Source organism: Polistes fuscatus, unplaced genomic scaffold (assembly GCF_010416935.1).
Source record: "Polistes fuscatus isolate 324 unplaced genomic scaffold, CU_Pfus_HIC Scaffold12, whole genome shotgun sequence".
NCBI classification, from domain to species: Eukaryota; Metazoa; Arthropoda; class Insecta; order Hymenoptera; family Vespidae; genus Polistes; species Polistes fuscatus.
Genome location: NW_025113020.1, coordinates 5,524,457 through 5,667,648, shown reverse-complemented (window position 1 = coordinate 5,667,648; position 143,192 = coordinate 5,524,457). Strand labels below are relative to the sequence as shown.

Genomic DNA, 143,192 nt, shown 5'->3' with positions numbered 1-143,192 from the left:
CGAAACGATGTACAATGCACACACCTAACGCACACACAGGTGCAACGTACACCGTGCAATCACTAGCACAATGACAGCCGCCAATAGGGGAAAAAACTTAAAACTAAACCTATACCAACTGTTTTTCTCACCCATACGAGTAGCACCTGGGCACACGTATAGATGAGAACGCAGAAAGTATAGGGGGGAGAAACGGGAGATTACATTAGAAGCTGAAAATCCTGATCTAAAAATTGATTAAAAACACATATATACATAACATATAATATACATTTTTATAAAAATTCATCTAAGCGACTAAGGACTCTACAATTTTTTTAATAAATAATGACTTTGAAAATATCTTTTAATATATTTTAATATATTTAAAAACCTCGGACGACTCCTTTCATTAAGTTGGCTGTTCTAATAAAAGAACTGGGCTTTGAGCCACCACTTAACTGCTAGAATCTATCCGTCGCGAATGAGTTTGTTTTCTTGCTCATTATTTGTAATATCGAAGTATCGATATATCAAAATTAATCGCGATTAGATAAACTATACGAAGCAATGCATGTAAGACTGCTGGACGAAAACGAGTAAATTAATGCTCGGTTTCACCACTACTAACCACGAACAAAACACGTAATTAAAAAGTAAGTGCATTAATCAATTGCATTATTAATTAAATGAATTTAACCGGTGAGACAAGAAAACCTATCCTGAACTAATATAAAATATACAATTCAATATACAATACAATATACAATTTTCATGAGTAACTCCTAGAAAGAAATTACTCATGTGCTCGTCAATAATTTCTTTAAATAATTACAACCAGTAACTCGTGCCGATTAGGACCTTTCATCCTCGGCATGATTGAGCACCGGAGGGACTTTAAATTTTAACTCACGGTATAAGAAGTTCTACGATGGCTCCAAAACACTCCTACTTCGCAGCAAGTATTATAGAATGCGAGTATCGAAGATCCATCGAAGATCCATCGAAGATCCATCGAAGATCCATCGAAGATCCATCGAAGATCCACCGAAGATCCATCGAAGATCCATCGAAGATCCATCGAAGATTCATCGAAGATCCATCGAAGAATTCATTCCACATCTTTGATAAGATAGAAAGTCCATCGTCATATCTGTAAAATAAAATAGAACAAAACTATAAGTTATTTGCAATATAATCCAAAATCATATAAAATAAAATCGAATAAAATGTAAATAAAAATAGATACTTACAATGCATTCCAATGGGATGAAATTCAATTGCACCATGGCGATGCACCTCGCGTGAATCTAAAAACGCGGTATAAACGAAAATAAGAAACTATAGATGAGTTTCTTATCGCGAAACCGAAATTTTATTATACGTCGAACAACACTGATTCTAATTCGCGTATGATTTTAATTTACTATACGCCCGATCACTGATTCTACACAACTAATTCAAAGACTGCTTTGCACACAGTCAATGCAAATAGAAAAATCTTCATTGATGCACTGATTCTAATACGCGAACAGTCTGTGCGACTGTTTAAAGATAAAAATACAACTTACTCGAACAAACTCTAATGCAATTACTGCCTTGGTCGCAGTTAATTTAATATATATTTCAAAAATTGTTCGCGAACGCGACGGAATTGAAATAACGAACGAACGTGCTTCTAATCCGTGATTTTAATTATATTTAACGATACAACACTCCCGTAGATTGCTTCGCGCACGATGCAATGCACGAACACTTGCAACACTTCACAAACACAATTCACAAACACTTCCAACACTGATATATCCCATGATGTTCTGAAACAGAAATAAAAAACAAAAATTATAAATATCATTGTTGTAAGTAAAAAAATTATTATAATTATTGAGAAAGTGTTTTAAAAATAAAATTGACTTACGTTTTTCTTCATTGATGAATGCACGATGGGTATCCTACCCTTAGGATGACGATGAGCACACGTTTTAAACCGAATAAAAGAAACTTACGGAGTTTCTTAACCGAGCAAACGAAACTTTAACATGCGAACGATCAACACTGACTTTACTTTCCGATTCTTTTGTATTTTATTTTTACGATGCAACACACGAGTACCTCATTGCCTACGCGCTCGAGTTGCAATGATGTTCTGAAACAGAAAAAGAAAAAGAGCAATTATATCATCTTCTCAAAAAAAACCATTGAAATTATCATAGCAACGTTTGTCTAGGAAAATATACTTACTTTTCGTCTTCAGTGATGACTGCACAGGATGGGTATCCTACCCTTAGGATGACGATGAATAAAATAAAATTAAAAAATCTCTGAAAAGCTGAAACATACTAAAAGATTATAGAACAATCTATCCTGTGAATCATTCCTGAAGGCATGCCACACTTTTGAAGATATTTTTATCATAAGAATTCAATATAAATTCAAGCAATATTAATTGCCTTTATCTCACTACTTGTATAAAATTACATATAAAGTATTTAATATCAGTAAAAATTGTTAATTAAATATTTTGATAACGAATATTATATAATAGTTTAATACAGTCACGTTTAGTTAGATCTTAGCTCTTGAAGGACTAATCAGGAATGAACACGAACCGCGTCCTTCTTGTCGATCGTTCGGCTGTCTTCTTGTTTGTTCGGCTGTCTTCGTTTCTTCTGTTCTCACTTCTTACGAAATTCCTGGATATACGTACACATTCGTTATTGCCCGTAGATAGAAATTTTGTTTTCTTATTTCTTCTCGCTCTCTCTCTCTCTCTCTCTCCTCGCTCTCTCTCTCTCTCACTGTTCGTTCTCACTCTTGTATACATTTCTGTATGGTTTAAAAAAAAGAATAACGCTTACCTCGATGAATATGAAGATAAAAAAGAGTAAACACATTGTTAGACTGAGTATATGTATTCCTGCTGGACTCTCTCCTAATGCTCTATCCTAAAAAGGAAAAAAAGATTACATTAGTATAACAAGAAAGAAATCAAATATGAGTGTAGGTACGAGCGCCTATACTTATGAATATATGCTTGTATGTGTGTGTATGTTACAGGAATCGAATTTAATACGAATACGATTTTTGAATCATAATTATGAAAAAAATTAATAGAACAATCATTAGAGATGGTATAAGTATCGATACCATGAAAAAAAGCTGGACAATTAGAAGAAATATTGTTAAGTAACTTGGTGAGATTGGGCGGGACGCGAGTTTCGATGTTACTTCTCACAGATATCGTTCGAACTTTTCAATTTCGTTTTGAAAATACTCACGTAGGAAATCTTGCTTATAGCTATCGGAAAAAAGCTGGAAATTAGAAGAAATATTGTTAAGTAACATTGTGAGATTGGCGGGACGTCGAGATATATCGATGTTACATTCTCACAGATATCGTTCGAACTTTTCAATATTTCGTTTGAAAATACTCACGTATGGAAATCTTGCTTATAGCTATCGTTTGATATATAATAGAAAGGTGTAGAATACTTTACAATTACCTGAATTAAACGAGATGACGCAGTACGCTGGAACATATACAGCTGACAGAAAATGGCGTTTCCTCTACCTTTCCCCTGCGCCCCTTCCGTTTCCACTGCGTTGCCTCTGCTGCGCATCTGCTGCGCGCGGTAGTATGCGCGGTAGTCAACTTTCAAAAAAAGGAGCGAAATCCGTTGACCAATGGCTACTTGAGATTTTACATTTTTTCCATCTATTATAGAAAAATATCGAATAGTTAAAAATAGTATATAGGAACATAAAAATTGTCGAAATATATACTTTATTAACCCAGACAATAAAAATTGATCATTATAAGTCGATATCCTGCTGTATGTCGATATGCTGTAAAACAAGATATATATATGATTGCATAGAAAAATGCATACCAATGTACATGGAATTTTTTCTACGCAAATATTCTTTATTCTCGACATATGTCTTTCGATTATATCATTTGGAAGTCATTTGCTAGAAGAATCTATTATATAGGAAGATTATTTACGTTAGAAAATACTTTTTAATTACCTGAGATTAACGGGACGACGTAGCATCCGTCCGATCTCCAGCACCGACGCCGCGAAAAGAAAGAGGAATGATCAGCAAAGAGCCCTGATTGGCTGATAATTATTGCAAAAGAAAAAGATGACCAATCAGAAATTCCCAATTACCATATAGAAATTTCACGCACACAAGCTTGCCCGTCACACGTACGTAACTTGGCTTTCTTCATGACCACGCTAGTCAAGCTAGATATGATAATTTATTTATTAAATAAATAAAAAATTTATTCTATTTTTCTATTTAAGGTACAAGTATCTTGTTAATATTTAAAAAATACGAAAAGAATAAAGACAATATGCACTATAAACCTTATCAAACCGCATAGAAGAACATACATAATTTATTTATTACATAAATTAAATATCAATTTTATTATTAATTATTATATCTAATTATTAATCTAATTAATAATTATTCTTATCTAATTTATTTTTTTATTAGGTGTATACGTTCCTTGTTAATATTTAAAAACGAGTAAAAAAAGACAATATACACTAAAACTTATCACATTGCAACGTTCTGATTTAAACATTCCTTCAATTTTTGTAATTGTTTAAACTAATATACATTTGTTTTAACATCCCTGTGCAATGATAACTTTGGATAATAAAATTTTCATCCAGAAAAATATCACATTCAAATTATTTATATTCAAAGTATGTTAATAAGTATGTAATGTTTAAACCAGTACATATGTGTTTAAACAATCTGAAATATAAATAGATTGCATTAGAATATTAAAATAATTGTTAAATAATCGATAGGAATGTCTATTGTTGTCTAAAAGATCTGAATATAGATCTATGTACCGTCCCTTCGAAATCCACCGTTGAAAGGAAACGTTGTCGCTATGAAATACTTTTTTTAATGTTGTTATATGACTTTGAAACGTTGCGCATGTGTATAAAGTGAATAATCCATCTAATCGATAAATTTAAGATTAGAACGTTATGATTTTGTATTTTTATCTATTTCACGTAATTATTTTAATGCTCCTGCGCAGTGATGACTTCGAGGATAATATTTAGCTGCAATATAAGAAAAGTGCATTAGTGCATTAAATAATTTTTACAATTGTGTTAAATTGAATGAATACTAACTAACAAAGTAACGTGTATAATGAAATTACTTTTTCTGGCATTTATAACGTAGTATGTAATGAAAAAAAAATACAGTCTCTACAACATATTATCACATTACAATATATACAATAATAAAACATTAATAAAAATTACTAATGGTAAATGTGAATTATTGAAGTTTACCATTATGATGGAAGAAAGCTGGGGTGTTTGCTCGTTTCAGTATCATAAAAAAATTGCCTGGATTAATTTAAAATCTTGTAAACTTTTCTTTTATGTATGTTATTGATACACAAAATAATAAGAAAGCCTAATAGATGCTGTGCTTCTCAAAATCTCCAAATACATGCAAATCTGAAAATCATGATTGTATTAGTAAGTATCAAGCAAATTGAAAGAGTCTATATGTATATGTATGATATTTGTATAAGATATCACTCTCTTCTCTTTCCCCGTTCTCATACTTTTAATATTACTATTCTTTAGTTATAAAAGAAAGAGATAAACTTACCACGACTGAATCAATATAAAAAAGTAAACACAATTATTTTTTGGATAGAAAAGTAAACACAAATAGATTGACAATGAATATATGTGTCAGCGTGCTACCAAATGTTTGGAAACCTAAAAAAAGTATAAAATAACATAACAATGGTATAATATTAAAAGTATTAAATATATAAGTGTTTATATACGTGTAACACTTCCTTGTTAAAATATTTTAAAACAACGTGTAGAATAAGGACAATAACTAAAAACTTTAAGAAACTGTACAGAAAAACAATTTAAGAAAAGAAACCACGTTGGAGATATTTATTAAAACAATTGGAATAAAGCACTATAACCATCCTTAAAGAATTAAAATAACAAGAATGTTTCCATATAATACAGAATATGGGAATTTATACTTTCATAGTTGGCATGAGAGATGTCAATTGTTTTGTTTCAATATATTTTAATTCTTTAAGGATGGCTATATTGCGTTATGTCATTTGTTTTAAAGATTTCTATAACGTGGTTTCTTATCTATACGATTATGTTTCTCTGTGCAATGGATATCAATGTTTTAAGAAATATCTACAAACGTGGTTTCTTTTCTATACAATGGTGTGTGTTTTTGTCTAGAGTGACAAAGTTTTTAGTGTATATTGTCTTTATTCTATACATTATTCTTTAAATATTGACAAGGAAGTGTTACAACGTAATAACAACACTTATATATTTAATTTTCTTTATATTACCAATGATAGTTAATTAATACTTTTTTTTAGGTTTCCAAACATCTGGTAGAATAAGCAGCAGAAATCATACACTCGCGTCAGTCTAATTGTGATTACTTTTCTATCTAACATAATAATTGTGTTTACTTTCTTATATGATATCAGTTGTGGTAATTATATCTCTTTCTTTTTATAACAGAAGAGATTAATATAAAAAGTATAAGAAAGAAAAAAAGAGAGAGAGAGTGACATCTTATCAAAATGATACATATTATACATATATAGACTCGTTCAGGTTTGCTTAACTGTACTAGCAATATTCTGATTTTTCAGGTTTGCAAGTATTTGAAGATTTGGAAAAGCACAGCATCTATTAGGCCGTTTCTTATGTTTTATGTATCAAGTACATACATAAAAAGAACTTACAAGATTGGTAAAATGAAAATGGGCAATTTTTTTATAGTTTTTAAACGAACAAACACCCACTAATGCACTCTCTTTATGTTACAGCTGAATTTTACCCTCGAAGTCCTCACTGCGCAGGAGCATTAAAATAATTACATGAAATAGATAAAAATACGAAAATCATAACGTTTTAAACTTAAATTTTTATTGATTAATGCGAGTATTCACAATTATAAAAACATGCGCATCGTTTGGAAGGGGTCTTATAAACAACATTTATAAAGTACTTTTATAGAGGACAACGTCTCCTTTCAACGGTGGATTTTCGAAGGGGACGGTACATAGATCATATATTCAGATCTTTTAGACACAATAGACATTCCTATCGATTATTTAACAATTAGTTTAATATTCTAATGCAATCTCTTTATATTCAGATGTAGTTTAAACACATATGTACTGGTTTAAACAGTACATACTTATAACATACTTTGATATAAAATAATTTTATTGTGATATATTTTTAGGATAAAAATTTTATTATCCAAAGTCATCATTGCACAGGGACGTTAAAACAAATGTATATTAGTTTAAACAATTACATAAAAATTGGAAGGAATGTTTAAATCAGAACGTTGCAATGAGATAAGTTTTTAGTGTATTTTCTTTATCTTACTCGTTATTTTGAATATTAACAAGGAACGTAGACACCTAATAGAAAAATAAATTAGATAAGAATAATTATTAATTGGATTATAAATTAGATAATATAATTGATATAAATGGCTATTAATTTATATAATGAAATAATATGTATGGTTCTTCTGTGCGGTGGATAAGGTTTATAGTGCAATTGTCTTTATTCTTTCGTTATTTTTTAAATATAACAAGATATTTGGACTTAAATAGAAAAATAGAATAATTTTTTATTTATTTAATAAATAATTATCATCAGGTTGACTAGAGTGGTCATGAAGAAAGGCGAGTTTCGTACGTGGGCGTAAAATACATTTCTATATGGTATTGGAATTCTGAATTGGTCATCTTTTTCTTTTGGCAATAATTATCAGCCACAGGGCTCTTTGCTGATCATTCCTCTTTCTTTTCGCGGCGTCGGTGCTGGAGATCGGACGGATGCTACGTCGGCCCGTTAATCTCAGGTAATTAAAAAGTATTTTCTAACGTAAATAATCTTCCTATATACTAATAGATTCTTCTAGGCAAATGACTTCCAAATGATATAATCGAAAGATTACGATAATGTCGAGAATAAAGAATATTTGCGTAGAAAAAATTCCATGTACATTGGTATGCATTTTCTATGCAATCATTATATATCTTGTATTTACAGCATATCGACATACAGCAGATATCGACTTATAATGATCAATTGGTTTATTGGTCTGGGTTAATAAAGTAATATATTTCGACAATTTTTATGGTTCCTATATTATTTTTAACTATTCGATATTTTTCTATATAGATGGAAAAAATAAAATCTCAAGTACCATTGGTCAACGGATTTCGCTCCTTTTTTTTGAAAGTTGACTACCGCGCATACTACCGCGCGCAGCAAGATGCGCAGCAGAGGCACGCAGTGGAAACGGAAGGGGGCGCAGGGGAAAGGTAGAGGAAACGCCATTTTCTGTCAGCTGTATATGTTCAGCGTACTGCGTCATCTCGTTTAATTCAGGTAATTGTAAAGTATTCTACACATTTCTATTATATATCAAACGATAGCTATAAGCAAGATTTCCATACGTGAGTATTTTCAAACGAAATAATTGAAAAGTTCGAACGATATCTGTGAGAATGTAACATCGATAGATCTCGACGTCCCGCGCAAATCTCACCAATGTTACTTAACAATATTTCTTCTAATTTCCAGCTTGTTTTCATGGTATCGATAATTACTACCATCTCTAATGATGTTCTAATTAATTATTTTTCATAATTATGTATTCAAAAATCGTATTTCGTATTAAATTCGATTCCTGTAACATACACACACATACAAGCATATATTCATAAGTATAGGTAGCTCGTACACATACACTCATATTTTTGATTTTCTTTTGTTAGACTAATGTAATCTTTTTTTTTTCCTTTTTGAGGTATATAGCGTTAGGAGAGAGTCCAGCAGGAATACATATACTCAGTCTAACAATTGTGTTTACTCTTTTTATCTTCATTCATCGAGGTAAGCGTTATTCTTTTTTTTAAACCATACAGAAATGTATACAAGAGTGAGAACGAAAGTGAGAGAGAGAGAGAGAGAGAGAGAGAGAGAAGAGAGAGAGAGAAAAATAAGAAAACAAAATATTCTATCTACGGGCAATAACGAATGTGTACGTATATTCCAGGAATTTGCTCGAAGTGAGAACAGAAGAAACGAAGACAGCCGAAAACAAAAAGACCACCGAACGATCGACAAGAAGGACGGCGGTTACGTGTTCAGTCCTGATTAGTCCTTCAACGAGCTAAGATCTAACGAACGTGACGTATAAACTATTATATATATATAACGTTATCAAAATATTTATTAACAATTTTTACTGATATTAAATACTGTTATATGTAATTTATACAAGTAGTGAGATAAAAGGCAATTAATATTGCTTGAAATTTATATTGATTCTTATGATAAAATATCTTCAAAAGTGTGGCAATGCCTTCAGGAATGATTGCACAGGATATATTGTTCTATAATCTTTTAGTATGTTTCAGCATTTTCAGAGATTTATTAATTTTATTTTATTCATCGTCATCCTAAGGGTAGGATACCCATCCTGCAGTCATCACTGAAGACTAAAAGTAAGTATATTTTCCTATCAAACATTTTATGATAATTTCAATGGTTTTTATTGAGAAGATGAGATAAGTTGCTCTTTTTCTTTTCTGTTTCAGAACATCATTGCAATCGAGCGCGTAGAGGCAATGAGGTAACTCGTGTGTTGCATCGTAAAATAAAATACAAAAGAATCGGAAAGTAAAGTCAGTGTTGATCGTCGCATGTTAAAAGTTTCGTTTGCTCGGTTAAGAAACTCCGTAAGTTTCTTTTATTCGGTTTAAACGTGTGCTCATCGTCATCCTAAGGGTAGGATACCCATCGTGCATTCAGCAATGAAGAATAAACGTAAGTCAATTTTTATTTAAACACTTTTCATAATTATATAATTTTTTACTTACAACAAGGATATTTATAATTTGTTGTATTTCTGTTTCAGAACATCATGGGAATATATCAGTGTTGGAAGTGTTTGTGAATTGTGTTTGTGAAGTGTGTGCAAGTGTTCGTGCATTGCATCGTGCGCGAAGCAATATACGGGAGTGTTGTATCGTTGAAAATAGAATTAAAATCACGGATTAGAAGCACGTTCGTTCGTTAATTCAATTCCGGTCGCGGCGCGAACATTTTTGAAATATATATATGAAAATTAACTGCGACCAAGGCAGTAATTGCATTAGAGTTTGTTCGAGTAAAGTTGTATTTTATCTTTAAACAGTCGCACAGACTGTATCGCGTATTAGAATCAGTGCATCAATGAAGATTTTTCTATTTGCATTGACTGTGTGCAAAGCAGTCTTTGAAGTAGTTGTGTAGAAATCAGTGAATCGGGCGTATAGTAAATTAAAATCATAACGCGAATTAGAGATCAGTGTTGTTCGACGTATATAAAATTTCGGTTTCGCGATAAGAAAACATCATCTATAGTTTCTTATTTGCGTTTATACCAGCGTTTAGATTCACGCGAGGTGCAGCCATGGTGCAATTGAAATTCATCCCATTGGAATGGCATTTAAGTATCTATTTTTATTACATTTATATATCGATTTTATTTTATATGATTGGATTATATGCAAATAACTTATAGGTTTGTTCTATTTATTTTACAGATATGACGACGGACTTTCTATCTTATCAAAGATGTGGAATGAATTCTTCGATGGATCTTCGATGATCTTCGATGGATCTTCGATGGATCTTGCGATGGAGCTTCGATGGATCTTCGATGGATCTTCGATGGATCTTCGTGGATCTTCGATGGACTTCGATGGATCTTCGATACTCGCATTCTAAAATACTTGCTGCGAAGTAGGAGTGTTTTGGGCCATCGTAGAACTTCTTATGCGTGAGTTAAAATTAAAGTCCCTCCGGGGCTCAATCATGCCGAGGATGAAAGGTCCTAATCGGCACGAGTTAACTGGTTGTAATTTATAAGAAATTAATTGACGAGCACATGAGTAATTTCTTTCTAGGAGTTACTCATGAGAAATTGTATATTGTATTGTATATTGAATTGTAGTTTTATTAGTTCAGGATAGGGTTTTATGTCTTGTCTCACCGATTCATTCTTTAATAATAATGCAATGATTAAGTGCACTTACTTTTTAATTACGTGTTTTGTTCAGGGTAGTAGTGGTGAAAACCGAGCATTAATTTACTCGTTTTCGCGCGAAAAGCACTTAATGAAAGGAGTTTTTAAATATTTGTTAATATATTAAAGATATTTTCATTATATTAAAATAAATTGTTGTAGAGTCCTTAGTCGCTTAGATGAATTTTTATAAAAATGTATATTTATTGTTATGTATATATGTGTTTTTAATCATATTTTTTAGATCAGGATTTTCAGCTTCTAATGTACTAATCTCCCGTTTCTCCCCCCTATACTTTCTGCGTTCTCATCTATACGTGTGCCCAGGTGCTACTCGTATGGGTGAGAAACAGTTGGTATAGGTTTAGTTTTAAGTTTTTTCCCCTATTGGCGGCTGTCATTGTGCTAGTGATTGCACGGGTGTACGTTGCACCTGTGTGTGCGTTAGGTGTGTGCATTGTACATGTTTCGCGACACGTAATACCGCGCTTATTATTTTTTTAAGTTATTGAATAAAATAACTTGTAGAGTCACGTGTACGATACAAACTTTTTTTTTTTTTTTTTTAACAATCGTTTTGCATAGTAGAGTTACCGCATTTATTTGTGGAAACTTTGATATACTCGTATATTACTAGTATGCATATATACTAGTGTATACTTGTATTTTTGCTGTAGTTTTTATGCAATAATCACTAGCCTTGGCAGACGATTACAGCAATCAGTACGTATACCCTTTAGCATATAAGTTTAGAAACGTGGTTGAACTAGGGTGTCGGAGGTGCCCCGGGGCATGCTCTCTAGTTTAGGCTTTTGCACCCTGGTGGTATGTGAGAGAATCGTGAGTGGGTGGGTGGGTACGTATGTGTATTTGCTCTTTTTAAATACGGGTAATTGGCAGACAGGTAGCATACTTCTTTGAATGAATGTGAAAACTTTAATTTTAAGTAGGTAGGACCCAGGAAAGGCATTAGGCTTACTTTCACTCCGGAGTGGAAATTTCGCCGCCTGGTTTATACAGAACTGTTACAAAAATGTTTTCTTTTATTTATTCTAATATGCTTGCTTTGTAATTTATTTTGTGACTCTTCTGTAATTTTCATTATGTATCATGATTCAAAGGGATTTGCAACAATTTGAAAGATCCATTTCTATTTCGATTCTATCTCGAACGAGATAGACTCGAACAAATTCGCAAATACTTTGATTAATTGATACTTAGTTTTAAGTATTATGTGATTAGCACTTCGCACAATAGCAATTTTCTCTTATAATGAAAAATATTTGATATAGTTCAATATAACAAGTGAATGAAATGAAAATATTGCAAGAAAATGCATTACATTTGTTGCATTATTTAATTTCAATTGAATTTTGTTATTTGATATTAAAGTGCGACGTGTTATTAGGTCATCGAGAGAAATTATCTGCTTGGACTTTTGATTAAATGTGCTCGTGTAATATTATGCAATGAACTCTAAGTTCATCCATGGTTATACGAGCTTGAATATTAAATTGCTTGAGCATTAAATATAAATTAATTTTTCATAATTCCATATTAGAATCATAAGAAATAAAAATTAATTTGCAAAAAAAGATATGAGATATCTTATCTTTCTTGCACGTTGAAAATGTCCAATGCAGTTTTCAGGATGAAGAAAGAAGAGGCTAATGCCGAAGAGGCCCCCACTTAATTGTGGCTGAAGAGGGCAACTACATAGACTATTGAGTTATTTTCAAAGGTTCAACAGCAAGTTAGAACTTTTCGAGAATAGCTTTCTAGTCATATTTTATATTTTATTATATTACATTTTTGCTCGTCATTAATTTGTAGTTGTAATTGGAGATGATGGACCATTCCATCTCCTTGGGACACCAAATTTGTGTCTCTATCGTCTAAAAGATGCATATGTGTTTAGTTAGAGTCAGAAATATTCAAATTTTTGTATTATTAAATTTTAAAGCTTTAATAACGTTCGGTAAATATTACAGTAATTTCTCTTTTCTTGTTTCGTCTTTAAGATTTTTGACTGAGATCGTATTTTATTAAATTTGCAATTTTCCTTTTCTATAAATATTTCATAGTAATTATTAGATATTATTTTTTTTTGGTAATCTAATATTTTTATTTTTCCTTTTTTTATATATATATATTTTATGTAAATGTAAAATTACGCGTTTAAATTCTATTTTATTGCAACGGTAAATAAAGATTTGATAAAAATAAATAGATAATTAAATTGAAAAGTGCATCTCCGAATTGGACGATTTATATGTCAGGCTATTTTATCACTTGATAGTATGATTAATATAATTTTCTTTTTGTTACAGGTGATCATCGTTGGATTCAACATCAAACCTTTTTGATTTTCTTTTATTTGAGCACCTTGAATGATTGTCTTTTAAAATATACATATGTTTCAATGCATTTCTGAAGGCATATAAACACTATAAACTCATTAAATATAATTATTTATAATTCTATTACAAATATATCTTCATATATTTGTAGAGATGTACCAAAGATTTAATAACAATAATAAAGATTTTTTTTTAATAATATGTTTTATCGATGAATACATCTATTCGATATCTAAGACCATAGATCTATTTGTAAGTTGATTTCCATAATGATGATTGTGACAAGCGTACGGTTTGTACCATAACTTCAAATGCATTTTTATACTTTTTCCAATAATCTTTATTCAATCAAAAGTAGAATTAACTCGTAGCTAGATATTTTTGCTCAATTTCTCCTGTACTTTGTCAAATAAATCTGACTATAAAATGACTGTATCCAAAAGAGGCTTTGTGCTCAAACGGTTAAAATATTTTTTACTATAAAAGTATTTTTTACCTACAAATATTCTATCGTTCTATGATGTATCATTGGTCGGCAACTATTACCGACCGTTTTCCCCAATCGATAAGTAAGCATTCTTTTTTATCAAATTATTATCTTCTTGTATCAACTATCTCGTCCGTCAAAGTACGCATTTTTATCTTTATACTGACATATTTTCTTTTCCGCAAAGATTTTTCTACTATTCTTTATATCCTTATTGCAGTGAGGAATTATTGCACGATGCGTGCTGTTTCACAAATCCTTACATTCAAGAATTACCTTATCAGTACAAATTGGCCGATTGTAAATTCTTTCATGCTAACAATTGTACAGAGAACTGATTTTTTGTTATTGAAAAGTATTGTAGATATTTCCTTGTCATTGTCTGATTTAGCTAACAAAAGATTAAAAAAATTGAACTAAAATATGTAAATAGGGCTCTCTTCTTATTTTGCTTTTTCTCCTTGCAAAAGTTTATCGGGCGAATGAACGCTCAGTCGTGCGTTGTAAAAAAAACTAGGTCAATGGAATCGTGACAAGGGCTGCTTGATTATTAATTATCCGAGTCAATTAATCTTGACTTGCATTCAATAAAGTTAGATTGGGATAATGCTCTTGCTTGTTCTCTTTATTTTATTATCGGCCGATAAGAAATGAACTGTAGTTATCATTTCTTTTTCCCTAGTCTTCCTTCGTATATAAATATACACATATTTGTCTTTTTCTATCTTATTATTATTTATTTGTCTCTTATACTTCCAATTAACATACATTCTCATTAAATTGTCGCGATTATTGTCCTTCTTTCTCTCACCGTTTCTTTTTTCTCTTATGTTTGATTTTTATCGTGATCCTTTTCTCTTTTTTTTTTCTAAACGTATATGTCATTTATCAAGCGTGGAAAGATTAATTACCCACAATCAGTCGACCTATTCTTTTAGGGGTTTGTGAAAAACGATAACCGAACTGTTTCTTTTTTTTTTTAAATAAAAAACCGGGATAGTTTCAGATTCAAATAGAGCAGACTCGCCGAGTCCTTAGACATTCTCCCGGGGGTTAGGCGGTCACTGTCAAGGTCGTACACGTGTCGTTCATCGTTGGGCCAAAATGGGTGGTCCTTTTATCAGGGCCCACACGTGTACCCTCACCACCACTTTCAACCGAACATCTATACGCCCGTTCAATCGTAGAAGCATTTGAATGAGATAGTTTTGCGATAATGCATTTGAGTTTAGTTGTGTACATACCTCACACTTATATTTACATGAATATATATATATATATATATATGCATGCGTGTTACTACAATCGAAATGACGTATCGGTAATTATGAAATAAAAAATTGAACAATAAATAATTCATTAAATGTTAGACAAAATGATGTAAGTTACATTAAATGAAATACCAAACACAAGGTAGAACAAAAAAAGACGTTGCATTTAGATTTTTATTGGAAATTTTATTAAACTCAACTTTCTTCTAAAATGTATTCTTCCAAACGCCAATTCGCTTGTAATATAAAATCAATGTCTTCTTTTTTCCTAACAAAACATATTCAAATTTATTTACCAAATTATGTTTCCAAAAATAATAAAATTTGTTCAAACTATCTTTCCTAATAATTCATATTAAGTTCACAATATAATATGAATCATGAAAGCATTGTTCAAAATAATGATTAATTAATGATTAATTAATGATTAATTAATGATTAATACGAATGATAAATTAATGAATTATTTAATGAAAAAAAACACACATAATTTGAATTTAAATAGTATAATAATATAATTATAATTATATTTATCACATGATGTTAAAATTCATAATTTGTGTAAAAAAGAAGACAATGTTTAATTGGTTTATACATTGATAATTTTTGTCTATAAATATACTTATTGAACGAAAAAGATTGGAAAGATTGAAAGGACAAGAAGGAAACCCCCCCCCCCAGAGATAGTGAGAGAGAGAGAGAGAAAGTGAACTGTGGGGGAAGGTAGCAGGAGTAGGAAAAAGGAAATAAAAAGGACAGAAATGTTTTTTTTACCAGATCCTACTGTTTGTGCTCCGCCCTAACGACACGTGTGTAACCTTGACTTTAAGCTTCAAAGGCAAACCCTCTGTACTCTTACACATACATGTATATATATATATATATTCATACGTAAATCACACGCATATGTATATACAAATACGTAAGTTTAGAAACGATGATAGGATACTTCGAAGTCATACAAACTTACATACGAAATAAATCACGAAAATATTTATTATTACCATTCTTCTTCAATTATATAAATAATTCCATGATAATTAAAAAAAAATGAAAAAGACGAAGTAGAAAAAAAGAACCGACAAGCTACTAAAGTAGAAAAAAATAAGTAGGTTCCGATAAAGTTAATAATGACGACCACTTGTAGCAGAGATAATAGAAGATGATGAAAAAGAAGAAAAATAAATTCCATCTACTTTGTATCATGCGAATCGTATGATAATTGAAGAGAAAAGAGGGAGAGAGATAACTTATTTTTTGTGTTGGTCAATAATTACGAAAGAGGACTAACATAAGTTAAGAAATTGTTGAAATTCACAAAATTCTTTTTAAGATTTTGTTTATTTTATTGAAAAAATGAAACCAAATAATTTTATGATTTACTCTTATAGTACAATACGTTTTTTAAAAATCACGCGCATCAGCTTATGACGTTTTATTTTTTACTTTGAATACATTGTTGCACGTACTGCAACTGCACACTGCACTTACTAAACACTAGATTGCATCTTATTGTTAGAAAAAAAAAGCAAAGAAAAACTTTAACCACACCTTTGACTTTTCATATATCATTTCTATTTTATTTTCTATTTTTCCTTCTTATCACACATATGTAAATTCGGTGCAGTGATCAACGTGTTAACTTAATCTTAGAATACGTCATGAGTTTATTGTCCAAAGTTCAGATAGTTTAATCTTTAAACAATACTTTACATTTAAAGAATCACATTGTTTTTTTCGAACTATCTGTGATCAATCATAAGTGAAAGTAAGAGTGAAAGTTGGAGTGAGAGTATAAAAGATAATTTACTCTCAATTGAATTGAAAGGAGTTCTCGTTTACAATTTTGGCATATATATAGTGAGCCACAGAAGTATTCGTACCTACTTCTAATGTAAATGTAAAATAATCGATATCTGTTTGTAATGTAAAGTTTCAAAGTTCTTCTACACAAAAACCTATCTTATTTTCTTCTTAGAAAAATATAATTTAACTTAAATGATCAAACATTGGTATTTATATAAGATACAATAAAAATAAAAAGATTATATTTTTGTAAGTAATACTTGGTTTGGATCGTTTAATTCTTTTGAAACGATTAGGCATATCTTGTAAGACCAATTTTCTTATCAATTATGTCAAATTTTACTTCTCTTATAATAAAAAACTCTTATGCAATCAAATTGATATCAATTGAAAAGTTGAATAATTCTAGAATATGTTTCTGTGTATAAGAATTTGGAAATATTGTATTAGAAGAAAATGATGATAGTTTTCAATAGACAATGGTCGGGAATACAATTACTCCTGGGACTTACTGTATATGCAGAACTTAATATCTGTATGTATATGCATGTATGGATACATAAATAGTTAATTATTTGAGAAACACTGTGATGTGTGAGAAAGTCGAGAGGCATCGTTTTAAGTCAGAGCAGTAGGATCTCAAGGACGATGAAAAGTTACACGTGCCAACCATCTCAGGGCGACAACCCTCGATATGCCCGTCTTTGGGACTGGGTAGAACATTCCAATCTGTTATTTTTTATCTTTCTATGTATATATACTTGTATAATTATTTGTACGCCGGGTGTACATATATGTCAGTATTTATGCATATTATACATTATACTTATGATCAAATGCAATTTATTTAAATATTTTCAATTTTTTTTAACGTTTATTATCGTTTTTTTCTTACTACATTAAAATAAAAAATATGTGTGCGTTGAAATAACGATTACTTATAAAAAAAAAATAATCGGTAGAGAGACAAGAAAAAAGCATCGATAGGTCAAGATAGGTATCTCATTTCAAATGAAGAATTTTTCCAGTGTTTTTCTTTCTTTGTACGTCATCATTATGAGGTTCATGAAAATTCAATGCTATCGATAATTATTGTTCACGTATATAATTAATTCTCGAGAATTACGTCGTAGTTCTGTTAGTTTCTCTTCGTGGCTTTTTTTTTGTTCGAGCAAACTAATCGATTGAGTTTTCAAACTGTGACAATGTAAAACGTAATGTAATCTTTCGATGAATTTTTAAACGTAATTAATTGGACTGTAATAATTCAAAATTAAAATTTCGTTTGAATATATTTTGCGAATGTACAAGCAAGTTCATTTACTAGACCAACGGGCTGTAGATAAATAAATATCTGTCTATCGTTTGAATATAATTGAACAAAAAAAGAAAAGAAAAAAACTCTGGGCATTCCGATTATCCTTTTTAATAATTTATATATTAATTTCATTAATTTTTTGTATGATCATGTATCTCAGAGTTGTTCTCTTATTACCATACGTCGTTTCCTTTAAACGGAACACCTAAAAATATCGCGTGCATCAGACATTGCGAAGAGGCCGATGACATAACTCGATTGTGCATCATCTCTCTCGCTCTCTTCCCCCTACCTCCCGCCTTTCTTTCTCTCTCACACTTTTTCTTTTTATGCGAGTCGTCTATAAACAGCACGCGTAGCAGACTCGTTTTTAAAGGAGGAAGACGAAGAAGAAAAATAAAAGCAAAAAAGAGAAACAAAGAGAGAGAGAGAGAGAGAGATGAACGAAATGAAACGGTAAAGGGAAAGAAAAAAGAAAAAGGGAAGGGCAAGAGGGGACCTTCGTCCTTGTAAATTCAGACACGTGAACGAGTATTCGATGCAGGACCCACTTTCGGCAAGCTAACACGACGCTAATCGATGCACTCGTCCTCGTCTACGTCCTCGTCTACGTCCTCGACATTCGTGAGACATTTTTATAACGACGCGATATATTTTCTATTAACAAACTATTTCTTTACGATTATATATTTAAATCATTAATTATCATTAATTATCATTAATTGAGTTTAATTAAACAAAACGAACAATGGAGAAAAATGGTAAAATAGTGTAAATTGATTTTTTAAGTTCCATTTCAGATGTAAATTTAGATAAACATTGTAAAAGGTTTTATTGCAAGCCTCGATTTCATTTAACGACATATTTATAAAATGCATGAGACAGTAGTATATCCTTGGAATAATAATTATTTTAATTGTCTAAAGAAGTTATTTATATACATAATGGTTTTGACAAGTGAAAATAAAAAGAAAATATTATCATCAGGATTTAAAAAAAAAATTAATGATACTAATTCCCATCGCTATTACAATTATCATTGCTTTTCCATTGTTGTTTCGTTTATTTGATCTTACTTTTAAGGATTTCGTTTCTTTGGTTTTTTATTGACTAGCTTGCCCTCTTCGATTCTTACATCTAGTTAAGATATTGACATAATAAAGATATAGTTTAGGACCATATGTGTCTAGCATTGTAAAATAAATATTAAAATGTATCTTACGGTTTCCACGTGGATCAATAATCAACAATAAACCAGTCTGCCCTTATGTATACTTAGTAAAATGGAGGAAGGAGGGTCATTATCGCTCTGCTATCCTCCTGCTATATCCTCTTACATTAGTTTATCAATTTTCCCACGAAAATATAGATGATGGAGACAGGGACGATGTTTCTCAAATATCTGTAACTGCTTAAATCGGTTTTGATATGCGGAATAGAAATTTGGAGACGAAACAAAAACCAAATGTTGAGAAATTGATAACTAATGCGTTGATCGCTATAGTGGTTATATGTGACCGTAGATTATTTTCTTTGTAACGTCACGGTGATCATTAATGACAGGAATACATTACGTGTTTATAATAATAAAAATTGAATGAACCTCGTCAGTTAACGAATTTGAAAAATCAGTTAGTTAGAGGAAATCATAGTCCCTTTGAAATCAAAAGTGCATTATTCAGCAATTAGAGATTTTAATTATTGAGAGTAATTTGGATAGAAAATATGAACGAAAACTTGGTTCATTCTTGAATTAAAATACAAAAAGTCTTTTTCTCTAATTTTTCGTATTATTAATTTTTCATAAAACGATCAAAGATTAATTAAAATTGTATTTAAATGATTAATGACCGTGTAGTTTTTGATTATGCAAATATACCATACCTATTACGTATTATTACACGTAGCATTTTTTTGTTGATGGTATTACATAATAATAAATTAAAACTCGGTTGGTTGCTTATTTGCTTGTTTGCCAACGTGTTCCTCCTTTCTATCTCTCTCATTCTCTTTATTTTTTCTTTTTGTCTTTCTCTTTCTCGAAGATCGGAGTGCTGAGGTCGAACACGTGGAGTTTTGTTTGCAGGATAGGAATGTACAGAATGACTAATTTATGTCACATTAATCATCACATCGACACTTGATTATATTGTAGTATATTGCCATAATTTAAATATTCATCATTTATTCATTCATTTCGGTATCATTTGTTTTTTAAATATTAAATTATAATAGAAAATTAGATTACAAGAATAGGAAAACAGAAAATAGGATTAATTAATTCGATGAAAAATATCATAGCGTGTTGGTAGTTATGACACTGGACTAAAATAAGTCGAAAAATTGTAAAAATTTATTTTGTTATACAAGTAATGCTAATGTAAAATAAATCATAAAATCAATTTCTTCAATTTTTTGACTTATTGTTGTCATAATTAATGGCGTATTTAAAATAAGGATTGATAGATAAGAGTTATCTTTGATAAATGTACCAATAATTATGACAGCGGACTAACATAAGTGAAAAAATTGAAAACATGAATTTTATGATTTATTCGATATTAAAATTATTTGTGTTATCAAATAAGTTATACAATTAATTTGTTATAATTGAGTTATATATATACGGGGTGTCTTATATTTTTTCTCCAAGTTGAAATAAGGAAAAAATGTCAATCGTGTATATGGCATATAACAAATTATATATAAAAATATCGCGACAATAATTAAGAAGTAATTAAGATCAGTTTTATCGTACATTTGTAAAGTTGATTAAAAGAAAGAAGAAGAAGAAGAAGAAAGAGGAAAGAAAAAAGAAAAGGAAAAAATCTTAATTGCAAGATTGGACAGTTTGCTTTCCAAATTGTTTGACCGAGTGAAGAATTCGTATTTATATAAGTCGAGGCCACTTTTGTAATAGAACGCGTCTTATCGATTCGTCGTTTAGCGCGTGTCCTTTGTATATGCGCGAGTTAAGTTCGATGAACCAATGAGATCTCTCTCTTTATTTCTCTTTCTCCTTCTCTTTCTAAATGTTTTTTATTTTTTATTTCTTTTTTTATTTTTGCGACAATGCAACAACCTCATTTAGAAGCGCACGTGGTGCATAGAAACTAGCGTTTCTACAAAGCACGTTTGTTCAATTTTATTATACTGAATTGTGCACTCCCATGTTAAAAGATTACAATAAGAGCTGTGTGATCTTTTGTGTATATGGTAGAAGAATATTTGCAAAATATAGAGGAAAGAGAAATAACAGCGAGAGAAAGATTACATTAAATTCGTGTACTTGTACGTTGGAAAAGTCGAATATGTTTTATTATATTCGTATTTGCAGTATATAGAGAAAGAGAAACAAGATCCATTATTCGATTTGATTTGATTCTATTACCGAATATTAAATATTAATATGAAATATAATAATTCTTCATTGTCGACTAAATTTTTCATTTAGAATCATTTCTTGCTCGCTTGTACTACCAGTTATATAGGACACCCTGTATATAATAACAAAATAATTAACACGTTGAATGCCACTTCAATTTTACCTGGTTAATGAATTGGTTATTATACGTTACATATTTTATTAAAATATATTTTACACCAGATAAGTTATAGTGTTTAATCATTTATATAGCAATTATCTTATTGAGGTGTCACCGGTGACTCCCACGGCGCTGAAATGTATTTTTTTCATTTGATTCAATGAACAAAATACCGAGATAATGCAATCCTCGATAGCATTTTTTCGCGTGCGAGCCTATTGAGAAAAACACGTCATGAAATAAAAATAAATGCCAGCAAAATCCAGGACGAATTTGCAAAATATGCGAGGAACAAAACTCAAAAAACCTATCTAGGACAAAGGCAAATTTATTGCGAATTATGTGCTTCCAATAATCCTATTTTCGTTGGTTACCGGTGCATTCCCATGGCATTCAATGTGTTAAACATAGCATATATTTTTATAATACAGTATATTATTTTGTATATTTATATATATTTATCATTGTTCATTAGAAAGAAATAAAAAAATTATTTCTGTTAGCAAAAATTTACAAATATTTACAGACACATAAGCATACTGGTTTATCTCATCGGCAAAAGTAAACTGAATTATCAAATATTTCTCGTCACGTTCAAAATAATTTCGAAAGATGTTGGTATTTCGGATTGACATTAACTACGTGGAAGGGGATCACGAACAATAAGAAATTAATTTAATTCTAGTTTATTCTTATTTAGGTAAAAACGTACGTCACACCCGTCCACGCACACACGCGAATATAGATTTTTAAAAAAATTTTTGACATTTTTTCTCCAAGTATACCGTACATTATTTACAATAGTGAAGAAGGAAGAGAAGATAAAATCAAAAGATAGAGAAAAGATAATAATAGCAATAAAAATGGCACGTGTCGTCGATGATTGTTATTATTACGTCATGGCGCGTTCCCCGCGATACCAGTTGCCGAGATGATAAAATAAAATGGAAAAGAAAAGAAAAGAAAAGAAAAGAACAGAACAAAAAAAAGTTAGACAATTGATTTGTATCAGTCCGGTGATAACGCAGTGTAAAGAACCTCCAGCACTGAAGAAGCGTGTAAGGAGATAATGATCGAGTACCGGTCAATCATCATCCTTGGGTACCAAATACAAATCATTCTTTTTCTCTTTAACCACATGAGTGCATTTGTTGTCTTTGTCTGTTTTTCATGCTATTCGCTCGACCAGTTTCATATCGCATGAGTCGTTCAAGATTTATGGACAGCTCTCTCTCACCAATCCTCCTGTCCCGCCCTCCCGCAACCCTATCGTGATCATTCTTTCTCTCTCTCTCCCCCTCTCTCTGTCCTTCAGTTTCTTTCTTGGTTATTTAATTATTCCATCTCTGTTCTTTTTTGATTCTTTCTACGAGCGTCCTCCATATCTTTTCTTTTCTTTGTTCTTCATTGGTTCCATTTGTGACACGTGGCAATATAAACGAACAACAACTCGTCCACACGAGCTGGATTATCGAAATGAACATCATCATCATCATCGTCATCATCAAAATTATTCTTCAGTATCAAGGGATATGGGATTAAGGTGTGCGTGCGTGTGTGTGTGTGTGTATGTGTGTATAAAGCAAATTTGATACGAGGGATGCACCCATTGCGATGTCATTCTTAGTTTACACTTAATTGCAGTTTTCTTTTTTCTCTTACGTATTCTTTTAATAACCTAATTCTTTCTCTTTCTTTCTTTATGAATACGTTATTGTTTTCTTCCTATAACAATTTTCGTAGTTATCAGTTCATGTCTTTTCTTGTAATTTAAAAACCAATGTTCTGTTAATCATGCTGTTCTATCGGATCTAATCTACGGATCAAATCAATTCATATATTCATAAGATATGAACATGTAAGGGTTTTCATTAACTTAAATGAAAGTCAACGTAAAATTGACTTCATTAAGAAATATTTTCATTATAGTTTTAATCGTATCTCAATCTTATTTCTCTTGTATTCTAAACATAGTGAAATATTTATGATGGATTGTAGGTATGTAAAACAGTAAAGCTATCATATCGTTATATTTATCTCCTGTTATAGTTTTCAAAGCTCTGTATAATGGTAACAAAATTATAATATTTCGCTGAAATGTGATAGACTTCAACGTTTTTTAAAGAAATAAAGAACTTCAAATTGTGCATTCTCTTTCATAGATGTTTCGTAGAAAATTTTGTAAGGTTCTTCATCATCTTCTTCTTCTTCATCTCTTTTAAACCCTCTCCAGCATATCTTTAGCCAATGTACAATAACCCAATTCATATTTTTGGTTTGTTTGATATTGCCACTTCTGTGGTTTCATTTCATATAGAAAAAAATTAGTTTTTCTTTTACAATTCTTTATTATATTATAATAATTCGGAGTAGTATATAAAATGTCTTCCTTCCTTAATGCTGTTTCCTCAACTCCAAAATGTCTATTCCTTGGAAGAAACGAATAACCTGGTAGGAAAAATTTATGATCAGTAACATTTTTTAACCACATCAATGCAAGTTGTACTTTCTGATTTTGTCCAATACACGTGAGGCATTGTTTGTGAAAATTGTATAAATCTATTTATTTATATTTTAAGATATTTTTGTTCAGATTCAGATTTGTTCAGACGAAACAAAAATGCACTTTGAGAATAAAATTATATACCGGATTTCAACTTTAAAAAATTATCGGTGAAACAAATATTTTATTTTAAACTTAACTTTGAATGTTTGTATGATAGATTGCTCAAATATTTAATGTTTATTTTGGATCTGTCGATTATTTTTTTCCTATTTTTTCTTTTTAGTAAATTCTTTCTCTCACTCTTCAAACACACAGATATATTGCGTACGCTTGTGCATACGTACTTACACGTGCATAGTCTCTACGTTGCTAAGAAAAAGAGAAAGAGAGAGAGAGAGAGAGATACGCATTCGAACGTTGCCGCCTTGCGCGTGTTTGTTTCTATTGGTGGATGAGCTAGCTGCTGACCATTCGGTGTAATACTCGGAGCATTCGCTAGTATATAAGGGCGGTTCTTTCGTACGAGAGAGTCATTTCTTGACAAGCGTCTTATACACTGGGGTCTTCAAACAGTTTTACTTCTATTTGTTTATTTATTTTTTTTTATCAGCATATTTCTGTTTTTTATTTTAATTCAAATCTGTTTTTTATTTTAATTCAAATCTACTGTCTTTCCTTTTCTCTTTCTCTCTCACTCTCTCTCTTTTTTTACTAGTATCGCGAGTGAATTTCGACTTAATTCGATCAATAGATCAAATTAAATTTATCATAATTTGCTATTTTTACATGTAAATCTATGGCTCGGTAGATATTGAATTGTTCAAAAGTTTGATCTATTTTCCTTGATCCGATCGATCCGATAGATCGGTATGGTTTTTTTTTTCTTAAAGGAAACGTGAGATCGATGGAAAGTGAATAAGAAGTGAATTTTGATAGAAGTAGAGAAAATCAATCGCAAGTATTTGAAAGTGTTCAATTATAATCAGTTTCGATTAGATATTAAAAAATATAGTATTTGCAAATTAATCAGAAGAGTTAAAAGAAGGCACCATGCTTACCGCGATACAAACGTTTTTTGGTTATTCCTGGATAACTTTGATCTTGGCATTGTCTTTGCTACTTATTGTAGCGGTATTTGCGATACAATATGGACGAACTATCTACGCTCTTAGAAACATACCGCATCCGTTCTCCCTGCCATTAATTGGAAATGCCTATCAATTGAGTAGACCTTTGGAAGGTAAGTTTCATTGATTTTGTTTTTTTCTTTCCTTTTTTTATTGGTTTGTATGGATTGTTCTTACCGATTTGGTTATAATTATGTTTGATTTTTATATTTTTACTATAAATCAAGTCTATGATTGCCCAAAAAGTGTTTGCCTATTTTGAAAAAAATTCATTTGCTCGAATTTTTGGAAAAAATCCAATACGTTCATATGTAATTCCTTTACGAACAAACGAATCTTTGCTTATTATACATAACCTGTATAAAATTATCCTAAATGTTATTTGAACCTATGGGATACGGATATGGGGTTCTGGCAGCAATTCTAATATCAAGATTCTTCAACAATTTCAATCTAAAACGTTAAATGAAAAATATTAGCCGTGATCTAAAAATCCCAACAGTGAAAAAAAAACTTCGAAATTTCAGTAATTCTTTAGCTAACCATCCGAATCTCTTATCTTGTTGGTAATTAAATTATTTGATAACGCAGAATTTATTCCTAGATAAATCATTCTTAAACTCTAATCTCTCGTGACCTATACAATACTATGAAATTATATTCTAATTTACAATAAAATCATTAAATCGTATAGTTATCAAAGAACTATTCATATCAGTAATTATTATTTAATTTAGATTCAAAATAGATATCTATTATATATTTATAATTGTTTATAAGAATTCATTATAATATAATAAACCATAAATTAATAATGAAAATAATCTAGGAATTTTCAATCGATTATCTCAATTATATTCCAATTAATTATCATTTAAACTTAGTCTACAGTTCCCTGATATAATCTATAATAATAAACGAATGCATATGTGTTTGCATATTAGCTCAATGAATTGTATCAAATCATGTTTGTTATCAAAGTTCGATTAAATAGCTATCACTTTCACGAACTTTGAATTACAATGATCGAAGTTTGATCAAATTTTGATCAAATTTCAACCCTCCTATCCCGATAAGCTCGAGTTTTATGTAAACGCATGTGTTACTCCGTTGTAAAATAAAATTAAAAAAGAGAAAGGAAAAAAGAATCTTACCACGTTGTTCATTGAAAAATAATCGACAATATATTCTCGTAAGGAAGAAAAAGAAAAAGAAAAAGAAGTTAAAAAAGAAAGCAAAAAAAGAACAAGAAAAACAAGAAAGAAAAAAAACGGGTCGAGGTCGTTCGTGGTCTGAATGACTGTGCCACTCGTATTGCCCACGTAATTGCATACAATTATATATCCACCGACTCGAACAGAGTAAAAGAAAGAAAGAAAGAGGGGAAAAAAAGGGTCGCATAAGAATAAGAAGAAAAAAAGAATAAGAATAAGAAAGGGAAAGGCGTGTCACGCGAATCTTTTCAGACAATGAAGAAATGTCGGATCAATTTTAGTAGCAGACAAGAGCTAGACGTTTAACCGATCCCCCATTCAACCCCACCTCCTAGAACAAATCAAACACATACACACACAGTATACTTTTGCATAGACGAAGTTTTATCCAATCTATTAGACAACTATAAGTGTATTGTATGATTCATGTATTATTGATATAACAGTCAAACAAATTAAGTTAATTGTGTGTGTGTGTGTGTATGCATGGCTTGTAGATATTATACAGATTATTATTTCTATTATCTCAATCCAAACTTTCTAAAGTAATATCAAATCAATAAATTGAAATTAAAATATTATTAGTATTATCTTAAAACAGAATTTCTCAATATTGGACAACGTGGTGATATATTATTATCAATGACCCGTAAAATGATAGCTATTAATATTTAAAATAAGAAAAGTATAATTAATTGGAACATAATTTCTATAATATTTGTCAAATATTTATTAAGAAACTTTATGTATTAAAAATATTGAAGACGTCATAGAATTAAAAAAAGAAAATTTATGTATGGTACGTCAATTAGATTGATAAACTTTAAGTTAAAATAAAAGAAAATTAGTTTAAACATTTCGGGGATTTTACCGAAACGAAATTATCGATTGAACTTACATTTCCTGATGTTCAAAACGAAAATAAATTCAAATCAGTAGACGCAATTTATGCTGAGAGTGCGTTGTCCTAGTGACACGTGCCAAGGGTATTATAAAACATAGCTGCTGCTGTTCTTTCTTCTTATTTTTCTTCTTCTTCTTCTTCTTCTTCTTCTTCTTCTTCGGCAATACAAATTGTATTATTCCGAGTATCGATTGTCTGATCGAAGATAGAGAATAAGAAGAAAACAAAAGGATAGAAGAACTTCATTAGGTTTCAAGTTGCATCGAATCTAATCCAATAAGAGATACGCGTTGATCCATTTCACTGATTACATTCTATCGAAAAAGTAATACGAGTTTTCAATTGTTATTCGAGTACCGATAAAGATCGATAAATCGAATGATATAACTGTGTTCTCGATTGAAAATTACAAAAATAATACAAATATACAAGGTTGCAGAAAAGAAAAGAAAATAAAAGAAAAGAAAAGAAATTTTGTAGCTGTTGCTACAAAATTCTTCGATTAAATTGTTCGTTTGTTTAGCTCACAGTTAGGCTAGTAGTTGGATAATTTAAGGGGAAAAAAAAGATGAAATTTTAAAAATTAATCTAAAAATTGTTATCCCAACTTTGAGAAGACATTTGACCCACTCAGGGACTTTTGGCCGACCTTGTAAGTACGTATATTCGTGGTGTATGAAAAAGGTCAATGGAGTATACGCGTGGAGAGAGAAGAATGACCAATGAAAGTGGAACGAGTACAAGACGAGTCAGACTGAGGATTTGGGCAAGCCCAAAGTGAGGCATGCAACGAGGAAACGTAGTAGGGACACGTGCTGCGCGCAGAAAAAGGTCGATCTGATACGTATACATATACACGTAGATTTATATATATATATGCACAGAGTTACGTTTAAAAACCGTCTATCAACGCGTTTCAACTTTGACATTAGATTTTGAGGAAATAAAAAAAAAGAAGAAGAGAAAAAGAAAGAAAGAAAGAAAGTCACAAATAAAAATCATAACACGAGTGCAAATGATAACGAAGTTTAACTTTAAATTTGTTTTCGATCGTATTAACGCGTTGACATTGACGTCACTCTACGTCGTGACACCTAATTAATGAAATCAGAAGATTTAATTAGAGTATTGAACTGTACCAGATCAATAGATATCAAAGTTTCATTTAGAATTTGTCCTGTCGTGTTTAAAATAGAGTAAAATAGATCACGGTTAACTAGATCACGATTAACTAGATCACGATTGACCTTTTAAATTTGAACTACTACATCCAAAGATTTGACTAATTGCTAGACATTGAACTTTAGAAAGTTGAAACTTCAACTTTCAATGATCAAATATCATTCATTTCTTTAGGGCTTATATATTCATTGACATACGAAGCGACGCGAATAATCAACGTTTCCGTTGAATCTTTTGAAGGATCTTTGAGTGGAAGGCCACTCGTCATCTTTGTTTTTGATATGGTAGTTGCACTAGCAAGGTCTCGAAGTTAGAAAGGTCCCTTGCAACTCATCGTCCTCGGTGTAAATACGTGGCTTGCCCATTTTTACGGTCAATGTCCGGTCAGTGCGCCATAAGACTTTAGCACTCCTTTTACCAAGCAAGCAACACGCTGCACGTGCATCGGCTTCCATCGTTTTCTTCCTCCTTCTTCCCCTCCTTTCTCTCTTTCTCTCTCTCCTTTTCTCTCTCCTTTTCTCTCTCCTTTTTCCGTTCTTTCTCCCACTCTCCCCCATTTCTCAGTCCTTTTCTTTCTCTTATATTTGCATCATGGAGAGAGAAAGATACCTAGAAGCAAGCTAACGATAATAGCGTTGATTGCTTGTCACCATACACGTACGTACCATACATAGCTGCAAAAAGGCCTACTTATGTGACACGAGTTGAAGTCAATGACCGTCAAAGACTTGCAATTAACAATCTAAGAATTCTACCCACATTATTCTTCCTTCGTTACACGATTAACAATCTAGATTTGCTAACCTATTTAACTTATATAATTTAACAAATGTTTCACAGAATTCTTCAGCAATTTAATCGAATGGAGTGAAAAATACGGGGATATATATATGCTTTTGGTTGGCACACGACCTTTCATCTTTCTTTACAAAGCAGAATCGGTTCAGCCATTACTTAGCAGTAGCGTTCACACTAATAAAAGCTTCGAATACGAATACCTAATTCCATGGCTTGGTAATGGATTGATCACTAGTAACGGTGAGTGTAAAAATTGATTTTTAGTTGGCATGTTTTTGTTCTTACCAAAATAAAAAGTATTAAATAGAGAGAGATTACCGTTTGCATAATCAATCAACTTATGTGAAATTCATCGTGCAAAATTTCATATTATTTTCGTGCTAATATTAACGTCAGAATAATTCGATAGTTCTCCACGAATATGTTGTTGATAATTCAGACGCCTTGATTTTTCTTACATCGTTCAAGGGGAGAAAAAAAACCTTAACGGCACAGTAATTGGTAATAGAAAAAGCAATCAATAAATTAATATCGATTAGAAGGAAGTTACAACTTCTTTGTTTCTTTATTTAACAACGTTGATTGATTGACAACGTTTTCAAGAAAGATTTTTCAAGAAGAAAGTCGGGAAATTGATAGAAAATGAATATGCATTCGATAGGAATATTTCGTAGGATAAAATTAGTCGTCGATTAAATCCAAATATGGCATGATTTTTGATTTGTATTAATAGACAAATAAATGTTGGTTAATAAATTTTAGGAGAACGTTGGTATCATCGTAGGAAGTTACTAACACCGACTTTTCACAATGGCCTCCTGGAAGATTATTTTTCGAGTGCTATTAATGAAGTCAATATTATGATCGATTGTCTTAAAAAAGAAATCGGCAAGAGTGTAGATATCGTTCCTTATGCCAAACGTGCTACACTCGACGTCATTTGTGGTGAGTTATTTCAAATGTTATTTCAAATGTTATTTCAACGTTTACACTTTCATCATTTGTTTTTTCTCTTTTTTTGGATTTTTACGCTGACGCTAATATTTGAAATCCGTTAAATTTATTCGTTATTATTCCGAATTGTAATTCTAGTCAATCATAATGATTGTTTTATCGGACCTGGAGCATTTCGGTTCCTGTTTCGTCCTACGTTTCCTTCTTCTCGTTCTCCTGTCTCTCCTTGGATTTTTCTTCCAACGATTTTGATCGTAACTCGATTCCTTACCATCTCTTCTTGATTCCAATTTATTCGGCTTTTGAAATTCCATCCTAATTTTGTATCTTTTTATTTTTTTATTATCCCAATATTTTGTTTGTCTAAATACTAAATCAACGGAATGTTACCTGAATGACTTTCTTCGGGGTTGTCTCGAGGACGATTTTGATAAACGGTCATCGATATTTTGTTTGGAACTTTTTACACGTGCCAAATGCAAAATCCTCGAATTGCATCGTGCATAAACTAATTTTCTTTTTCTTCCGGGTACCTTTTTTGTATTCTTTCTCGGTCGCGATAATTCTAGTATACGTTCGGTCGCTGAATATTATAAAAACAATTTATTCAATCGCGTCTTAAGACATTTGGAACATTTCTCTACCGTATTCCCGTAAAAAACAATCTTTCGTGGAGAATAAAAGAATAATTTGTGTACTAACGAATCGCAGTTAAAGCAGCTGGTGAAACGTAATAAAGCAATTTAGACGGTGGCTCGTAAATACTTTTCGGTCTTGAAAGTTCGAGAATTCGTGGCGTGGCTTCTGATATTTTCTTGACGTTTAATCGAGATTCGGATGAATCCGAAACGTTAGATCGTAGTATCCGTGGTTGAGCTAACCGATTAACGCGATCTGTTATTTCGTACAATAGGGCCGATGTCTTCACCTGTTTATTGCAATAAATAATGCAACAAACGACAAATGGATAATAAGAAACTTGACCATATTCATACCTTGCAAGGATCAACTTTATTTGAAACGTTCTTAATATTTCTACTCGACATTTTATTCGACGTTTTATTCGAATGAAAATTCCCTCCTTTTCTCTTTACCGATTGAATTTTCTTATTAATTTGAAAACGTTCATAATTATTCCTCGATCCTTCGTATTCTCTTCTTCCTTTCGATTGAACGAATTCACTTTCCCCAATTGTTGTCCCAACTTGTCCCAATTGTTGAGAATCCGTCGATTCGAAACTCCAGCAACGCGAATGATTAGTCGAAAAGGTAGCCATATACCTGTTTTTTATTCTAAAATGAACAACAAAAAATTTGCAATTTGTGATTTAACCTTTCTCTTCGAGACGAATTTTGACGCGTCAGTAATCAAATTCCAAATTGACACAATAAAAAAAAAAAAGAATCTCTAAAAATTGTTTAACGTCATCTACTATTTAATACTGTTGCCTATAGGGAATTTTATTATGAAACTTTGTATATTTTTAGACAGTTCCATGGGTTACCGCATTAACGCGCAAACTAATTTATTCAATGAATATGTTTTAGCAGTAGACAAGTACGTATAATTGTTTTCTTTTTATGACAATGAATAAATGTTAATCGAAAATGTTGTGTGTCTAGACTATACAAAATTGCAAATTTTTCTTCCTAATCTATTCTAGACTGTCTGAAATCGCGCAGCATAGATTTACGTGTGTTTGGACATCGTACGACTGCATATTCAGATTGACCAAATTAGCAAAAGAACAAGATCGTGCTCTTAAAATAGTTCATAATTTCATTGATAAGGTAAATCGATGTTATTGCAAAGAAAATGCATAAAATACGTTCCTCATATCTAGATAAAAAAAAAAGAAAATCAATTATATCAACGACTGTTTAGGTGATCGCCGAACGCAAACAAGAATGGAAAAATAATCGAGACAAAAATTGTAACAAACCGACGAAGAAACATCAAGCTTTGTTGGATTTATTATTGGAAATATCGAGTAATGGTACGATTTTAACGGACACTGACATACGCGATGAAGTTAACACGTTTATGTTTGCGGGACATGATACTACAGCCACCAGTATATCTTGGACATTATATGCTTTAGGAAGACGACCTGAGTATCAAGTAATTTCCATTTCCACTTTCATTTTGTATTCGCATTTTTTCAAAAAGCAAAACAAAAGATATTCAAATGACTTTCCGAACAATCTAATAAATTACATTCATTTTGATGAATTTTTAGCAACGAATTCTTGACGAGTACGACGAAATAGTTGGTAGCAATGAAATAACGTTAGAAAAATTAAACAAATTAATTTTCTTAGACGCTTGCATCAAAGAATCATGGCGATTATATCCAGTGGCGCCGTTAATAGCCAGACTAATTAAAAGTCCCGTTGAAATACGTGAGTATTCAATGTCCAATGCAATAGCATTCGATTCTACATATATTTTTGTTCGTCCGTTTTATTTAGAAACTTGTTTTCAATTTTAAAACATTTTTTTTATAAATTAAAAACAGAAAACAAAAGAAACGAAATTTTTTTTCAGTGGGAAACAAAATTCCACAAGGTGCAACGCTCTTAATAAACTCGTACTTGTTGCATCGAGACAAACGACATTTTCCAGAACCTCACGTATACAAACCCGAAAGATTTTTACCATGGAATCCTAGACCACCGAGCTATGCATTCATACCATTTAGCGCGGGTTCACGAAATTGTATAGGATGGAAATTCGCCACGGTAGTCGTTAAAGTGTTCATTTTGTCAATATTAAAGGCATATCATATCGAATCATTGATCACCGAAGACAAACTTCGTTTAAAACCCGAATTAGTTCTCGTTAACAAGGATGGAATTCCTTTAAAAATAACTCCACGAACGCGATGAAAAGCTACTATTTTTATTACTTATTTTATTTTTTTACCATTTCAAATTAAAAGTCTTCCTATTGAGACGATTTATATATTGAATTTACACGTATAATTAAGTTTTAGTATTACATGTTATTTTACAAAACGTAATTATGGAATTAAAAAATGTACAACTACGAATAACGTATAGACCTGTAGAAGACACTATATAATTAACATAGAAAAAAAAAATAATTATGACTCGATGATATCATTACAATCTTGTTAAACGCATGTAATCTTAATGTATTTTTAAGTGATTTATATATATTTACACGATAAGAGCGATTTATTATTTTTAATAAAAAAAAAAAAAAAAAGTAATTTTACTTACATCCTTGATTTTTCTAATAATTTTCATTTTAAATTTTGTCCAGGGACATAAAAGGTGCAAAGGTTTTCTTAGTTATCGACTTATCGACTTATCGATATTTTAACCAATCGGTAATGTTCTGTTTTATCGACCGATTTAAATTCGGTTTTGGGTACAACAGTAATAGTTCATTTCAATCGCTACAGATGGCGCCATGCAGTTTTCTTTGTTACCGACTGATTTATCGACCGATTTAAATTCAGTTTTGGGTACAACAGTAATAGTTCGTTTCAAGCACTACAGATGGCGTCATACAGTTACGTCTTTGTTACCGACTGATCCGACTGTCTTATCGGTCGGTCTTAATACAATTCTTGCACAACAAAGTGCATTAGTTTTCACGATGTACTTGTTTACAAACATTGGTAAAAAAACAGAAACGTAAAAATTTTAATAAATAAAATATGGACGTGGTTGAAATCAAAGAACAAAATAGTTCCTCCAATATCGATCAAATGAATAGTAAAATGGATAGTAAAATAGATACAAAGCAAGAAAAAATAATTCCTAATGAGAATACCAAGTCAGACTCAAATCATCAGGAATTAGTTAAGTTAACTAAAGAAACTCTTGATAAATTAATTGACAGCGATCCGTTTCTAGCTGGACTACCATTAAATGTTACTGTAGAAGAAATTAAAGCACAGATTGCTGTGGCACAGGGTCAAGCGATAACATTATTTTTAAATCGTAGAAATCTTCCAAGGCTGTCTATTGTGGTAATGAATCTTTTAAATATAATATATATTTGTTTCTTATCATATGATTAAAAATTATTGAATACGGGAATGGATATTAATAAATAAATAATAATATATTTGTAAAAACAAACTTGAATTTATTTAAATCCTAGGTACCTACGCATACAACTACAGTGCTTGATTTAAAAAAAGCCATTAAGAGGCATACTAACTTGTATTTTAAAAGAGAGAATATTAAGAAGAAGATCAGTTGGAAACACGTTTGGAAAAAATATAATTTATGCTTTAATGATATACAACTCGCCAATGACAATAAAAATTTAAAAGTTTACGGCATTGGTAATAAAGCTGAATTATATTATGTTAAGAAGTACAGAGAAAAAAATAAATTAAGAAATGTCGTTAAAAACGCATGATTGAAGCATTGAATTTGTATATATTTACACATGTTTACACTTAATTAAATTGTTACCATTTTATTCAAATTTTTTCTTTTCGTCTTTGGGTTCCTTAGATTTATCTACATACCACGAATTCAATATCTTACATTCCAAATTGGGAATACATTCTTCCAACATAAAACAAGTCAATTCGAATGCTGCTGATTTGTGATGGTTCGTTACTATCAACGTTTTGAGATTATCTAATTTATACAATGCTTCTAATCCTCTTTCTGTAATATTTTTACAATCAGAAATATCTAAATACTCCAATGACGGATAACGTGAAGATATTCTGTCGAGGCACCAATCATCAATATATTCGCAACCCTTAAAGCTTAACCATTTTAATTTAGTAAGAGGCGACATGTTTTCTAGCCCTTCGTAACATATCATCGTATTGCTTGCATCTATTGCAATAACTATATAATTAGATTTATAATATTTTGGTAAACGAACAGGTTTATCATTTGTAGCTTCTAACCAATTGGAGTTCTTAAACTTAATTTTTCCTCTCCATTTAATAACAAAGTATGCAGCAGCTATGTTTATACCCAATACGTTAATCATCTTGAGATCAACATGTTGTTCCTTAACATAGAGTAATTTTTTATTAAACTGGAACCATTCTTTAATATTTCCTACAGAAAATGTTTGCACTGGTGAAGCTTCTGTTTGGAACCAAGCAAAACTGGTATCCGTTTCAACTCCAGGCTCTACATCTTCTGAACTTATCGGTCTCTTTGTGGGTATAAATCTTGAACAATCTTTTAAATTTCTTGGTACACGTTCCATTAATTTACTTCCAGTACTAAAATGTTGTAAACTTTTAACGCTGATCACATGACTGGTTTTAATTAATTTGTTAAATATTATCAATCTTTTAATAAGATATTGCGACAACATGTTGCTAGAATTGTTCTTTAGGTCTCTTTTACTCGATCAATCGATATTCTTTATTATTCTTTAGTATTTCATATTACTTAAATAACTTTTGTTACTTGAATATATTTTTAACCAGTATTAGATTGTATATATTTGGTATTATTTGAAGTTTGTAAGATTTATTTGTTACTTCGCATTGATTGGTTAAATTTTATCATGAGAACCAATCAAATCTGTAAATTATACTACATTTACTATTTTTATTCTTATGAATTTTATATTAAACAATTATTTAACTTTAATTATTAAAACATACTTTTCAAATTGAATAGGTTATGAATGTTAGGAACGATTTAAAGTCCATCGATTCTTTTCATTACTTAACATTGATTGGTTTAGTCTTACTGTGAGAACCAATCAAATCAGTGGATTATACTGTGCGAGAATATTTACTATTTTAATTCTCATTAATATAATATATAAATATTTGTAACAATCAAATTTATGAATATTATATATAAATAATCAGTTTATAATATTTTTTATATCCAAATTTTAGTTGCAGTTAAAATGTTTCTTTTTATTGACGTGACATAAGGAACCAATATGGCTCCACCATCAGCTGCCTCTTTTTATATGTATTAAATATGAACGTACCATAAATGTAAAGGAAATAGAGTTATCGAATTTACTAGAGATTGAAGTTATATACTTTCTTCTTTCTTTTTGTTTTTATAAATTAGAAAAAAACGAATGAATTATATAAAATGTACTTGTATTTATTTTATTAATTTTTGGTTAAATATTCGGATGCAGTAATTTAAGAAAAACAATTTGACGTATGAAAGTGTCACGCCTGTGAGTTGTCAAGAAATCATTTTCATTTATTATATCTACATTTGCTAGGTGACATAATTGTGAGGAAATCAAAATCATTATTTTCGTTAATTAATTATTTTCCAAATTTGTCATAATGGAGGATATGCAAGAAGAGGTTAGTAATTGTTTTTTTGTTTGATAATTAAAAAATTATACAATATTACTAATAAAAAGTTAGTGTAATATACTAATATATATATGATACTCTTAAAATTATGAAATTATAGTATGAACTTATGAAAGTATGAACATAATAAATAATTTATTTTCATTTAATTTATAGACTCAATTTGTTGTTGATACCGTAAGCAAAATAATAAAAGAGGCTATCGAAGTATCTATTGGTGGAAATGCTTATCAGCATAATAAAGTTAATCAATGGACATCGAACGTTGTCGAAGCATGTTTAGGAAATTTAACGAGGCTGCAAAAACCATATAAATATATTGGTTTGTATATTAATGATAATATTTGATTAACCTTTTAGACACTGCATGCCACTATAATGGCTTTCATGGATATTTACGTACAGAAAATTGTTGTACAGAGATAAAACATCTTAGAAAGTTCTGCAGTAGCTAAAAGATTAATCGTTAACATCCACTTGTGGACGCTTTCAAACTAATAGAGAAAAACAATTTGTATTTAGTGTATTTATTATATTTATTCTTGTTTATTAAGTCACGTGTACGATTATGCAAAAAAATGGAGCAGGATTACACACAGCGAGCTCATGTTTTTGGGATAATGCCACAGACGGAAGTTGTACTGTACGTTGGGAAAACAAGACCATGTATTGCATTGTTTCTGTATTTGGTTTAGGAATCTAAAATCCGAAGGATAACAACTTTCCAAATAATCTATATATTTCATGATTAAGTAATATATATTTAGTAATATTAAATGAATAATTAATTGAAATTAAATTAAACCCCTTGCGCTATAACAGTGCATATGATTTGTAATAAGCTTTACGGTCTAAACGTGAGAAACATGAGTCTTATTCATGGCGAATCTTACGGTCTAAAGATAAGAAGTATGAAACGTAGCACCGAATATGGCACACAGTTCTAAGCATTAAATCATAGCGTAAGGGGTTACAAAAATGATTAACATATGCGTACGTATATGCAGCTATTTCTGCACAAATTTATCTCTCTTTTTTCTTTTTTTACTTTTATCTTTTTTTTTTTGTAATCTTTAAATCGAATGTAAAGATATATTTAAATATTAATAAGAGGAGGATCTTGAAAGTAATATTTCTGTACACAAAAACGCTTTATTATAAATATACATTTAATTGCGATAACTTATAGATAAATTGCAACATATAGGAAAACGATATTTAACATTTTATAATTTACTGTCGTTAATAATTTGTTTCTCTTTTCTCATTTGAGTATTTAAACTAAATTTTCGCTATTTATAATTACTTTATGATACACATATTTCTATTATGTCAATTTAAATAAATCTAATTATTTTCTATAGTTTGAGAAAAAAGTAATATAATGTTTTGTTTTTTATATTAATAATATAATTTAAACTAATATCTTACAACGGAAGTATAATATATTATATATATATATTATATATATATACAATATATATATATACAATATATATATATATATATATAACGCGTAAAAAAATAAAATATATATATTGTACGAACAAAAGAACTTATTGTTAGCAAATTTCTATTTCTAAGTAAAAATGAGGCTTTGTTTTTTCTTTCTTTTCTTATGTCTCTCTCTCTCTCTCTCTTTCTAATACTTTGTATGCCAACCATAGTTGGAGTTTACTTATATTAATATTAAGTATATTAGTCAAATTTTTGAAGAACAAAACTTGTGGAAAAGATTCACTTGAATAAAATAAAAAGAAATAGTCGCATTATAAAATGAAATTTTAAATTGTTTTTTTGTCAAAGAAATAATTATCGTAGAAAACTTCATCGTCGTTCAATAATACCATATTAATATTTAAATTCTTTAATTCTAAATTATCGTCGTCGATGTAGAAATCCTCTATCGAAGTATTAGGAGAATTGTCCTGAAATAATGTGAAAAAAACGAATGATATTAAAATATAGATTAAAATTATTTTTAATATGTTATAATACATTAATACTTACAGCCTTACGTATCGGTAGTTTGCCTAAATGCGAATGATTCCCTACTTTATGATGAGGAATAATATTTGGTAAAGAAAATCTTCTTTTTAATGATAATTTATTATTGCATTTACTGCAATTTTTGCACGACGATTCCATATTCTGCTTTTCATCGGTAGACATTGAAGAAAATAAATTCTCAGTATATTTCCTGTTAGATAATTTCTTATTATTAGATTTAATCGTATCAACATCGTGTAATGAATGTTTTAAATGACAGATATTTGCTCTGTAGATTCCATCTTGGTTTTCTTTCGTAGTACAGTTAGTCTTTTTAGAATTATTGATATTTTCTTTCAATGTATTACTATTTAATTCGTTATCAAAGGATTGATTTTTATTTGACATTAACGTTTTATTTGTATCGTTTATTTCTTTTCTTTTTTCTTCTTTAATATCGTCGGTATAAGTTAATTCATATGCCTTATCCAGAAACGATTTATTAATGTACTTGTTATTTGTTATAGTATTGATATTATCACAGGATTGATGAGAAGGTAAATATGTTGCGCCTGGTTCATTCTGGATAGATTTACTTGCACAAATTATTTCCGTTGCTCTATCCAACGCTTCTTTCAAAACTTGTAACGAATCGATTTCTGGTATCGACTCAGACTCGGTTACACTTTCAGTAAGTACCCTGTCGTTTTGTTCACTTTGCTTTTTTACGTCTTCTGAAAGAACAATTAAACGTAATGTTAGAAAATTCTTAATGTTGGAATATTTTTGTAATAAAATGTATCATTAGATACAAACCTGATTTGTTGTTAACATTACACGTTTCCAGAGGTTTTATAAGTTCGTTTAATTTCGTAACAGGATTTTCTTTTGTACTTTCCACAGATATTTGCTAATAATTAAATAATAAAATTAATATTATTGCATTAATTTTAATATCGAGATAAATAAAAAACTTACTGTAACGTTTGGATCCTTCTTCCACATTTTGGATATGCAAATTTCTTTTTCTTTTTTCCACAAGGATGTTTCGAAAAAGCCTCGAGGATGCGGTATTATTACACGAGGTTTCATTATAGCGGTTGTTATATTTGTAGGCATCTGCGAGTAAGGTTGCTAAATAAGAATAAAAAGTAATACCGATGTAATGTAAAGAACAATATCATTTACACAGATATAAATAAATTACAAAAATAAAGAAAGAAAGAACGGAAGACAAATAAATTATTTATGTGAAAGTACTTTGCAAGTTGGTTGATTAGGCGAAATATATGGTGATACGTATGGCGAATCGTATGAACCGGGAGATTTATTACATTTTTTTTCTAAACTTGTCTTATGACTAGCAGGTTTATGTGGCTCGTAATCTCTACTCTTTACTTTGGCCAATATTTCTGACTCGACGATTGAATCATCTATTCAAATAAAATAATAAAGTTATTATTTGTTAACAATAATTATCCTTAATGTCCGTATCACCCTGATACTTACTTTGATTTTTTTCAGGGGTCCGGGGGGGTCTTTCGATATTCTTAAAGAAACATTCTCTTTTATTAGCAAGAATTTCTTTCAAACGTTGTAAATTAGCACGTGGGTTAGTCTGTGCTGCAATATCTTCTGTAATGTTAAGATATGGAGAAGATACCACAGATATAATACTAGAAGTAGAGTCAGACAGAATTTTAGGTACTTCTACTTTTTCATTTTTACTATCCGATGATATTGAACTTTTCATAAATTGCGACTTTTTAAATGCGGTGTAAGATTGTAATTCTGGTAAGTCAGAATTGACGTCGTTACTTCTTTTTTTCGAATTATTTTTATTTTCTTTATTTTCCTTTTTATCCAATGAATTCAATTTCATTTCTTTATGATTATCTCTTTCGATTGATCTTTTTGGACTCGAAAAAAAATTCGATCGATCATTTTGAGTCAGTGAATTTAATTTTGAATTTGGTGCCTCTGTGAACACTTCGTTCGAAGTCTTTTTTTGTGCTAGACTTTTGATTTTCTTAGAATCCAAACATGTTCTACTTTTTACAGTGTCCACATTTTGATTTAATGATATCGCTGATGGTGCGCTATTACAACAATCAGTTGCAGTCGAGGGTTCAATGGTTGGTGTTGTAACTGTCTTGTCAATTTCTTTTTTTTCTCTTCCTTTGCATTCGTCCTTATGCTCCTGTTGTATCTAAAATTATGACAATATTAATATAATAGTAATAATAATAATGTTATCAACAAAATAATCAAAGTAATCAAAGTAATTTTAAGTCGATAGCACTTACTTCGAGACCCTGCAACAATCTGCGCGTTTTAATAAGATCGATACTTCTTTTGGTATGATCAATTTGTAAAGCTACTTCTAATAAACTATGAATTATTGGTGGAGAATCGCATAAATCTAGAGGAATACTTTGTCCCAATTGTACGTACTGCTTCTTGATTTCTAAAACGTCGTAGCCATTCCATGGTATACGCACTGTTAACAATTATATAAAAATTATAAAGAGATATATATATAAATATGTATTATAATTCATAAAGTTACTTTTAATTGTATCTTGCATTTCAATCTTAGAAATACAAATTATATAGGGGATTGCATCAGGAGTTGCATCGGAGTTGGTACAAGCGAACAAGGTTTTTAGTTTTCAGGATTGCAAGCTCGCGCTTGAGTGCACGCGTAATCGACAAACTTTCAAACCTTTAAACTTATTTTTTTCCAAAACAAAGCCTTATATGAACAAATTGGATTCTACATTTTCAACTCAGTTTTTCATATAAAATCATCCCCTGCTTGCTTGTACCACCAGAGTTATAGGACACCCTGTATAATGGAAGAATAGAAAAATAATAGATAAGATAACGTAGATCTCTTTTTTACCGTTTAAGCAAAACTATAGATAAGTCATTGAATTAAAGCTTACTGGTGCACATTTCCCATATGAGTAAGGCAAGCCCATAAATGTCGTTCTCTTTGCAAACAATATTAGAAAATAATTCTGGTGCTTGCCATCTGAGAATTTCGCTACGTAAAATGTCCTCGTATTTTTGTTTGGATTTTGACTGGAATAGAAAAAATAAAAATAAAAGTAAATCAACGAATTTGATTGATTATATAATTTAACATTAGATTTGTCAAGAGTAATTTTAGTGACTGATTGTAAATGTTGTTAGAAAAACATAGCATATTTGTGAGAATAAAAAAAGCAAATTTCATTAAATTCATGGCCATGAGATTTAATTAAATTCGTTTTAAATGACTTTCGCGGATCCACATGATTCTCTACTGGCCTACGGAGATCCCGCGTTTTAGGTTTTCATCCGGCACTCAACCAGTGTAAATCAACCTCAGTCATGGTAGAACGATTTTATACAGAAATCTACATTTCGTAGGAAACAATGTACATACATAAAACTCTGTCCGAGTTTCCTGTTTTTCAACGACGCTGGGTGCGTCATGGAATTACGGAAATGACGTATACCTCTTTCCCCTTTCTACTCCTCCTCTGTTATCCCCCATTAAATCTTTCCTATTTACCGCAGGTATTCTCGCCTGCGTAACACACAGCGAAACCAATCAAAAATTCTATTCTTTACATTTACAATTCTGTTCCTTACTTGAGATTCATTATATTAGATAGTAGAGGATAAAAGATGAAAATTTGTATCTTATTTTTCTTAAAACTTTTAGAAAAGAATAGGTTTATAAAATTTTAAGAAAAGATTTACAACCCATGCCTCCTATATTTCTAATTAATTACATAAATTAATATTCAATTAGTAAAGAATACAATAGAATTCATAAATAAAGAATGTCTTACGTTAGTTACGCTGACAGCCAATTCCCATCCAGCAAGTTTAACAGTTTCACCAAAGGTGAGATAAACGCAATGGGGACTAATCGCACTGTGAATGTAACCACGCATGTGTGCATGCCTAAGTGCATCGGTTAATTTTCCGGCGAACCTTGCCATCTGTCGAACGGAAATTCGTTCGCCTTGCTCGTGTATGTAATTGTAAAGGGTACAGTCTACGGGTTCGAGAATTGAAACGAGCCCGTGTTCTTCCGTCTGTGTTAAAGCCATTAGCATCAATACATTTGGATGGCGAATTTTCCTAAAAAGAAAATAAACAAAAACAGATTGAAAGATGGTTGTTCAATTTAAATGAAGTGATCGCATGATCATATAACGATGATGCTGAAAGTAAAATATCGCAACGCATACTTTCTCACATGATCAAAGGAAAAGAAAAGAAAAGAAACTCATAAATTACGTGAGAATTTCCATGTCGGCTTTGACAGCGTTTCGACACTCCGGATGCGTTTGCCTCTTCAATGAGATTCGCGTGTTTTCCCACTCAGCATAGATCAATTCTAAATATCGATCCTCCGTTCCAGCGACCGATCCGATTTCAAAGATCTCCGATGCCGGTACATGTGGTACATCCAGCATAAATAATGAATCTTCTTCTTGAGATATTTTAGAATCGTTTCCAATATCATTGTCTTTTTCGATATTGTTAACAGTATTATTCTCCGTTAACAAAGAAACGCTATTTACATCTAAAATATTGTTGTTAGGAGTTCCTGTTTCTATGACCGATGCTGAAAATCTTCGACGATCCATAAATGCTTGTAAAGCGTTTCGATAAGATTCACTGAAAGAATGAGAAAATCACTGCATTATTCAGTCTAGTCAAATTGTAAATAAATTCATTCATTCATTCATTCATCATTCATTCATCATTCATTCATTCATCCATTCATTCATCCATCCATTCATTCATTCATCCATTCATTCATTCATTCATCCATCTATCCATCCATCCATTCATTCATTCATTCATTTGTTGATTGTATGTTTGCGATTGTTAACGGGGATTGGCGATTTCAAATTTGCCGCCTATCGATCGCCTATTTTTTTATTTGTTATTTCTTTACTTATTCATTTATCATTCATTTGTTTTTTAATGTAAATATATATGAAAAGTTATGAGAAATTGTTGGCACGATAATATATAAAGCAGTAGTGTTCTCTCTTTCCTAAAATTGACAAATTTAATTGCAATCATAGATTTCGAACATTTTTTTAATCCATCTTTGTTTACTCAAGATAATTATCTCGTAAAAAAGCGGTAGATTCAAAAAAAAAATTAAAGAATATACGCAATAAAATTACATTAAATAAAAAAATTATATTTATCGTTAATATGAAAAAGATCGTCAATTTGTTAAACAAATTGTACTCTAGTATTAATAATTCGTGCGATCGTTTAACAATGGTATTCAATCTTGATAATTAAGATAAATCATACATCGAAGGAGGTTATGCCGGCTTCTTTTTGAATAAAAGAAGATAAAGATCGAACTTACGCGGTTTCATTGGAACAGCTTGTCCTTTGTCGTCGTTTTTTTGCATTGTAAATCGTTTTATAAGAAGCCGACATTTTCCTTTCTTCTCCTCTTTCAGTCTTTTTCTCTAAAGAATTTTGTCACTGCTTTTTTAAATATTTGTTCATTGAAATTCGATCGAGTCGATTATTCTATTATGATTAATTCGATAATTGATGAACGATGGCACCACTGGTATTAATAAGATTTTAACCAAATTTATGTGAAAACCAATCAGATTAATTAGAAGATTACATCTTATTGGTTAATAAGTAAAAATTAATAAATCATTTGGAGATACGAGTGATTTTATTGGTAGAGGTTTATTTTGATTTTAATGTTTCATTGGTTAAATTAAACGATTATTGTTACTTTTTAATTTGCATACTTTATGGTGTAACAATTTATATTCATACTTACTTTGGAAAGATCGGTTGTCTCTCGGATAAGCTTTGTCTTCTTCTGTCTCTGTAACCAATATCCCTGTAAGTAAGTGTATTATAATAACTATAAGTGTAAATAATAATAAACTTTAATAAATGACCAATTATATCGAACTGTAAAAATCATAAAGTCATTTTAAATTTAGGAAAAAAGTTAGCGGACTACGAGTGAATGGCGGACTTTTAAATTTTTCCTCATCAAATTAAATGATCATTGCGATCGTCAACTTTCTCTCATCCTACTAATCTTTTTGTTTCGGTATTGTATAGTATATAAATACGTTCGACTATGTAACATATTCTAATCTCTATTTCAATCTCTTTTATTCATTAGTTTAAAGTTGGTTATGTACAGAGTGCCTCAAAAGTAGCTTCATCGAAAAAAGAAAAACGAAAGAACAAAAATCAATATTGGTTTAATAATAGAATTACTATCATTTATTTTTCAGTTTGAGAAAGATTGAATTAGCATTTACGAGTAGCACGTGGGTGTTATTTTCAATGGAGTGACACTTTTAGAAAGATGTGAATCTAGGATAACAGTGTTGTTAATAAAATATAAGTCCAGAAAGCAGCCACTCTAAATTCTTGGCAAAAATTCTTTTTTCTCAATTCGGTAAAGCGACTTTTAATACACACTCTCTCTCTCTCTATATATATATATGTATAAATGTATATATTTATATATTGTTGTAGGTGTTAGATACGGAAGACAAGTTGAACTAGTTATTAAATACGATATGCATATGCAGGTTGTATAAATTGAAATACATTCGTTCATTCATTACTTGAATCTTAATAGAGAAAGTATCAAGCACATTGGAATACTCGATACATGTTAATTATGTCACTGAATTTATTTTCAAGTTCCATATTATTTCCTAGTGTCTATAATTGGTACTGATATTAACGGGGATATTTTAATATGGTTATCCGAGACATACGTGTTAATACTGTGTATTAGAACAATATATATTTTTATGAGATATAAATATATACAGGGTGTCTCGAAAGGTTAGAACCAAACTTATACTATGCGTTAATGAGGTCTAGTGGGTCAACAAAGTTCATACAAACTTATGTCAGAAAATACTTTGCAGAATAGTTAGAAGAGTGGATGCAAAGTTAGGATGTAACATGCGATACACGCATACAACTTCTGTTATAAACAACTGTTTTCGTGAGAATTAAAAAGAGAAAGATCTTACGATCTTTATTTTTACGTGGCTAAAGATCACAGGGGGTCATTCGAGCGAGTCTAAGATCTTGAGAAAAGTAGGTAACTGTTAAATTCTTATTCTATTCTATTCGAAACAAACGATTATGTTTCGTTTCCGTTCACGAAATTTATGACGTTTTAAGAACATTCACTTTCTCCTATTATTCTCTTTTTTTTTTTCTTTTTATTGATCGGAGACCGAAAAATAATTAATTTCGTTTAAAAGTATTTTAACTTCAACGTTCTAATTTCTTTCTAATTTCATTTATAAGATAAATCAAATGAGCGAATAACAACGGAATCTGTTCTAACGATCGGACTGCTACTTCATTATGTTTGAAAACATAAAAGGAAGAAGATAAGGGAAGTACGTGTTCTCGTATAAAATAATGAGATAATTATACATATACGGATCGTATGCACATACGTATACACGATCCTGAAATTTCATATAAAAATGAACTTGAGAAAAAATTCTTTTAGCGCAACTTTTTTTCATTTAAAGTTTCTTCATAGAATTGTTAATAAAGGAGATATTTAGGTGATCCCATTTAGCTGAGACACTCTGTATATAAAACTACGTTGAATATAAGCATGTAAAGAAGAGAATTGATTCTGGTAACGGTTCAAGAGTAGTAACACGTAAGATCCAAATCACAGCAGGTGTTCTTGTTCTTTTGGGCCACAACAATAATTAGCCCGTGTCTTTGATACGCTTGAAAATTTTTCGGACACTTTTACCGGAACGTTAAAACATTATTAAAGTCAACTGTAACACTTCAAAATTAGAAGTAAATCAAATGAAACAATTATTTATAACAATTGTTTTATAAAAAATCGAAATACGAAGCCGTAAGATTGATCTGTTCATACCGTAGTGTCCGAATATTTTTGGGAGTTTCAAATAGAAAGAATTAGAAACAATAACCACGATGATTGCTTTATAAATAAAAAATGATTTTTTGAAAGTTATCGTCGTTATACTTCGTTATATTTAATTTAAGAAAATGATATCACATCATGCATACACGCACACGCACACACAATACCAAGTTGAACGAGTTTCGTTTTTGTTATCGTAACTTGACGCAAACGTAAACGTCCTTCACCTTTTAGTCGTGATGTTATAATGCAAAAATACACATTGCTTACTTAGTATGAACCGTGATACTCGTAAAGGATAGGACTAACGTTAGATTCTAATGAAAGTTACGGCGAACCTGTTCTTTTCCTAGGAATTAATATATATATATGTATACATAAGTGCATAAAAGAGAAAAGTATATTGAAATGAATTTGTTAAACGAAATGAGAGATGTTTGTAATTTGATAAGCTTCATATATTTTCGAGTCAAAGGTCATATCTCTATGTATTTGATTTGAATTGTATACACGTTAATCTTGTTCGAATTCTATATTTAAAATTTATACATATATATATGTATATGAAATACCAGATCTCGAGGTGAAAGTAATCGAAGTAATTGGACGTTTCATATTATTACACGAATTTATAAAAAAAAATTTCAAATGATATAAAAGAACAATTAATGAAACTTCCATTAAAAATGAATACTTTGATCAGACTTATTTTTTGAAGCATTGCAAATTGTAGATATTTAAGTGAATTTATATAAAATTTACGAGTTTCAATTGGGAATAATTAACTTACTTTCTGAGCCACTTCAAGACACTCATCACTCCCATCTTGCACGTGACACCGCAGAGTATTCTCTAATTGAATATTCACTGATTTTGTTTTATAATTGTTTATTTAAAAGAAAAATTTTTGAATAAACAAATGAACGAAAGATCGACTATTTGTCTCGCAACACTTCGCGATCGTCTGACGGTAAACATTTGAACGTTTCCTCGCACTGCTAACGTTTGCTCTTCTCTTTCTACTCCCCACTTCAACAAAAGTTCCCCCCTCAGCCCATCTTGCTTATTTGCTCATGAAGATGAGGTGTAGGATTTGCGTATGTGTGTATGTATGTACGTATGTATGGGTAGGGGGTTGTTCATACTTTTACACGTTACTTCTGTTCTTCTTATTATACGTTCTTTGAATTTTAATGCAATTTTTTGTTTGTTTGCGTGATCCCTTATTCGTCTAACAGTCTTCTCTTCAATCGTATTAGAAACTTATTTATATTTTATTGATTCGTATAAGAATAACTGTACGAGTCTTTTAACAACATTATCAAAATTAATCTTATTATATTATATATTATACTTACACGAATAATGAATCAGAATAATTTAGATATTTATAGATCAACATTAATAGAATTAATTGGACGCTTAAATCAACGTAGAAATATTATTTGAACGAATCAGTTAACGTGGATTAAAATTACTCTCAATTATTCGTCAAGTAAAATAAACTGGACTTCTTCACAGAAAACTCTGTGCAATGTACATTGAAGGCGTACGTTGGAATTTATTCATTTTGGTCGGCTTCTTTCAACTAAAACGTCTGACTAGATTTCGTGTACGATATATAAACCAAGAAGAATCACAATTCATATGTACAGGGTGTTCCAAAAGGTCAAGACCAAATTTATTAATTAGGTCAAGTAAGTCAAGAGAGTTCATATTGTTTTTGGTAGTCGGAATTTTTGTTCTCATCCGTTGAAGTACGATGAAGGATACTGCACGAGTAGGGATAATGGTAAATGTTTTTTCGATGCAATCCCGAAAGCTGGTCTTCTTTTTCAATCGCACTTCGTTTCACATTTTCGTATAAAACAAAATGCCATCCAAAAAGAATTCATTAATTTGTCACTTATGTATATATTTATTGAAAATTGAAATCGTGGATAAGTCTTCATCGTTTCGTAAAATTCTGGGACACCCTGTACGTATACTTAAATACGCAGAACGAGGGAATCAGGATAGTCAAGCATGATTAAGCATGGATGCAAGAAGTAGTTTCGTGAACTAACAATAAGAGAAAACGATGGCTCGTGAATACTTGACAAAAGCATTTATTTATTTGCGAATATAGGCACAATATTTTAATATTTTTTCTTTTAGAGAAATATGCGCGTTGTATCTTTTTGAGAATCGATGCTTTTAACTTCAAGGTGCTTTCATTTCTTGTTTCACGCAATATTTAAATGCCTCGCGACCTTCGGTTCGTGGCTGAGACTACGAAGAAGGAATAAAAATCATAGTTATATCGTGTTATCTCGTGTTAGCCTTTTTACAAAACTGGATTTTATTATATTGGACGAAAGTAAAGATATATTTTTATCAAATTTCTTTAAATTCATTCAAATATGCTTCCATTATATATTTATTTTATATTGTTATAATTATAATCTATACGTCCAATAGGAATCCAGCTGTGTAAGAGCATGAAAAAGTATTAGAAAAGTTTAGGAAGAGGAAGAAAAAGGGTGCCCCTAGTGGACGTTGTCCCGTCATGCTTAGCGTATTTCAGCGAATTTTTAACCACATTACAGGCGTCTCGTACAAATAAGAGAACACTTTTATAGGAACAATCGAGGAATTACAAATGATAGGATTATAAAAAAGAAGACGAGCGTGTTTTATATTTTTTCGTTTATACCTTAAATCCTCTTTTAAGCCGATCTTTCATAATCGCTATGAACTCTTTATAGGACAATTGTCCATCGCCATCGTCGTCAAATAACGCAAATACGGTATCCAAAATATGGGAAGAAAGTACAGCACCGGTACATATTTTAACAGCTCGTTGAAATTCATCGCTATGAACTCTTTATAGGACAATTGTCCATCGCCATCGTCGTCAAATAACGCAAATACGGTATCCAAATATGGGAGAAAGTACAGCACCGGTACATCTTTTAAAATACGTTGAAATTCCAAAATACAAATAAAATGATGAAGAATCGAAGATCGAAATTCATCGATTTCGATGTATACCTTTAGAAATCGGATGATCTGCGAGAGTATACATTTGCATGGCTATTGAAAAATCATCCAAATTATTTAAAAATTGATAGAAACGTCTAAATTCGTCGAAAGTTATACCGATGTTCAAATTGGATCGATCCATCATTCTATCCAAATATTTGTCAAATCTGTAACAACATATTTATTCGCATATTTCGATTACATAGATAGGGAATGAAAATGAAAATCAAATAAATGTAATTAAAAGCCGTCATCTTACTCTTCGACATCCAATTGAGTGTATCTTAGAAGAATTTTAGCAAAGTCCAATTCGTTTATCGTATCGTGACCTTTACTAAATTCATGAAATTCCAATTCTAATACCTCGTGTTGCAGATTTTCCATAAAACGACGGAAATCGTCGTATTTTAATTCGTAGTTACCATCTTTTCCAAAGAAATGTATCATCAAGGTTGTGTCTACTGCATGACGTCGTTGTAGGCCCTATATCGCGTATAATTTATTTTTTTTTTTCATTTACTTTCAACACAATAGTTTATTTCCTTCAATACCTGATCATCATTAATGAATTGTCCTTGGATTTCTTCGGGACTCGTTTGACGTTGATTTAAATGTTCCAATTCGTCTTTCGTTTCGATGCCATGACGTCCTCTCCATGCATGACTAAAGACTTTTTCCATCTGCGTCATATATGCATTTCAACATTCAAATATATATAAGATCAAATTTGTAATTTAATGATTGTTAGAGATAAGCGTATATGTTACCGTTAAAGTCTACAACTATGTTAACTCTAAGCATCTTAGGGAAAGCATGTCAAAACAATTTCATTATACACTTTATTAAATTAGTCGTTTTACGAAACGCGTCGATTGAAATGTGATTCGTCTTCGAAATAATCCACTTTTCTTTTTCTATCAGCCCTTATCTTTTTTTTTTATAAATTCAAGACAAATTGTTAGAATAAAAATACAAAACACGGTTAGAAATTTAGTTTCATTTTCAAAAACACACACCACCAGTACGGACTTACATAAGAGCCAGGGACGAAAGTATCGTTCTCGTTTGTTCGTTCATTTGCATTACGAAGTTTAATAGTTGCCGCATTTTCTTCATTCGGTGTCAGTATTTGTTGCAACTGACATTTTGAAATGAAAACAATAATAACGTAAGTAATAATAATCGCTAGAAATAATACTCTTATTAAAAATGAATATAATTCAACCCCAATGAGTCAAATAAACATGCCCTACGTATTTAGTTAATATGCGTTAGTAGCTTTGCTTCGATTTTGGTTTCTTTTCTTTTTTTTTTTTTTTGTTAAAATTATTATTGCATTCGTTAACATTTGAGATTTTTTATCGTCAAAACTCACTGCACGTTTCGTCGTTTCGTCTAGATCACGTTTCTTCAAGCTTCCACCCAACAATCGTCGAATCTGCGAAAATTTTAGATGACAATTTTTCTTTTAATCGTAAGTCACGTCCGACTGTATATTTACGAATTAAAGAAAAAAAAAAAAACAGTATTTTTAATTTCCTTCGTTTTTCCTCTGTTCAACTAAAATTTTCGTTTGACGACGACGATTCTATCTACGAGCCTATCTACATTTTTTACAGTAACATTCATAAATAACGATTAATCAAAGGCAAAGAATAGTCAGGATTAAATCTTACCCTAAGTTGCTGTAAAACGATATAATAATATTTCTACACGAACGCAAACGCAAACGCACAGCACACATTTAACATGCAGAGAAAAATCAACACATTCAACGGATATTTAATTGGAATATATAATTGAATATGTGGTAAAGAGAGAGAGAGACATACTAAAAATGATCGTATCATTTTTGAATCATGCGTTGTCTAACGCGCAATTATATATAACATTTATATAAAACTGTTATATTTATCCATTAATTCATATTTTTATTAACAAGGTTTGTTTTTATCCAAATAATTAAGATTACAAATGTTTTATGAAAATTTATAAATTACATGCAGGAGTATTTGAAAATTTATTAATAGAGATAAGCTTTCGCTTCGAAATTTATTAGATACGATCATTTATAGTGTCACATTTTCTTCTTATTTATAAGATAATAATTTCGTAATCATTCGAAATATGTATAATTAACGATAAGAAATTCTTTAGATAATTCTTACCACGAGGAACTCTGTCTTATCCACACGTTCGTTGCCATCGGTATCGAACATGTTGAAAGCAATGTGAAAACCAGTTTTTGGCTCTGCAAGAAATTGATCATAAGAAAAGCAATAATAATCATAATAATAATAATAATAACAATAATAATAATAATAATAAGAAGAAGAAGAAAGAAGAAAGAAGAAGAAAAAGAATTCGGGTTCGTATTCGTATCGAACGAAATTATTTGAATGACTTCGTTAGCTGCATTTTATTTTATTTTAATTATTTTGAATAAATCATCAAATGAATATTTGGCATTTTGCAGGTATAGTCCATTGGGATCGTCGTATCGACCAGCATAATTCACGTTAGGCTGAAAACTTTTCAACTCTCTGTCGCGTGTTAGGTTCAACGCGCGACGTAAGTTACGATTTAGTTGAAACACCCAGTATATAGATGAAATTATAATAAAAATAAAAATTGAATACAACATAGTTAGCTGTCTTTTGGACCACCAAGGATAGAGATAGAACGTATATAATACTTCCGCAAATGTTGCGAGATAATTCGCGTTGATCTTTTTGTTTGTTTTAATATATATGTGAAAAAAGTAATTGATCTATGTATCATCTTCTTCGTTCCCATCTCCGACAGTGAAAAGTTTATAATATAGACGTCGTTAACCGACATAATAACTACAGGGAAGTTTGCAAGTTGAGATATCTTCTTAAATAAGAAAGATGACTAACGCGCGTGTTGCGCGAATGCGCACACGCGCTCGCGTTTCTCCCTGGATGTCATCATTTTCGAAATGAGACGAGCACAAGTGTTATCGGTGAAAGAGACCGGAGAGAGAGCAATAGTTTCTTTGTGAGATCTTCCAAGATAGATGAATACATCATTTTCTTCTACTTAATTTCTACCTTTCTCTCTTTCTCACTTTCTCACTTAATAATACAAAGTATATTCGTGTATGCACGCGCGTATACAAGGTGGCTCGATCGCATCCGTTACATTTCATTTCGTTTAATCTTCAATGGAATACATTTGGTTCGTATTTCAAAAATAAACGCGTTCGACAAATTTATTCTCGTAAAAGAGATCGGTGGTATCGTCGTCTTATTACCGTCGAAACAAAAGTTCATATTTTTCTCGGATTCCGAGAAGACAGGTCGTAAGATTATATTCGAACCACCCTGTATATCCGTGCGCGTATACACGCGGACGTACGCGCACCTCTTTTATTATTAACATAAGTGGAAAAATGAGAAAATAACTTTGTAACACTTTATTCGACCTATCGCGTATATCCAAATATATACAGGGTGTTCCAAACTCGGACGAGCAAATCAATTACATCGTATTTTCTTTTTAGACGATGTTTCGAGACTTTGTCGTTTGGTCGTCTAAGTTCGGGGCACTCTGTATATGGTTTTTCTATGGCAAGCGTGTACGCAATATCGGAGACGTGTAATTTTCTCGACTAAATTGGTATCGAACGAGCAATGTATTAACGTTGAACTTACTTGTCAGAATGGATAGAAGAAACAGGTACTCCGTGTAAGAAATTATACCTGAAAACGAGAAAAGGGTTGTAATTAATGTTATTACATTCTAAATGATTCTTATAATAAAACGACGCACACTCGCAATTCTTACGTACAAGCGTGAGTAATTATTATTGGACAAAATATCGAGACAATTAATTCGATCGTATAACTAATAATAGACAAAATCGCGAGATCGATATTTTCTATTTCGGATACGATTCGAAGATATTCGAATGACGAATTTCAATGATTTCGATGGCATTAGTTGCACGGTAATCGTAGTAATTCATTATCTCGGTTTAATCCCATATATATATATAGATTTATTATAAAAGATAAGTAATTATACTTAAATTAAAATTCTTAATTGTATCTATCGGGAATAAATTTCAATCAAATTCCTAAGAAAAAAAGTATATAAAGCAGATTAGACACACCTCATAAGTCGAAAGGTATTTTTTTCGGAAATTTCATTTCCATTTGATATAACGTAATAGCTTTCACAATAATTTAGAACATAATACTACAATCCACGAGCATCTTCCAAGTCTTTTCGATATCCCAAGCATGTGTGCGCGCGTGTGTCGGTAAACCTTTTATTCGTCCCACGTTACTATACTAACGATCCAAACTTATAGGTAAAGCAAACCGTACCGTTTCACACGTCTATAACCACCCCATAAAATCTTTTTTAGGATTAGAAAAGGAAGGAGGGAAGGCGGGTCCCATCGGAAGATACGAGCGAAAGTCGACCTTCTTTGACTATAGCCCCCCCCACCCCCACCCCCCACCCACCATTCCTCCTATCTATCCATATATCTCTCTCTATCTCTTTGTATAAATAAGTACTCGCGTAAATATATATAAAGAAATTATTGGAATAAAGTAAAAATGGCCCGTGTTTTCGATAGGTTTTCGTTAAAAGTAACCACGCTCGCTTAGTCGTCGATTCGATATTAAGTCATTCATTACTTTGGTGCTTAATTTAATATTTCAACGTAGTATCATTATTTGACGATTTAGCTAGGTTATTTATCGTTTGATCGTATTGATAAAATGAGTGCTAATGGCACGGTCATTAAGGGGAATAATTTAATGGGAACGCTATGCATCGGTTTCTGTTAGGTTACGATAAGGAAGCGGGTACCCTTTATCTAGAAGACATTTAGCCATACTTGCCGATACTTTTCCAATTTTTTCCAATCTTTTACGCGGGGTTCAATCTTTCGAGTCGTTTATAATCGTTTACGATTATATACCAAGGTGGATATCTTCAAAGCAGTATCTATCCCGCGACTCGAACTCGTTTATCTGCCAAAGGAATTTCTGGCTCGTGACACGCATGCGTGCACGCACACGAAAGATACAGAAAGAAAAAGAGAAATAAACAAAGATGCGAGAAACTCGTTATATCGAAGGGAGGTGTGAGACTGGTTCCCCTTCCCAACCCCCTTCCCAACCCCTTTTTATCCCATCCCTGCTCGCGACTATTTGCATTTCCATTAGCGCGACAAACGTGAGCCGAACGCGAAAATCCTGCCAAGATAGTTCTTTCGGTTTAGTTTCAGTATTACTTACACTTTCTTTCTTCTTTTTTCTCTCTTTCTATTTATTTCATTTATTTGATTTATTCGTAGCCAAGTTTTAGGGACGTTCGTTTCTATGATTTCATTATCCGACAAATTTATTTAGAGGAATATAAAAAGTTTGAAAAGTCAATCAAATGTTTTGACATTACAATTTGGCCTTGTACGTATATCCATATAGAAATCTAATTCTGATATTCATCTTACCCTTGTCTCTCAAACCTCGAAACATGTGCGGACTTCCATGGCGTAGCGAAGGTATGGCGTTTCCCATCACTTCTAATTCCTTATCCGACAGCACTCGTCTCTTCAATCTCGCTGAAAAAACAACGCTCTATATTTATTCTTCTTCTTCCGTGATTTTATTTTCGCCGAAGATCAAAAGATTCGAGGATTGACGATTTAATGACAAACTTTGTTGATAAAAAATCTATCAACCCTATCTCAAATTCTCATTCGATATTTATTTTAACGAATTCCACTCTAAATCTGCTCTTTCTTTCTTTCTTTTCGTATTCTTAACATTCCCATGACCTTAACTTTTTAAAACTTTCATTTCGGTTTGTTCCCCCTCTAGAAAAAAAATAAATATAAAAGAAAGCCCGACGGAGTGTCGTATCGAGAAGAAGAATGATCCGAGATACGATAGTTCGTTTATTTTTTATTTTTTATTAAATGCATTAGACGATAATTTATGTTTGATAAAATGAGGAAGAAACGATCCGCGTAATATTTTCTCTTAATCGTCCGATCAATTTTGATGAAAATATTAGAGTCGATTTATCGAATGCATCGCTATTAAGATCGGACGATTATTAAGATAAATTATAGTTAAATATGTTTGTATGTTTTTGTAGACGCGTATACTTACGTCTGGGTTCGGATTCAACGACGCTGTCGAGGAAATCTTGCGGAGTCATATAGAGTTGTCCATCATACTCGACCGATGCAAACTTTATAAATCTTCTTTCCCTCATCGTTAGTTTCACGGCCTTCTGTAGCTCGTCTTCGCGCTAAAACGTGTAATTAAATTATACGCCGTTAAATCGGAACTGTTAACCAGACCTACCAACAGTTTATACACATTTCTATATCTATTAATAAGGTAGAGGGTTTTTATTACAAAACTGCGCCCATCTCCTCGGCTACCCTCGCCTATGTCGTATGATTATATTTTATCGGATCTTTCCAATTGTATTTCATGACGTTGTTTATGGATCGCGACAAAGTAAATGTCACGATTTTTAAATAAGTTGTAAGAGAGAGAGAGAGAGAAAGACGCATCTTTTATTCAGAGAGTCTCCTCTTGAAAAAATTCACGCGAATAAAGATGTCACTTGTGGTACAAGAAAGGGAGAGTAACCAGGGCGCCTACACTTTGACATCCTTTTTACCATTCTTTTCTTCGAGGTCATTTTTTTTCCTTACGGCATCCTTACGCGGGACACGCACGAACGTACACGATTATGAACGTTTGTTCGAATTCGCGCACACGCGCGTTTCTTCTCTTTCGAATAAAATACTTCAATCTATATTTTTCTCGATTTCGTTCTAATTCTCGACAAGAATTCATTAGAAAAAAGATTACATCTTCAAAGATGACGTATTAATAATGATTTTTGACGGCTACCATCGAACTTTTTTTAAGTAGGTAGATTAGAGAAACGTTAGAATCGTCATTTTTCACAAAGACCATACTAGCATACTTCGTTGTTCTTCTACGGTGTTAACTATAATACGTCCGAACCTTTTTATCGCCTCGAGCTGACATTTTTAATGGGAACTCATAATACCGAGTGAGAAAAAAAGATAGATAGACGAATAGATAGATAGATAGATAGATAGATAGAAAGAAAGAACGAAGATTTGCGATCCGTTGAAATTAGAAAATTCAAAGTAACCTTTTTGAAATGCCGCTTACGAGGAATTCTTCGTTAATCCCTCTTCGAGGTCAATTTCGCTTGACCAAACATAGGTCCGACTTATTACGAAAGATATTTCCTTTATATGTAGTGGTACAGGGGGTCTCAATTTTTTTTCACAAATACGCGAAACGCCATGGTGGCTTTTAATACGATTCAAATACGAAGCCAATCTCGATTTCGTGGGAGTCACCGTTTATGCATACTGTGTGTTTATTTGAAAATAGTTAATTAATAGAGAATAAATATTTTATATATATATTTTGACTTGTATACAATATACAAGTCAAAAATGATTATTTACACGGTACTATACTATTAGTACTAGATAGTATAACTTTTATCTAAAACTAATAGTTTAACTAGTTTTACTAGTAGTACTAGATAGTAGTAACGCTTTTATCCGATACGCAACTTGATTCAACAATGAGTAAAGTAAAAAATAAATATTATACTTGTCATTTCCTAGTAGATTAAACATCGTCGACAAATAAAATCTTATTTTCAAGCAAACACACGGTATATGCGTAACCATTGTATATATCTAAGGTTTGAATTTTTAAAGGGTTATTTTTTTGTTTCCATGGGATTCGGCAATACGTCAATAAAGAAGAAACGATTCGGGTGATCTTGCGAACGAGGATATTTCCGCGAGAATGAATTTATGTTTGTGGTATACTCGTAAATCCTGTTCTGGGTTGCCTCTATCTGTATCTTTCTGTCTCTCTCTTTCTTTCTTTCTTTCTTTCTTTCTTTGTCCTTGTTTCGTTTCTTCACCTCGGTTAACGCGAGAGACATCCGGGAGATTTATAGACTATGCTCGTAGTATTCTCGAACTACATATCTTTTTGAAAATAAAAATAAAAATAAAAATAAAAATCAACAAAATCGAGATACATTCGCGTTTTACGTACCAACATGGAGTATCCGCGAATAATCGTGTTGAACCTCTTCAAATTTCCCGCCGTTTTTAATACAAATTTTCTTCCCGCTATCTTATTTTCATTAGCGATCTTTTTAATTGGTATCATATATACGGGGTATCTCAAAACTATACGATCAAAATTATTTTCAGACGCAAGTTTGCGGGAACTCGTTCCCCGATCCGCTCGACTTCATTAACTTATGCCTATATAGAATTTGTTTATGATCTTTTGGGACACCCTGTATGTATATATATATATATATTCACGCTATGTATCTCATTATGCAGGCAAAACGCTTACAGCATCACGTAGGGAGACATTAATCTTCTCGGAGTGCTCGACGATGTCAAAAAATTTTACTCCGGTATATAATATCTGTCTGCGTGTGCGTGTGCGTGTGCGTGTGCGCGTGGGGAGAGGGGGGTACGGGTTGAACGCGTCGCGATCTCTTTTACGAATCACGCTTGAATTTATCCTAAGAAAGAAAGTGTATAAAGGCACGAGGAAGAAACCGATATATAAAAAAAAGAAAAAAAAAAGGATATTTATATATAAAACAAAAGTAAAAATATAAAATAAAATAAAGAAGAGAAAGATGGAGGATAAGAAAGTTCCAAGTTGGCCGTTTTCGTTTTAAGTAGAATCTCGTTCGATCAATATTCCGGACAGGTTCCTTCCTTCTTCTTTCCTTCTTCTTTCCTTCTCGTTTCCTTCCTTTCTTCCTCTTCGATATCCTTCGGTGAAACGAACCCGAGAGAGCTCGCACTGTTGGCACATCCTTTGCGTGCCTACTGGATCTGGAAGGGTGTTAGGCCGGCATGTTAGCGGCCGACGTAATGACAGGCGCGGTGAACATTATGCTAAGTGTGACCGTTTCTTTTTTCTTTTTTCTTTTTTCTTTTATTTTCTTCCCCTACTACTCTTCTACTACTACTCTTCTAGCCGCAGTACCTTCCCTCCCAAATCTTCTCTTTACATCTAACTCTATTACTATTACCAATATTTTTCCATTTTTCTCTGCCTTCTCTTATCTTCTTTTAATAATAAATTAGATAAGAAATAAATTCTAGATACACTTGACTGCAATTACTATCGATTGGAATCGCGCTTCCTTTAAAATAGAAATCATTACACCTTCAACCCTCCCTTCTTTCCCCCCTTCTTCCCTCTTACGAACGCATACGCGCGTACAATTAATAACATAAGTATGTATATAAATCTTGAAATAATATTCTTAGAAATGTAATCCAAAGTCTAAGAGTGGTACATCGATGCAATCATTCTCGAAGATTGCAATTCTAATCATACGTAATGATTTATGTTCTCATAAGTTGAAGAACTCGTTACGATTGGATGGACGCGATAACTAATTAAATCGATCTTTCTAAGCTCTTACCAGGTTCCAATCTATGCGAGAAACTACCCTTCTTCCTTCTAATCGACGAAAAGGAAAAAACAAATGAAATAATACAAATAAAATTGGAGAAACTGATTGTGAGAAGCGGTAGAAGAGAGAGAGAGAGAGAGAGAGAGAGACGAATGAACTACAAAAAAGAAAAAAGGAAAAAAGAAAAAAGTAAGCGAGCGTGATAGCACTTAAACATCGTTCCACGATATTATAGCTCGTATCGAGGTGCGAGAACGAGACGAGAGAGAATCGGCTTCTCGTTGAACCGTATAATCATTTAACGTTCTTCATTTTCTGGATGCTGCGAGAGAGAAAGAAAGAGGGAAAGATTAAAGAAACGTTGCCGGAGAGAATCATATCATTCGCACCTGTCCAATTGCTGTTCGCACCGGCACGATCGTCGCAGACACCCGCCAGGAGCGCAACAGATTTATAAAATCCAATTTGAATAACGAGATGCGTGAAGTGTTAATATTCGGCCGCCACAGCGATGATCTCTTTTTCTTATACGTGTACGTACTTATACGTGAAAGACGTAATGCGATGCGAAATCATACGGGGCGTTTACCCATACAATTACAGCTACAGTTTGGTGGTGGTGGTGGTGGTGGTGGTGGTATACGTAAGATATAATACGACGCCAAATTGTAACGAGTACCTATATACGCGTATGGATACTTTTCGATATATTTTCATCCTAATAGTTATGGGCTCTTACACGTACAACAGATTAACGAGCTAAATTATTATGCGCATCATTTACAAATATTATCATTCTTCTTAACGTACGTGCATTTAGGTATACTTTCGTAGGGGATAGATGAAAGGATATAACGTTAAAACGCAATCGTATAATACGTGTAATACATTTTAATATAAATCGACAAAAATAAAAGTCGAATCATTACGGATACCATAAGTATTCGTACGAGTATACTTTTAATATTAGTATTTGCGTATCCGTAGGAAAAATAGAAATTTCCCCGACAAAAAGAAAAAGAAAAAAAAAAAAGAAATGTGAACTATTTACCCATGCAAGATATGCAGTAAAATGCAAAATCGTTTAAAGCACGTAAATACGATCACTCGCAGTATAGAGCAACTTACATATATGGATACTTTCCCTCCCCTCGCTCATTTTCTTCCACTCTCTCTCTCTCTCTCTCTCTCTACTTATCTATCTTGGAAGACTCCTTTGCGTTCCTCAAAGATATACCAACCCTACCTGCATAATGTTTGGTATGCATGGCCCCATGATTACGGATCACCATAGTACTTAACTGCTGAGGTAGAAGATCGTATACGTACACGTACACACCGGCGCCCAGATTACTCGAGATAATTGAAATCGGATAACGAGTACGACGAGTATAAATGCGAATCTAGTTGGTAGAATTTAATCCATGGGGAATATCTTCGTATTTGAATGACATGTTTCATGTCGCAATCATTCGATCGACTCGTAATGTTCAACGAGAATTTTACTCGATGGAACGTTGCGCGTGTATAAATCAAAGGGTGGCTTATTACGGGGGAGGGGGGAGGGGGGAGGGCTCGGCGATCGAGAGGAGAGGAAAGGTAGGAAAAGGGGGAACGTTTATTTCTCGTAGTTGCATACCGATCTGTAATTTTATTTGAACGGATAAAGTAGGGTGACTTTAAACGCGTTGCATACGAGGTGCTAATAAGAAGGGTACAATATTTTATGGGATTATAGTAGGGTAAGGTTGCTCAAATCGTACCTTCCTTCCAAGTTATCGATTTAATATCGCATCAACGCATGGTTCCTAGTAACGGATAATTGTTCGCGCAATCGGTTTTTCTCGTTGCAACGCGCGATGCGCGAGAGTATGCATCATACTATAATAATAATAATAATAATAATAATAATAATAATAATAATAGAACATTTGACGAGAGACTTAAGGGTTGAATTAGAGCAATAGTAGATAAAATGTTATCACGAGAGCCCCTGTGGCCTAATGGATAAGGCATCGGTCTCCTAAACCGGGGATTGTGGGTTCGAGTCCCACCAGGGGTAAATTTACTTTTTTTTTATTTCCAATGCAGATAATGCAACAACAACGCAATATATTGCATATCAGATATAGTAGATATTTCGATAAGCTCCTAGATACTCATACATATATATATATATAAATTTGTAAATATAATATAATAATGGAAGACCGCACACACCCTCTACTGCGATTAGATCAAATTACGTAGAAATTTATGAAACTTCGAATGATACAAAAAATTTGTTTCGATACTAAAAACATTGTAAATGAATAACATGATCCAATTATCTTATGTGCATCGTCTAACGCTTAATTAACGCAATAATTTTAATCGTAAAATTTAAAAATCTAAACGTTATATATATAATGAAGATTTATTTTCAAAGACGAAGAATAAAATTGATGCCAGTCTAAAAGTAATAAATAGCGTTTTAAGGGGCTTGACATCGTTCGCGTCGCGTTCTTATAATATGCACAACGGAGAAAGAAAGAAAGATAGAGAAAGCCCTTAAGGGACGAATAAAGTATCCTTACTTTATTACTTATTATATTGCTTGACAAACTAAACCAAACGAAAGGGAAAAAAAAGAAGAGAAAAGAGAAGAAAAGGAAAGAAAAGAAAAGAAAAGAAAAGAAAAGAAGAGAAAAGAAAAGAAGAGAAAAGAAGAGAAAAGAAAAGAAGAGAAAATAAGAGAAAATAAACGAAAAGAAAAAAAAGCAAAAGTCCGATTGATAGCTGGGTGGTCCTAACAGCCATAATTTAAGGGTGGTCTCGATGAACTCGCATGATCACGAATCTCTATTCGTCCTTCTCGCATACATTCTCGCATACTACACACACTTCTAGCTCGGGTTAGAACACGGGAGCGATAAAATCGATATCTTCAACAGTTCTATCGCGTTGTCGTAGCGTAGTTGTAGTAGTAGTAGTAGTAGTAGTAGTAGTTTAAAGTTATGGTACATTTTCTTTCGAATCTTTAGTTCAAAGGACACGACAGTGGTCTTTTAACGATTTAAGGCTAAATTCCAAAATGTCCTTTTTTTCAATCTGACAAGGACACGCACACAGGATGATTCATCCAACTGCGTTAAATAAATTACACCTAAACTGTTTGTTATACGAACAAAATTTCTATGACCATATAAAAAGTTAAATGACATAATCATCCATTTACGTCTAATTTATTTTTGTTTCGTTTTATGATAATCCGCACGATAGTTGCGATCGACAACGAACCTTTGTCGTAGAAAATTTCGATAAATATTTGTTTTTCGACGCGTATACTTTAATAGATTTTGTCCATTGATACCACGCGACTTTTGTATGAAATATTTGTCGATGTAACGAACAATTTACGGGAAATTTAAACGATGCGGTAAAATAAATCAGTCTGCACCCGCGCGCATACCTGCATTGTTAATGGTTCATAGATGCGTTGTACCGTGCATTTGTATCGGTGAAAGTGTTAGGGTTCTTTTCTCGGAGACAGTTATTCAATTACACACACATACACAGAGAGAGACAAATATACACGCGTAGGTATTCTTAGCTTGACGGAATCTTGTAGCAACTTTTGCTATCGGATCGTTCGATCGTGGAAGATCGGGAATAAATGATTGCATCTTTTTTCTCTCCCTCTATCTCATCCTTTTTTTCTTTATCTATCCTTCCGAAGAACGATAACAGTTACCGGAGTTTGTAGAAAAAAAGGCATAGAAAAAAGTAGGTCCCCCGGTGATTTGTGGCCACGCGAAAGATTCGATCTCTATCTCGATACACGTAGATATTATAAGAAACACGAGTGTAGGAGATACACCGTATATACGTATTAATGTATTGGATTTTTAGAAAAAGTAATTTCGTTGGTTTTACTTTAAATCTCGAAATGATTTGACAATTTAGATGTTCCCACGTAAGAACAAGTAAGAACAAATACGCGTTATATGCGAATGAATTTCTATGCACTTTTGTATAGGAGAGTAGCAAACGGAGTACGTATAGCAATGTAAGAAAGAAAATATATTGCAGCGTTAAATAAGATGTTTGTTTGTTTGTTTGTAAGATACGATGGATGTTAGACTCGATTTGGAAAAGTAACGACCAATTCGATTTTCAAGCTTGTCCTCTCCGACGTATCGACACCGTATACGTATACGTTTATACGTTCCTTCGGACATTTAAACCATGTACCTTCGAGTTTATAGCGTCCTTCGACGTAAAACACGACAACGCGGTAGCCTATTCGCTCGAGAACTTCAATGATATCTATTTAAGTATAGTTTAATCTAGGTAAAATGAGGAAAAAACAAAGGCGAAGATCGACGCGCGTTTTATTAAGGAGAAAAGTTGTCGGAGTGTGAAATAAGTGTTTGGTCTTGGTATAGGTTGTCTCTCGATGAGTTAATGCAAATGAGACGGAGGCAAATGGTAACGGAGGCAGGCGATTCGTCTAAATTAATTAACGCTGTGGTCCGTAGCAGCGTGAAATTAGCGCGAGTGCGTGGGACGCTTTGGAACGGGTAGCTATTAGCCCGCTAATGGCCCAATACCACCCTACGCGCATAAACACATATACGGGGGGTGGGAAGGGGAGTTTAGTTGTGTGCCGGATCACGTGTTACCAGGCTATGCATCAGCGACGAAACAATGCCGGACTATAATTGAATATTTCCAGGGACTATGATTTAAGAATAGCCCTTTGGCCATTTTCATTTTGTTCTTCGTATTTGCCTTGGCCCTCCTTACGCGCGCGCGCGCGCGCGCAACTTACGTACGCGCGATAAATAATCACCTTTTGGTGGTCTTCTTTCCACGTTATACGATCGGGCAAAAGTTACTACGCGATCTTCTAAATCGATTACTCTTTCTTTTTTGCAACTTTTTTACGCGTAACGACTGTTCCTCGTCTTGGATGCAAGGGTTAAAGGGCGTTATTATTTAAATAACAGTTTGTCGGGATTAAAAGTTTGGAATACGCATATATTTAATCATACGTCCCTTTTCCGAGCCATTATCGATCATCAACCGTCTTTCTTCCAAATCTACGTAACACCTTAGAGGGGGAGCGCGTACAAAGCGTTCTCGAAATCTCCACAGTCTAGATCACCAGATGTTATTTGTTCAGAAATAAATATTATATCCTTTTCTTAAGAGGACCCTATCTTACGGATTCTATAGTGCCATAAATTCTCTATTCTATTTTATTTACTTATTTTATTTATTATACAAACTAATATTACTCCTTTACATACGGAAAATTTGTTTTCTCTCAAAGTTGGGCCATAGGGTGGACCGAAAGTACGAGATCGTCGAAGGAAACGTTTGGTCTACCCTGTATAACGGAAACTCGTTTCGTTTGGTTTCGTTATCTTTTTATTAAGTTACTTGGTAGCAACTGTGAATATTTTTGACTTTAAGTGGCGCTGGTCCGCGCGGCATTTCTTTGCTTTTTGAAAAAAGTTCAAAAGGTCGAACGAAAAACGAGGTATGCGTTGGGAGAAAAGAAGAAGCCGAATACGAACGAAAACTGAGAATGGAATTTCTTTTTCTCGGCACACGCGGAAACTTTCGAAATCGACTAATCACAGAGTTCCTCGAGAGCGATAATTTCACGATGCCGAATTTGTTGTTTCCTTCCCTTTCTTGCACGCACGCAAACAAGCGCGGGAGGTCGAGAGACGTTTTCTTCCGAACCTATTATTATTAATATTTTACGAGTAACCTTCTGCACGCGTGTTAGAAAAATCTTACGATAGAAAGAAAAATAATACTCGGATTTATCTTTCGATCATTTCGATAGACAAAATGAAAAAGATTACAAAACATTTGGATACATTTGGATCTTATTATTCCCTTTATTTTCTAACGGCCGTCGTTCCAAAAGCAACGGAAATTTGTCGAAGAAAAATCAACAAAACTTTTTGCTTGGAAACTTTGAAAAGGCTAGAGAAACTATTCTGTCTTTTTCTTTTTTATTATTAATGACAAAACCATTGAATTACAAAGAATTAAATAGAATTCCTGAATTAGAAAGTTCATACCTGAGGATTGAAATATCATTTGATATTTGTTCTATCGTAAGTGTCAATAGCGACGAAAGGAAGACCAATAATTTACTTTTCCAAAGGACAATGTCCCTTTTCGATATTTTTTTTACGGCAAAGGACAGAAGAGACAATAAACCTTTTGCTTCCTTATTCATCAACGATTCGAGTGTACAACTTTTCCTTTTTCACAATGAACGCGTGCTGTCTTCAAGGTTTCCATTAAATGAATTATCTCCGATTTCTAAATTCATTCAATTTTCCATCCCCTCCCGAACCTGGATCCCTATAAAAAGAGCTCTTCCCAAAAAGTTTTTCCTTATTTATGTTTTTTCCATCGAAGTTAACAGTCGTTTATTAGTCGTTCGAGTATAAGTTGCTCGTGCTCCTGCTTCTGCTCCTGCTTCTGCTCCTGCTTCTGCTCCTGCTTCTGCTCCTCGATCAACGAGCTAAGGTATTTTAATAATTACGCGAAAAATCTCTATCTTACATACGAGATAAGGACACAGTGTTCGTCGCTGAAAGTCAAACGAAAGATCTAACGAATAATTTTACATTTGTTTTAGAAATATATTTGACAAGATGAAAGATACTGCGGTTAAAGAAGATTTTGAATTTTTCCTATCTAAAGCCATGAGACTAATATATAAGTTCGACCCCACTTATAGCGAGTTTATTTGTTGGGAGCAACAATTCATTAAAACGGTGCGTCAAATTAAGCTCCCGATTGAAATGAAAGTGCCACTTTTGTTAAAATTAATTGAGCGTTACGTTTTAAATGCAGTGGAATTAGGAACGGGCTTAAGTCTTACCGACCTAAGAAATTTACCCTACGAAGATATCGCACATATATTGCAACGTACCTTTATGGAAGTTCCAATTCCCGCATTGTTCAGAACAACATTCCTACATCTACGCCAAATAGAAGGAGAATCCGTCAAACAGTTTGCTAGAAGGGTTGAAATGATATCTGTTCATTGCGAATTTGAAACTCATAGAATGTTGATCGCAAAATTACGATTTACCGTCGGTTTAAGAGATGGACGTATTCGAGATGCATTAAATGGCCAGCCGCAATTAAGTTTCGAAGAAACGGTACGTATCGCCGAACAAATGGAAAGTCGCGATGGTCGCCAAACCGAGGAGGGAGCTCTTCATCTTTACCCCGAGATAATTCATACAACATTTGATTAACTTTTAATATCAAAAGAAAAATGGATTGAAATATAATTGAACGAGTCGCGGATGATAATTGTTGAAAGCTAAGCACACGGAAAGAACATATTTTGGAAAAGGAAAGGATTGGAAAGGATAGCGCGTGTAAATGTGCGAGAGAGAGAGAAACGCAAGATTATATTTGATAATTCGCATTGGAGAAACGAACAGTTAAGTTGAATCTGATTTATCGTTTATCCTCGATAATAGGTAAGAAAGGTGTACTCGAACGATCGATCACTCTCTCGCGTTGGAATTATCGAAGGGGTGCCGAAGCGTGGCCCGACCACCAGTCGCTTCTTCGTAGTCTCGAGGTTAGCATAATGGGTCCGTAAGGCCCACACGAGAGTCGAAAAGTGGCCTCGGGAGAAGAGAGAAGCTTGTTGTAGACAGTGTCGAGATGGGGGAGGGGGTGGGGGCTTTGCTAGTAGGAGGATCCAACCCATTAGTTACCTTAGCCGCTCGTCAAACATGCCTCTGCATACGTAATGCGAGCTGATAATGCGCTGGACCAACTCTCGTAATAACGCGTAATGTATTGTACAACCGAACCACTTTTGCGTATTTTTCTTTTTTACTAATATTTTTTTACTATAATATTTTATTTTATTTCATTCCTAATTTATACTTACCCTGTCTCGCGAGAAATTATAATCTACCATAATACAACTACCTATACCTAAATTACATAAAACATAATTAATTACCAAACGTCCATGTCCCATTAATTCCACGAGTGAAAGTTCATTTATATAAATTTAACTTTCAAATTATTTTTCAACGAAATCCGAACTTTTTTTAATCGCGTATTTCCTGTTTTTCTCGAAACTAGATTTTCGGATCTGCCCATGTCTGACTTAATCAAAAACTATAGATACACTTTTTATCTACATATGTATATATATATATATTATCGATATACGTTCTAATCTCATTATCTATACGTTTCTTTATTTTTCATCGTCAACGACACGTGTAATACAATTATACAAGGTGCCTTAAAAGTGAATTTATCGAACTGATCGATTGTAAATCATTTCTCTTACAAGTAATGCAATTCGTTTCAACTACACTTTAATTATTGGACATTTCGTTATTTGAAAGGAAGAAGTCAAAGAATTGTTAACCGTTTGACTGTTGCGAACGCAAATAACATTGTTATTTCCACTTGTGGAACACCTGTTGATCGTCCGGTAAATTCCAGGACACCCTATGCGCGTAAATACATAATTTACGATAGCAATATTTTCCTATAGTTACCAATGACGGAAAACGTTCATTAAAGATAATTGTAGATCTTAACTTAAGTACTTTGTATTACGATTTGTTCCAAGATCTCGGATCTCTGTCACTGCATATATTTATCTATGTACCCATAACCAATCGATTATAGTATTTACTGAATTGTAACTGGTATGTTAATAAATAAAAAAAAGAATGAAAGAAAGTAACAGGAATAAAAAATCCTAGCATATTTTTTACTCGATACTACGATATCGATTGCGATTGCGTTTCATGCCTACCTATAGGATGATATAATTTGACGTTCCTTTCCATGATTTATTATACCCTCGATCTCTTCCCCATCCTTGATCTTGATATTTCATATTTTTCTTCTTCTAGCTTTTATTCAAAGTCTTTGTCGGTACTATAATTCTCAACCTCTTTTTCCTATCGTACATGAAAATCTGAGCGCGATCGTTCGATCATGATCAACTACAATTCCCATAGATTGCGAACATTATATAAAATAACTAACAACACGTATATATGTACATATATATTTATGTATACGATGATCGAGTACAGATCAGATACATTCCGAGAAGAAGGCATCTCTAATTTTATTTATTTTATTTTATCCGTTAAAATGTCCGATCATAATGGCCAAGCCAATGTTTCAATCTTTTTCATGGTAGCGCTTAGTAAACGTTTCCGTTTCTATCTATCACGTGGATTATTCCTCAAGATATTTTTATACTTTTGCAAATGATTATAAGCTTCGTAAAGAAACGATCCTGTAACGTATGATTTTTAATTTTTTCTTTTTTCTTTTGCCCTTTACTTTTTTTTAACTTTTTTTTTTTTTAATAAGATTTGAAATCGATGATATACCCTTCAACCTGAAAATATTCTATAATATTTCAAAGAAGCCGTGATAAATATCCTTGATAATTTACCATATGAGAGATAATATGTTCAAGTATACGATGAAGTTGTAACACGCCGGTATTAAATTCATCGATCGAAAAGAAACTCTTCTTGAACATTGCTATTCCGATTTTAATCGCTTTTCGCGCATTTATTTTATGGATAATAAATTATAGTTGAAAGTACATATGCGAGAAAGAAAAATATTCTATCGATAGAAATAATCGGGACAATTTTTTAATTCTATAATACCTAAGTAGAAAATTCTAATTGAACGCGAACAGTTAATTGCAAATCTATGGGAATCGTGATTAAACTCATTTGGATCTATGGAATATCAGTTTGAGGCATGGGTGCCAAGTCCCCCATATCGTTTATGTTCAGTCAAAAGTCATTTAATTAACATTTATACCGATCCGAGTTATTGATCTATGAATCAAACTAATTTTTAATAGGAAAATTATGCTTTTTATCATAAATAAATATTACATTTGTTTTTTTTAAAAAGGCACCGAATTAATTTCTACACCCGATACATATATGTCAATTTTCAAATTAAAATCTTTGAATAAATTAAAACAAATCTCTCGCATTTCTCAATTCTCGTTCTTCTCATTTGGAACAAATTCTTCGTCATACATACATATTTCTATATATTTCCCTATATGTATACACACATTTATACATATTCTTATCGCAAGGCCAATAAGTCTGTTAGAATGTAAATAAAACGTAATATACGTTTGCAGAATATATATATAAGAATATATGTACATAAAGAGATATAATAACGTCAACGTTTTTCGACAGCACTAGTCGAACGAGTTTAAAATAGATAACATTTGTATTCTATGCTCATTATTCATTCTAATGTATATATATATACTTAAATATATACATACCAGTGTATGTATTAATATTCAGAGCAATGTTACCGTCTTTGTCGTACTTTCCAATAACCATGCATCTCTTTCTTTCTATTTTTCAAACACCAATCGTTCTTACCGCATTGCAACCACCCACGCGTATAAGATAGCGAACGATTAAGATAGAACTACGTATTAAATATATACAGTTTGTCCTAAAATTGTATCATACCTTAATGAGACTGCGTAGAATCAATAAAGTTTATTCTACTTGTATTCAAAAATTACCAGAGAATTATAAATTATAAATTATAAGAAAAATATGTAATAGAATAAAAAATGACAAAAAATATGGCACGCCGTAAGCTTACTTTTAAGACAAACCAATATACGTATACTCATATGTAGATATGCACATGTTAGATATGCGCGTACAGGAATAATATATTTAAATAAATATATATATGTATACATATGTAAAAAGAATTAGTATTTATGTTTATACAAATTTATTTATAGATCTAGTATGCGTGCGCATAGATTAGTAGACACGTCGCATAACTAAAACTTGTACATCCTCTTTTCTCTGTACAATTTACTAAGCAATAAGAAAAAGAAAGAAAGAAGATAGGCAATTCGGAGAGACACGTTCTTAGCAGATTACGATGACAAATGGCTGGATGTTATAAAAAAGTTTTCGAGGTCGAGTAGCCTTCTTATCATTATCGTGTTTTCTAAGTTATGCGAGTTAGATGATAATCGTTGAATTTATAAGGAAATACACCATATGTGTCAAGTTTTCTTTATCTCTTTATCTCTTCTCTCTCTCTCTCTTTTTTTATTCTTTTTGATTTTTACACTCGTTAACAAAATCAAAGATCTCTCATAAAAATTCAACATTCTATTACAATATCGATAACTAAGTTTTATTCTAACTTGTATGATTAATCTGTAACTTTGAAATATTTTTCTTTCGACTAAATTGTTTGGAAATATGAAAAATATCAAATAAAAATAAGTCCACATAAAAATACATTCTTTCACAAAGTTTTCTTTATTTGTTTTATCTCTCTCTCTCTCTCTCTCTCTTATACATATACATTGTATCTTAAATCGAAGCGCTTAATCAAATTTCAAAAAGTTATAACGATGTCGATAAGAACATTTTATTTTAACTTTAAGTTCGTTTAAAGTTTTAAAAAATCTCTCCGCACAGTGTCGCATTTAAATCAAAACATGACCTACATTTCGACGAAACTTACTAACAATACGAAAGAATATAGGTCAACCAATAAGAAAACATTGTTTGTAATGAAAACATGACCTACATTTCGACGAAACTTACTAACAATACAGAAGAATATAGGTCAACCAATAAGAAAACATTATTTGTAATGAAAACATGACTTATATTTCGAGGAAACTTACTAACATTACTAAAGAGTATATGTCGATACTTCGATTTGACAGATATCGAGAAATCGAAATATATACGTATACGTGTGCGCGCTGTGTGACACTGGTATATATATATATAACTTTTAAAGTGGACTGTACTAACGCACCTTTCGTGATTTCAAGGCGTGCACCACATTGACTCTTGAGTATTTCTCCGTCAGAATAAGTATCAGTGAACCGGCTGCGAGTATTCCAATGCCGGTTCTCAGCTTCTTAAGGCTATCGTCACCACCACGCCACGAGTTGTACGCACGCACGACATGTCGATAATTTCGCGAGAACGAAACGGCTCGTCTCGTAAGAAGACTACCCGTCAACGCCATGTTTCTATTCTCTATTCTCTATCTCTCTCCCTCTCCCACTCTGATACGCTGACTCTCTCGCGCTCGCTCGTAATAGTTCGGTCTTTGTCGTGTACATTCGTACGAGTGCGTACGCATGCTCGGTAGGTAACTTTCGTTTTTTAAATTCAATTTTCTACTATATTTTTGCAATCACTTTTTATTCTATCTTTTATCGCATTTTTATTGTATTTTATATTATATTTATATTATATTCTTACTTAATGTTGTATAATAAAGAGATTTCGATGTTACTTATTGTTCATGCCAATAAATATTTTAATAAAAATTTGCAGCAATTTATATTCCATTTTCTACCGTATTGTTTTCACATTATTCTTCACTGAAAATGTCTTCATTAAGGATTTCTTTTCCAAAACAAGATGTATCTTCAATTTATCGAATTACTTTTTTTTTGGAATTCACGATTCATCTTGATTTAAATGAAAAAATTACAATAAACTGAATCAAGCATTAGAGCAAATATTATTAATCCTTTTCGCAAAGAATAGAAATAAGGAACTAAAGAACGTAAGTAAGTATATCCGAAGACCTTTGATCTTACCAAAAAATGAGTACACAGTACACCTGTACTACGAAGGTCTACCATCAGACAGGTATTAATCCCGGTAATCAGTATAGGAAGAGGAGGAGGAGGAGGAGGAGGAGGAAGAAGAAGAAGAAGAAGAAAAAGAAGTAAACGAAGATGAAGGAGGATAAGAAAGCCGAAAAGGGGAAAGCGTAGTTGGTCTGGCCCTAGGTCGTTAAGTCAGTGGACTGAATCGTAATGCTTGAGAAGTAAGTAAAGGAAGGAGTAAGAAGAAGCAGAAGAAGGAGAAGGTGGTATGGAAGGAGTAACTGAGTGAGTAAGAAAGAAAGAAAGATGGAATGAGTGAATAAGCGAGTGAACTAACAGAGACAGAAGCTGGGGCACCTGTCTGTCCCTCCACTGGTGAGGAAATACGAGGAAGAGGGGCCGGCACCGTTCCGTGGTTCAGTACCCCGTGCACGTTCACGTTGATAAGACCATACTCTAATCACTCGTCGTCGGTAGTGTCTAAACACGGACGATTGATATAATAATGTGCGTGCTAGCTTATTAAAAGCCTCGTGGCATGGGCCTTTTATCTCTTTTTTTTTCTTTTCTTTTCCTTCATCTCTCTGCCCCCCTATCCTTCTCTTTCTTTATTTCTTACCTTTCTTCTCTCTCTCTCTCGCTCTCGAGTTTAGCCTTAAGTGGGGCTAATCGTTCCTATATTCGATTCAAGTTTTAATAATACTCGTGTGCAAACCGCGATCGAAACGCGCCGAGGAGGAGTCTTTCGAATGGTATGTGACCCTTGCTCCCCCCGTTCGTTTGACCTCTCTCTCTCTCTCCCTCTCCCTCTCCCTCCGGAGAGTACTCTCTTTTCGATACTCTTTTACTCTTGCGAAAGAGGAATATCGCGTTATTCTTATTTCTTCGTCGTCCATAAATCGTCATATCTCCGCCTTTCTCACTCTCTTACCTGGCTTTTCTTTTCTTCAAATTTATCAATGTCCTTTTATAGAATTGTTTTGTAAAAATTCGCCAATCGTGTTCGTCCTTCGTCATCATTGTAATAATCGTCTGCTTATCGCATCTATGTTATCCCAATCAATCCATCCGTGTATCTACAAACCCACCACACAAGCAGCTCTTCTTCCTTCTCCCTTTTTTGTTTGTTCTTGTTCTTTTTCACGATCCACCACTTCTAAGTCTTGAACTACCGATAAGGCAAGTTGAAGTACCTCCTGAAAGACTATTTCGTCGATCGAAGAAGATCAAAAAGGACTCGATCGAGAAGCTTTACAGATACTCAACAGCACATCCCACCCTCTTCCTCTTTTCTCCTCTCCTCTTTTGTCTTCTGCCCGGGCGAGTTTTTGCAGATACTCTCGGACTCTTATTTTTCTTCTCATCGGTTACTCCCTATCATCCTACCTCAGCCCATGATCAGCAGCCCCTTCTCCCGATTTCCTAAAACATCGGCAACAAATTTCGTTGTTCCCTCTGTCCTTTTTACACTGGCCAACACATTTTTTCATACCTGAAAACGTACAAACTTTAGTCGGATATATTCGAGTCGCTTATTATAGGAATGTCAAGAGTTTTCGATCGATCGGGTATAATTTGAAAAGTATTACTCACGCGATAGTATTTTAACGATGGCCCATCGATCCGTAAGTTTGAATCGAGTCAACCGTTAGAACAGTGCTTCTCTTAATCGGGTGTTCCGCGAAGTTAAGAAAACGTGGCATCGAGTCCTCGATCATTACGCTTCTTACGATCCAAGGTGTTCGGTTCCTTCGAAAAAATTAAGAGTCATTGTGCGTTAGAAGTTTACACGCGAGATCGCTCGTACGTCGACATGCCGAGCAATCGAACCGGACCAGAAGATCGAGCACGTGCTCGAGGCCTTCCGCGAGAAACTTTTCCACCTTCTTTTTCTATTTCTCCTTTTTCTTTTTCTTCTACTTCTTCTTCTATCGATTCAAAATTCGATTCCTTCTAATCTCTATTATTCGTGATTTAGAAAGACGGAAAGACATTTCCATATTTTCTTTGGGTATAATTGAAGATCGTTTTAAAACCCGTTACGCGTACGCATAAGATACGTATACATAAATGTAAGAGAGAGAAGAGAAAACATTCCAGTGAGCAAGGAAATTTGAAGTGCTTATCGTCGATATATTTCTCTCTTTCCTTTTGGTTTTGATTTTGGAAGAGAGAAGAGAATCAACGCAATTGGGAAACAACTCTACTGTCCTATTTTTTCTACATTTTTATGCATTCCAACATCAAAGATGATTACACGATCGGAACACAACTGGACGGAGAGGTAAGTCTTACGAAATAACGAAGAGATCCTATTAAATAAATATGATCCGTTTAAAAAGACATATAATAATGGTGTTGCAACGAGTCGATTAGACAAATAGAACGTATCGTTGAATTGTAACAAAAAAAAAAAAAAAAAAAAAACCAAAGAAAATGATTTCAACAAACTCAAGATTACGAATTTGTATAACAGAAAAAATTCATTACATAATACAACGAAAGTGTGCATTACTTTTAGCGTATAATATATCTGGTCAACAATGTGTTATAACATATAGCCTTGGCACACTTTCAATTCCTGTTTTCTTCGTTTGAATCGAACGTTGTTCCAACGTGTTTCGATACGTATTTCGAGTTCCTTCTTTATTTCTTTGATCTTTTTTTACCGGTTCTCATAATAACACAGTTAGAGTGTTGCGTGTACGCGAAAAGAACATATTAGATACATACTTTTAAATTACTATGTTGACTTCCCCGATGACAGTTAGATGCCACATCACGTTAGCTGCTCCGTTGATTTCTATCGCGAGTTTAATTTAATCGTACATATGTGTGTGGTAATAGTACATTGACAGTTGGCAGGTGAAAATGATTGAAAAGGTAACGGTTCGCGTTAAACTCCGTACGCCGCTAAAGTTATCACTTTTTTCTATGTTTAACTTGTATAATCTATTAATAATGCGATAGAAAATTTCTCTCTCGATTCGATATACCTATATTATTTATAATTTTAAACAAATTTCTAAGAAAATTCTATTACTTAAATAATATATCGTAATACGGTTTATATATAAATGTTGCGTCTTAGCATTAGTCTTACGCGTGTTTATTTATAATAACGAACAAAATTCCTAACGACGATAATCATTAGAATTGATTAACAAATTAATAACGTGATTAGACACCTATGTACTCGCTATAATTACGCCATGATAAGACTTAGGCACAGATAGGCAAGTATAATAAGCGAACGAACTTTATTCCAAGACTCATCATATAAAATAAGAAAAAGTATTCCATATAGGAGGTTCGTTAGAAACCCTGTCCCATAAGAAGAAAAAAGACGAAGGAAAAGAATCTCCTGATGATTTTACCACGAGCAATTAGCGTTACTTATTTTTTTTCTTCTTCTTCTTCTTTCTTAACTTGGGTATAGATATCCAACTGTGGGCTAGGACAATTAGTTTGCTAATTAATAGTACCGCGGAGAGTAATTATCATCTCCCACGATGATAACTATCGGATGAATCCCAGCGAAGAATAAGATGAATAAAAATAATAACAAGAAGAAGATGATAGCGTTCGTTATTACCGAGGCATCATCTTTTCTAAATTCTCTTTCTCCCTCTAGCATATTCTATATCTTGTTAACATTGTATGTATACGTAGTAGTATTACATTACCAATCCCCATAAGTAGGAAGTTCATCGATGAAGCGAGACGGAGAAAGTTACTATCTATATTGCGCGCATGGTGTATCGGTACAGGTGATTAAATACGAAATAAACCATATCGTAAGAATACAAACTTATGAATAAATCAAATGACAAAATTACAATATATTTAAATACTAGAATAGAATATCTCTAGAAAGCGTTGAATTCTTTTTAAATGAAAAACAAAAAAAAATAAGGAAAAATAATCGAAAAGCCAGTGCATAAATTTGTTCACGTGCGTAGTTAGCGCAACTCGCATTTCGTTAAAAATAGTATAAGTACATATTGACAGTGTTAGAAGTCCCATACTTCTTTCCGTAAAGAAATCTAACTCCGTGAAAGATTTATTTGAAAAGGAGTAGGTTGTTTCGAAGGGAAGCTCGTCACTCTTGTGGGACTTATTTTCGAACATTGTTTCGCGGTAGCTAGCTGGTAACGAATTATAGTTGGCAGGTCTAACAATAAGGTATACCTAAATAGGTATATACATAATGTGCATTAACTATTATACTTGGCGCGTTCTTTGTATTTGCTGCTTACTCCTTCTTCTTCTTCTTCTTCTTCTTCTCCTCCTCGTGTCTTTTTAAAAATAAGAAGGAGTGCAAGAACGATTTCTATAGGCTAGCATTTGTAACGCGTTAGCACGCACGTACTAACGAACTAACGAAGCTCGTAAGTATATACGAGCGTAGGTAGACAACATCTCTTATACGAGTCTTTCACAGCTCTCTCAGCTTTCTACTCCCTCTTCTTAAATATCTACAAGATGTTTCAGGAATACTGCAACTCATTTTGGATTTAAGTTTTATCGCGAAAACAAAATCAAAAATAACAAAACTGCACATATCTTTAATTATGTAATCAAATTTTTCTATTCAAACGTGACAATATATTAATAAATTTGTAATATATATATATATATATATTTGTAATTAGGTTCGTAGAAGTTCCAGCGTCTGGAAGTTATCGTAAAAGAACGACAACCGTCTCTAATATGGAATACAAATATTACATAAAGTGTTGTTAGGCTGTGTTTCTAAGGCTTGTTCGATCGAACAAAAAAAAGCAATAAAATGTTTATCCGTGTAAGCGTTGAAGTGATTTTATTTCCGCGCGATACGTTTAAGCGTGTATTTTATCAGCTATAGTAATCGGCGTTCACGAGCTGCCACTTATGGCATATCAACTTAACTAGTTCGAGCAGATGTCTTTTAGAATTCTTTTAATTTCATTATATCATATATGTAAATTCTCGATCATCGATAGGAATATCACCTTGACTCGGAACGATTTATTTCCTGCATCTATCTTATTTGAAATTTAAAAAACAATACAAAACAAAAAGAATATACGCGTATGCGTTTATCTTTATTCATATCGAGGTAGAAATCCTATTTGAATAATAAATAAATCATAATTTAACGATCAAATATAAATTATACGCGTAATTTATTATTTTAATAGATTAAATGAATTATATATATATATATATATATATATTATCAGAGAAATCGCACGGAAAGTTGGAAATGATTTTTCCTAAAAATCGTCTATTAATTATCGTTTTGTTTTTAATTGTACGTTTTAATGAAGTTTAACAAGAACACGACAATATTACAACAATATTAGTTAATATATGTATTAACATAAATTGCACGGTAAGCACAAAAGTCAGTTTAATAATATTTATTAGTTAGATGTTCCTAAGTGGCATTTATCTAAGAAATACGTCATATCGTAAATGCCTAAGGCATTTCAAATGGTGCGGTTAGCAGTGTTACCGGTGATGGTGCTGCTGAAGAAGCAGGTAGTTCAGTTCCTGGTTTGAGTTAGGGCGTGGATGGAAAATGAGCCTTGAATAAGAGAAAATGAGGCTTGAATTATAGTTTGACGTAAGAAATGTCGCCGCGTTGAGGAAGCGAAGAAAAAGAAAAAGAAAAAAAGAGAGAGGACATTAAAACGAACGTTAACGTAAACTTGGAATCGGGTTAAAACCTCGTCGTAGTCGGTAGAAACTTCCTATTGCCGAGAGTGATCTATTAAGTAGACATTTTTGTTCACCGCGTTTGGATTATTTCCAGATTTATGTATATTTATGATCAACGATATCGCATCTTAAAAATACCTTAAGTTCTCTTATCTATTAGTTGGTATTTTCTTTTTGAAATCGTTTGATTTAATGTCTTCTTCGATCGTATTTAATAATATTTATTGGACTCGATATGATTGGTTCGCGTATATCGATATTTGTTTTGTTCGAGTAGAATTTATGCGCCGTATTGATTATCATTTTCTTTTATAGTATCGATAAATTTGTAGATTAATTTCTCTGGAATTTCATATTTACCAAAGAGAAAGAACAAAAATTGGATTATACGGAATTGAAATTCCAATTCGAACAGGGACAAGATTAAACTTGCAGTTTATTCCGTCGATTTAAGAGAAAAAAGCATCGACAAAAATTACGATCACTTTCACCGTGCTTAGCACGGCAAGTTTCCGTTTATCTCGACGTTATCGGCAAAAGGGATGCTGCAAAGGAACAGGATTAATCCGACAAAGAGATAGGTTTAACGTATCGATCGGAGATCACAACTACCAATGCCTATCTCTTTCTCTTTCTACGCACGCGCACGCGCACGCACACGCACGCGCTTCGTGCTATCCGTGGCACGGCCCACGCGATCTCCTGGACTTGTTATTACAGGTGCAAAAGCCCTATCAAGATTCGTGACGCTTATACTCCAATAAACGATCTAGTATATACGTAGGATTCCTCTAAAAGAGGAATCGTCCTTCTCGCCCTATTCCTCGGCACCATTTTATTTGTATTTTTGCTTGAAGATCGTTGATAGAGATGAGGGATGGGCCAGAAAAGGAATAACGCTTATTATACTACGATAAACGATCGATTATATACAGGGTGTTCCGCGATAATTGGAAGGAAACGTCGTTGGGACGACAGTCGCGCTATCGGTAAAAAACTAAAACGTCGTCGATGGAAAATATATGAAAGAAGTAGTTCCGTTCGATCATCGAAATACGAGGAAAGTTCGAGGAAAAATCGATCGACGAATGATATGGACCATTTATTCTTCGAGATCCCGTATAACTTCCATTTCCTCTTTCAGAGGAAATCGTTGATTTTTTGTTCGCAAAGATCGGGCGATAGGGGACGAGCGGAGTGTCGAAAGATCGCGAAAGTGTCTGGCTGCTTTTAGTCCCGGACGATGGATTAGAAACGATCGTTAATATCCGTAGGCGGGTAAACAAGCGCGGCGTTCGGTGCTGCAAGCGCACGTCAATGATTTATCTCGTTCCTTTCGCGCCCACGCTATGTTAACCCTGACCAGGAGAGAATTATCCGACGAAAGAGCCGACGAAAGAGCCGACTCTCCCACCATTCCCTCAGCCTTCCTTTTTCTCTCTTGTTCTATCTTTCGTTGTCATGGCGTTCGTTCGTCACGGACACCACGGTCGAGGACTCGCATAAAATTAGGATTAGCATTTCTTATCCAACGCGTCAAGGGGGATTTCACTCGCCTCGCGACTTTTTTCCTTCGATTTTTTCTTCGCGGAATCCCATCCCACGAAAAATGTTTCAAAAGTAGACGCTCGGAATAATCGGTCGATCGATATCGATAGCGTTCTATTCGAATGTTATCTAATTGGCGATGGAATTTCTCGTAACCGGTACAGCACGAGACAGACGTTTGCTCTCTTTTTCTCTCTTTCTCTTTGTTTCTCTTTGTTTCTCTTTCTTTCTCGGCGCGTCTCAGAAGCAAAGAGAAGAATATATATCTCGGTGCAGTCTTGGTTGGTGGCGGTCGGACGACTCGTCGGCAAGGCTCTTGCTGTCTTTGACCTTAATACCACCAGGAGATCTGGCCGGGGCCAAAGACCTTGCCATTGAATTTGGCTGTAATCGAAGTTGACGTCACCGAGACGTTGCACGACTCGCGTGTGCTCCGAGTGCTGTTTAACACTGGAAACCTTTATTTACGAATATTACATGAGACATTTAAATGTCGCACGTTCAAATAATTCGATCGCATATGCGACGCGTTTCAAATTTCATTCGCGTTTACACCTAAGCGTACGCGGAATACGTCGGACAGGGCGAACGCGCGTACCGTTTTCGCAACGCCGCGCGATACCAAGTGCCAACGACAAATTTTCGAAAACTATTTTTAATTCGATGATTCCCCTGTAACGCGACCATTACGAATTACACGTTTCTATCTTTTTCAATTTATCTCGAGTCGAGATATTCAACTTTGTAATACCGTTTCGAGTGACTTGCGAAAAAGATTGCGCGATCTTTTAGATAAGCTTGTCATATTTCGAGTTAGTTACTCGGACAAATAGATAAAACCTGTCTACATTTAGGTTCTACTAATAGTTCATTATACGCTCGCACCATTATCATTGTTAGAAAGTAGCAAACAAGTTGATAAGCTTTTTACCGATGTTAAACTCGAGATAACGACAAACTTACAGCGTTCATTCTTTCGCTTATTATGTCAGATGTTAACACTTTACGCGATACTATCGAATAATTCAATCTATTCGATTCTCATGAAAATTTAGTTCAAATATGAACGCGTACGCATTTGTAAATGGGCGTAAAACAACAGTTTGAACGATCGAAATGCGGAAACATTCGATATCGGAATGACGAAAAATCGTAATACGTACAAATGAATATGTACGACGATTCGATGAAGAAAAAATGAAGGTGCGGCTTAGCGCTTCTCGTCTCTATGGTGCGTATATCACCCACCATATAGATCCTTTTATTCAATCGAAAACCTATTCCTTTTAATATTTGTTCCCGTCGAATGTACGCGTGCACGTGTGTGTGTGTGCGTGCGTGTTAGAATTTTCGGCTGCACCTTAGGTTAAAGTAGTCTCGTGTAATATGTTGATTGTAATCTTCTTATTTCGAGATTTATATGATAGGAGAGGGTCCCGGTGATCAGATTTGACATCATTCGTTAAATCCTAACATCGTCGGTAGGAAATTTTTGTTCCACGTATGTTGAAAACACGCTTATGCAAACACGCGCGTATATATATATATATTTGACGCGTGATTATTAAAATAGAGGAAGTTCGGGTCTTGAACTTTAGATCTTGGGAAAAATGACTTTAACGCGCTTTAAACATTCACGCGTTATATTGCGGAAGTAACGTTATAGACCAGAACTATAAAAAAGACGACGACAAAAATGTTTGAGGTAAGATAAATTGCGGTTTTCTTAGCGTCCAGTTGGCGTCTTTAAGGCGTCGCGTTTAACTATTATTTATCTTTACGTATATTATACTACATATTCGCGGAATAATACGTATTGTACGTGAAATATACGCGAGAAAAGGGTATAAAAGTTTAGTGCTACTTTCGTGGTTTCAAATAAATAAATAAGTAAATAAATAAAAAATAAATATTTTACATTTTCCCCGGTAAATATTTTTAATCTTGCTAGGAACGTTCTATTCCATTGAACGGTATACCACTCGTTTCATTGTGGACGATGACAATGCTTATCGAAGAATTGAGTGTTGCGACTAGCATTCTAGACATCCGGCACGTTTATAAAGCGTATCGTTGTAAACGTAGGTTGTTACTAACAATATAACTGGTACATAGAAAGAGACGGAAAAACCAAGGGAGAATGAGAGAGAAATGAGTCATAATGAGTAGACTAGTTAGATACTTTTCTACTTTATCTTCTTCGGGCAGGTTCCAGATATAACTCTATAATTATATAATATACATTTTTTCTACTCTGTTTTTAGATTAAAAAATTGTATTATCGGAATATTACATAAATATAGTATCGCATTGTATTAGATTATACAGGTTTTGCGCTTTAAATTCATCCTTTTAACGATACGATATGAAATGAAAATGAATTTGATTAATGCTGCGTCATAACGGAAGAACAAAATAATACTCGGTAAAGAAATACGCGTTACAGGATTAAGGCTTAGATTTAATTAATAAACTTGCGGTTGGAAGTCTATTTTGGATTATAATAGACGATTATTATGACCAGCAATGAGACAGTTCCATAGCGAAAGGGTACACTCCTATTCTTCTCGAGACCCCCTGTCCATAGAGAAATGCTCATCCATCATCGTACCAGCCTATTCCCCTTTCCCTTTTTTCTTTTTAGTATACCGATAGGGTGTCCCAGGAGAGAGACTTTCACGCAGTGCGAACAGAAACTTGAGATTAAGATTCTCGTCGAGTGATCTATCTCCAGCCAAAGAAAGAGGGAGAACGAGTATTCGTGCCTAAGCGTGAGAGAGAAAGAAACAAGTAGTTGGATGTGCATCGGAGTGTTCTTAAGTGGCTCTTGACCTCGCACTTGGAGAGAACTTTAGACGCGTATATGCGCTCATAAACGCGAGAATACGAGCCTTTATTAGCGATACCGTCATTCTCCAGAACTTCGTATTAGAAAGAAAGAAAGGCAGAGCGAGAGAGAGAGAGGGCGAAATATAGTCGAGGATCCGAGACAATGCATCGTTACTGGACAATTTCTTCTACGACTATTTTCAATTCGATATTTTTTTAGCATTGAATTTCATTAATATTAAGAGAGAACATTGCATACCGCATCGTCGTTATCGAATTGACGCCACTTTAATGAAAAAGTGGCTGAAATTATAATAACATTTTGTAACCGTCGGAATGTAAAAATCTCGTCAAGAGACAAGATCGTTATCTCGTTAGGTTACTTACCATAGCAATTTCTCTTTGTCTCGTTCTTCTACTCTATACTATTTAAACGTTTGCCGTTCGTCTCGAGTGCATACGGAGTGTTAGATGTCTAACATTAAGAGCGTACGTTGTCCGTGTCGTCTAGTTTTGCAATAGATCTCATAGATCGGTCGTTAACTCTTGCGAAAGTGTCTCGACTTTAAATTCGATTAAACGTACGAGAGTACTCGAACAATCGCTTTTTCTTAATATATGTACGCATTTCTTACCCGCGTTTCTTTGAATTTATTTATTTCATTCGAAATTTAAGCTAAGTTAATTTACCTCTAATTAAGTTATTTTTGCATTTATTAATCGTACGTACATTTTTCGAATTTAATAGAAACGTACCGCGCGCGAAGTGCACGAGGTGCACTTTTTTTGTACGCTTTCTTTTTGTCGTTGTTGTTGTTTAATTTGAAGTTTCTTTACCTATAGTTTAGTTCACAGCTATTCCGAAAAGTTCTTATTATTCGAAACGTAACGATTAAGTCGTTTCCAAGGGCTATCATTTCTTCACTTCGAATGGATGAAGAAGAACCTAAAGAGTATGCTGAAGACAGTGTGTAGGACCATAATTAGTCCCTTTTATCTCCTTTGAATTCCCGTTCCGAAAAAAAACTATGTCAAACGTATAGAATCGTGCAGGCCCCGTCATGCGCCGAGTGAAATATAAAAGAAAGAAAAAGAATGAACGAACGGAGAAAGAGAGATGGAACATGGAATTTGGTGTCAATGACCTTCGATCGAGTTAGGAAGAAAACCAGCTCGGTATTATCGAGATTAAAAACGATCGATATCTTCGATCGTTTCTGATAATCTAAATTATCTCTCTCTCTCTACTTTTTTTTACAATTTAATGGGTAGGCTAAAGTTATTCAAATTGTACCCCATAAGAAGATAAGCTTCAAAAATGCGTCTTTTTGATTATGCCATTGGGGTAATCGAACGTTTCGTACCTCTAATGATCCGACAGTTCGATTGTTACTTCAATCATTTTATATATTTAATAAGATTTTTTTATTTCATAGCATAAATTAGCATAAATTAATGAATGTTATCGATATTATTCTCTCTTGATTTTTTCATTTCCATTACAGTTCGCGTCTGTGTTCCTCTCTCTTCTTCTTAATCGATCAATTTTCGCATGATTTATGTGACAAATTACTCGAGATAACCGATTAATTCATTTTCTTCTTCTTATAAACGATCGTGTCTTTATAGTTAGTATTAATTAGATTAATGTATGTGTACATTTATTTGTATATACATATATATATATATGTAAAACGTTCTTTGACGATTAGAAAAGGAGGCTAACGATAACATTTCTGCGAAGAATATAATATCAAATTATTATACAATACGTCGAGTTTCTGTAATTATTAATATCGTCTAAGATAACGTTGATTAAGTATTACAAGAATATTTATCAACGAGACAAATCAATAAGATCGATTGTATCGATCATAATATTTAATCCTTACTTTTTATATTTTACGAGAGACGATTGGAAAGTACCTAATATTCGTTTTCATGTATATTTTCATTTGTTTCTTATAATAACTAATTTTTTATATTTCCATATTCCAATATAAAATTTCTCGCCGATATATTAAAATAAATTTATTATACTAATTAAAAATATCCATCTTCGCGAACCTTCGTAATAATCTAACGTATAAAAATAAATTGTAGAAAATGAAAAAAAACAAGAAAAAAGAAAAAAACCTAAACACGCGTATACTTGCGTACAAGTACATATGTCTGACAAGCATAATGCAACACACAAGCATAACCGGTATATAATCTCGTTAGGATTTGACAAACACCAGGCTGTATATCGTCCATCACTTTCTCTCTCTCTCTCTCTTAGCTTTAAAGTTTTTTTTTCGCGGATGCACGTGCAATGAGACATATACCATCTGGCCGTTGAATGTGTCGAGTGCACGAGTAGCAATTGATCGTAACGATATTCTTGTATCATCATTCGAGTTATTTGTCGCCCTTTCTCTTTCTCTTTCTTTCAACCCCTTTTCCTCTCTTCCTCTCTCTCTCTCTCTCTTCATCTTTTTACTCTTCTCGAGTCTGTTAGCCATCGGTGGCCATTGACCGACCTTCATAGTTGAACCGTGTTGCCAGATGACGGACACTCTTTTTTTTTTCTCTTTTTTTTCTTATATTCTTCATCATCTATCACTCACCCTCTCCATCTCTTTTCTTCATTTCGTACGTGTGTACACGTATATTGCATAAAATAATAATAAAGAATAGAATCCGTACTTCTAAGTTGGAGAAGGTACGAAGGAAGCGCCAAGATTAATGCCGAGTATAATTTGAAATTTGATTCTTTTGCCAATAAATTAGATCTTTGTAGTTAACTAATTATACCGGGTGTCAGTTAAATGGGATCAAATATCTCCTTTATTCGCAATCCTATGAAAACACTCGAAAGGAAAAAGTTGCGCTATTCCACAGGAGAAATGTAATAGTCGAAAGAATTTTATTCTTAAACGACCCGCTCGATCACATCATTCCAATTATTTACTTTCAAGATCTTTACGTATAACCATGCATACTTTACATAAACCATTGAGACATCTTGCATACGTGGTAAATATATTTATTATGTATATTCTATTTAAGCCGATTATGTTGATTAGTTTGTAAATTCTTTTACGCTAATTTGTCATCGACTTCTCCAAATTCGTTCGATGATTCTTTTCACGTCAAATCATTTTTCGTCTTTCATCGGTTTAATATTTCTTTGAAGATTTATAAACGTCTTCGTTATCTTGTAAATATGTTAAGATAATATGTAAATCGATTAGAAAATTTATTTGATCGGCATAACTGGTTTTTTGATCAGTATCTAACAATCGTGACGAGTGAAATGATTCGAAAAACGACGAAAATCCACGTGAAATCTCCTAACTTTGTTCGCGCGGTATCAATTTTCAATAAATATACGAAACAGGAATCATAGGCGACGAATTCATTAATCCTCGCAGTTATCGCGTTATTTTGTTTTACGAAAATGCATTTACCACTATTTCTAGGAGTTAGATCGATCATTGGAGTATAGCAAATGAAATTGATTACGTTTGCAAACGTTAAGCATGCGTAGTTGGATCGATAGATCGAATACTGCATACATATATGTATGTATATCGATCGGAAACTCGAATCTTCTAAAGGTGATCTCATTTAACGTTGCAGTCAACGTCGCTTTCACTGTGCACCTTGAACAAGCATATCGTTACTGCATATCCAGAGAGAGGGAGATAGAGATAAATGTAGAGATAGAAAGAGAAAGAGCGGGACGATAAGCTATAACCTAAATTACGACCTTGATAACCATAAAACAAGGCAACCGAGAGTAAATATGTCGCAACGTAAGTTTAACGGGGGTAAAATAACGAGACGGTAAAAACGATGGAAAACCTGATTGAATATTAATATTGTTGTTCTTATTATTATTATTATTATTATTGTTATTATTATTATTATTATTATAGATTGTATCGCGAGACGTGTTTGCCGATTAATAATATTAAGAGTGTCGAAGTATTCGAGTTTTATAAATTATTTATGGAGATGTTTATGGGAAAGCATGTTCTATAATAATCGGGTTTTTAATACACGTATATTTATGTATTTAGTTAGATCTGTATATTATAATATATTATATTAAATTTTTATTCATCGGGTGTCTAATTTTAAACCATACGGGAAATTATTTCTTAGAGTGCAACTGGAAGACAAATTTTGATGTAGTTTTTTTTTATCGGATACGCGCGTCAAAAGTTATATTTCCTCGACGCGATTGAAAAACTAATATGCATGGGAGATGACAAATACGATCGATGATACATTTTAATTAAATTCATTAAATAATAAATTCCAATAACATCTCTGTGCGTAATATATACGAGCACGTATTTTTCAATTCAATTGTTCGGTCGATTAAAAAGATTGAACTATAATTGTAAGCTGGTATATGATATATTCAAATTCAACTCTCTTTAATGGCTAACTTTATGGTTTTGTTGGATGATGCACGCGCAACTAAGATTGCACTTTTAATAATATAATAAATGCGTTTGAAATTAGCGTCAAAATATCGCTCTTATGCCATGTAAGTACCGAAAACAGTACTACGATATTTAATAAATCATATGAGACAATTTGACGTAGAAATGAGTTGTTTGAGCGTGCACCGGATACGGTACACATGGCAAAGAACGTGTTATTTTAGACATCGGATAAACGCGAACCGGTTAATCGAGGTCCTACTGTACTCGCATGTATATGAGTTGGAATGAGATATGTTCGAAAAAAAACAAAAAAAAACGTAAGCCTAATTTTCTCGCCGCATTGACTATACTTCTCTTGTAGCAAAACTTCATTGGCATTTCGAGCACGTCTCGCACACCTCGTACATAAATATATGCATGCATGCATGTAAGTAAGTAAGTAAGTAAGTAAGTAAGTAAGTAAGTAAATAAGTAAGTCTATATATATATATACCTATTCGTTGCGTTTAGTGTTGCGGCGACTTCAAAGAAATTTTGCGCGACCTCGTGTCTTTTAACTTTTTTCAAGAGAGCGCATATTTAAAGTTTTTTTCTTATACGATGTTTGTGTTATGGAATAACAGGAAAATAGGAAAGATAGTTTATTGTGATTTTGTAAAAGATTATTAAAGATCGAGATTAGAAATTTTGCTATTTCGAGACGAGAATTCATTCGCCAGTTGAACGACAGGTGAGCGAATAGAGAAACCTCATTTATAAAACATGGAGAGGAGGATGAAAGGGAAGTTTAAAAAATGTAAGCTACAATATAAATCGATCGGAGGGAATCTAGATTTGAATCGAGATTAAAAGTTTGTCATTTCAAAATGAGAATTCATTCGGGAATCGAGTAACGTATAATGGAAGAGAAAGAGAGAAAAGGAGCGTATGTGAAAGTGGGTGTATGCGTGAGAGAGATAGAGATATGTGGAATTTCAGTTATGCAACGTGAAAGAAAGAGGAGGAAAGAGAAATTAAATTTAGGGAAATAAATCGAGGACAAATTTTGTTTAAACGATTCGAGATTTTACAAGAGACAGAGAGAGAGAAATAGAATATACAAAAGTGCGTGCGAGAGAAAGAAAGAGAGATAAAGCGTGTGCGGAACTTGGCGTACGTGCAATTCGAACGAATTACGATGGCGCTGGGTTACTTACGTAGAGAACGTGCTTCGACGACGACGAAGACGACGAAGACGACGAAGACGACGACGACGACGATGGTTTAGATGCTGAGAATACGCGGAGCGGAGAGGAGAGGAGAGGAGCGGAGAGACGAGGGTCTCTCCTAGCATAGCGACATCGTACTCGCTAGTCGGTTACCATTGTAGAAAATGATCCGATTAAGTTTTTAGAATTATTCCAGCCCATAGGCACATTCATTCTAATCGTTTATTTACCTAACCCATTCCAGTTTTCTATCTATTTTATACCGAAATTTGTAATTATTCGTCGGAGAAAGGATTCCTTAGAAAAATCTTGGAAAGAAAATATGTTGACCCTCTGCAAAGAAACGATTCTCATAAGGTTGCGTGCAAACGTGATTAAAGTTTGTGTTTACGACGGATGGCCAAAAAGTTTAGCACGTTTATAGCGTTAGGATATTACCCCTCAACCTATCAAGCATCAACCACTACCTGCCGCCTCGTTCTCTTCTCTTCTCCTTTCTCTCGCTCAGTCAGCAGTATTGCCGTTGTTATACCGCATTGCCTGTCTGGTTCGAAGTCCTGCGTGCCAGTTCGCCGCTTCCTTTGCCCTTCTTCTTACCCCCTTGGCCCCGTTGCCCCCGTTGCCCCCGTTGCCCCCCCTTCCATACCACTTTTGGGTCTGGCACTTTGGCCCGCGGCCCGACTTCGTTTTTCTTCCCGCCGTTAAATCAGGTGCGAGAAAAATATATGTATGCTCCTCCTATTCCTTTATTTATTTATTTCTTTGTCTTTTTCCTTATTTAACCGGGGACGATACGACGATCAAATCTTTTTTACGTTTAATACGAACGAATGAAATCGTCTTATCGTTTTTCTCATTTTTTTCTACAAAAATATTCGAACGCTATACTTTTTTCTCAAGCAAGTTAATACGTAACGTACCTAATTTCTAATTCATTCGAGATATACGATCGTTTGACGAAAGATTTCAAATAAACCGAACTTTATCGACAATTTTATATCGCAGTTCATTCAGACTTTTTCCTCTATTCTCTCTCTCTCTTTTAGTCTTTCACACTCGAATTTCGTTATCACTCGCGGTAGTTCGATAAGAAAATTCTACATTTCGCAATAACTCGATTAGAAGCCGTCAAAGCTGCGTGTTTTTTTCGTCCTCCCATTAAATCTAAACTAACCAACCGAAACTTCGAAACTTATTTCAATATAATTGTAATATATTTCATATCATTCCATTCGCGCGTAATTGTTTATCAAATATTTATCATTGAGATCGGAGCTAAACTTGACCGATAAAACATCGGGGAGAACAAATGTCCGAGCATATATAGACAAGGTTTCCTTGTAGATCTTTTTCTAATTGAACATGGTCATAAGGGAAAAAGTGGGGGAACGGCTATTATACGACTGGTTGGTTCAGTGCAAATAAAAGTTTCATATAAATGCGTACTTTGTAGAGTTATGTTCCTATACGATACACGGATCGGCGAGCGTGTGTTAGCGTATATAGGTTGGATAGAAAAAGGTGGAAGAAGTAAGTGAGAGTTGGACCGGTTTGAAGATAGTCTTTAATCGTAATTACTATCCCCATCGTAGTCGATGGATAATGCCAAAGTTGTTTACTGTCTCTTTCCCTTTGAGTTTTCTCTAGAAGAGCGATCGCGATTATTTCCAATCGTTGTGCCTTCAAACTCATTTCTACATTCACGATTATTATACTAGTTTATGCATTCATTCGTTCAATGTATTAGTCGGATGTATTGGTCTACATATATATCGGTTAGATGAATTAGTAAGTTGTGTTGGTTATGTATCGGTAATACGTACAATATTTATTATTTTTTTCTAATCGTAAAATAAAGTCCGCGTATATCTTTTTAGTTATCGAGTCATGTTTGACCTATTGATTAATAATATTTATTATTTCTAAAAATAAACTAACTCTCTTTCTCTTTCCGTACACGTATTTTCTTCGTTATTAGTTTACGTTCGATGTGTATGCGTTACACGAATTAATTAAATGTATTAGTTAGATGTAATGCTCGCGTGTACTCGTTTAATGCGTTAGTTCGATGTATTTATTATTTCTAATCGTATATAACTGGTGTATATACGGGGTGTCGGAAACGACAAGGACTCAATTTACTCGTGCGGAATATTCGAAAGAGTTTCGATGGTCGCTACTTTCCCGAATCGAATCTCGCCTACCTATCTTGCCTATTATCTTGGTCTACACCCCGTATACGATAGCTCGATTTCCGTTATTCATTTTATTCTGAAAGTCTTCGTTGGAATCGATTCGAAACGATTCGATTTACGATTATTATCTTTCGGAGCTCGATCGGGATACTTTGTTAGGGTACAGGTTAGATGAAATAAAAGATAAAACAGGCTAACTAATCTTTATCGATGTTGCATTTCGTAGTCCTGTCCTACGCAAAATGTTTGCCAACGCGGAAAAATTGTTGTCTACCCCCCCCTCCCTACTCTTTTTCTTTATCTATCTATCCATCTATCTATTTATCTTTCTCCCTCTTTATTTCGTTAGAAAGATGTCCAATAAATTAGATCTATCGATCCTAAAGATCTACTCTCTCTCGCGAGATAGAACACGTGCTAGCCTCTCCAATTTCGCTTCCAGTTCTTTTAGCACCCACCACTTCCGGCCCACAGACTGGACCTTGCCTAGTCATCTTCCTGACTATCCCACGGATTTAACGTGTTTTTTTAACAGTATTTTTTCTTCCTTTTCTTCTTCTTATTTTTCATCGTCTTCCTAAGAGCCTCGGAAGTCTCTAGAGATCGATCTTCGATCCCATCAATCTTTTTAAAGAACGTTTCAGATTTCACTTTCGAATATTCTGCGAATAATGCGCGACGCGTTGAAACATCGATTACACTCGCGAAGGATTAGTCGCGATGATTTTCTTCTAAATTTACGATCGGTTTATCGCAACTGTGTACACACGCACACAATTTATGTATATTATTTTATATTTATAATATCTCTCCAATTATTGTGGGTGTTTTATTGAAAACATACAGCGAGTCGCGAGAGTATTTGAAATAACTCGATTTAAAGGGCCTTATCGCAATTTTACAAATCTTAAATAAAGCGAAGAATCTAATTAAAAAATTCCTACCAACCTACGCCAAATCCAAAGATTTTCCTCATCTGAAATACGTAATTCCATAAATCCCGCATATACCGCACAATCCAACTCGCAAATCCCAAGCAACCTACACTAAACGGATAAACCATACGCTAAGGTTAAAAAACCTACCTCAATGAATCATCCACATTGAAATTCACACTCCCAAGAACTAAACACTCTTGTTGTTCGCGTAGTTGGAAGAGCGGATAAACCGATCACCGTTCGATTTCGATTATTCTTTTGGTCACGACGACGAAAGACATTGAAAGAGACGAGACGAGACGAGAGAAAGAAATACAGAAGAAGAGTGATTCCGAAGGAGTCTGATGATGGTTGTTGAGGGGAGTTGGGGTGAGGTGTTTCAATCGGATGACGACAACAACGAAGACAAGAAGAGACGAGAGGAGACGAAGGTTTCGTGAAAGCGAAAGTGGTCCGGCAATCCTTCTCCCCCTTATCGTCCTTTTCGTCCTCATCCTCCTGCTGCACGCGTCCTCGTTCGTTGTCGTCGTCCTCGTCGTCTTCGTCGTCGTCGTCGTCGTCGTCGTCGTCGTCGTTCGTGAGAAGAGGAACCCGACATGGCTGACCGAACGAGTTGGTACATAACTTACGTGGAGGCGGCAAGAGGAAACTCTGACGCAGCCGGTGTCTGCCATGGCATCACCCTCCTCCTCCCCTTCTTCCCCCCATTCCTTGGTTGGCCAACTATACGATATACACGGTCGAACGTCTTACCACACCTCAATGGAATAAATTTACATGCACCTCGGACTCAATGAGGAACACCGCCGTCACTTCGGCAAAGCGACGAGTTTGGCTTCGGTTGAAGTTCAGTTTGATTCTTACCGACCGAGACTGGATGTCGAGAAAAGGGGCAAGAGGAAAGGGGAATTCGGATCGTTGGAAGGACTTTATACTTTTGGGATTTACGCGAGATAAGATTATTATGGTTTTTATGCTTATGCATTGCAGTGCCGTTTCGGAATGCAATTTCTTTATATTTTTCTTTGCTTTCATTTAATTTTAATCTTCAATTGTTTTCGAATCCCCAAAAAGATCTTTGAAAAAAGGTAGCTGGGGTATTACTCGATGTTCGGTTAATTGGCTTAAACATTTATGCGGAGTCATTAAAGATTGCTCGACACGTGTCGAGTCCTTAATCAGATGCATGTAATTACATGCACACGCATTTCACTGCACTTCTCGCCCACGAGAAACGAATTCATGTTTGCTTCTCTCTTTCTTTCTTTCTTTTTTTCTTCTTCTTAATCTTATTCGTTGAAGCAAATCTAAATACGAACAAGCGCTTCAAAAATTTAACATAATTTAATTTCATATACGATTAACTTGTTTATACCGCACCCAAAAATAAATTCCAAATTATTTATCGGACAAGTAAAAGATTTGTAAATATATGTTCTACGAAGTATTGGCACGCATTTATGAAACTTCCTATATACTCGCCATGAGATTACATGGATTGTGAAAGCAACGGGCACTCTCGTTACTTCGAAAATGGATTCGATTGGAATGTAAAGATGTGTGCACTTTAGGATCAAGTCGGGTTAAGCTTCTTAAAATAATCCATCGAGAAAACACGATACCGTCATTACGTATCGCGACTGAGCAATCGCGTGCGATATCGTTTAACCGCTTCGCGTGTGGCCCAGAATCTTTATTTTCCTTTAAATTACTTTACCGAACTAATGGATCAAAACTTTCTTCGGTACAAACAATTCATTCATCGTTCGATCAATTTTGTTCCGACTGAAAGTGAATCTTTTTATAGAAAATTACCGTGATACTTGTCTCGACGAGCCGAGGAATAAACATATTTTCATATTTTCTATCCAAATGACTCCAAATGTCTTGAAAATATTCGTTGATTAACGCGGAGTTCCTTACCGATATTATACTTGCTAACTGGGCGCACGTTCGACATCCAAATTTTATATCGATACTGCATCGCGTTCATAAAAATCACAAAGGTTTTTTACAAATTTACAATGCAACCACGGAATGCAGAGTTTTCTACATGAGAAATATTCACATGTTTTTAGGATGACAGCTTTTATTCCATGTTTTTTTTTCTAGGGACAAAACTGGACGAAAACAGTAGGGGTTGCGTCTAGATTTTCGATGTTATACTTCAAGTTATGGCATTTCTGGGCTCGGCTCGGAAGATAGGATCATAAAGTTGTCAGACATCTGCTACCTTTTTTAGTTTCCTTTTTCTTTTTCTTTCTATTTCTCGTCTTATGTATTTATTTTAATTTTTTCTGTTATCATCCTCGGGAAAAAATAAGAAGAAATACAAATACAAGTGTTAGAATGGGATTAAAAAGGCTTAGAAAAGATTAGAAAGAATTAGGAAGAATTAGGAAGAATTAGGAGAAGAATTAGAAAGAAATGAAAAAGTTGTCTAACCGTAATTTGATTAAAATTATTTCTTTTTTGTAATTAATTTGAATATGGAATTATTGCAATAGGAGGGGCTTTTGATTAATTCATTTTTTTATATATAATTTCCCCGATTTTTGGGAGCACGAATTAACATTTTGATCTAGAAAACAAATCTACGAAATGATATCCATCGATCACCACGAAATTCGATAGAAAACTTTTCGACCGAAGTAACATAAGCCACTCGATAATATTTTAAATTCGATATCGGGAATGACATAAACCCTGGCACAAAAGGAAGGGTAGGTAGGAGCGGGTTGGGGTGTGGGATGAAGATCCCATTCTCGTACCTTCATTTTTCTTTTGATTTTTGCTAGCGATAGTCTTTCATAATAAATTAGACTACGGTGACGAAGTTGATATTGATTTATAGCGTCAATGCGTTCTTTAAGATAATAAAAATAATAATAATAATAGTAATGATTAGAACAATCTTAACGAGGACGAGGATGATGACGATGATGCGTAGAAACATAATAATGAATACAATTTCAAGAAGAGATCTTGTCAATGAATTTGCTCAGAAGTGTTTTAATTGACGCCTGCAGTTAATTAAAAGAAAAAAAAAGAATGAGATAGAGTAGCGTAAGCAACACTAATCAAGTGAAAGGCATCGTCAACGTGGTACGTTGAATGCATTTAAGAATGCGGTAGCGTAACAGACAAGAGAGATCACGATGATGATGATGCTGATGATGATGATCATCATCATCAGCATCATCAGCATCATCATCATCATTCTCGTCGTCATCTTTACGAGCATCAGGTTCATGTTATAATGTAACATTAAAGACGGCATAGTTCCTAGTATAATATCGTTTGATTGTGCGTGAGACAGATGTCATTAGATCTCGTCTAGCGTTGATTCCATTGCGTTTAACTGAGGGATTAGCGATGGAATGGGATTAGCTCACTACTCTTTAAACCCTATTTTTAGTATCAACAATATACGAGATTAATAGCAAACGTTTGAGAAAGAAAATACTTCACTTTATTTGTAATGATATTTTGCAGTGAATATTAAGTATTCCAAATGATTACATTTATAAAATATTTGTGAGATTTTCAAAGAAATTATTTGTACAAGAATCGTTTGTTAAAAGAGAATACTAACAAATCTAAAATCAGTGCAAGAAAAAAAGAAGAAGATAAATTTACTATTGGATAACGAACCGGATTGAAGATATACATACATGCATATATAAAAAAAAAAAAAAAGAATAAATATGTATGATAACAATGTGTATTCCGTTTGAGAGTAGGCATTGATGAATGACAAATCGATCGGGTCCCTTTAAATATCGTTGCTGCCCCTTTTTTCTCGAGAAGGGTAGATATATCCAATCGGTAAGAGGTACAGGAAGGCAGGTAGGTAGGCAGGTTGGTAGGTTGAGGAGATGCATTCTTTAAGATACTCTCACTCGTAATTTCTAGGTAGGTAGTACACGGATTGTACCAAAGGGGAACACAACGAGCAACCCAATATCGATTCTCACGAGAGTCCAGATACCAAATTCGCTTTCTTTTGTATGTGCATGAAAGTGTTGGAGGAGCCAGGAACTGAACCGAGCCCACAGGGCATGATCGATCGTAATACGTTATGCGTCGCACTTTCTAAATTAGACTCAACTCGTACTGATTGGACATTGGCGATGCGAATCTTCTTCTTTTTCTTCTTCTTCTTCTTCTTCTTATTCTTCCTCGATATCAAACACAACCCAACCCAAGCAAGTGATCGGGCAGCCGATCGAAAGATTTATCACGATTTCTACGTACGTACGTAGGAACACCTAAAGCTCTTCAGATTATAAACAGCGAGACTTCAAAGTAGCAGAAAACAGGGCGGCGTTAGAGGTTGCTTGTCTCGTTTATAAGACCAGCTGTGATATTTCATCGCTTTCTCTCTCCTTCCACTTCCTTTCTCTTCGACAACCCTCCTCCCCCTCAGCCCTCATATCCTTATCCTTCCCGATATGCAAAACAAGGATAACTATCATCGGGTATTTACGATCAGGTACTTGCACATTATCACGTTTAAGGGATAAGCCCTTCGCAACACTTTCGTACGTTTCATGCGTTATCTAAGATCGAGGTTATTATTCTTATTATTTTTATGATTGTCATCTATTTTGATAACATATTTTTTGACTTTTCCTAAGACACCGAGAATCGAGAAAGTTTGGAAACCTATCTTTGCTATCAAACTTGTAACCTATATATAATTGAAATTATAATGAATTACAAGTGTAAACGAATAGAATAATTTTGTAGAAGAAAATGTGCGTAGTACATATCGATGTAATAAAAAACAAGAGGACGTTGAAAATTTCCCGATTGGCGAGATGCATTATGCGAAAGATCGGCTACCGTGAATAAATCGAGAAAGAGGGAGAATTATCGAACGTATACGAAGAAGTTGTTCGTGAAAAAAAGTAATGCGAACGATTGTTCTCGTTCAACTAGTACTCATTCGTAGAGAAGGATGATATCTATCGAAATATATAAACCAATCGATTATAAACTGTCCCAGTAATCCTTAACCGGCGCTACATTGACATGGCAGGGCGCGTTCCTTTAATGATGCATTAGCGTCGTGTTTTGACACGAAACAAGCGGTAACCGGTCGAGGTCGCATTCTTTTCTCTTCCTTTTCTCTTCCTTTTATTTGTCCTTCCTTTCGAGCGGCTTTGATTCTCTACACACACGGACGGATATACATAGTTATATAGACCATGCACATAAATATATGAGCCATGGTGCGATGCCGGCTCATCCAACAAGAGAGCGAGACTTTAGCGTTAAGGAGGAACGTTTCACTGAACCACTTAACGCTCCGAACCCTTTAACCTTCAATTAATCAATCTCAGCGAGGACCGTTGAACCGTTGAGACTTTGGATTTAAGGCCGACAGTCGGCATTTCTTTTTGTCAAAGATAGTACAAGATTCAGATGTCAATTTTTCCTGCTCACCCTCATTCTCCACGTTCATTTATTCTTCAGAAAGTATTACGTATGTGAACTTATTACGTATCTTATTACAATTACTTTTCTTTTTAATATGCGATATCAACTTTTCAATTAGGTATCATTTCATTCAATTATTATATTCACCCTTACATCATCGTTCGGTTAATCTAAATGCTTGGATATTTTGTTTGCAATCAAATTCATGCAAATTCATTGAAATGGAAATAAACCAAAGCGATTGCCGAGTTATTAATTAACTAACCATTTACATTAGGTACTTTTTTCAAATAAACTAACTGTGACGAGAGGTCAAAAATCTTCAAAGAATTCGAATAAATATTTGAAGCATCTTAGTCACCTGGTCGAGCTTAAAAATGACCTTAGCGGCTCATTAGAACTTATAAGATACGCGCAGAATCAGTATAGTTCGGATCTACCAAAAATCAGCATGGACCGATTTTTTTATCGACGAACCCCATCTGTTTTACGTTAGGCGGTCAAGAAAAAGGGAAAGAATTAGATTCTGTTGGACGGATCTGTGTTGTTCGTGAAAAAAGGGAAGAGGAAGAAAGAGAGAGAGGGAGAGAGAGAAAAGAAAGGTAGGAAGAAGAGAAAAGGAGATGGGGGAAGAAAGGCGACGTCCCGTGGATTGCTTTTTTCTTTTTTCTTCTTTTTTTTTCTTTTTTTTGTTTTTTTTTCTTTTTTCTTCTTTTTTTTTCTTTTTTTCTTGCCCAACCCCTAGGAAAATGTCTTCGAATTTACAGGTTTGTGAGAGCACACCTAGCGTGCCTCAACAATGGACAACTAACGCCAGGGGCATTTATAATGGGAACTCTCGTACATTCGAGTATTTTATTTTCTTCACAAACGTTTTTTTCCTTTTTTTCACCCCCACCAGCAATTCTCAATCCCCTACTTTTTAAATGAATACTCCACTTGGACAATCCAATACTTGGGGATGGGCTTGGCTAGAAACTTGGAAATCACCTCCCTGCGCTATCTTTGCATACATTAATCACGTGGAAAGGGTTGCCATGGGAATTGTTTTCTTCTCTCTGGTGATCTTAAAAACCCCTAACTCCTTTCCCCCTATTCTACCACGAAACCCCTCATCCTCGTCTCCACCTTTGAACCTTTTCTCTCGTATCCTTTTTTTTTTACAACAGGAGAAATTCTATACCCCTATCCTCGTATTTCGAATGAGTTCTATTTAAAGGATGCCACGACGCGTGTCGTTTTCTTCGAAATTTTCAAATTCAACCTTTCACCTATTGTCTTCTTTTTTTTTTCTATTTTTTGTTTTCTCCAGTTTCGTAGTTTTTGAAACTTTGGAAAGGGTTTGTTCATTTTTAAATGTACCTCATATTTTGTTTTTAATCTAAACAAAATTCCTAATAGTAATTCAAAAATCGTTTCAAATATCTAACAAAAGTATTTCCTTTAAAATCTAGAAATAAATCAAACGATTGAAATGATTTATACGAGAGCAATAAAAAAGAAAATTTGTAACAGTAAATCTGCGGTGAACAGTTTGAACATATTCTTATTAAAGAACATCAACGCAATATTGATTTACACAGTATTGTTGAGCCCGATTTGAAATCGAGTAGATAGAACTTATCATTGGATTCCTGTCATTGCATTTAAGCTTGCAACGAAATTTGCGTTTACGCCTACGAATATATCTCTGACACTCGATACTCGTGTCCGTTATTATTATTGTTATTATCAGGAATTATTATCTGACGTGGACGTCACATAACGGGCACACATATTTATGTAGAAATAAATGTGACATATAGAACGTGAGGCCTAACTTCGATGAACTTACAGGTTCTATTTAAAACTTTGTAGTCCCAGGAAGTTGACGTTAAGCCTCAACAGATGAACTAGAGTTTGAAACTCGAGTCACTCGAACAACGATTCGTTTCATCCATCATTTGGTGCGATGGCAAGTCAAAGGGTCTAACAATACCTGATTTTGGATTCAACCTGTGTGGCGTTTTCAATACATTTAAAGGTTTACTATAGACTCTTGAAAAAAAGGGACACACCAATCCTTTTATGCCATCCTTTGAACAACCTTTTTCAATTCATTCTCTACTACCAAAAGTTCATCCTAATTTTTCATAACACTTATACTAATCACTCTTAGTAATAATAAAATAATGTCAATGATTTTTGTCTAATCTTAAATAATCAATTTTATAATTCTACAATTCATATATTACAACACTTATTCTAATACTCAAAAACTAATAAATGAATAAAAACTTTATCCAAAAAATTTCAAATATTTAGTTACGTCAACTTTTATGCACATTTTACAAAAATTAACAATTAGGCACCTTCGACTTTCATAATCATTAGTTAGGAAAGAAAAGAAAGTCTTTGACGATCACTCATAAAAAAAGATCTATTTCTAATATCTAATTAACCTTCGTAACTTTCAAAATCTAAGAAAAGAAGGTTCAATTTGTAAAAGGTACGATCAAAGGCACGAACTTATAATGATCATAATTAAGAAAAGGTGACCATAAAGTAACAGCAAGAGAGACACATAAATAGCAACAGTGAGCAACACTAATGTGAGATTAGGATGATTATCGATTGATCGTGGATCATAGAGTTCTGCGTGATCGTCCTATCGATTAATAGCTTCATTTGGGATAGCTATTTTTCGGAAATGCGTGAAAGATAAAACCTGTTCTCTAGAATTATACAACACCATGATCACTTTAATTATATATTACATATATTAAGGTGGTCCTTATTTTGGATATTTTTGAATTGTTATACTCCTAGAGGCACGTATGATTCGATATAGATAAGAAAAAATATCCCTCTAGTTTTCCTACTTCCTAATTCAAAAATAAAATGATTCAATAATGAAAAATATTATATGTGTGTTACTTTCAAGGTATTTACTCACTGAAATACAATATCATGACGACTTCTGTCCATTCTTCAGTGTCCAATGTCCAGTTGCTTTTGCTGTAATCTTGGCTGAAGAATTTCCTGGAAATTTAGATATACAGTCATACTCTTTTATATGTAAAATGTTTTTTATTCATATTCTTTTTCTTTCTCTTTATTTTTCATTTTTATCTTTGTCTCCTTCCCTCTTTCTCCATCGCTCTTTGTGTTACACTTCTTTATGCAAAAAAAGAAAAGAGAGATAGACTTACCTTGACACACATGAAGAAGATAAAAAAGTAAACACAATTGTGAGGTTATGTATATGCATTCGTGCTGTATTCTGCCAATGTTCGGAAATCTAAAAGAAGTAAAAAGATAAGATTGCATTAATACAAAATAAAGAAAGTAAAATATATGAATGTGTGTATTGTGTACCACCATGAATATGTGTACGAGTTACCCATACTCGTAAGATTTGACAAATACCGACTTTATTTTCACGAATATCTTTCGAACTTTTTAATATTTCGTTTTGAAAACACTCTCGTATAAAAAGCTTGCTTGTAGTTATCGTTTTATACATAATAGAAGCCTGTACGTTAGAAAATATCTTTTCAATTACCTGAAAGTAACGGGACGACAAAGATTCCTTTTGATCTGTAGCACGGTCATTATGGAACAATGCTGATTGGCTGAGGAAATGCAGTCCTGTATTTTGAACGTGATCATATAGAAATTCATATATTAAATAAATAAAATAATATGATATATATAAGATAATAACCAACTTATAAAGTGATATATCTTATAATATGAGTTAGAGAAAGTCATTAGAAAAATATTGTTAATTGATTAGATGAAATTAAATGAATATTTTCTTACTTGCAAATTCAAATTGTTATTAACGTTTTGTACACGCACACAAGTTTGCCCCGTCACACGTACTTGCCGTAGCTCGTCCTTCTTCATGACCACGCTAGTCAAGCTTGATATGATAATTTATTTATTAAATAAATCAAAAATTTATTCTATTTTTCTATTCAGTGTACACGTATGTTGTTAATAATGAAAAAATAACGAATAGAATAAAGACAATATACACTAAAAACTTGATCACAGCGCACAGAAAAACACGATCGTATAGAAAAGAAGCCTCGTTGCAGATATCCTTAAAACAATTGACATTCTTGCATGCCATGGAGTAAATCGATAAGGCAAATCATTAAGGCGAGTTTTATCATTATCGATACAAATTACGCGAATTTTTTCTTTCACAGATGGCATGCGTGTTACACACGATGTCAATTGTTTTAAAGATATCTGCTACGAGGTTTCTTTTCTATACGATCGTGTTTTTCTGTGCGATGTGATCAAGTTTTTAGTGTATATTGTCTTTATTCTATTCGTTATTTTTTCAATATTAACAACATACGTGTACACTAAATAGAAAAATAGAATAAATTTTTGATTTATTTAATAAATAAATTATCATATCTAGCTTGACTAGCGTGGTCATGAAGAAAGCCGGGTTACGTACGTGACGGGGCAAGCTTGTGTGCGTGAAATTTCTATATGGTAATTGGGAATTTCTGATTGGTCACTTGTCTCTGCAATAATTATCAGCCAATCAGGGCTCTTTGCTGATCATTCTTCTTTCTTTTCGCGGCGTCGGTGCTGGAGATCGGACGGATGCTACGTCGTCCCGTTAATCTCAGGTAATTAAAAAGATATTTTCTAACGTACAGCCTTCTATTATGTATAAAACGATAGCTACAAGCAAGCTTTTTATACGACAGTGTTTTCAAAACGAAATATTAAAAAGTTCGAAAGATATCCGTGAAAATAAAGTCGGTACTTGTCAACTACGCGTCAAATCTTACGAGTATGGGTAACTCGTGCACATATTCATGGTGGTACACAAACACACATTCATATATTTTACTTTCTTTATATTGTACTAATGCAATCTTATCTTTTGACTTTTTTAGATTTCCGAACATTGGGAGAATACAGTACGAATGTACATACCTACCTAACCTTACATCTGTGTTCACTTTTTTATCTTCATATAAGTCAAGGTCAGTATATCTCTTTTTTTAATAGCATAAAGTGTAATAGAAAGAGTGTGAAAGAGGGAGAAGAAGGAGAAAACAAAAGAGTAAGAGAGAGAGAGAGAGAGAGAGAATAACAACACTAAACATTCGACATATAAAAGTGTATAACTATTTATGTATGTTTCTAGGAAATTCTCGAGCCAAGATCGAAACGAAAACAATCGAACACTCAAGGAGAAATAGAGATAAAAAGCAGCAGTTTACTTTCATCCTTCCACACGTTAATAAGACTACCGAAAGTAACGTATTAAATTATTGAATATTTTTATTTCTAACCTCATCATTATTCTATTAATCTTTTAAAAAGTTCATTATAACATTGGATAGTATAAAAATTGATATATATATATCTATTGGATTATTTTTCACTGAGTTGACTGCTATAATTAATGTCTTCTTTAGAAAAATTTGAAGATTTTTATTAACAATTTTTATTGATAATACATACTTTGTATATAATTTTATACCAGTAGTGAGATCTGCACAATTGATATTGCTTGAGTTTGTATATTAAAATATAAAGCAAGCATTATTAAAATAATTAAAGCATACTTTGGTACATTTCCCAAATATTTGTTAACTTTTTCATTTTTAATTATCTCAATTCTTATAGATTATTACATTTTACTTTTATATTTAACATTGAATATTTATGATAAAGTATCTTTCAATGTGTATTCTGCCTTCAGGAATGATTCACAGGATATATTGTTCTATAATCTTTTTAGTATGTTTCAGCTTTTCAGATTTTTTCTTTAATTTTATTTTATTCATCGTCATCCTAAGGGTAGGATACCCATCCTGCAGTCATCAATGAAGACTAAAAGTAAGTATATTTTTCTATCAAAAATTTCTATAATAACTTCAATGGTTTTTTTATTACGACGATGACATTAATTGTTCTTTTTCTTTTTCTGTTTCAGAACATCATTGCAATCGAGCGCATAGGCAATGAGGTATTCGTGTGTTGCATCGATAAAATAAAATATAAAAGAATCGGAAAGTAAAGTCAGTGTTGTACGCCGTATGTGAAAGTTTCGTTTTTTCGTGTAAAGAAACTCCATAAGTTTCTTTTATTCGGTTTAAACATGTGCTCATCGTCATCCTAAGGGTAGGATACCCATCGTGCATTCATCAATCAAGACTCGAAGTAAGTATATTTTTGTATTAAACATTTTCTCGATTCTTTTAATATTTGTTTGTTATAAAAGCGATATTAATAGTTCTGTTTTTTTCTTCTGTTTCAGATGACTATTGCAAACGTGCGCGAAGCAATATACGGGAGTGTTGGTATCGTTTTAATATAAATAAAATCACGGATTATAGAAGCACGTTCGTTCGTTAATTGCAATTCGTTCGTGTTACGCGATTGTATTAGAAATTTTTTATATTAAATTGACTGCGAACAAAGCAGTAATTGTAGTAGAATTTGTACGATCAAAGTTGTATTTTTATCTTTAAACAGTCGCACAGACTGTTCGCGTATTAAAGTCAGTGTATCAATGAAGATTTAAAGTAAAGTGTGTGTAATTTTTGTACTTGCATTGACTGCGTGCAAAGCAGTCTTTGAAAGTGGTTGTAAAGTCAGTGATCGGGCGTATAATAAATTAAAATCATACGCGAATTAGAATCAGTGTTGTTCGCCGTATAATAAAATTTCGGTTTCGCGATAAGAAACTCATCTATAGTTTCTTATTTTCGTTAATAACGCGTTTTTAGATTCCCGCGAGGTGCATCACCATGGTGCAATTAAATATCGTCCCATTGGAATGCATTGTAAGTATCTATTTTTATTTACATTTTATTCGATTTTATTTTATATGATTTTGGATTATATTGCAAATAACTTATCGTTTTGTTCTATTTTATTTTACAGATATGACGACGGACTTTCTACCTTATCAAAGATGTGGAATGAATTCTTCGATGGATCTTCGATGGATCTTCGATGGATCTTCGATGGATCTTCGGTGGATCTTCGATGGATCTTCGATGGATCTTCGATGGATCTTCGATGGATCTTCGATGGATCTTCGATATTCGCATTCTACAATACTTGCTGCGAAGTAGGAGTGTTTTGGAGCCATCGTAGAACTTCTTATGCCGTGAGTTAAAATTTAAAGTCCCTCCGGTGCTCAATCATGTCGAGGATGAAAGGTCCTAATCGGCACGAGTTACTGGTTGTAATTATTTAAAGAAATTATTGACGAGCACATGAGTAATTTCTTTCTAGGAGTTACTCATGAAAATTGTATATTGTATTGTATATTGAATTGTATATTTTATATTAGTTCAGGATAGGTTTTCTTGTCTCACCGGTTAAATTCATTTAATTAATAATGCAATTGATTAATGCACTTACTTTTTAATTACGTGTTTTGTTCATGGTTAGTAGTGGTGAAACCGAGCATTAATTTACTCGTTTTCGTCCAGAAAAGCATGTAATATATGTCTTACATGCATTGCTTCGTACATAGTTTATCTAATCGCGATTAATTTTGATATATCGATACTTCGATATTACAAATAAATGAGCAAGAAAACAAACTCATTCGCGACGGATAGATTCTAGCAGTTAAGTGGTGGCTTAAAGCCCAGTTCTTTTATTAGAACAGCCAACTTAATGAAAGGAGTCGTCCGAGGTTTTTAAATATATTAAAATATATTAAAAGATATTTTCAAAGTCATTATTTATTAAAAAAATTGTAGAGTCCTTAGTCGCTTAGATGAATTTTTATAAAAATGTATATTTATATGTTATGTATATATGTGTTTTTAATCATATTTTTTAGATCAGGATTTTCAGCTTCTAATGTACTAATCTCCCGTTTCTCCCCCCTATACTTTCTGCGTTCTCATCTATACGTGTGCCCAGGTGCTACTCGTATGGGTGAGAAACAGTTGGTATAGGTTTAGTTTTAAGTTTTTCCCCTATTGGCGGCTGTCATTGTGCTAGTGATTGCACGATGTACTTTACACCTGTATGTGCGTATTAGGTAGTGTACTGTACATCGTTTCGTGATAGTTTTTAATTAATAAATTATTTAATATTTAAAGTAATACTTAGTATAGCACACCTAGAGTTAGGTGCAATATGAAAAATACACATGGTTGTATTTTTCTATTTATATTAAATTTTTCTCATTTTTTTTCCGAATCGTTTTGAATAGTAGAGTTCCCACATTTGTTTGTGGAAATTTATTAATACTTGTATTATATTAGTATGCTGATATATACTAGTATGTACCAGTATTTTTGCTTTAGTCATTATTGCAATAATCATTAGCCTTGGCAGTCGATTACAGCATTGGTACGTACTCCCATAAGTTTAGAAAACACGCGTTTGAACTAGGGTGTCGGAGGTGCCCCGGGGCATGCTCTCTAGTTTAGGCTTTTGCACCCTGGTGGTATGTGAGAGAATCGTGGAGTGGGTGGGTGGGTACGTATGTGTATTTGCTCTTTTTAAATACGGGTAATTGGCAGACAGGTAGCATACTTCTTTGAATGAATGTGAAAACTTTAATTTTAAGTAGGTAGGACCCAGGAAAGGCATTAGGCTTACTTTCACTCCGGAGTGGAAATTTCGCCGCCTGGTTTATACAGAACTGTTACAAAAATGTTTTCTTTTATTTATTCTAATATGCTTGCTTTGTAAATTTATTTTGTGACTCTTCTGTAATTTTCATTATGTATCATGATTCAAAGGGATTTGCAACAATTTGAAAGATTCATTTCTATTTCGATTCTATCTCGTTCGAGATAGACTCGAACAAATTCGCAAATACTTTGATGAATTTGATACTTAGTTTTAAGTATTAAGTAACTAACACTTCGCACAATCGCGATTTTCTCTTATAATTAGAAATATTTGATATATAATTCAATGTAAGGAATGAATGAAATGAAAATATTGCAAGAAAATGCCTTACATTTATTGCATTATTTATTTCAATTTCATTTTATTGCTTGACATGAAAAGTGCGACGTGTTATTAGGTCATCGAGGGAAATTATCTGCTTGGACGTTTGATTAATTGTGCTCGTATAATATTATGCAATGAACTCTAAGTTCATCCATGGTTATACGAGCTTGAATATTAAATTGCTTGAGCATTAAATATAAATTAATTAATCATAAAGAAATAAAAATTAATTTGCAAAAAAAGATATGAGATATCTTATCTTTCTTGCACGTTGAAAATGTCCAATGCAGTTTTCAGGGATGAAGAAAGAAGAGGCTAATGCCGAAGAGGCCCCCACTTAATTGTGGCTGAAGAGGGCAACTACATAGACTATTGAGTTATTTTCAAAGGTTCAACAGCAAGTTAGAACTTTTCGAGAATAGCTTTCTAGTCATATTTTATATTTTATTATATTACATTTTTGCTCGTCATTAATTTGTAGTTGTAATTGGAGATGATGGACCATTCCATCTCCTTGGGACACCAAATTTGTGTCTCTATCGTCTAAAAGATGCATATGTGTTTAGTTAGAGTCAGAAATATTCAAATTTTTGTATTATTAAATTTTAAAGCTTTAATAACGTTCGGTAAATATTACAGTAATTTCTCTTTTCTTGTTTCGTCTTTAAGATTTTTGACTGAGATCGTATTTTATTAAATTTGCAATTTTCCTTTTCTATAAATATTTCATAGTAATTATTAGATATTATTTTTTTTGGTAATCTAATATTTTTATTTTTCCTTTTTTTATATATATATATTTTATGTAAATGTAAAATCACGCGTTTAAATTCTATTTTATTGCAACGGTAAATAAAGATTTGATAAAAATAAATAGATAATTAAATTGAAAAGTGCATCTCCGAATTGGACGATTTATATGTCAGGCTATTGTATCACTTGATTGTATGATTAATATAGTTTTCTTTTTGTTACAGGTGATCATCTTTGGATTCAACATCAAACCTTTTTGATTTTCTTTTATTTGAGCACCTTGAATGGTTGTCTTTTAAAATATATGTTTCAATGCATTTCTGAAGGCACACTTATAAACACTAAATATGAAATATAATTATTTAAAATTCTATAGTAAATAAAACTACAAATATTTGTGGAGATGTACCAAAGATTTAGAATATGTTTGCAAGAAAATGCTTAATCGATGAATATATCTGTTTCAGGTCTAGGAACTTAATGAATCTACGACTTTTTTGTAATTTTATATCGCTTGTTTCTATGATATATATGAGAAAAAATGATTCGAAAATAAAGTAGTTTAAGAAGTCATCGGTGCTTAACGCGATGAGGAAACTAGTAAATAGAAAAATTACGCAACGTAGAATGCGAAATACTTTATTATTCATTTGAACAGACATTTCAGAAAAAAGTGTAAAAAAAAAACAAAATTATTGCTCCCAATAATTTGTTTAAATGTCTACACGAATTAATCGGACTAGTCAATAATATTCCACACTTGAATCTATACAACAAATACGAACGCAACGTGCAGTGAAACGTCAACAAATGTGAATTTAACACATACCACGACCCGTCGCCAATTCCACCCTACCCCGTCGCCAATTCCATCCTACCCCTCGTCACCTCCTCCCCTGTAATCACTGTTATTACGATAATCGTTTATTACTCGAGAATAGAAATAAAAATCGCGCCTGAAGCCACATTAAATTATGTTAACTCGTTTTCATGCTACATATATGTACCTGTAGTAGTTACTAGTTGGATGGAAAGAGGGAGGAATGGGAGGGGAAGTTTATACACCGCATACCAAACACGATTTAGTCTCGACATATTAGATCGAACGTCCGAAATACGCGGGATGCCTTAAAGGCCCGAAATTATGCTCCGATTATTCGTCTTTCGATGATATGGGGTGGCAAGGATTGAGGGGACTGGGGGCAGGGAGGAGGCAGGAAGGAGGCAGGCAGGGGGGTGGATTATCGAACGAGGAGTATGGGACGCAGGTGGGAGGTATGCCGAAGGATGGATGCCAAGAAAGGTTTTAAGGACATGCCCCCACCCCCTCCTTATCTCCTATTTCGTTATTTTTTTGGTGTTCTTTACTTTTTGTTTTACGTCCATTCCACTCTTTTTTTTCTTTCTGCCCTTTTCTTATTTTCTTCACCAAGATTTCTTTGCTTTTGACCTTTTATTTTATCCTCTTGTTTTTCTTCTTCGTTTTGTTGCTCTTGCTTTTCTTATTCTTGTTCTTTTCTTCTTCGCAAGCAGCTCGATTTCTACCGTGTCTTCGTCTTCGGAAATCAGGGATGCGATAAGCAAACACTCTTACAACGCCGCTCTATTATTAAACTATAAAACTCGAATATCCATCCCCCATTGGCGTAGCTTTTCTATGTAGACCTTTTTTTCTTTTCTTTTTAATATTTTTTATTTATAAATATGTTCGTTTAGATTACTGTATATTTAAACATTTTTTCAAACAAATTCAATCTTCATTTTAATAAGAACTGTCCACATTGGCGTAGGATTTTATGCTAGGATTTTTTCATTTTATTTGTCCGATCAACAATTTACGTGATTATTTTTTTCATCAGATTAAGTGATTGTTTTTATCAGCAGATTAAGTGATTGTTTTTGTCATCAGATTAAGAAAACATTTGTTATTTATTTCATATTTACGTAATAATAAATTTTGGTAACAGTTATATCGATTTATGGTCTTAGAATTTGACTATAATAAATGTAAAATATTTCACGGTGGTCTTTTACGCCATTGGCTTATCTTTCCCTTTCATAAGTTCGGTCTTTTTTTCTTTTTCCTTGTTTTTTTTTGTCGATACTAGCATACATATCCTGGTCACGCCCTTATTCAAGCGCCGCTGCCCAAACGATGATTATAACATCATCCTTCCTGAAAATCCCAAAGGCTCGTTATTATATTATAATGTATAGAGCAATGGCGCCCCCGCCAATTAAATAGCCACACAAATAGCTTAACTATAGTCAAAACACGCGCACACGCATATACGCATATGAGGAAAGATTGATCTATAATAGTGTCGTACTTGTCTAAACAGGACTCCCCCATAAAAAATAAAAATCATCTAAGTATATACAAATTTACATTTATCTTAGTTTTAGATTCAGATATTTTGCGGAGTTTTTCCTTTTTCGTACATTTAAATAATTACTTTATTATCATATTATCGTAGTAATAATGTGGGCATTATTTTTATTATATCCCTTTGAAATATTTAGATTCGATAATATTGAGGGTTTTCGCAGTAACAGGGGGCCAGAACTTTTTAGATGGGTCAAAATTACTTAGCTGATTTTAAAAATTAATTATTATTTTATGAAAGCATATATTTATGAAACAAATAATCAACGATCAAACAAATAATACGATGATCTGACCAAATTTTCGAACAAAACTTAATCTTTAGACTGACTGTCGCATTAGAATTTAAAGTTCTTTCAGCGATAAGATGATAGACTAAGTCCAAAGTTATGCTAAATATGAGCTCATGACAAGCTCATGACAAGAAAGATAAGCAAATCTTAAAAAGATAAAGTTCTCAAAGTAGTAGCAACTGTATTTACATTTTCAAATCTTTATTTTTACTTTCGAAATTCTTCGAGGATTTTTACATTAGCGACGAATACTCGTAAATGCCAAGGAGAATTTTTTTCTTTTCTTTTTTTTTTCTTTAGCATTGCGTTTGATTTTCATGAGCATTGCGTTAGTCATGCAAATATCTCGTAAATCAAAATAAGTATCTACATTTGAAAACTATTTTTATTACTGCACCTATACTATTTCTGATTATAAATTCTAATGCATGGTCATAGATTAGGAAACATCAAAGTAATGGTAAAATCTTGTCATTTTTTCTTCACGTTTAGTATTTTTTAATAGAATTTTAACAATAGATTACGCGCGCGCGCGTGTGCGTGTGTTTGACAAATTAGTATTCGACGTCAACAGCCCGGCTAGCTCAGTCGGTAGAGCATGAGACTCTTAATCTCAGGGTCGTGGGTTCGAGCCCCACGTTGGGCGCTATTTTTTTTTCATTTTTTTTCTTCACGTCCTTTTATCGTCTCATTTATTTGAATATTTTGTAATTTTAGAGATATGAGTAGTACTGCATTCTAGGCAATATTCTTTTGGACAAATCATATAACCAAATCTCTTACCATTTTACTTTTAATACCTATTTCAAGTCGAAGGCCAAAGATTTAACGAGAGGAAGAAAAGAAGACGCCATGAGTTTTCTATGCAGCACGTTGAAACATCTTAGGACTCGTTGACACCAAAGACGACGTTTCCCCGATAAGATCGCTTCTTAAACGTCTATTTCTTCGAGCGGAAAAGAATATAGCATGTAGGAAACGCAAGTTTATTCTCTGCTCCTCCTCTTCATCCCCCTTCATCCCCCATTCTCATCCATCCATTGGAATCGTTTCTCGACTTACTCACGCTTCGTTAACTTTTTGCCGTTTCTCCTCTTACGTTGCATTTGAGTGACGCGTCATGTTTAAGCTGACTCGAGAATCGTTTTACGTGTGTTCCCTCTCGTAAATACGAAGGTTGTTCCTCTTTTGCTACTGGATTAAAGGAAAATTTACTATCGTCTCCTCCATCAAAAGGACTAACATTTTTTTATATCTTTTTTTTTGTATTCTAATTTTATTTCTCTTTCTTTTCCTTGCAAGATCGCGTATCCAAATTGTCTACAAAAATGTAATATTTCTTTTTACGTAATGCAATAATAAAATTGTTCATTGTAATTGATTAGATACCGTTGAAAGTGAGTTTACGTTTGATCGAGATGCATTTTGATGGATTACTTTCGAATGTACATATAATATAAAGAGCAAGAAACTTTCATTTAAGAATTTTGCGTCTGGTGTCCGTCTTATATGCACTCTCATAACTTTCTTCTTTTCCGATAAAAGCTTTCTTAAAGGATGCTATACGCGAAAGAGTATGAAAGAGATAGAGAAATAATAATAATCTCTTAGAGCAAGTATCAAGGATTACATTATCATCATGACGATCGGTAAAGACCTCAGACACGATTTCTAATCTTATTCTCAATTCCAAATAACATTTTGAAATGGTTTTCGTTCTTAGAATTAGATAATCGGATGTAGATAATCCATAGGAATAATAGCAATGTTATTTCTTTATTTTATGAAAATAAAAAATGGAAATTTCTAAGTCATTCGTTCATTTGCATATAAATATATATTATTTTTTAATTGTGAATATTGAAATTAAAATAGCGTTAGGATTATTAATCGTATTCGTAATATTTGTTCATATAAAAACATGTTTAATCGATGATTGTCGAAACGAAAATGAATAGAATAATCGTAGAATTTCAATGTGAATTTTAAGCTCTACATTATTTTCCGAGCAAGCTAATAATATTTTTTAGAAATAACTGTAATATTAAAATTGAAACATTACTTAAAAAAAAAAAAAGAAAAATAAGGGGAAAACCATTTATAGTAACCATAGAATTTGTATTGAAATTCTAGGAATATGCAGAGAAGACCAAGTTCGTTCGTAAACGAATGAATTAAGGAAGAACCGAAAAGCATTTGACGATCATCATCGTCATCATCTTCATCGTTATCATCTTTGATTTCTAAGAAAGAGAAACGAAGAAGACGAAGAGACAGCGATTGCGTTCAAACTATTAACGAGAACTGGAAAATGGAATTAAAAAGCAAATAATAATCGTGAAAGAGGTTGGGAAAAAGAATAGAAACAAAGAGCTTAGAACACGAGGTTGAAAAAGGATCAATCCAAACGAATGAAACTATTTGGATTATTCGAAGATTTCTGATTCCAACGATTAGTGTTCCTACAGGTGCCTCTAGTTCGCTTCTTTGTTCGTAGCAAAGGAAAGAGAAAGAGATAGACCGATAGAAAAATTGCTGACGGTTTCTTTGAATCTTTGGGGTGATATTATTGGAATCCGAGAAAGAGGAAGAATCGAAAAAAAAGGTTAAAATTGTCGATACTTCTCATTTGATAAAAACTAGGGAGAAAAGAGATCGAAGATTAAAAAAGTAGAGTGGGGAAATTGTGGTGGATTGAATTGAGAGATACGTGGTCTGAGAATAAGAAAAGAGAATAAAAAAGAGAAAAGAGCAGAGAGAGGCGCGTGTGGTGGAGTCGCGATAGGGGCGAGAGAAACAGAGGAAGAAGAAGGAGGATTGAAAAAGAGAGGGAAAGAAAAGAGAAAAAGAAAGAGAGAGCGTGAGAGAGAAGCGGGGAAAGGAGGATCCAGATCTGTCGCGTGCTGCGTCGTCTCTGGGATGGGAGGACGGAACCGGGCGAAACGAGACAACGCAAGATTACCACTAGAACTACTACTGTAATACTCGTATGGACGGTACATGGATAAACTAATACACTTTTAGACTGGTATGCGTGTACATTTAAAAGGGATAAATGAAAAAGTGTAAAAGGGTAGTTTCCTATCGAATAGTATATCGTTGGATATCGGGGTAGCAGTGATACCGTGCCGTGTTAGATTAAAGAAAGTGCGCGTGTTTCTCCCTGGAAGTTAGGATAGTAGTAATGGTAATAGGCAGTAACAGGACCACGAAGGCAATAGTAGTAAGCTACTATAAAGAGTAGGTAGACCAGCGGAGAATAATAGAATAGAGACGAAGAGAGGTATAGAGAGGAACGCAAGTTCGTCATTAACGGACGGGACGGGATGGATGGTGCGAGTAACTCGTCGATTCCGAAGCTCGCGTTGGTATTGGTTTTGCTCTCAACGACAGAGAAGTTAATACAAGAAAAGTTGTATCGGTGGTGGTGTTCGTGCCGCCGTCGCCGCTGCTGCTGCCGCCACCACCGCCGTTCCGTTTCTCTACTACGAGAACGAATTGACGAGGAGAAGCAGCAGCAACAACACCACCAGCAGCAGCACAAGCAGCAGCAACACCAGCAGCACCAGCACCAGCACCAGCAACGTGTGGCCGAGCCGCCGCTCTGCCAGAGAACAGAACCACGGGACTCGTTCAGTAGTTTCTCGGACGCCGCACCGGCATCATCCGACCTCGACCAGAGATAACCCACACACACACACACACACGCGCACAAACCCTCTCTCATATACCCTACCATAATTATTGTACTTCTTCTCGAATCTTATTCTTATTCTTATTCCTATTCCGACGCGTCTTTTCTTTATTTTTATTCTATTTTTTGTTTACCGGTTTCAACTAAATACCGGGCACACGAGTCGCGTGTTACTTTCAGTAGAGTATATTATTTCAACTACCACGAGGAGATATTATTCGGATCAAAATAACACACGAGTATTAGTTAATTCGCATAATAATTAACTGTGCTATATCAGTTTTGTACAAACGTTTTAACGAGGCATTGATTATCATCATTATCATCAACCCCTTGCGGAGAACACCCGGAAGCGGAACAAGGAAATACGAACGAGTGAAAGAGAGTGAGAGAGAGAGAGAGAGAGAGATAGATAGAAGATTAAATTATATCCTCTTCCTCTTCTTCTTCCGAAAGTGTCCTTTCTTTCTCTATTCATCGATCGATCGTTGTTTTTTTTATTTGTTAATTAATGAACTTTGTCACTCCTGGACTTGTTCTATCTTCCCCCCTCTCTCTCTCTCTCTCTTTATCTCTCTCTCCCTCTCCCTCTCTCTCTCTCTCGCACACACACAAAACGTACACTATCTTTCATAATACTTTCATTCATCGCGAAGTAAAAGAGAGCTTGTGCAGGTGTCAGACTTCTTCGCGACTTCCCGCGACGGAAATCGCTGAGAGAAAGAGAAATAAAAGTTAGACGAAATCGGTGGCACGAGTGGTGAAGTAGCACAGTGTTGATAACAAGCTCGAGTGGTGGTATTAGGTGATAGTGTCAAAAGCTTTCTTCTAAGTGCTTATCGATCAATGTAATGTGATGGTGTTGTTCACGGTGGGGTGATGATCGTGGCCCTTTTTCATAGTTGCACGTTAATAAAAACATCCAATCGCCCGCAACGATCAAGTGCGTACAATCTTTCAATCGTATAATCTACACAGCGATTAATCGTAATCCGAATAATTGAAAAAGGAAATCAACGAGATAATCGTAGAATAACTTTAATACGCCAAGTAACATCTTGGAAAATAAAAATTCAAAGGACGCAAAAAATCAAAATATTGCAATATTTAAAAGTGACCGATCCTAATTTGGGAATAAAAAATTGAGAGGAGATTTCGATCCGAAATAATTTGGAAAAGGAAGAAGAATAAAAAGGGGAAAAAAGGGCAAAGCGGTGCAAAAACCGTTACATAAAGTGAAGTTAAAGGCGGATAGACACATATAAATATATAATATCGGTTGTAATCGGTGGTGTCTTGATTAAAAAGGTTCGAAGAAAAAAGTAACTTGTCAGAGAGCGAGGTTATACAGGTAAGAATAAGAAGAAGGCGGCGTTAACGACCGGTAGCCGAGGTAACTCATCGAGAAAACCGTTTAAAGAGGGACTTACGTCGGCCTCCGGCGGCAGATCGAACGCGCCGAGTATATAGAAAGAGAGAAAGAAAGAAAGAAAGAAAGAAAGAAAGAAATAAGAGAAAAGAGTCGAGGGATCAGATGCCACCTCGTAAACCGATCCCTTGGTTCCCGATATTCGCGAACAAACCGTTCTGACGTGCGGGAGAGTAAGAGGATTGACCGGCGCCTAGAGTGTTGGCAAGTCGTTTCTACAAAACACGTATATTCGACGGACGAACAAAACGAAGAAGAGGAGGAGAAGGACGAAGTGGAGGAAGAAGAAGAAAAAGAAGACTGTTAATGATGCGAGAGTATCGAAGATGTAGTACGCGGCCAGTGGACCGGGTGCAGCATCCTCCGTTCTCGTCGAGAATCGGCTTTTCAAGGCGGAAGTGATGGGGCCCTAAAGAGAGGGGAATCGAGAGTAAGACCGATCGAGAGATAGGGAGAGAGAGAGAGAGAGAGAGAAATATATTCGAATGTGAAAAAAGATGTTTTAGCAGGTGGTAGATAAATAATATCCAATTAAATCGAGCGTACTTATTAACAATCGCTTGAAAATAAAATACAAAGTAGAGGGAGAGAGAGAGAGGGAGAGGAAGAGAGAAAGAGCAAGAGCAAAGAGAGTAGATGAGAACGTCATGCCCACTGAGATCGACACGGGCGGGCGAAGGGTGCTGCACTGTGATTACCGTGCCGACTGCCCTCTACCAATCCTCTTATCAACATCTACTAAGAAAGACGAGCTACTTCTAAGGCTCTCGAATCCTATCATCGAGAGTTCTCACGAAAGGTCGCACGAAAGGTCTCACGAAAGGCATCATCGGGAAGCTCGAGTCATCGGTGAAGTCAATAATCGTCGTGGTTGTGTTCGCCGTCCGAATCGATACGATGATCGCTTTCAACGAAATTGTTGTTGTCGTCGTCGTCATCACCATCATCATCATCATCATCATCATCATCATCATCATCGACGGCATAGATCCAACGTTGATCTTCCCAAGGACGCTGAATCTATATTAACCAATGAGAATGTCGTTACTCATATCTCCGGACCATGCACGAGTATTACGACTACTACTACTACTACTACTACTACTACTATTTCTACTTCCACTAATGCCGTTAATACCAATACTTGGTGGAACACCGCTACCACGACGACCAAGACGACGAGCAAAAGATTTTCCAACAGAAGAACCTTGTCTTGTTCCCTAGAGACTATTATTCATCGACGCTTACGGTCCAGGACTGTTTCCTTACCGAGGAAATTCCGCGATCGGAGCTACCAACGTACGAATTATTCGTCTTCCTTCGCTAAGGAAGATCGCAAACTTTACTCGTGCAAAAACTTTTCTAACAATGATCGGACATTCTCGTTATCGTCATCTATATCCTTATCATCCTCGTCGTCCTCCTGTTCGTCCGTTAACTCGAGGAGTCGCGTTATTCAAAAAAATACGCTATTATTTTCTAGTCATCGCTCGCGATCTATTTCTCATCGCGAGAAGGAAGCTCTTAAACGGGTTGCCGATCGATCGAGTTCATCGTCCAATAACTCTTCTTCCTATTCTTATGCATCTTCTACGGGGAGTGTCATTGATTATAAAGTATCCCATAAATTTCCTTTAAACTGGTTTACAAAATCCTCAGAATCGTCATGTTCATCGTCGCCACCGCTAGCAGCAGCAGCACCACCACCATCGCCACCGCCACCACCGTCGCCATCGCCTTCCTCTTCTTCGTTTTCTTCTTCTTCTTCATCCTCCTCCCGATTCTCGAGATTTTTCGCCGATACCAAATACGCATTGAAACAAAAGTGTCCTTTCTACTTTCAGCTAGCCTTCCTTTTATTCCTCTTTGCGTTTGGCCATAGTGGACTATTAAAATCGAGTGTGCCTAAGTTTAGTGCGAGATCGTCGTCTTTGTCATCGTCATTCTGCGGGATCAATCCCGGAAAGTTCGCTGCTTTAGTTGCAACCGGTAGCATCGTCGGTAGTGTTGTAGTAAGTGCCGCACCGATCGACTTGATCACTGACGCCGGTGTCAGAGCTGAGAGATCGGCCAATCTCTCCCACATTACCGGTGCCTCCAGGAAAATTCAGATGTACATCAAGAATCGACATCTACAGATCTTGCCCGATGGCACGGTTAACGGATCCAACGACGACACTTCCGACTACAGTAAGTCACATCCCATTATATTATTTATTATTATTTATTTCTACATTTTGTCTTCTTCGTTCGACTAATTTCGTTAATATTTCCTTTCTTTTTCTGTTTTACAGTTAGAATTTACTAAAACACCCGATTATACCGTTTCGAGTTTAACACGATGACAGGTTTCAAAGTGCAATCATGCATTATATTATTAATATAATATTTTTGTTTGTTCCTATTTAAAGCTCGTACCTTTTAATTGCACGCATTTTTCTCTCCCCGTTTCTTTTTCTCCTTGTTTTCTTTGCGTTGTACTAAAAACGATAAAATCTACCGTTTCAACGATGACACATTTAAATGTAATTAAACATTTTTATGTCATATCTCTCTCTCTCTCTTTTATTTCCCAATATGATAAAGCAGAGGTTCTCAAAGATTTTCAATTTTCTATCGCGTAAATATAATACGTACCACCATAAAAGTATTTTCCCAATTGAAATCAATGAATCCATAAATGAAATATTTATAATCGACGAATAAAACATTTCTAATTAATATTATTTAATGATATCTCCGTCAAAAAAATTCGTTAGAATATTAAAAAATACATTTTTTCTGAAGATCGATTCGAATATTTAGCGTCAAAATTGTACCACCAAAAATAATCTAATATACTATTAGTGATAAATGTATTATAGTTAGAGAAACGATGTGATAGAGTATTAATGGACATATCAAGTTTCTTTTAATGTGTTTTCTACAACACATGAGAACCTTCCGTCTGTGTGCGCGCGCGCGTTAAAGTGTCAAAGAAAAATTGGAGTTTCTCGATAATCGAGATCATAAATTTCTTAAATAAGATCGTATATTATTATCGTTTACATCCAACAAGTCTACGCTTATACACTCATACATAAATATAAAGACAGATACACGTACGTGTATACTTACAAATATCTATTTATCGTAATTAACCAGAGTGTTAATCTATCGCTCGTGGAAAACTAAAATTATCGTTTAAGATAAGGATGAAAGTCCTCTAGCAAACGGAGATCGTGATTAGAAAAGTTGACTGTAATTAATGATAATATTACCCAAGAAGTCCACTGTCCGATGTATGAAATTGATTTCTTTTTTTATCTTTATTTGTATTTATAAATTGATCAGGAAACATTCATCGATGAGTCGTATATTGGATAGAATTAGAATCGAAAATTAGATCGGAGGATTCGATAGGGGGTTTGGTGACCTCGATGCGCTATCGAAATGTTCAGGATTCGAATAACGAAGACGATTTCCCTCGGAGAACTCCTAAGCCATCGTTTGAAATTCGAATCGGCCAATTTAACGTCAGAACGCCGATTGGGAAGCTCGACCAGGATCTAGAAAGCGTTTCTCTGTGTGGGTGTATGTGCTATGTTCCAAGAATACAATCGACCTCTTAAACTAGTCTACGGAGACCTTTGAAACTTTTCATCGAGTTTCGAGGCATCGTGCGATTTAAATTTACGCCTGTTACCTTTTTTATTTTCTCTCTTTCTTTCTTTTTCTGTATCCGGATCGTTAGCTTCTTCTTTCTGTAACTTCAATTGTAAATTTAAATGATCGATATGTATATGAGTCTAGAATACTCGAAAGTTCCGAGTAATGGAACGAAATGATGGCAGTTGGATCGGTGGTAGAAGGGCAACAGGGATTAAAAGATTGTGGCTGAAGTATTTCTAGGTTCTTCTTTAAGGAAACAATCGCGTAAAAAATAGATATGACTACCTTTTTCTCCATCTTCTTCAACTTCTTCTTCTCCTTCTTCTTCTTTCTATTACGAGTATTTATTTATTCAAGTTCGCCGTTAGGTCCCTGGCCTTCCCATAAAAAAGAAAAATATTCCTCAGAGGCATGCGCCGGCGCTTGTTTTTTCTCTTTACTTTTTTCTTTTTTACTCACCGAAAGTTCCGTTAAATAAAGTACACACCCACGAGAATAGAATCGAAAGGGAAGAAATTGTCCGGAAAGATAATAATCGAAACATTTACAAGCAAAAAAATCACATCTTTATACATACGCGCATGTACACATATGCATTCGGAAAAATTGCATCTAAATTTGGATTCCCTTAATTTTTATTTTTTTTTTTTTTTATTTAAAAATTCACCCAAACAGGCACACGCATATGCATTCGTCAAAAAATTGCATCTACGTTTACGCTGGTATTATTATTATTTTTCATTGATTTTTTATGGGTGTTTAAAAGCAGTCAAATTTTATCGTTTCTCATTCGTGCTCGTGTACAAAATTGCACTTAAATTTAGACTCCTTTTCTTCTTTTCACTTCATACATGTTTTATGATTGTTTAGAAATATGGTCAATTCCGTTCTCTTATATTTCCGACATTTGGATCGAAATTATTGGAATATTATTTAGTTGGTATTTGAAGATGAAGTTAAAGAGAATCGAAAAAAGAAGAAGAAGAAGAAGAAGAAGAGTGGAAACAAATAGAAACGGGAGAGCAATAGCAGGAAAAGTACCAAAATATACCTAAATTTAAACTCATCTTTTTCTCTTATATTCTTAACATTTCTCGATCTTCCTTTTAAATGTTCTATTAAAAAACTTGATGCGTTAATTGTCATGGAGGTTACCGATGACCAGGGGGAAAATACCAAACAACAATTTGTATTCTAAATTATTAATGAATAAAATCTCAATTTAACGATAGATTTATAATATGAATGATGTTAAACTAAGGAAGATGTAAATAATGTAAATTATCGTTATTATTTAAGAACAATTTAATCAGGCTTATATAATTAACATTAAATACGTGGTTGGATCTGAGATCTTATCGGACAACTTTCTTCTTCTTTCCTATTACAAACAGGGTTTGAACAGATTTTATTAGATGGCTTTTATCTTAATAGCTATTCCAAGAAAGAAAACGAACATGATTGCATGAAGATAAACTCGTGAAATGGCCGAATTAGCATTATCATTCTCTTTCTCTTTCTCCTTCTCCTTCTCTTTTCTTTCATTCTACGCGAATATGTGTACTAAATCTTTGAGGAACGCGACTTTCCTTCCAGGAATTTCTTCGAAGACACGAACATTAAGGATGGCCCAAATATTTAATATTTCATCTATAATTATTATTAAATGAGGAAAGAAATAAGAAGATTGTAGCAGAATCGTATTTTTTGGATCGTGATTTTAAAATGATGTTGGGAAAACAAAGTTCCTTAGGGTGCTTGATTTTTATTCATTATATTCATAGATAATATTCATAATAATAATAATAATAATAATAATAATAAGAGCATCTTATTATTCTTATCTAGAACGTAACAATTTCAATCATTTTCACTCGTAGCGTCTAGCTGAAAGCCGGGGAAACAAAAAGGTTCGTTGGAGGGATTATGGGAGGGGGGTAAAAGGGTAGAAGAGATAATGTTGTTAATTGGATACTCGTTAACTTAGAAACGATCCCACGTCTTTTATCCCGCGATATAAAAGACGAAGCAAGAAAATCGCTCGTGCCCTTCGACGACAGCTGTTTCCTTTCGTCTTATGCTAAAGAATTTCTACCTCTTTCTCTCTCTCTCTCTTCCTTCTCTTTCTTGCAACATACCCCATGAAATTCTGAATTATTACCGGAATACTCCTCGGATATGGCCGATGATGAATAGGCAGAAGCGACATCGACTCTTGCTCCACCTTCCCCATAAAATCTCATAAAATTAATAAATACGACTATGACGATGGCGAGGAGGACGACAAGGACGAGAAGAACTGGTGACTAACTTACTTCTAGGCTTTATTTTATTTTTTTATTCTTTTTTACCTGGTTTTTTAGTTTTTTTCAGTGTTCTTTTTTATGCAGGAACAACTTAGCTCTCACATAACGAAGCATGTTGCGCGCCTCCCCGTTGAGAGTATCTGAATATCGCATTTCGTAACGAGTTTAAGAAGGACGCGTATAGAATTGATAATTTAATGCTCTCTTGCTTCATTATCGATAGTTTTATCGATCTTCGATTCGATTCCATTAGGAGATTTTGTACTTTTCAAAACTTACCTTCATAATTCACCTAACCTATGCTTTCGAGTAATTTTCAATCGACGCCGTCAAAAATTACAAGCTAATTACAAAGGAATCGAAGATGGTATAATTAAGTGGAAGGATGAAGACTATAACGAAGTAGGACCATAGTCGTTTGTTTTATCCCCACGCGAGAGACTAGAAACTCGTATAACGCGGGTGGTCAAAACTTTGAGACACGGACAAGACGCATTAACAAAAAAAAAAAGAAAAAAAAGAAAAAAAGGATCAAAACCAAACGTAGGCGTATACTCAAAGGAAAAAGCAACAAAAAATTACTAATAAGGATCCGGCACAAAAGCATCGATGATGAATCCTTGGAGACTGTAGGGTGCAATGCAACACAGCTTGCTATTGGGTATTCCACTGGTACTTTTAACTTAAAGAAAAAAGAAAAAAAAGAAGAAAGGCCACTTAAATGTCGGCAGGACGGGTCCTAAATCTTAAACGGCAAACTCGAGTGGGTTTGTAGAACTATGCTTCAGGGGGTGACTTCGAGTACGGAAGGGAAAAAAGTCAAGATGAATTTTAGTTTGAAATCAGAGCGCGGAATGAAATGGGGGATACAACGAGGTCAATTGTCGTCTCCTTATAATTGTGAAATCTGATTGGGTTGACTAATTGCCGTTATAAATGTCTTTATTCCATATTCTTCTCATTTCTCTCTTTTTCTTTCTCTTTCGTTATATCTCTGTCTCTGTTTTACTTATAGGATGACTGAAAAAAAAACAACGTATACGAGAGTTAGCAGGCAGAATGTTTCTTTTAGTTGAACCTAGCTCATAAATCAAATACTGTAAAGGTCGTAATATTGGACTCGATAAAACAAGACTTGCCTCTCATTCGCTACTCGGAATGTACGTGATTTAGACGTAAAGACTGTCGAGAGGAAAAACAGAAATAGAAAGAAAGGTCGTATCGATCGATTATTATAAAAATTCTTAGAGCACGATGGTTGTAGGTATTCCTCTTGGATAATCAATCAAAGTTAACTTTTTCGGCTATTATTCATCTTTACTATTGGTATTTATACGCTGCCGAAGCTTTCAACTGTAATGAAGAAGAAAGATAGGGAAAGATTGAGAAAGTACGTACGATACACGTATCCATGCTTATATATACGCGTATGTATGAACGTGTGCGTTGTCTGGTCTCGTTGAAAGCATCGGGGATAGAATCAGGTCGTCGTGCTTCTGATCAATTAAGCACGATTATGTCATAAATCTTAATAATTATGCTATCGGGGTAACCGGTGGTAAGGAAGGGAGGATTATTTATTCTACGAGGAAATGAAAATACGATTTTATATGATATGGGTGATACCTACGAATATTCTTTATTTCCAAAATAATGTTTCAAACTGCAAATTGTGATTAGAACAAAATTAGAAACTGAAATAGAGTACTAATATAAGCTATGAAAGAATGTAAGAAATATTTCAACGCCTCTTTAGATATCACTGTTGTATTTGTAGATACTCTATCTCACTCTCTCTCTCTCTCTGTGATTGCATTTGGCAACTCACGGTAATATACATGCCAAAATATATATACGTCGATGACTTGCTTTGTACGAAACGACAATTTTGTTCAATTCAAAAGAAAGAAATGAAAAGTAGAATGATTTATGTTCTCGTTGATTATATGCTCCAACTTGTTTAATTAACTATAACAATCCACTTTGTAATTTGGAATTTACGCATTTCAAATTGCCTATTCAATTTCTACACATTTCTTTTGGGAAGCGTAGATATATTTTTCATAAATTTAGAATCATTAATCGAATGAAATAATTTTCATTTGTCTTCAAGTTTGATCGTAACTCTTTAATACATCATACGTGTATAAGATCTTTGTCCGTTAATAAGGATACGTAAGAAAACTCGTCGCATTTATTCTTGGAGATCTATCTAAGCTCGATCATCTTTAATCTCGAAAGCTAGTTTTCACATATAAAATATATGTATAGATAAACGCATAGTTGCGATTCGTAAAGCTTTCCGTATAGACACACCGGTGCCGACAGTTTAAACTCTTTTCATAACGATAAAGGTGTAAAAGCAAGCTACCGGCTTTTCTACTACGAGGCGGCATACGAGGCGGCATCGCTTCATTTATCATCTTTGCGGATGGTCCATTTCGAATAGTATGAATCGAGATCGTTCTACGAGTTATGCATATACATATTTCTATGTCAGTGTTCAACTATTAGACATATATTATTACAAACGCTAAGTACTTTTGAAAGATTATAGTCCTACTTATTTTTTATTCCCATTTGTCAAATCAGTAGACGTATTAATAGTATTCGTAATATTATTTATTATATATACTAGATATTTAATAGGATTATTTGAATAGATTGATACCACTACACACCACTACCATGTATATGTATTAGTGTATATAATAATCTAATATTATTAGCGGAATCTACTTTTAGTTATTACGATATGCTTCATATAGGGAAGTAAATGTTATATCTTTCGTATGGCAATCATTGGTTATTATATACCAATAAATATACCTCTTGTAAAAATATAAAAAGAAAAGAAACGACAATATCGCAGTTAACTGAGTAATTAAACGCGTAATTGAAAGTAATATTTACGATGTTTAATGAAAGGGTTGCAAGGTAATTAATACTAATTTACAAGAATCAAGAAAGATTTTATCTCTCCCGAAGGAATTTGCCCGCGACGGGTAAGGGAACTTTACAAACCCGACACTCGTTCCTTTTAAACGTTTTTATTTACTCTCCGATTACAGAACGAGAAAAAGAAAAGAAGGGAGGAAAGAAGGATAAACAAAAGGAACAGATAAATATCATAAATCTAAATTAGAATAAAAATTAAATTAACGAGCATATGTGCGCGATGACTTTTAGAAAAATTCTAACGCTACGATATGTATATTACAATTTTTGCATATATTAATCCATTAATAATGGATCACCTTTTGGACAGTAATCTGATTTGCATAACCCACGTCCGGGATATTTCAATTAAAAGCACCATCAACGTAATCGGTCGGTCAGCATACATAGCTGTTACCGTTTGCGTGGGTGCCAAGAATTGCTGGTGTAAAGAGAGTTTGTTGTGAGAAAGAAAGAAAGAAAGAGATCGTACCGATAACTTTGTAAATCACGTTACACTACTCTTATCTTTTCTCGCCATCTTTTCCTTACTCTTCTATCCTCTAACGTTTTATATATAACTTAGGTGTGCGCATACGTATATATTACATACAAAATATTTATTTTACGCGTTAATTATATTTAATATTTTATAGTCTTTAGTAGAATTCGATATTTTTCAACAATTATAATTTACATAAATTATATATAATATAAATTATATTGTTAATAAGTATCTCATTAACGACGGGTGATATAGATTAGGTTTTGATTATTTTGGAACACGTTGGAATACATTATATTCGATATAAATATGTAAATGCATGTTTTACACTTGGCGTTATGAAAAGTAAACATTTTTTACGATACGAGTAAGACAAACTCTTCGGACACAGTCCAATGACACCAGTTCTCAACCAAGCTGAACGAAATGATGTCGTTATACCGGAAAAAACCACAAACTCTCTCCCTCTCTTTCTCTCTTTCTCCAACTGTTTCATTCGAACATCAACGTTTCTTTTTTCGATAAAATTACCGATATAAATCGAGAAAAAGGATCAACAAATAATGGAAATTAAAGTAAAAACGAGACACCGACCACCAAGCTTCAAGTTTTTCCTTCGAAAGGTTTTTCGGAACGCGGAAGTGTTTAATCGTAATTCGAGAAGTCGCGAAGATCATTGCCAAAGATCGATAAGTGGTTCTCAATTCTTTTAGAAAGCGATCATCCTAATCGATTTTGTAATCTCGACGGCATTCGTCACTTTAAATTGAATCTTTATTAATGATAGGGAAAGTCAGAAGGTCGGCACTTGCTAGATATCCGAGTGTACGAGTATGGGAGCATTAGCTCCCATCACTTATCTTTATCTTCACGAAGTATCTGGGAATGGGAAAAGGATGTGAATAGATAGATTAATATTTTATATACGAGCATTATTTTTTCTTCGCTTCGTCGCGGCTCATTTTTTAAATAGATTTTAATAGAATTTAGAAGGAATAGAATTCAATTTAGTTTTCATATTAATATATAAAAATGACATTTATGATAAATTCGAATACGGAGGAGAATTATAAGAAAAATCATTTCAGATATTCATCCTATTTCATTTTCTCACTCTCTCTCTCTCTTCATTTCAATTATTATTTTATTTCAATTATGTTTGTATGTACGTATAAATAATTATTAAAGTATCGATGCATGGAATCTAGTTAAACCAATGTGATTAGAAATGAGACATTTAAAAGATAGAAAGAGAACGAGAAAGAAATTCTTACTCTTGACATTGAAAAGCGTTACTCGTAAATTTGATCCCCATTTGACTCATTCTTTCTCTCTTTATCTCATTGGTAACACGTTAAACCATCTTTTTCCAACTCTTCAGCGAGAAGCAGAAAATCGCATAAACGCGTTTCTACTGAGACCAAAAACAAGTCGTTGTCTCGCGTACTTTTACGCACGCGTGCACGCACATCTACAAATGTATACGCGTATATTAGTGGTTTAGAGTAATGTTCGCGTTTTAAATCGACCGAGACTCGTTCATGGTAAATTATAAAGTAGATGACACAAGACGATAATTGACTTACATTAGTTTTACCGAAGAACGCAAACTACACCGAGTAGAACGAATTCACTGAACATTTCTATTTTTGTCTTCTGTTCCACGTCTGCCTTCTCTTCTTCTTCTCTTCTTCTTCTTTTCCTTCTTTTTCTTTCTCGGTCGTTAGCGGAAGCGGTATTCTAATTCGAGAGATGTGGCCTAATTATTATTAGTCGCTAAACTTTATTCCCGTCTTCTTCCGGATTTGGTATATTTTCCTTTAACCCTAACCACTCGATAGACCACTCGTTAAACTCGACGTTATACAAAGTAATTTAGAAAATCATTTTTCAATTTAATGAATTATAAGAAACATTGCGTTTAGGTGAATATTTTGTCTATCTTTTTCTCATATACAATGATATACCGAGAAAGTAGGTGATATCGGTCAAATTTGTTACCGTTTGGCGGGGAGTAGTCGAGCACCAGACTGCTGGAATACTCGCAGAAGAAATGCTTTCTCGTTGGCATAGATCCATAAGATCTCTAAAAAGACGCACAATAAACCGATACTTTTCCGTCTCTGCTTATTTTTGTACCACGTACTCACACGCGCGTAGACAGTACACAGTTGCGGAACGCATCCAAGCAAAGAATTCATTCTATCGGTTCTATAGTTAGACGAGAAAAAGTAAAAGGGTTTAAATCTCAGTCATGAATTCGATCGTTGAACCAGGATTATCCATTGGTATCACTGTCTATGATCGCTTAAGCGAAACGCAAAAGAAAGTATTATACCTGTTCTTTATCCCTTCAATAGCATGTAATATGATTCAAACGTTGCACTCACCACGTATACCGCGTAATCCTTTGCTTGATCTAGATTTAATCGAAGGAAAGTCACCGTTGGAATATTGATACCGCACGTTCAGTGGTGTCGACAACACTGATTTTGCGCTACTATCTATACGATACTTGATATTTAACGAATAATTAAGCAGCGTCTACGACTTATCGATGTTTTACATTGACATCGCTGTTACAGGCTTCAAATAAATGAAATCAATGTTAAATGAACTTAGAAACTTTATACGCTTATTGTTTTATGGGGTAGAAAAGTGGACATATGTACCGATATAAAAATCAGTTATACGCGTATCAACTTATATTCTAACAGCGTCCAAACTAATCTACGCTTCGAAATTTATCAGCACTCGAGGAGACTCTCGGACGTTTAAATTTAGCAAGGCTAGGATTGTAAATCCTTTTGATGGCATACTTTGGTATCATGGTAAACGCCAACGCGTCGAGTCGGTTGATGAGTCAAATGAGTCGGAAGAAGTCCGAGGAATCTTTTTTTATTCCTCTCCAGCCCATGATTAACTCGGCCGTGAGAGACACATTCTTCTTTCACGAGTTCTCTAAAGAAAGATAAACTTTTCTGTCGATTTTTAATAAATTTTTAATCGACGTTCAAACGTATGTCCACTTCCGAATCGCAACGTGCAATTCGATGAACAAAAAGAGTTTGGGAAATAATCAAAATCTTCTATGAAAATGACACCCACGGAAAACATTCGAAAAACAAAAGAGGTTGATGATCTTTGGCACGATATAATACAAGTGTCCGACAAATTTCTGTTATATCTCACATCGATAACACTGTCGGATCCTTCGTCTACTACTTCCCTTCTTTTTATTTTACATCATCCAATACATCGTATCCCAGTTCACCGCTCGCCTACTTCCACTTCTCATTCGTGAAGCTTTCAAAAATAAACGAAATTGAGACGTAATACCAAACGTTAGTTATTTATTTGAAATGGTTTGCGACGCGTGCTAAACGAACTAGCTAACCAGAGGCGGAAATAGTAGAGCAGAGTAATTGTGGTGAAAGACTGACTCTCTCTCTCTCTCTCTCTAAATTTTACTTTTTGTCTCAATTTTCGGATTTTTTTTTAGAGCTCTCTATAATAATACGAATAAAACAATAAAACTAATAATAACATCGGTATCTCCCCAATCTAAAATAGATAAATGCAATATCGAGTATACTATTGTATATCACGTTAAAACGTTATGGTATCGTCTCAATACTTTCATATACCAATTGGTATAATACCAAGTATCTCATGTTTCAATGATACAGTTATCGTCGATAGAGCTTTAAATCAATCAAGTATAATACCATAGCATTGTCATCACTTCTCGTACATCGTAACAATTCTAACAATTCACTCCCTTTTCCTCTTGTTTTTTTGTTATCTCTTAGAAAGCAATAACCGAAAGAAAGGACTCGTCATCGGCCACGATAATACCCCACAAGATATTCAACCCATAGTCTGATATTTTATTAAACCACATACGAAGTCCCGTTTAGTTCCTCGTAAAACGAGATATTTCTCATAAAACGTTCAAGGAAATATATTTATGGTGTTAAAGTAGTAGTAGTAGTAGTAGTAGGAGGAGGAGGAGCAGTAGGAGCATAGAAAATTGTTAGAAGATCTACCTAATTCTTCTGGTTAGATTCACTGGAATCAAGAATCACTTTGGTATGGTCGGACGGCTTATCGTCCTTCCGTCTATCCATGGTGTCCACGGTGTCCATGGTGGTGGTATTCCATGAGATGTGCCGTTTACGGTCAGAACGCTTAAGCTTCTTACGCGTTAACCATTCGAGAAAGCACTTAGTCGTTACTCACCGAATTATCTTCAGCCTTACCTTCTTCTTTCCTTTCTTTTATTCTTATCTTCCGAGCATATATTCCTTCATCGACCCATGGTGGTTGTGATGGTGATCACTCCTGATCATCCAGCTAAGATATTAATCATTTCTCAGGCGTGGAAAGATCCTCGGGAGGATTTAGAAAAATCCACTTAGAAATCTCAGCGTTTTGTTTCATCTGAAAATTCTCCTCTGATAAGCCTTTTTGAAAAACATTTCAAAGTACTTTAGCAGTATTATTTTTGTCAGTAGACGATGAGTTTGCAAGTTTACTAAAAGGACTGTAGAGATCTTGGCGCCATATTTCTTATCTCCGACCAATAAGTTATGAATTTTTTGTTCGGAATTTTGCTAAATCCTCGAGAACTAGGAAAAGCTTCTAGACCAAACAATATTCTTGGAAAGATATCGTAAAAGGACTCGAACGTTTCTTATCTCTACCCGATATCGAAAGTTCCGAATCAGCGAACCGTAGACGACCTCGTCTTCGTAGGTCTCATTCCGGAAGCATATTTCTTCATCTTTTTGCCTTTTTTTTTTTGTTCTTTTTATCTAGCAGAGGGTCTAAGCAAGATTCTAAAGCGTCGAGACCTCGTAATCTCTATCCTCTATAATCCGACAGGGAAATTACTTAACGACCTCTCGGACATTTCCTGCGCCATGCACACGCGCTCTCGCTGATCGAGAAAGAAAAAAGAGCGCGCGTGTGTGTGCGTGTGCGTTTCTTTTACCTGGTTTCACGCTTTTTACAATGTTACCGCGTTCGCCAACATTTTACATACCATCTTCTCAAACCCTTCACCTCACCCTACCCAACCCTTTCTCTCGCTAACCGATCGTTTAGGATTCCACTTGAAATTATTTAGCCTTAGGCGCTTTTATCATGTAGAACACCTCTATTAATTTTTTATCATCATTTTGCACCTTTCCGCTTTTAGATTGTTTCGGATGAAAATGCATCGAATCTCGCCCGAATGATCGTCTAAATTTGTTTATCATTTTTCTCAATTGACGCGTCGTTTATACGAATTTTCCGTATATACGGGGTGCATCTCGCGAGTAGGATTTGCTCTAATTTTCTTCGAGCAATGAAACTTTTCGCTCAAGGCTAAAATATTAAGCAACAAATTGTAGGACACCCCGTATATCTATGCAGCAACCTTTAAAAACTGTCGTCGGAAGCAATGGTCCAAAGAAGACCATTTTTCAATATTACCTTGATAGATTACCCTACGATAAAAGGTGGTGGTTTATAGAAGTTATTAGGAGTAGGGGTGAGGATATAATGTATCATAGGTAGTACCAATCGGAGACTCGAGAAGCACTGATTAGGACCAACCAGGTTTATCGACCCCCACGGAGAGAACGGCGGGTGGATGTTGGGAGGGGTAAGAATATAATACACACAGAGAACGTTTCAACGACCTCGGTCGGATCCTCGTTTGCTCAAAGGTGCCGACAACATCGATCTTCGTTTCGGTTAAACGATTCTCTCATTGATTTTACCGCACATTTCACATTCCCGTCGTCTTAGAAAATAATAGCTCAGCTTTATCTCTAATCGTTTATTTTAATCAGCGTCTTTCCGTGCCAAAAACGAAATCAATATCGAACAACCGATTTTAAGTTCTTTTTTTATGAGCTCTTAGGGAATTATCTCGTTGCAATGGACGCATAGTAAAGCGCGAGGGAGAATTTGTTTGTTCTTATATAAGAGAAGCTATATTTGCTTTTAAAATGTACTATGATTAACAGATCGAATGCGTTGTAGGTTACTGCACCGATCCACGTCTGATGTTTCACTCGAGCAACGATACATCAAGCGCATTAAGGATTTTACTTGAATTTAAGCCAAAATACACCATACTCTAGACATTATAAGTTCTTCAAATATAAATGTTTATGCGCAACTATGAAAGAGATTCATTTACGCGATCGATAAAATTAAATTGAGTTTACATAACGTTCAAATTAAACAAAAATTAATCAAATTTGAGATATATCTTGCGAGCGTTTCAAAATAATGAATAATTCTTCCAAAATATATCGACACTTGGTTCAGAATCAATTTAATCGACACGCTTCGGTATAAATTAGATTGCGTTAGTGCAAACGATTAAACGAATTCATTAACGATATCTTCTTAGATTTTTTAATAAGAGATAACAGTTATCAAAGTTGTCATTATATATTATTTAATATCCTGGTCGATCTAACGAACAGATGAGACTCGTTCTCTCGTAATACGCGAGTCACGCGAATACCGAATTTTGCGATACTCGAGAGATCGCAGCGCACAAGGCAGGGTTATCCGATCGCTTTCCCGCGAAAGAGATGTCCGACTCGATGACTTATGAGTTAGCGCGTTTCGATTCGTAACTTCATTCTGCTTTTTTATTTATAAGAAATGTTGTCTTCCCAACCGATCAAATGTTTTCAAAATGGAAACATATTCCGAAGAACTCGACGATGTCAGCGACCCAATCGATCAACGGTCTAAATCAAATGAAAGTATTCGACGAATTGGAATCTTTGAATTTTCCAGCAATCCTAAAAATAATGATCCTTCGTCAAACGATATCGCTGCACTCCGCTATTCCGAGATAGATACTTCAAAGGAATCATTGATAAAGAAAGAAAACACGGGCAAAAACAATGACAGATAAAACCTACACACATAGAGCAGCACATATTACACGCGCGTTTTATAGCAAAGCCTATTTATAGTCGATGCTCGGCTAACCGGAAGAAGAGAAAAGTTAGCTGCGGGCAAAGCTATAAGACTGCGAGCTGATAAGAAAGTTCTTCCTAGCTGGTAATAAGCTCGTACAAATCCATAGCTAACAGAACGCGAACCGTGTTAGTTGTCGGCATTAGCGGAGCACCGAGCACCCCACTTCTTAGTTACGCTTCGTTATATAACAAGCCGATGGAATGTAAGAAGCGAAGAGGCCAACCGAGATATGGTGGGGATACGTTTGCCGTATCAAGAGGGGAAGGTGACACGTTGGGTGGCCGTCTGCGGAACGTTCGAGCTAACGTCACGACGCGTGACGTTCGATCGTTTGTCCCAAGGTTCGGGAAGAAGAGACCTCGGGGTTAGCCGAAGGGTCGCCCGAACGGTCGCCCGAAGGGTCGCCCGAGGTTAGGCGCATGATCGATCGCTTTTCTAACTCGATCCTTTGGAAGGATTTACATTGTCGAACTCTCGTCGTTGCGATGTTTTGACCCCTTTCGTGACTCGGTCTCGGGACAAAATTCTTAACCGATATCGATCGCATATCACAGATCTCACGATTGATCGCTAACTCTTTTCGTTCCGATCGATGGTACTTACCTAAGTAAGAGATGAATCTTCATTCGTTGTTTTTTTATTTGATCCCGCGTAATTCCTCGTAAGATGCGGTGGCCAGGTCAAAGATAGGAAATAAATTATGCACCGCGATCGGACGGACCCCCTACCCGTCATAAGCAATCATATTGTTATTGCACGGGTAATTCCGATGCGGTAGAGGTAGTCCGAGTCGTTTAGTCGATGTCGTTGCTTGGCAGACGGATCGCTCATTGACTTTTCTTTTCGTTGACCTTGTCTCTTCGAGACTCCATTCATTCTCCCGCTCTAATGCATTCTCTCTTCCTCGCACGCGTACTCTTCCTCCTATTACTAATACTATTTAAAGCAACCGACATCTAGCAAGTTCCTCGAACGTGAACTTTCGACCTGTCATCTCTCACCCACGCCTGATAATTCTTAAGTAATATATTCCTATTTACATCTCTAACTATACCGAGTAACTCGTAAATGTATCCATGCATAAATACGTGTTCCTATTAGTCGTACTTTCCATACACCTACGCGATATACTATTTGAAAATTGTAATGTAAGCTTATTAGTCAAATTTGTCGATACGCATGCGTCTATCGGGCTGTCCGTTCCGTTGGTAGAAACTACGACGATGGTGGTGGAACACGGAGGAACGCGACGCGGACTCGTCTTCGATTCTATTCTAAGTTGACCTATAGAACGCTTTCTTCTTCTTCTCGTCCTTCTTCTTCTTCTTCTTCTCCTTCTATCTTCGTGTTTCCCTTTCGAAAACTCGACCTCGCGAAGCAGCAGCAGCAGCAGCTATACGCGAACGACTTGTTTTACTTGGGTGGTCGAAATACACCGCTAATAAATTCAAATGTCTGCGAGATGCTCGCCCGCTTGGATCCCCAGACGCGGAAGGAAATCCGAAGGAACGCCGACGAAGGAACCGCCGTATGGAAGATTTTAGTTGGAACGCTAAACACGTTTACCTCTTTAAGGATATCGCGATTCCTTTAATATCTCTCTACGTCAAGATTCAATGCGGAATCTTTAACACTCTTGGGATATTCCTTATTTATTTTATGAATTAGTCATTAAGCGGATTTCCAGATTGTTGAATTGCAAAATCGTTATAATTAGTGAATCTTCGTTGCTGCTAATCTTTATGGTTTCGATATTTTATAATTACGGTAATAAACAACTTGATCTTAAAAATTCAAACCGATTTAGAGTGGATACTGAAATTGAAATTTAATTTATGAACGAGACATAATAATTAAAAATTGTTGATTCGTGTAAATGTTCGATTTAATAATTTTAAAATCTTTATGATCGCGATTATATTGTGATCGCGAATCGTTAGAAATTTTATGTCTCTTACTTTTATGATAATCCTGATGAACAAATTTACGATACGGATTAAAGTTTATATAGGTTGAGTGTTAAAATCTTGCTGACCAAAAAGGAAGAAAATTATAGGATCATATTAAGAATGACTATATCTTAATCCGCAACTTTGTTTCATAGCTTTTATGATAGAATTAACAAACAAGTTTATGATGGCGCGGATTGAAACCTATATTGGATAGGGGATAAAAACTTGCTGACCTCAAAGTAAGATTAATAAGACCATAGGAAAAATGACAAGCTTAATCCTCATTAGGGTGAAACTCGGTAATATTGATTAAGACAACACTCTTGCTGTTAATTGAAATAAGCAAAACAATTGCTATAAAAAGCCAAGTATACTTTCACTGGTAGGACACAAAATGTGTATACACCCGTTATATAAGCATACGCGGATACATACGGAAACTGTCAATCGCAGTAATAGTCCAATGAGCATACTTGACTAAGTTATCAAACATCCGATCCCAAAAGAGAAAGAGATAAAGAGAGAAAGAGAGAAAGGTTATTGCTCGTAAACAGGATTCGAAGGAAACCGTAGAAATGTTCGATCGGTTCTGATGTAACAATTATTTTGCGTCTTTTAACTTATCCGTTCTAAGAAAAGAATTATCAAAATTTTAAGTTTACAGTTTCATCGAAGTCCTAATGATAAGTCGGAACGTGTCATGGTCATTAATGCCGATATCGAACGTCATCGTAGAAACGAAGAAGATGGAAAACGTGAATGTTCTAACTTGACTTGTAGATCGGAAAGAAAGAGAGAGAGAGAGAGAAAGAGCAAGATAGCGAAGGAGGGATCGAACGAGGGAACGAGTTTTCCCGTAGAGCGAGCAGGTTCTCTCTCCCCATGGGATAATATCGATGAGACTATATATATATATATATACATATATCTATATCTCTTTCTCTCCGATGGAAGGCGAGAATCTAGGTGAGTTTAACAAATGTCGGATCGCACGATCGAACAACGCGCTCTCTTCGGAAATCTCGTACGTGACACGTTGCGGCACGAGAAACACAAGCGGGTACAACATGGAAGAGAGAACGAAAGAGAAAGAGAACTTCTTAAACGAGAATTCGATATAATTCATGGCGCCTATGAATTATTTATACCTGCACCACACGAATTCATGAATCCTCGGACGTCGAGACGAAAGAGAGATAGAGTTAAAGAAAGAAAGAGAAGCCGGTTCTGTTGGTTGGTCGGTTGGCTGGCTGGTTGGTTAGTTGGTTGTCTTATCCACCCAATGAATTCTGGGCATCTCTTTAACTTTCGAAACAATAGAAGAGAACAACCGATCTTTTAAAGCCAAATCTTAAACAGGGGCTGCTGATGCTGCTACCCATTTGAAATTCGAAAAAGGTATTCCTATAACAAAACGCGGTCGAGTTAAACGGTGTAACCCAATTAGTGCGGCTTCGCTTTTGCGCGTCATCCTTAACCGTCTTTGAATTTCATGGCGTAGGTGGAATAGGGATAAGGAATGATTTTGGAAAAAAAAAAAAACAATAAAACAATCCGATATCATCTTCCGTCTATAATCTCGCGAAAGAATACTTTTATTATATAGCATACTATAGGAGAGTATAACTGCAAACGATTCGGAAAGTAGGAAGACTAAGTTCGATAATAATGAGGTCGTGTAGATTGGGAATCCTGTAATACAGTGTTTCCCAACCTTTCCAAAGGATGCCGCACCTCGATGCCTTTAAAACTTTAACGAGTTGATTATTTAATCGGCAACATTGGCTAGTCGTCGATGATATCGGTGACCAAGGGAGGAACGTAATATGATTTTTAGATCGTAACGTAAAATATTGGATTTGTCACCTGTATCGGACGTACAGTTTCTAGCAAGAATCCGCGTTGGGAGACCCTGGTGCAACCGAACAAAATGATATGGAACGCGAGCTAACCTAGCACCAGGATAACGCTTATCTATCGTAGCTCGCCTAGAAACGTAATTCCAACATTTCTCTATCTATCCAACCGTTTGAATTTCTATCTCTCCTCTCTCACCTCTAGTCTTTTAATCTCCTTTAACGCATTTCCGTGTCTCCTCGTATTCTCGATCGCCTATCCTTTTCAATATACGGGTATACCCCGTTTCTGCGTGTGGCCCTATAAGGTCCATACGGAGGCCCACACGCTGTTACTTTTCTTTAACAACTAATAGAACGATAAATATGTCCGGGATACTATTACTACCCGATAGTCCAACCTACCTATGATTCACTAAGATCTGCCATTATACCGGATTGTATTTTAACCGGGGCGTTTTACTCTCCCTACTTTAGTTTAATCTATTTCCAATTATCGTTGAAGAATTTATAAGCTACGAAAATTCATTATCCTTCTATCCTTGTATCCTGCTGAAACGCTTGGGGTCCCGGAATCGCGCTAGAAAGAGAACCAAATTATAAATATTCTCGTACTTCGATTACGATTTGAATCGAATATTATTAAAATAGCAGACGCATAAAACGCATTAGAGACTTTTTTTCATCGATGCGTTAGGAATTCAAAGTTAAACTATTAAGAATTATTTGTATTTTATTCGACGACATTCTCGCGTCCTCCTTCGCGGAAGAATTTGTTCACCGAAATGACTCGTATAAAACCCGACGAGTCTAGAACCTCCCTCCGTAACCCTTCGCCCAACCCTTTTTGTTCGTTGCCTCCTCTTTACGTTCGCTCTTTATAAAAAGCAAATGTCGTGGCAAACGTTAACGGCCGTTTATACCACTTAATGTCTCTGAGAGCGCGCAATTTCCGCATTAGTCGGATGCTAACTAATGTTAATTGATACGGGCAAATGTCCCATGCAAGTGGTTCACGAGCAAGCCGCGAGACCAAACCGCGAGTACTTCGTGATAAACGAGTTCATTTCTATTTAATATATTTTTCTTTTCATCACTTTTGATATCCCCCAATGAAAATTGACGTCAACCATAATCGATTGCGATGATTTATTCGAAAAAGCGAAAAGAAACGTAAGTTTAAGCGATTTTCAAAGTGCGATTCCCCGGAAAGAGAATGATTCTATATTCTTCGATACCATCTTCCCTGTCTATGAATGAAGATTTATCAATCCATTGGATTGAATCAACGTCAAAGATCATTTGTTAGATATAAGAAAAGCTCATTGTAACTGGTAATGGTCGTAACGAGTGTTCACGAAAATAGATACGAACTAAATATAAATCGTGGTCTTTACGTCCCGGTTGCGAACTCGAAAGACAAACGAGTAACAGTCGGGACCTGTGCCATGACGACTACCACTACTTGATTCTAACACCGATTCTAACACCGGTCGCAATACTCGCTCCGTACTCCGCGCGAAAGTTCATTGCTTCCTTTCCTAGGAGATTCCGGGTCAGGCAACGTTACTCGAGAAGGATCTATCGGATCTATTAGGCTCGCGCGACCTTGTCTATCTTTTCCCAATCTCGATCCGTCCCGTCATTTCCACGATTTTCGTAGCGCTAAAAATATATCAAGTTATAATCGGATACCCGGTCGTTCGAGACAATTGGGCCGCGCAGCTTGGACCCTTTCGCAAAGTATCCAAAAAAGGAAAGAAAAAAAGGTTTCGGACAGCGAAGGCCTCGCGGCATAGCGGCGGTTCCACGCGAACGCTAAAGAGAGATGACTCCGTGAATATACATCGGAAACAGGTTTCACTTTCTTTTCGGCGATGGCGTGAAACGATACATATCATCATCATCATCATCATCGGGGCATCTTCCTTCCCAAACGTATATCGTATACGCGCATAAGCTTTTATCAAAGATAGTTATCGCATCTCTGTTACGTTCGAAAGAGAAAGAAAGAGCGCGCGCGTCTCCTCGTCCGAATAAGAAATCTCAACGGGTCGAATAAAAATAAAAGGAAACGAATCAACGGGATGGGATGGATATCTTGCATCGTCACTTTGAATCTATCGAGCTATCAACGCCAGTCTTCTCGCGTTAAGAAATTTAGAAAAAAGAGATAGATAGACGGATGGACGGATGGAGAGAGGGAGAAAAAGGACCCCCTGAGCGAGCGGATAAAAGAGAAAGAGAAACTATCGGTTATAATATGAAAAATAAATAATTAAGTATCCTCTCGGCAATCATTCGTGCTCGTAGAAGGCATTCATTACGAAGATTAAGTCGTTTCTAACTCCACCCTCTGCGAGGCGACTAAACAAACGGCTTCCTTTGCCCCTTTTATTCCCCCACCGCCACCCCATAGGCCAGGCCACTTTTCAATTTACATACTATACCAAACGTCTTCTCCCGAGGCCCAAGCCGATAAATTTGGCCCCGTTCTCATTGACATAATGTGCGTTGAGCCTTCTCCAAAGGGAGGAGCAAGACATCTACACCTACGCAGTTAAAAAAAGAAAGGAAACGAGGGAGAGGAAGGTTCGGATAACCTTTCTTGACTTATCCCGATCAAGAGGGCGTCGGCCAACGTACGCGAGGTCCGGGTACGCAACGTTGCGGTCCACTTTGGAAGACTTACGGTCCAAAATTCACGGAGGAATTATAATAAAAATGATAACAAATATTTATACTTGCCCGATTCGAGTTCTCTCTCTTCTTTGAATTTTATACAAATATTTATTTATAAATCGTCGGGAATTTTTTGGAGGGAAAAAAAGGGACACCACCCTACGCGTCTCGTATAGATTTGCGAAAAAACTCGCGTTTATCGAATAACCTACAAAGTTTTGGCTTGCTTAGAAACTTTTAGGCCACTTTGGTATCACTTTCACGAGAAATTCACAAGCAATTGCTCAAGTTTTACAGATATCATAGCTACTATCAATATACGTATATGTATTAAGTATACATGTAATTTCCGTTCATAGTCTAAGTCTATGAACGTTATCATCGAGCCAACACAAATACGAACGAAGCGCGCGCGATGTCAATGAACGCTAGCTCTTCTAGTCGTAGCAGTCTTCTTTCGTTCCTGTACAAAACTTTATATTTTTCTCGAAAATAACGATTATGTTTGGACCGTTGGGCTTCGAATTAACGACACCCGCGCACGCACGCGCACACGCGTACATTTATTCCTACATATATTTCTATATACTTAAAAACACATGTATTACACGATCGCGAGTTCTATCTTTCTATCAGAAGTGGGCGTGAACGAAAAAATCAACACGTGGGATTTGTATGTTCGATCAGATAAGCGAGATACTATGATAATCGCGCTATTGTCATGGTTACTCTTTGTCTCTTTCAATTTCGTTTTTTCTTTCCTTCTTCCTTCTTTATTTTTTTGTTTTGTTTTGTTTATTTATTACTTTATTCCAGAGCAACGTGGCGCGTTTCGTTGGCCTAGTTCGTTGGTTCGTTGGATATCTTTCCTTTGCCAGTTGACTTCAATGAAATAAAAGTTGCGTTTACGAAACGACAGAAAGATTCTACTCAATTGCATTCCTCTTATCAAACTGACCGTAATTTCGAGACTCGATATCTGCGCGGGAATGAACCTAATGTCAAGCCGAGTTCTTCAATATATACGTTATCGTTATTTTTCCAATGATCTCTTTCTCTCTAACGTATTCTAATGTAAATGTAACTTGATGGGAATTTCTTTGAAACTTCCTTTCTTAAGGTCGAGTTTGATTCGATCCGCCATTGATTCGTTGGTCTCTCTTAAAATAGGAATGAACATCGAAAGTGAAGAACGTGGCAGCAGTAATATCGCGCAATTTACACTTGAACCCGTTTTAAAAAGTATTCCGAGAAAGAGCAACGGAGAGAGAGAGAGTGGGAGAGAGAGAACTCGTACTCCGATAAAATAGCGAAACGCATCGAGACCGCAGAGAACGGAGAGGAGGAGACCACGGGGAATGAAACCGCTAACACACGCGAACCTCTCTTTTTCTTTAGAAGTTAGGTTTTGCCTGGTAATCGTGCGAATCCATTAGGATTCTCCCCGTATGCGCCAGAGGAAGAACGGTAATAGTAGAAGGAGAAGGAAACGGAAAACAACTTTGCTACGGCATCTGTCGATGCCAGTTAGAGAAAGGACCGGTAGGTAGTATAGCGGCGATGTAGTCCTCTCGCTAACCAGCTCTCTTTTATTTTTATTTTCTCATTGTATACCTCGTAGAATTCGCCAGACTGGCAGATAAACATCAAAAGAATACTTTAGAAATCATGGAAAGCTGATATCCGTAAAATAAGGGCCCTGTTATTCGAGGACGTTTCGGGGACCCATTTATGGGATTAACCCTCCGACTAACGCAACTCTACTCCCTTTCCTACACTTTTTCTTTGTTTTTTTTTATCTTTTCCTTCTTTTTCGCTCGTCTTTCGAAAAATCTATGGAAGCAAATCGAACTTAACGCGGGCCATCATATTCATTGTCTCTGCGGTTAACGTAGTTGTTCCCTCTTCCACCTGGCACGACCAAGCTAAAGATTAGGAAATTCGATCGCACCAACATACTTCTTTCATCGATGTGATTCTTTGCTTTTGACGAATGGCATCTGCGGGTATCGCTGATCGCATCTGCCCCAGTTTCGTCTTTCATCTTTGCCGATCCGTGATATTTCTCCAAACCGATACTCTTTTATTCGTCTCGATATAGGGCATATTCGAAACTAAAAAGTTTTCTATTAATTTTTCCACTCAATCATATTACATATATTCAAATTGGAGGCATATCGTCATCGGCATGACGATGAATATACCGGTATCTTATAAAACGCGTAAGCACTTTGGTGCGTTACTAAAAAAGATGTCATCACAATTGAAAAGGTGTATCCCTCACGCCCCCGACAACATTTCTACCCCGCCCCTCGCAACATATATGGATAGAATGATTATATACCTTTCGTATAACTCGTATACACCTTCCCCGACTAGATTCGAAGATATACGAATGAGTTAGTAGAACTGACTCGACTCCGAGAGTGTAAAGATATAACGAGAGACATCTAAAAAGAGATCGTAAGGTGTATTTTCGATAACCCATAACATAGATACCATAGAGAAACGATAAATATGGGGATAAAAAGTGTCGACATTTACGATTGCATACTGTACTTAACTTATTTCTACATTCGCCGAAGAATAGCCTTACAGCAGAGGTGGCCAACTTGGGACGTATCGAACGATTACAAATATCGTATTGCGAGCTCGCATCTACTCGTTAATTCGATCAACCCTCTTCCTCCTCCGATCCGTCGAAATCCTATCTCCGTTTTTCATCTCCGACCACGAACGTAAAAGAGTAGAAAAGGTGCTGGGAGTAGGATGTTTCTAGGTTGGCCACCCCTGTCCCAAAGGAATGAAACAATCGCTCGGACTTCGTATATTCCATCGCGGAGCCAATAAAGTCGAAGTCGTTCCTTATTGGACAATATCTCGAATCGAAATCTTTTCTAAAATGACTGCAGTTATTTGTTCGAAATCGCGTCTTATTTTACGACTTTTATGAGCTCGGTTATTCCAACGTTACATACGCGCGTCAACGTACGTACTCGTACACATAGTAGTAAATAGGTTGCTTTTATAGATCGTCTCTTGGCAATTTCGCGTAGAGAAAACGAGAACGTAACTCTAACTAAACGTGGGAGTAACGAAGGATAAGAGGGAAGTACCGATGAAACTAGTTGATCGGTCTTTGCTAGCTAACGATTTAACAGTGCTATTTGTATCAAGAGAAGACCTGTCCTATCTTTTAAGGGGCAATTAGGTACGCTAGAATTAGTCCTCGTATCTTTGGTTCTCACCGAAAGAAAATAAGAAGAAGATAGGGCAAGAAAAAGGAAGGGAAGAGTCGGTTTCGCGAACGCGCGTGGCCCTTCGTAAAATTCTCTTCGGCTTCAGCCCCTACTCCACCCTTCCTTCCCACTCGTTCTTCGGGTTGTCTCGTCGAACGCTCGAACGATCATACATCATGCCTCAAATCTTCCCCATACGAAACGTTCCCAAGCGAAACGTTTCTCGTGTACGAAGTACCGTACACGAGGGTAAGGGAATACCAAAGTGCTGGTATGGTTTTACACTTTATTCGATAAATCAACGTCCTCGCAAAAGATCGCCGCCCGTCGGCAACCGACCAGCCAACCGACCAGCCAACCGACCAACCAGCCAGCCAGCCAACCGACCAACCCCAAATCGTCCCTCCGCCATCGATTATTCCGATAATGTCATAATCCGCGTGGAACGGAAGGTATTTTGCGAACTGAAAAATGATCTTTCTTTCCGGTGTTACTTACTTACTTACTCACTCACTTTTCTACCCCAACATCGTTATCGGTTATTGCAATTTTTCTTACGGAGAGATTGATTTTCCATTCGAATGGGGTTCATATTTCTGAACTCGAAAGGAAAAATCTACGAGAAAAGAACCCCTCGAAACGTCTTAACAAGGATCAAGATTAAAACGTTCTACCTCGAGACAAATATCAGATTAATCGATAAAGGGAGATTGAAGAATTTATCGAGATACGAAATCGCACCTTCTCCGACTTGACTTCAACTTTAAAATCTTAACTTTAAAAGAGGAAAAATCCTCCTCTCGATCAGGGTTCCCAATCTATCTCGTAGTCGGGAAGATATATTTTATTATCCTGGACCCGGGTGGGTGTAGAATTGTTCCGGGCATCCTCCCACCCCACAAGATTGGTATCGTTCGATTACACGGCGAGTGCGTTTTCGACACTTTAGCCGAGGAGCGTTTCTTCCATCCGCTTCGTTAATTAGCAAGGACGAGCTCGGAGTCCGTTGGACTCGGGTAATTGCTCGTCTTCGGTTTCACGGTCTCCGAGAAGATAACGTGGCTAACTTTGAATCTTCCCTCTCTTTCTTCTTTTCTTATTCTTTATACAGGAATATGTTTTTTATTTGATGGGAGAAGGGAATGGGGAATACAGGCGAACGTCGCCATGCGTCATAAGTTTCTCGGTGTTGGCTCGGTGTCGGCTCGGTGTCGGCTCGGTGTCGGCTGATACGCCCTCTAAATCAGCGTTTATTGCGCTTCAGCTTAGCGCGGTGCCCACTTTCGAGAAGTTTATTCTGGTATCGGTAAGAAAGAAAATACATTTCTTTTCCTTTTCCTCCATCTTTTCTTTATCCTTGACGTTCTAATCCTTCTTCTCGGCGTATTAGACTTGGCCAGGCGTCGAAAGACGAGAAAGGTGTGCATCACCTTCGACAATTATGTTTTTTTTTTCTTTTATAAATTCCACGGGAGCTTCCGAAACAAATCGAGCGTTTTGTTTAGGTCAATTTGTAGGAGAAAGGATCTTTATACCCGTGTAACCGCGCGTTCCACGAGCATGTAATCTTCATCTTTGTTCTTTTTCTTCTGGTTTCGCGCGTCTCTCAGCAGTATCTCGAAATATTCCAAGCGTTGGAAAGTCTCCTCTCGTTTTCCTTCCTTCCTTCCTTCCTTATTTCATTTCCTAAACGAATGAACCGACTGCCGATGGATTTGCAGCGGTCATGGGACACCGCTAAGTCGTTCCTTTATCCGGTTAATTAATTACTCAGTGGTACGTACCGATTTAGCGTCGGCCTATCGGCTGCTAAATCACGCTTGGAATTTTTATAGTTCCCTCTCGTTTCCTCTCCTTTTCTATCGTTTTTCAGCGCAGAGTGGTTAGAGGTAAAGCTATTACTAAACGCATCCTTCCTTCCTTCCTTCCTTCCTTCCTGCCTGCCTGCCTGCCTGCCTGCCTCCCTCCGAAATTTCTTTCGAAACTCGATCGTCGTATTTATGTATCTACATGCGTTAGGGGACGCGTGTTTCACGTGTCGTTGTTGTTTCCATAGGCGCCTACCAAAAAGAGTTATGTTAGCTGGCGGACCTTTAGCGGCACAAATTACCCGAGCAAAGAGACCACGCCAACGACGATTTATCACTACGTTTCCTCCTCTCCCTCCTCCTGCTTCTACTCTCTTCCTCTTCTTCTTCTTCGTCGTCGTCGTCGTCGTCGTCGTCTGTAAAAACCCTTTCTCTTCTCTCTTCTCTCTTCTCTCTTCTCTCTTCTCTCTTCTCTCTTTTTCTTATTCGTTTTCCCACTTGTTCTTCTATTTTTTCTGCCAGGTTTTAGATTTCTCCCAGCGTGAATTTTCGTCCTACCGTTTTCGTTCTTTCTACGAGAATTTTGATTCTATCTTAGGGTCGACGTAAAAATGCCCCCATCGCGTTAGATAATTTTGGACATTTTGCGAGTTAGAAAATTCAAATGAACAAGAAAATAGATACGAAACCTATCTCGAAAGAAAGTACTCGAAGAAAGATCCATCATAAACGTAAAACGTCACATAAAATTCTATTATTAAGTATTAGCTAAGGAGAACAGAGGGTCCACCGAGGATCTAAAATCTTCGTTCAAGTCTTACTAGAGTTGAAGTAAAACTCGAATTCCGGAGCGCGAAACTTCTTCAATTAGTCCGTCCAAATTCATCCCGGGCATCGTTCCAACGTCTAGCACGAATACTCGAATACTCGATGAGAGAAACGAAACGAAACGAACACAAGAGTTACAGTAGAATAGAATAGAAGAGAATAGAAGAGAATAGAAGAGAGGCCTTTTGAGAAACCTTTCCAGCATCCAAGACGATCGAAAATTCTAATCTGAGTAATACAAAGTTTCCTCAGACTTCTTAATTTCTTCCATCCTCCCTCTGTTTCATTAAGAGTCCAACTAATGATCCCAAATTTACCCGTTCGCATTCCAAACCAATCTTGCGCGTAAATTCAAGATACGCGTCAAAGTTTTTTCTATTTTCCTGCAAAAATGTGCAACCGGTATTTATATTCGTATTCTCTATTTGCCCTTCTCCGAATGATCTAACCCTTTCGCCAATTAGTTCCCCCGTCGCGAAAGGGTCTCGACTCTTTTC

The 143,192-nt window shown here is 34.4% G+C and overlaps 8 protein-coding genes, 2 long non-coding RNA genes and 2 other non-coding genes across 18 annotated transcripts in view; 8 read left to right on the top strand and 4 right to left on the bottom strand.

Moving 5' to 3' along the window:
• The first annotated feature begins 24,948 nt into the window (after nt 1-24,948).
• Nucleotides 24,949-33,731, top strand: LOC122513373 (cytochrome P450 4c3-like). Its single transcript, XM_043629695.1, has 8 exons — nt 24,949-25,663; nt 29,691-29,888; nt 30,411-30,593; nt 32,091-32,160; nt 32,267-32,393; nt 32,488-32,724; nt 32,843-33,005; nt 33,151-33,731. The coding sequence occupies exons 1-8, from the start codon at nt 25,474-25,476 to the stop codon at nt 33,489-33,491; spliced, it is 1,509 nt and encodes a 502-aa protein (XP_043485630.1). The 5' UTR covers nt 24,949-25,473; the 3' UTR covers nt 33,492-33,731.
• Nucleotides 33,732-34,167: 436 nt separating this feature from the next.
• Nucleotides 34,168-35,073, top strand: LOC122513371 (U11/U12 small nuclear ribonucleoprotein 25 kDa protein-like). Its single transcript, XM_043629692.1, has 2 exons — nt 34,168-34,606; nt 34,741-35,073. The coding sequence occupies exons 1-2, from the start codon at nt 34,292-34,294 to the stop codon at nt 35,002-35,004; spliced, it is 579 nt and encodes a 192-aa protein (XP_043485627.1). The 5' UTR covers nt 34,168-34,291; the 3' UTR covers nt 35,005-35,073.
• LOC122513370 (distal membrane-arm assembly complex protein 2) lies at nt 34,844-36,223 on the bottom strand. The gene has a single exon (XM_043629691.1). The coding sequence runs from the start codon at nt 35,932-35,934 to the stop codon at nt 35,065-35,067; it is 870 nt and encodes a 289-aa protein (XP_043485626.1). The 5' UTR covers nt 35,935-36,223; the 3' UTR covers nt 34,844-35,064.
• A 219-nt stretch (nt 36,224-36,442) lies between these two features.
• LOC122513372 (dynein light chain Tctex-type 1) lies at nt 36,443-38,131 on the top strand. The gene is made up of 3 exons (XM_043629694.1): nt 36,443-36,907; nt 37,076-37,241; nt 37,474-38,131. Exons 1-3 carry the CDS (start codon nt 36,887-36,889, stop codon nt 37,620-37,622), a joined length of 336 nt encoding a protein of 111 aa, XP_043485629.1. The 5' UTR covers nt 36,443-36,886; the 3' UTR covers nt 37,623-38,131.
• A 565-nt stretch (nt 38,132-38,696) lies between these two features.
• On the bottom strand, nt 38,697-48,177 carry LOC122513225. Of its 3 annotated transcripts, none has more exons than XM_043629488.1 (12): nt 47,659-48,177; nt 44,745-44,807; nt 43,208-43,591; nt 42,754-43,048; nt 41,857-41,995; nt 41,215-41,408; nt 40,418-41,117; nt 40,169-40,341; nt 39,887-40,042; nt 39,725-39,818; nt 38,930-39,642; nt 38,697-38,847 (listed from the first exon to the last, which is right to left on the bottom strand). In XM_043629488.1, exons 1-12 carry the CDS (start codon nt 47,691-47,693, stop codon nt 38,704-38,706), a joined length of 3,090 nt encoding a protein of 1,029 aa, XP_043485423.1. In that variant the 5' UTR covers nt 47,694-48,177; the 3' UTR covers nt 38,697-38,703. The 3 variants fall into 3 exon arrangements, with proteins under 3 accessions (XP_043485423.1, XP_043485425.1, XP_043485426.1); XM_043629490.1 differs by having other exon boundaries at nt 44,745-44,792; XM_043629491.1 differs by lacking the exons at nt 44,745-44,807; nt 47,659-48,177 and adding an exon at nt 44,307-44,526.
• LOC122513227 lies at nt 44,619-46,331 on the top strand. Of its 2 annotated transcripts, XR_006302696.1 has the most exons (6): nt 44,619-44,809; nt 44,914-45,026; nt 45,217-45,383; nt 45,464-45,781; nt 45,868-46,042; nt 46,259-46,331. It is a non-coding gene; the product is annotated as an uncharacterized LOC122513227 (long non-coding RNA). The 2 variants fall into 2 exon arrangements; XR_006302695.1 differs by having other exon boundaries at nt 45,464-46,042.
• Nucleotides 48,178-48,989: 812 nt separating the features above from the next.
• Nucleotides 48,990-71,549, bottom strand: LOC122513226 (calcium uptake protein 3, mitochondrial). Of its 4 annotated transcripts, XM_043629492.1 has the most exons (12): nt 71,298-71,548; nt 56,051-56,192; nt 55,387-55,497; nt 53,570-53,617; nt 52,061-52,143; nt 51,268-51,330; nt 50,926-51,030; nt 50,444-50,572; nt 50,152-50,375; nt 49,902-50,059; nt 49,564-49,721; nt 48,990-49,139 (listed from the first exon to the last, which is right to left on the bottom strand). In XM_043629492.1, exons 1-12 carry the CDS (start codon nt 71,511-71,513, stop codon nt 49,071-49,073), a joined length of 1,506 nt encoding a protein of 501 aa, XP_043485427.1. In that variant the 5' UTR covers nt 71,514-71,548; the 3' UTR covers nt 48,990-49,070. The 4 variants fall into 4 exon arrangements, with proteins under 4 accessions (XP_043485427.1, XP_043485429.1, XP_043485430.1 ...); XM_043629494.1 differs by lacking the exon at nt 50,926-51,030 and having other exon boundaries at nt 49,564-49,722; nt 49,903-50,059; nt 71,298-71,547; XM_043629493.1 differs by lacking the exon at nt 48,990-49,139 and having other exon boundaries at nt 49,558-49,722; nt 49,903-50,059; nt 71,298-71,549.
• Trnar-ccu lies at nt 61,404-61,476 on the top strand. The gene has a single exon. It is a non-coding gene; the product is annotated as a tRNA-Arg (tRNA).
• On the bottom strand, nt 70,790-71,283 carry LOC122513228. Its single transcript, XR_006302697.1, has 2 exons — nt 71,057-71,283; nt 70,790-70,973 (listed from the first exon to the last, which is right to left on the bottom strand). It is a non-coding gene; the product is annotated as an uncharacterized LOC122513228 (long non-coding RNA).
• Nucleotides 71,550-109,382: 37,833 nt separating the features above from the next.
• Nucleotides 109,383-109,455, top strand: Trnak-cuu. The gene has a single exon. It is a non-coding gene; the product is annotated as a tRNA-Lys (tRNA).
• Nucleotides 109,456-112,955: 3,500 nt separating this feature from the next.
• LOC122513388 (lateral signaling target protein 2 homolog) lies at nt 112,956-115,857 on the top strand. The gene is made up of 2 exons (XM_043629715.1): nt 112,956-115,231; nt 115,777-115,857. The coding sequence occupies exons 1-2, from the start codon at nt 114,580-114,582 to the stop codon at nt 115,812-115,814; spliced, it is 690 nt and encodes a 229-aa protein (XP_043485650.1). The 5' UTR covers nt 112,956-114,579; the 3' UTR covers nt 115,815-115,857.
• The window catches only part of LOC122513214 (DNA ligase 1), a gene marked incomplete at its 5' end in the record, with an annotated part of 45,761 nt that continues 18,402 nt past the window's right edge, over nt 115,834-143,192 (top strand). The window contains one exon of the mRNA XM_043629477.1: nt 115,834-116,122. Within this exon, the coding sequence (XP_043485412.1) occupies nt 115,834-116,122 (289 nt within the window). The remainder of the gene's footprint in view (nt 116,123-143,192) is intronic.

What these genes read in the sequence shown, in the direction of transcription:
- LOC122513373 (XM_043629695.1), top strand. Translation starts at nt 25,474, where the DNA reads ATGCTTACCGCGATACAAACGTTTTTTGGTTATTCCTGGATAACTTTG. An exon ending in TGGATTGATCACTAGTAACG is followed by an intron (nt 29,889 to 30,410) that starts GTGAGTGTAAAA and finishes AATAAATTTTAG; the next exon opens with GAGAACGTTGGTATCATCGT. An exon ending in GAAGACGACCTGAGTATCAA is followed by an intron (nt 32,725 to 32,842) that starts GTAATTTCCATT and finishes ATGAATTTTTAG; the next exon opens with CAACGAATTCTTGACGAGTA.
- LOC122513371 (XM_043629692.1), top strand. Translation starts at nt 34,292, where the DNA reads ATGGACGTGGTTGAAATCAAAGAACAAAATAGTTCCTCCAATATCGAT. An exon ending in TTCCAAGGCTGTCTATTGTG is followed by an intron (nt 34,607 to 34,740) that starts GTAATGAATCTT and finishes TTTAAATCCTAG; the next exon opens with GTACCTACGCATACAACTAC.
- LOC122513370 (XM_043629691.1), bottom strand. Translation starts at nt 35,934, where the DNA reads ATGTTGTCGCAATATCTTATTAAAAGATTGATAATATTTAACAAATTA.
- LOC122513372 (XM_043629694.1), top strand. Translation starts at nt 36,887, where the DNA reads ATGGAGGATATGCAAGAAGAG. An exon ending in TGGAGGATATGCAAGAAGAG is followed by an intron (nt 36,908 to 37,075) that starts GTTAGTAATTGT and finishes TTTAATTTATAG; the next exon opens with ACTCAATTTGTTGTTGATAC. An exon ending in AAAACCATATAAATATATTG is followed by an intron (nt 37,242 to 37,473) that starts GTTTGTATATTA and finishes TTGTTTATTAAG; the next exon opens with TCACGTGTACGATTATGCAA.
- LOC122513225 (XM_043629488.1), bottom strand. Translation starts at nt 47,693, where the DNA reads ATGGGAGTGATGAGTGTCTTGAAGTGGCTCAGAAA. An exon ending in GATTGTTGCAGGGTCTCGAA is followed by an intron (nt 41,118 to 41,214) that starts GTAAGTGCTATC and finishes TCATAATTTTAG; the next exon opens with ATACAACAGGAGCATAAGGA. An exon ending in AGAAGGATCCAAACGTTACA is followed by an intron (nt 39,819 to 39,886) that starts GTAAGTTTTTTA and finishes TTTAATTATTAG; the next exon opens with CAAATATCTGTGGAAAGTAC.
- LOC122513226 (XM_043629492.1), bottom strand. Translation starts at nt 71,513, where the DNA reads ATGGCGTTGACGGGTAGTCTTCTTACGAGACGAGCCGTTTCGTTCTCG. An exon ending in CTTTCGTCCCTGGCTCTTAT is followed by an intron (nt 50,573 to 50,925) that starts GTAAGTCCGTAC and finishes TATATGACGCAG; the next exon opens with ATGGAAAAAGTCTTTAGTCA. An exon ending in AGATCATCCGATTTCTAAAG is followed by an intron (nt 49,722 to 49,901) that starts GTATACATCGAA and finishes GAGTTCATAGCG; the next exon opens with ATGAATTTCAACGAGCTGTT.
- LOC122513388 (XM_043629715.1), top strand. Translation starts at nt 114,580, where the DNA reads ATGCCCACTGAGATCGACACGGGCGGGCGAAGGGTGCTGCACTGTGAT. An exon ending in CCGCGATCGGAGCTACCAAC is followed by an intron (nt 115,232 to 115,776) that starts GTACGAATTATT and finishes TTCTACTTTCAG; the next exon opens with CTAGCCTTCCTTTTATTCCT.